The sequence below is a fragment of the Mytilus trossulus genome, chromosome 11 (assembly GCF_036588685.1).
Source record: "Mytilus trossulus isolate FHL-02 chromosome 11, PNRI_Mtr1.1.1.hap1, whole genome shotgun sequence".
NCBI lineage: Eukaryota > Metazoa > Mollusca > Bivalvia > Mytilida > Mytilidae > Mytilus > Mytilus trossulus.
In genome coordinates, this window is record NC_086383.1 from 4,197,540 (window position 1) to 4,341,718 (window position 144,179).

A 144,179-nucleotide genomic window follows, 5' to 3' on the forward strand; every position below is an offset into this window, starting at 1 on the left:
AGTGCCATAAACGACACAAAATAAACGACAGGCTTCTGAGCTGGGATTGACACATATGGAGAGGGCACACAATCCTTTAGTGCTGGTAACACTCCCTTCAAATTCAATTGACTCTTTCTAATGTTGAGCGTATTTTAGAATTGATCACACAGGTTTTCATTCAGAAAAGACAAGAAATTTGTCATATATATATAAGCAATTTATATTTTCATGTTAAGATGAATTTATCAAATTTACCATCAATCGACCAATGATTCATTTACAACAATTGCGTTAATTGACATTCATATATTCTAAATATACAATAACCTAGTCATTACAACTAAAGACTGTTTTTTATTGTTAAACCTATACATGTAATAATGTCCAGATCGAAAAATTTAATAATAAAAGGTGTGTGTTTTCTACATTAGATAGAGCTGTAAAAGTATTGAAAAATATGATGATGACAAGACGTACTTTCCCGTAATCAAATAGCACTGGTATTACAGAGATAATCGTAACTGCAATTACGATTATCCCAATATGGCGACGGCAGATATAGGTAAAATCTTTACAGTCATTTGTCTCAAATGCAGCATGTTTTTGTCAATAGTTACTCAGCCGCAAGGTTTTTTTTATACCATTACATCATATTTGAATCGTAACGGTGCACTGGAGTGGTCTAGGCGCTTTGAAAATTGCCGTTGAAAAAATCGGGATGATAATCGTTACTCGGTAAAAAAAAATCGTTATTAAGCAATTGAAAAATGAGAAGATAATCGTAACTGGATAGTGTTTTATTGTTAGTGACACTAACAACAAATACATGTATATGATAGCACATGATTAATTTATGGTGATGGATTATTTACGTTTAAACATCTTATGACATTTCTTTTTATGCATATATTAATAATAGTCAGTAGCGGATCCAGAACCTTGATGTCTGGTGGGGGGGGGGGGGGGGGGGGGGGGGGCAGCATGAAACCAAAATTTTAGATTTTTTAGAGATGTATATACGGTATATCCGAGTGTGAGTGTTTTTTTTTTTTTTTGTTGCTTTTTTTTTAGAAAAGGGTGGGTCAGATCATCGTGTAAGAAGTCACATCAAACTGTGATTCTTTTCCGCTCTAGATTAGAAGATTATGTAGCAATTAAATTATGTTGGACATTTTTTTTGGTGACCTGTCCAACCCCCGCCCCCACCCCCGGTCAATCCGCAACTGTAATAGTTCTAATGAAAACAGCTACATACTATAATATCATAAAATTGGAAGGTTCAACAAGCTTCGAGCAATTTGGAAATGGGAAAAACACAAACTATGTTAAAATACAGAAACAAAAAAAAGGAATCTCACATAATATGGGAATGAGCTAAGAGGCAATTTTAAAGGAAGTTATGATATATGGCAATAATTGTCGGGCGAAACGCATGTGTCACCCTACATCAGATTTGGGATTAAGACTGTTAAAACCATTGATGTATCCTGAACAAAAACATAGTAAATGTAGAAAATATTGTTTTAAATCATTTATTGCAGGTGGCTATATGTGCTATTTCTCCCCCGGGAAGCCACTGCTGATTCAATTCTAGCCCAGTATTCGCCAGAGACAGATTGATCATATTCTATGTTGATAACATACTGAAAATTACATGAAACTAACCCTTGTTATTTGTTTTGCACGAATATAATTGAACAAATACAAAATCTCAAATACTTGTTTCGTAGTTGATCGTTTTGTAGTGGACATTTTCACATGTTTTATTTTTCCCCCCACAATCCCTTAATTGCAATAGTAACAAGAATGATTCTATTGATCAAAGCACGTACTAAGCTGTACCCTGATATTTTTTTCATAATTTTAAAACCAGATACTGAAGAAGATTTGAACCGTTTCGTAGTGGAAATTAACACAAATACGGTATCACGCTGGTCCATATGATGTGCTCTTCTTATTCCAACATTTAAACTGCCGTTATGAAAGCATAAAATCTTTTGCAAGACCGTTATGTTTGTATCTCTTGCAAACATTGAGAATGCAAGTTGAATAGGGCGTTTAGGAACATGCTATTTTTGGTTGAATCCTTCAGGAATCAACAGCTCATTATAGTCCCTCTTAAAATAGTATGTTTCTTTGCTTAAAAATGTTAAATCTAATTGCTGTACTGACTGTACAAAAACTCACGTGTAAAGATCAAACACATTTTTTTTAAGTGACTGGGACAAGAAATCACGGTTTTGTTGCAAAAACGCCCATAACTTTAGATATACATGTATAAGTTAATTTGTCTTAGATATTAACCTGTAAGTTTCTTCATTTATTTTTATTTCCCGTTAATGTCATCAATTAACTGGACATTTGCATTTAACACAAAAAATACCACTGAAATGCTGAAAGACACATTAATTATTTTTCAGTTACTATTATCCGATAAAGAAATTACGATTATCAAACAAGAAAAATTCCATAGAATTACGATTATCATCCCGAATTTTTCAACGGCAATTTTCAAAGCACTAAGCCAATTCCAGTGCACCGTTACGATTCAAATGTGATGTAATGGTATAGAAAAACCTTGCAGCTGAGTAACTTTTGACAAAAACATGATACAGATGGGTGAGGTCCTAACCTTGACAAAAGTTAACTTAGAGTTAACTTGGTGACTGCTTTCTAAGTTAACTTGAGAATTTTTAAGCAGTCAAGCAAGTTAACTTCATCGTCGGTGGACCAGACCTACGGTCTGCTTTTTTAGGACTGCTGCAGACCTATCGACAAGTCTGCTCCAGACCAGACCTGTGGACAAGTCTGCTTTTGACCAGTTCTGAGGACAGGTCTGCCCAAGACCAGACCTGTGGACAAGTATGCTTTTGACCAGACCTGTGGACAAGTCTGCTATTGACCAGACCTGAGAACAGGTCTGCTTATGGCAGATTATCGTTATAAGAGTTTTCATATCAGACTTGAGCTTTCATTAAAATATGTAAACAACATTCGCATTGTGTTTCCACAGATATCATTTATTATTTACTCGCTAGACTCTACTAGATATTATACAAATGCTCTCTTTTATTTGATATACATCTATTCTTATATAAATAAAAAAATGGCTATACGATCACACAGAGTTTTTTTTATTAGAAGGCGGATAGAAAGGTTATGCAACGCATCGGAACAATATTCTTATATCACGGGATATCGGCAACATTGTCTACGTTACTTTGTTCCCCGTTGTTTACCTGTCCCTTCCTAAATTTTACTTTATGCATACATTTATACTTGCATGGATATTTCATTGATATTCAACTTGTTTGCATTGGATTTACTATTCTATTTCCCGCAGAATATTCTAACAGAAATTGTACAGTGTCCGTAAGCATACGGTGTGGTGAAACTATCAACAATCTCGTCAAATTCGTCAGATTTGTCATTGTCGATATTTATATGGGACATCCTAAAATTATACTCAATGTGCATTTTAATGAAATAGTTGCCACTTGACGTTTAACTATAAACAAAATCAATCAATCGGCATAATAGATTCCAAGAAGAGAACCTCGAATACTTTTTTTATATAATCATTGTAAATAGTACAAATGAATTCAGATATGTCAGTGTTGGTGCGGATTCGTTGGTACTTTGATGATGTGGCATACTAGTTTTGTTTTACACGTACACCATCATGAACTCCTATATATGAAGTAACTGTTATTATGAATAAAGAGATGAAATTCTGACATTCTCAATTTATTCAGAATATTTTTTGCATTAATAGTTTTCCAATATTATTGATAGCGTGTACATTTACGGTCTTACTAAAATGTGAACAGGAGCGCCAGGAGAAGACGTTAAGGCGCTCAGTACAATGGTTTGCGGGTATATAGATTTGCAAATAAAAATGCACATATGATCAGTTTTGGTCAAATAGTTTTGTTTTCCAAGTCAGCATGAGGTATTAAAACTATTGAAATTTTGTTACGCATCAATATTTTGAATAAAAGGAGGACACGCTGGTATCCTTAATGTATGCGAACAAAAATTTGTTGTTATTAAATTGCAATAATGCTGTCCATTGTCATGATTATATTATACATTGATTCCTGACATAAAAAATATGGCTGATTAGTACTATGCGGGTACGTCATGGTGTATGGAGATTTACAAATTAAATTGCACAAATGGTCAGTTTTGGTAATGCGGTCAAATCATTTTGTTGTACAAGTCAGCTGGAGGTATCTAAACTACTGAAATTTTGTTACATATCAATATTTTGAATAAAATGAGGACATGCTGGTATCGTAAATTTATGCGAAAAAAAATTGTTGTTATTATATTGCAATATTGCTGTCCATTGTCATGATTGTATTATACATTAAATCCTGACATAAAAAAATGACTGATTTACTGTCCGGGTATATAGATTTCAAATTAAAGTGCGCATATGGTCAGTTTCGGAAATGCGGTCAAATAATTTTGTTGTACAAGTCAACTGGAGGTATCAAAACTACTGAAATTTTGTTACGTATCAATATTTTGAATAAAATGAGGACATGCTGGTTGTAATGTCAAAGATACGCTGAACCTGAGTTTTTATTATCTTTTATTGCAGACCTCCAGAGAGGGTAAAAAACTGAAAATATACAAAAATGAATCTAATAAGCACAATGTTCACAATCGACAATTTTCACAAAATAATAGTACAATTAATATTAACAATGTTCTCCATACATTGAAAAATATTAATTGTACTAGTTTTTTACCCTCTCTGGAGGTCGGCAATAAAAGATAACAACAACTCAGGTTCAGCGTATCTTTGACATTACAGTAAAAAACCTGTGGAGGGTTGAATACCATAAAAAAGTTTGTTTGGCTTTGCCGCTGTTGCCGATTGGCAGACATCATCATAAAAATTAAACATAAAGACGGAACAGATCCGTAAATTTCCGGAGTGTGACAATACACTCCCCCTCTGATTTCTAACTGAAATCACCAATTTATAAACAAATTTGAAATAACATGAACAAATTATCAATGCAAAATGTCATAACTGTTATTAAATGTTCTGACTATTTGAAGATTCAACAAATTAAAATTATAATTAGTCTATTTCACTTTCTTTGAGTTCCATATGCTCTACCAACATTACTAGTTCATTGATTGGTCTCACATAACTAACCGGTTTCCCATCACGCACGACTCGAATTTGAACCTTTCTGACTTTCTGATCAGAACTAGGGAATGTCTTTTCAACAATTGCGACTGGCCAATAGTTGCGAGCACATTCGTTATCTCTTAAAAGTACTAAATCGCCTTCCTTCATATTATTGTTTTCACGAGTCCATTTTTGTCGAGTTTGTAGACGGTTTAAATATTCGTTACGCCAGCGGTTCCAAAACTCTTCTGCTAGAAATTGAGTGTGCTTCCATTGAGATTTCAACATGTCTTTCTTTCCAAACATTGGAAAAGAAACATTGTCCTGATTTGTTTTATGTGTTAGAAGCATTGCCGGACAAAGAACGCATGGTGATTCTGGGTCCGTTGACACTGGAACCAAGGGTCTTGCATTCACTATTGCTGTTACCTCCGATAACAAGGTAGTTAGAACTTCATGCGTAAGATTTTTCTAACCTTCTCGTAATAACATTGAATCGAGAATCTTACGTGAAACACCAATCATCCTTTCCCACACGCCTCCCATGTGGGAAGCGTGTGGAGGATTAAATTGCCACAAGACGTCGTTGTTTGAGAGAAAACTTTTCACAGAGTCTTGTTCAACAAATTCAGTGATCATATTTAACTCTTTTGAACTGCCAACAAAATTCGTTCCCCTATCTGAACGGAACTGTTTAACTTCACCCCTTAAGGCAATGAAACGTCGCAACGCATTTATAAATGAAGCACTGCTGAGCTCCTCTATAACCTCTATATGAATTGCTCTACTGACAAGGCATGTAAACATAAGTGTCCACCTTTTCTGATTAGCTTGTATTCCACGAGTGCGTCTATAAGCTATAGGCCATGGGCCAAAAGTGTCAACACCGACGAATGTAAATGGCGGTGATGGTTTCAATCTGTCCTGAGGCAAATCTGCCATTTGCTGCCAACCGAAACAACCACGAAGCTTACGACATATCACACATTTATGCAGCACTGAAGAAACTAAACGACGACTGCCAAAAATCCAAAAACCAGCTGTACAGATAGCACCATCTGTGAGGCTTCTGCCTTGATGAGCCACTTTTTCATGGAAGTGTCGAACAATAAGTAATGATATATGGTGATGTTTTGGTAAGATAATAGGATGTTTTGAAAGATCTGAACAATCTTTGTAGTTTCGTAAGCGACCACCAACTCTTAAGGTATCATCAACATCAAGTATGGGCGATAGTTGCGAGAGAGAACTGTTGTTATGTAACGATGTTCCATGTTTGATACTGTCTATTTCGTCTCTATAATTTTCCATTTGAACCTCAAGAATTATGAATTGTTGAGCTTGTTTCAAAGCATCTGGTTGTTTGTATGCTTCTAAATGTTCAGGTTTATCATTATGATGTGCTCGATTTCTAACACGCTGTTTCAATAAGGAAATTGCTCTGACTAAAGTTTTCCATTCTGAAAACTTTGAGAATCTATGTGTCCCTAATCTATGTACATTATTTTGATCTACAGTTTGTGTTTTAGCTACCTGCACCTCTGGGCGAATCTCCTTGTCACTATCAGCATCCACCAACTGATGTGGACCGTTATCTAAATTTTCAAGGGATATGTCATAAAGAAATGCTGGTCCCTTTATCCATAAACTATTTGATAACTCTGCAGGGTTAATTCCTCGTGTTGCAATATCTGCTGGGTTATTTTCAGTTGAAACATGACTCCATCGTTTTGGGTCACAAGAGACTCGAATTCGTCGCACTCGGTTTCCAACGTATAAATGAAACCTCTTTGACTCATTTGTCAAGTACCGTATAGCGGGTTATTTTCGCGGGGTGCAAATTTTCGCTTATTTTCGTGGACAGAACTAAATCGCCAAAATAAATTCCGACAAATTAAAGGTGTACATACCAAGGTATTAATAAAAGTTTTTAATCCGCTAAAATAATAACCGCCAAAATATTTCGTAGACGTTGTTCAATGAAAATCGCGAAATTTTACACCCGCGAAAATAACCCGCTATACGGTAACCTAACACTATTTTGCTGTCTGAGTAAAAGTACATTTCACTTTGATCTATACCTAGATGCTCTTTGACAAGATCTGATAATTCTGCGGCAAGAACAGAAGCGCACAGTTCTAATCGAGGAATAGTATTCCCATGTGAAGGCGCAACCTTCGCTTTTCCCAATAAAAAAACTAACTGTTACATGGTGTGAGTCAATTAATCTCAAATAAGCCACTGCACCAATTGCCTCTTTTGAAGCATCACAAAAGATATGAACTTCTCTGTTCGAAGCTTCTGCATATGAAATGTCACTATACATACGCGGAATACAACATTGTTCAAGATCAGGTAACGTATTAATCCACTGCTTCCATGGATGTAGGTAAGTATCAGGTAATGGGTCATCCCATTCAGTGTGTCCTAGTGAAGTCATCATATCACGTAAGAGAAGTTTACCACGAACTGAAACAGGGGCTGTGAAGCCAATCGGATCAAACAGTGAGTTGATCGTTGATAATACACGACGCTTGCTAAATGGCTTGATGTCATGCGCTACTTGAAAGGTAAAACAGTCATTGTTAATATCCCAAGCCATACCTAGGCTTCTTTGCAAAGGTAAGCAGTCATTTTCAAACTTCAGATCTTTGAGATTTTTAGCCATATCATCAACGGGAAACTGGCTTAACAAATGTTTGCTATTTGAGGCTATTTTATGTAACCTAAGAATACCACCCCTTGACAATGCACTTTGTGTTCTTTTAACTAAATCAACAGCTGTCTCAACATTTTGACACGACAACAGACCATCATCTACGTAAAAGTTGCGATTTACAAAATCCTTCACATCTTGATCAGCAGTCTCAGCAGATTTACGAAGTCCATAAGTTGCCACTGACGGCGAGGGACTGTTGCCAAATACGTGAACTGTCATACGGTAATCAATCAATGGTTTTTCTATGTCATTATCAGAATGCCAAATGAAGAGAAGGTAATTACGATGCTCTTCACTCACTTTGAAATTAAAGAACATTTGTTCGACGTCAGCAGTTACTGCTATAGCCTCTTTTCGAAAAAGTAGTAAAATCCCTAACAGGCTGTTTGTGAGGTCTGGTCCTTTTAACAGAACGTTATTTAATGAATGACCGTTACACACTGCGGACGCATCAAATACCACTCGGATATTGTCAGGTTTTCTGGGGTGATATATCCCAAACATAGGTAAGTACCAACATTCAGACGATATAGCCCATGGTGGCGCTATTTCAGCATGACCATTTTGAATGATTTTCTGCATGAATTGTATGATATGTTCTCGTTTTGTAGAATTAATTTTCAAGCTGTAATCGAAAGATTTTGCTCTCTTCAAAGCTACTTGTTTGTTGTTTTCTAACATTGGCCGATGCTCACGGAAGGGCAATGGAGCAACCCAACAACCATCTGAATTTTTAACAAAACCTGAATTCATGATCTTCAGGAATGTATCGTCTTCGATTGATGTTCCAATTTTTTCATCGTTGTCAGTTGTACGGAAAATGTTTGTACCTACTTGTAATTCACTTTGGCAAGGTTTAAGAAAAGTAGCACGGCCATTACTCAAAATGGTAGTCTTGTTCACATTAACGAAATCTAGCCAGGCGGATGAGTTTTCCCGAGACACACTTCACCAATTATAGCCCAGTTTAAAGGCAGCTTCTGTGCATATGGGAGGTTACCTTTGCCAAGACGCTGATCGAGTACATGGTGTACTGATATCAAATCTCTTCCTATCAAAAGATCAATTTGTGCATGCTCATTGATTTCAGGAATGTAAGGAGCAATGTCTACAAGATGAGGATATTGAATAGCCACATTAGGGGACGCTATATCCTGTCTATTGTTTGGAATGTCATTACATTCTATGATAGTTGGTAAGTCGAACGCACATGACCCATCTAAAGCTTCTATCACGTAGTCCCTAGCTAAACGTCCAGATGTGGTAAATTTTCCAGCACAAGACGACAAAACATATTCAGTTTCTGGTCCATTATCAGAAAACCAATAAAAGAAGTTGGAAGTGGCCAATGACTTGTTACTTTGATCATCTATTACAGAATACATCATGTGTGATTGTTCAGGTTGTCCTTTTGGATACACTTCTACTAACATAAGTTTTGAACATGACTTACTGGTGCCAGATACTTGACCACATATTTGTGTGCATGCTGTTATAACTTCTCCTGATTCATTCTCCCCCTCGTGAGATTCTGGGGGTTCGTTCTTTCTAATATTTCCTATATCGGTATGTAAAGCAGAAGGGTGTTCCCGACTTTGACAGACTGAACATTTCACGATCTCTTTGCAGTCTCTTCTAAGATGGCGCTTAGGCCCACAACAGCGAAAACAAATTCCATTCTTTTTTAAGAACTCCCTTCGTTCTGAAATTGGTTTCATGCGAAATCCTCTACATTCATTCAGTAAGTGATTAGTTCCATGCACAGGACATACCGAGTCTGAACTTTTTACTTTATCAGTGAACGGTTTCGACAATGAGGTTTCAGTACGTGCACAAGATATCTGATTTCTTGTATTTCCATAACGATTGTTTGTTGTATTTGTAGTATTCTGTACTTTGGCTTCTCGACAATCCTCAAAGAAAAAAACTGGGATCATTTTTCATTTTTGCAATCCTTTGCAAAAACTGGGTAAATACTGTAAATGGTGGATATACCATGTGGTTTTGAGTCTTATATCTGGTGGCCTCTGTTGTCCATTTTTCTTGGATATTATATGGCAGTTTTGCTATTATAATGTTTACACCACGCAGGTAGGTTAATGCTGTTCGAGAGTAAAACGGCTATTTATTCATATAAAAATCAATGAAATTTGAAATTATTTAGATTTTTTGTCGAGAAACTTCCATACCCAGAACTTATTTATATCATCCCTAATATCATCCAAAGTTTTAATTTAAGGTGTCTCAGAACCCCCCACCTGGTTGCCATGGTTACGGGCACCATTCAAAGATGGCGTGTGAACGTCCAACTTCAAGAGCCTGGCACACCCCATAGAACTAGACAAATGAATAAAAATAAAGTTGTATTTGGTTGATAAATATGTTATCTTTCACGTAACAGCTGTTTCATTCTTTAAATGTGCCCTTTTATAATAGAAAATAACAGAAGTGACATACAATCCAACCGTGGCGACACCAAAAGTCAACTATTCTGCCAGTTTTAGAAATGTTGTAATCATTTGAAAAACAAGAAACAGCAATCTTCGTATTCGTGAGCTTTCCAAGAATAAATATGCCAAGTTTTAAAGAGATCAATAAATGTTAACGGGGTGTGCCAATGCAATCTTTATAGATGAATAATATTCAAGTCCTTACTCGGCGACATTTAAACACTGAATTGATTTAGATCATGACAGATGGATTATTCCCCTTTTCGGTGTGAAAATGCCGGGAAAGAAATAATCGACATTTTGATAGTTTCTGACTAGAGATTAACACATTAAAGATGTAAAATAATGTTGTTGTTTTCACATTTTCATACTTAAGTTGTTCATGAATCTTTAAAGAATCACCATGCATACGAAGAGAAAAAAGGGGGGATACTCTGACGTTATACTTTGTAAGGGTTTTCGTAACCAAATGTTCATTTCTAACTACACATACATATACGTGTGCCGATTGCAAAAGAATTATCTTGCTTACTTCCTTAAATTTTGATATCATAGGGTCTTTACGACTTTTAGATTACCAAGAATAACGTGATGGCGAACGGCAAAACAGTATTTCTAAAACAAAATGATTCTCCGGATAGGGAAAACACTTTAACAAGCACAACTGCATGGTAGTATGAAGCCCCTTGAAGGCTTCTGTCAAACTCCTGTTTTACGAGAAATATTTATCTGCTCAGCCCTGTTAAAGTTTTTTCAATGTTTTTTTTTAATTAAACACATTTTTAATTAATTCACTCAATTATAAGGATCAGTTACTGTCACATCACATGTGTGAATGGGTCTTTTTAAAACTATATCAGATATAAGCAATAATTTCTAGAGCTATGTTCATTTTTTGAACATGCATCACTCATTCATTGCAGTTTTTCCAGTACAAAACAGTAAATTAAAAAAAACATTAAAAAAAGAAATTTCCTTGAGATAAAACTATTTGTTTATTCAATAAAGTTGTATGCATGTGAAAACATTGAGTTCAGTATGAGTATTATCTGCCTATTACATACAAGTATGACTATTGATATTTCAAAGGTTTCAAAATCAAAGAAACTTATAATTTTTCATTAATTTCAAAAAGTTTTCTCAAAATTAAAATAAAAAGCATTGCATATGTCACATTGAATTAAAACTGATAATTCTGATATAACAATGCACACAATATATACTTCCTTGTAGGTTTCCATGATCCATAATAAATGTAGACATATCATTCTGTTGGTTTTCATATGATAATGATGTAATAGATAAATCCTTATTCCTTTACTTGTGTTTTTTTTTTATTTCACATGTATCATGCAAAGAATATTCCTATATATTCATGTAACATGTTGTGAATTACAATATATATACCAGTAAGTACATGCAGGTACCACATATGATGTTTGAATTATAATTATCACTTAGTTCACAGTTTTATGTATATATCCAAAATTATCTCAACTACTGCACATGATGCATAATGATATGAACATTTCCTTTTGTGTGTTGATCCTTCAAGAAAGAAGTGCACAGTCATTTCCTCTGATGTAAAACCTTTATTTCTCTGTCTTCAATGTTCAAGAGTCAGTTTTAACAGTATTATGAAATCCTTCCTTTTAGTGTCATACTGAAAACTGCTGCATTCCAAAGTTACATGTGACATGCCATGGGGTTTTCATATTCAACACTGTTATATTTTTGTTATATGTCATCAAGATTTTATCTTAAAAACATTGATTTCACTTTCTTTTCATGTATATATCTAAAGCTATCCTCATACATGGTTACACATTGTCTGGTATATATGTTGATCTTCATAAGACAGAAGTGGTCACTCTTTTTCTTTAATTACTTTTTTCAAATTTCAGTAAGGCTATCATAGTTAAAACTATTAAACTTGTATGACACCATTGCCTCCAAGTTATCTTCATGCATGTACTGAAAAAAATATGTAAACCATTAATGGCATTTAAAAGTTATTGGTATTCATGTTATGATACACATAGAAAACTTCAGTCAAAATTGTCACATATGTATATTCCTTAATTATTTTTGAATTAAAAGTAAACTTGACACAAAGTTTAATTGATGAATTGTCTGTAAAAGTACAATAAAGTTTATAAATACAACTTTCTATAACTGATATTTACCCATCACATTGCTTTGCCAATTTGTTATCAATAATCAATATAACTTTAATAATCAATATGGGGTGGGTGTGACTTAATACACCAGATAACTTAATTATATTCACCTAAACTGAGGGTCTGGATGGTGTTTACAGTATAGATACACCAATCATGTAATAATCCCTTAAGCAAAAGTGCAATATTTAAAGGCTAAGAAATTAAAGATTGAGAAAAGACTGATAATAAAAGAAAATGATGGTGTGTTAAAATACAAAGAATAGGGAATACTGGGCAAAAAAGATAAAGATTAATATAGAAAATGGTATATAAATTTAAATATAGAACTGAAGGACCCTTGCAGGACTCATTCATTATAATAAAATTGATACTTACATTTGATTGTGTATAGACCTCATATTTGATGTTATAGAAACTACACTCTTTATGCATTAACTGTCAACTTATGTGTGCCAGTTGTAAATCAATCTGCAAAAGAAATTACAAAAATTACTGAAAGGTTTCAATTAATACTCAATTGTATACACACCAGGTTGTAAAATCAAATACACATAATTAAGATTGATCTGTTGATGTAAATTGTTTTGTAATAAGTGTGTTAAAATTTGAAAAGATCAACACAAACACACAAATATTTCAGATACACATTATCATAGTGAATCAATATTAAAAATACATATTTAATTCAATCTTATGTCTATATATAAAATAAACATAAGAAAACAAATTATTAAAGACAAAAAAATCAAATGTACACTAAAAGGGATGATTTAATTAAAATAATACTATAATGACTTATGTAGCATCAGATTCAAAACCATCAATGAAAAGTTGTTAATAAATTATGGCCATGATAATAAATAATATTTTTCACATATAATATCTCATGTGAATGCTTCCACAGTTTGATTAAAAGCAGGCTGAGGCATAATTATGATGCACAGAGTAATGCATGCATATATTTTGAATAAACCTGTGTTTTACTTCTACAATATGTTATAAATTGGAATAAGAAATGATTTATCATGTGTAAATGCGATCAGTTTTAAGACTCATGTACAAATATACCTTACAGATCCTTAAAGAAAATGCACGGGTGGGGGGGGGGGGGGGGGGGGGGGTGTTAAAGGCATAGGTGAAAGGTGGTGGGCCTCAGTCGGCATGTTGATCGGGCATTTTAACAAATTCTACTCCTTTAACACGTTGCATGGTTGATTATGGTTTCCAAAATTTGAACATTTGACATTTTTAACTAATGATGAATAAACACTGATTCTTCGATATATACCTCAAATCATAACTTCGTTTCTAAAAGATAAGCAATGATAGAAATCATGACGCTAAGTTAATTGACTACATCTTAAGCAAGAGAACCTTAAGGACAATGCAGACATTGTTATGTAAACAACACGTGTAATACATATTATATAAAAGAGGGACGAAAGACACCAAAGGGACAGTCAAACTCGTAAATCTAAAACAAACTGACAACGCCATGCCTAAAAATGAAAAAGACAAACAGAAAAACAATAGTACACATGACACAACATAGAAAACTAAAGAATAAACAACACGAACCCCACCAAAAACTAGGGGTGATCTCAGGTGCTCCGGAAGGGTAAGCAGATCCTGCTCCACATGCGGCACCCGTCGTGTTGCTTATGTGATTACAAATCCGGTAAATAGTCTAATTCGGTAGGTCAAATTCATGAAAGGGAAGGGGATTGTAGTTACGACGTAAGGAACATATCCGATATCATTTGTGAAACGGTTATTCCATAACGGTCAACCAACTCGTGATGGCGTCCGTAAAATTTACGAAGGGATGATTTCAACTTCACCATTTGGAACTCTTGGTTTAATAGCTTCCTTGTGAGCAGTAACCCTCTATCAAGAAAATCATGATAGGAAATGCAAGCACGGGAATATCGTATCAATTGGGAGATATATACCCCGTATGCAGGTGCTGCTGGAATGTTGCTACTTAGAAATGGAAAGTTCACAATTGGAAAGCTGAAATCATCTCTTTTGTCGTAAAGTTTTGTCTTCAACCGACCCTCATTGTCAATTTCTAGATGTAAGTCAAGATATGAAGCCGACTTAACTGTATCTGTAGTATTCTTTATCTCCAATTCGATGGGATAGATGCGATCCACATAGTCACCAAATTTTGAATTGTTTAGTGAAAGAACGTCATCTATATAGCGGAAAGTAGAGTTAAAGGATATTGCTAACTTCTTATCTTTCTTCCTAAGAAGTTCCTGCATGAAGTCAGCCTCATAATAATAAAGAAACAAGTCAGCAAGTAGAGGGGCACAGTTTGTTCCCATTGGGATGCCGACAGTCTGTTGAAAAACACGTCCTCCGAACGTAACAAATATGTTGTCAATCAAGAAATCAAGCATCTTGATAATATCGGTTTCAGAGAATTTTTTGTTTGAATCAGAATGGTTCTTTACAAAGTATGATTTATCCCTCCCTAAGACAAGATACTTGTATCTACGTTGGCCATTCTTTTTTATGAAGCAAAGTAATACCAACTCTTTTAATTTGTCTTTTAGTTTGAAATGTGGAATACTTGTGTAAAGAGTAGAAAAGTCAAATGTTTTAATACTGTTACAAGATGAAAGAGAGTTAGATTGTATGTACTCTAAAAGATAAATGACACCTGTCAAATAGTTTCTACTTTGTTGTTTCTTCTACATGGAAAATGCACAAATGATCCATTAATTTTTCTATTCTTCTGACAGCATTTAATCTTAATTCAATATAAATATGTTTTTGTTTTTTAATATTGCATATTTTTTTGGAGGTAAATATGATACAACTTTTATATAACCTCCATTTTAATGAATCGCAAACAAAACTTTTCTGATTGATTTCATCCATTAGTTTACAATACATTAAAAGCTGTTGCCTTGGTAAACTATTACTGAAAAAATGTATATATTTCACAGGGCAATCGCGATTTCAAAACGGCGCGATTTTATATTGTGTCAATAAATTCGAAAATAAAGATGAGGGGAAAATTGGTCAATTTACAAAATATTGTTTGTTTATAGTACGTTTAATGTATTGTCTAACATGATTTTGTATTATAATAGAGATATTTTTGGGGTTGTTTTTCCATATAAAGGTTCGGATAATTAATCATCTACTTTTATCAATCTGTCAATATTCTATTGTTTTGCCATATACACCTGACAGTTTGTGATATGTCACATATTCCCCCAAAATTTAGATTAAACTATAACTTCAATGCCTTTGAGTGATATCGTTTTAGATATTGTTATAGTATTGTTCGTTTCTGTGTGTGTTGCATTTTAATGTTGTGTCGTTTGTTATCTCTTATTTTTGAGATATTAAGATAAGACGTGGCACGGTACTTGTTTATCCCAAACTCATGTATTTGGTTTAGATGTTATATGTGTTATTCTCGTGGAATTTTGTCTCATGCTTGGTCCGTTTCTGTGTGTGTTGCGTTTCGATGTTGTGTCATTGTTCTCCTCTTATATTAAATGCGTTTCCCTCGGTTTTAGTTGGTACCCCGATTTTGTTTTTGTCCATGGATTTATGAGTTTTGAACAGCGGTATACTACTGTTGCCTTTATTTAGAAACTTTTGGCATTAATCTTCCTAATGATCAAATAAAAAAATGGTGTTTTTCTCTTAACCTTTGTAAAATATTATCGCGAGTTGATGCGACAAAAAGTTGGAAAAAGCATTACAATAATTGCAAGACCAATGTATAGAATGGACATACAAATACCGACTGTCATACAGAAAACAGCATATATTACACACATTATATCATCTTGATGTTATATATACCCAATAGAAAGACTATTTTATTAATGAGCTATCCAAAAATGTATTTAGTTGCACACAATTTTAATGTAGTAACACGTGTTATACATCTGTAAATGATAGAGAATTATTTACTTGTGTATGTGTTGCTGGATCCCCCAACCTCAGTTCTATTGACGTTTTGATAAAAAAAAAATGTAAAGGATCGCATTTTATTCACCTGAGTTGGTGTTTGTAAGTCTCTTATCCTCAGTTATTCTGACTTTTTAATACATGATACTAGTTTATCCACTTGTGTTGGTGTGGTTAGGTCTCCTATCCCTATTTATTCTTACTTTTTATTAAAGAATTCTAGATTATTTACTTGAGTTGGTGTTAGAGGTCCCCTATAATCAGTTCTATTGACTATTTAATAAAGGATCATAGTTTATTCATTTGTGTTGATGTTGGTAGTGACCTATCAGGAGTTCTATTGACCGTTTTATTAAGCATCCTAGTATATTCACTTGTATCATTGTATGGGTCCTTTTCTTTTGTTCTTTTGATATTTCACTTGTATTGATGTTGGTTGGTCCCCTATACTCAGTTATATAGACTTTTTAATAAAGTACCGTAGTTTATTCACTTGTGTTGGTGTTGGTGGGTCGCCGATCCTAAGTTCGATTGAAGTTTTGATTAAGGATCCTAGTCTGATAACTTGTGTTGTTTGGTCACCTATCCTCAATAATATTGACTTTGTAAGAAAGAATTTTAGTTTATTCACTTCTGTTGATGTTGTTGAGTCCCCAATTCTTAGTACATTAACATTTACATACATGATCCTAGTGTATTAACTTTCATAGCGCTGCGGGTAAATTATCAAGTTTTGATTGATTTAACGCCATCACGTGCTGACCCGCTATGAGACCGCAGGGGATTAGAACATTTCAAAGGGGGGTTCACGAAGCGTTAATGGTGACGTCTTCTATCAATGTTGCTGTGTTTCATTATTTACTTTTCAACACAACGCAGCAGAAATTCGTTATACGGTTAACTACTGACTCGCTACGTATCCATAGAGGATCAATACAATTCATAGTGGACTCGGCCTTCGGCCTCACCACCTATAGATTTAACTAACCCTCTACGGATCCGAAGGGGGTCATACGTGAACCATATAACTTATAGTAATGGTGTTGGTTGCTACCTTAACCTCAGTTATATTGATTTATTAATAAATGATCCTAGTTTATTCACTTGTGTTGGTGTTGGTTGGTCCTCTATAATCAGTTATATTGACTTAAAAAAATATCCTAGTTTATTCACTTGTGTGTTGGTGTTCGTTGGTGTCCTTTCCTTAGTCCTATTGACTTTTTTCATAGAAAATCCTAGTTTTTTCATTTGTGTCGGTGTTGGTTGGTCCCTTTACCCTCAGTTATATTGATTTTTAATTAATAAAGGATTCTAGTATATTAACTTGTTTTTGAGTTGATGAGTCAAATGTTTACATTTTTTGCAAAGTCTTCTATCGCAAGGAATTTGAAAATGTCCTTTGTTTTTAATAAATAATGAATAAGCACGGATTCTAAGATTTGTAATTATTTTTTTGTTTTCAAAATTTCAGTTAGAGAGAAAGTGTTTTGTCAATAGATTCCGATACAGTCCTTTGTTAATGTTATGTGTACTGATAGCAATCAATAGGTGTTTGTATTATGAATGTATTAGGGGTCTAATTTAGTTTTGACCTTTCTAAACTGTTTTAATTCATCACAAACTGTCAAAATATCTGTATCAATGTTGGTTTCAGTTAGAATATGTTTTGCTTAAGTGAACAATGAAGAGGTCCCACTGAAATCCAACGTGTCAGTAGATTACACAGATTCGGGTATCAAAGAATTCGCATTTCAGTTGAAAAGACTTGCTTAATATATAACAGCAGTCTTCTTAATTCATTCCGTGTACCAACATTTGAAGCGATCAGGGTAGAGGTGTAGATACTAAACTAGTATATGTTTAAAAAGATGGTTGTTTTTGGTTTCTTTTTTTTGTTTGTTTATAGATTTTTTATCGCTGCTTTTCATATTACCATTGCTTTATACTATTAATCTGGGACTCTTTATAGCTTGTTGTACGATGTTAGTTAGGGTTTCTTATTTTGACAGTACTTTGACTTATAAATGTTACTTTTATACATTGGCTAGAAATGGTATGTTTGCAAAAACACAGAACATCGCAAAATCTCCAAAGAAAGTGATACATATATCAATAATTTTCAATATGATAAAAAAACTATTTTTTTTTTTCAAATCCGTTTAACCATATACGACCACTGAGCCATTTTCTTTATGTATAACAATGTCTATGCGTTGTTAGGCTAGTATTTTGTACTCCTCAATACTAAATACATTATCATATACTTTGCGCTCAACTGCTTTTATGTACTATCAGTTTCTATTGTGTGTGTACATTATATGTAGTATATATTTGTAACAAGTACATGTTGTATCAGCAGGTACATTTCATAAGAACATATTTACTCATCACAACTTTGAAATAAATCTTTTTTTGGAAACAAACTCCTCAATTCAGCCTTATGAATAAACTACCTATTTCTTTTTCACATATCTTTTATCGAGTAGCACATGGGAAATATCACTTGACCATAAATCTTTTGGAATAGAAATTAACATAAAAAAGGACAGTCGAGTTGTAATTTATAAAACGGGTCGTTGTATATTTTGAGAGTAAAAACAAATGCAAATAGAATGAATACTAATAAGTACTTTATTCCAAAGATCACACGGACAGAAGGGTAGCTCTTTTTTCTCATTTTCTGTTCCCAAACAAACTAGACGGCATTAATTTGGACTGTCGATAATATCATGTTATTAACATGTTGGAATCCACTTACTCTAAGTTTATCATAAAACAAAGTAAAACGACTTTTGCCTCACCAGTAACACTAGCGATGTTACTCCTTGTTATGTTTGTTAAAACGATATATCCCGTAAATATGATTCAAACACATAACTGGTTAAGATTCTTATGTAGACGAAACGCGCGTCTGGCGTATAAAATTATAATCCTGGTACTTTTGATAACTATTGATATACCACTTGTCAAACCATTTTGACAAGGTTATATGTCTTCCGTAACTATTCTAAAATAAATTAAAAAGTAGACTAGAAGAGAGACGAAAGATACCAAATGGACACTCCAACCCATAAATCTTAAATAAACTGACAACGGCATGGCTAAAAATGAAACAGACAAACAAACAATAGCACACAAGACATAACACAGAAAAATAAAGATTAAACAACACGAACCCCACCAAAAACTAGAGGTGATATCAGGTGCTCCAGAAAGGGTGAGCAGATCAAATCCTGCTCCACATGTGGCACCCGTCGTGTTGCTTATATGATAACAAATCCGGTAAATATTCTACTTCGGTAGGTCACATTCATGAAAGGAAGTGAATTTATTAATAACATTTTCCTCTCGCATGGCTGGATTACATTTAAGCAATATGATCGACTGGTGCATACACTTGACCACAAGACACAAATGACCATATTAGTTTATGAATATAAAGGTTTTTTTCCACGAATAAAAACATGAACAATAGCAAAATGTAGTCCTGTTAATTTTAAATCAAATTTATCCATTTCTAATGTTACAATTTGATATTTAAGATTCTTTGTCATTAATTTTGATAGTAACAGTGCAAGTAAGGCGAAGTACTTACTATTGATTAGCAATAGTTCATACATGAGGTTTTCGTTTAGTAGTGTGATTTGCTATACGTCATTCAAATGTTTTTATATTTATCTAAACAAATAACTGTTTCGTACTAAAGAAATGACAATTTTTTTCATTCTCGTGCACAAATATCACAAAATAAAATTGTTTTGGACACCTGTTGCTACTTTTTCTTCTTGGTTTTCCGTTCTGTAGTGTGAATTTAAGAAATCGACTTAATGTCATGAAACATATGTTGTCTGTCAGGGAATATATAAACGGACATATCATTATAACCAGCAACCGGTGATATATTGGTAGAAGCAGTTGATTTGGGGACAAAGTTTAAGGTATGTAAAAACAAATATTTTAATATGAACGTATTGAACACACAAGTTCTAAATTTGATATTGTTCGGTACACAATATTGTCAGTTTACATTCCTGTAACCCATAATGTTTTGTTCTAATTTCCAATGAATCTTAACTTAATGCATGCGTCAAAGGTTTTGACATCGAACTGTTTACGATGGTTTTGGCATTATTTTCACTTGCGTTTCGAATAAATAAAATTTTACAGGAAATATATTTTCATCTCTAAATTAACCAATTAACAAAATTAAATTGCATTTTTTACTGTTAATTTGAACATCACAATATATGTGAATATTTTTTTTTCTATTGCGCTAGGTGTTCTTATAAAGCATATTATTTGTGATCAACATCTTATTTAGTTGATTATTTCTTGCATCAATCGATATTTTTCGTTATGATATGAAACACGTTTATTTTCTTTAGTTGTGTCTTTTTATAAGGCATTTTTATCACAAACGAATCACCCCATTTTTATAATTCATTCACATCTCAGAATCAAGGACACATACCTTTCATTATGTTCTGATCTTTAAGTTCAATGTGTCATAGACTATCAACTTACAACTGTCCTTTGAAAGGCACTTTAACTTAGTTATGCCCTAAATACAGAATACATTTTTGTTTGTCCAAACATGATCATTTGGTAAAAAAATGACCTTCATATGAAATATATTAAGGGTTCAAAAAAAACGGTCCGGTAAGATCCACAACACATTCGGGAAGATTTGGGCAGTATTTTTATTCCTTTGTTCGGATTAATTTTTCTCCATTATAGGTGACGTTCAAACATTGCAGCCCTTCATGACACAAACCTCAATGCAAAGTTAAAACTAAATTGTACTCCTAAAAGAATGAATGAATGAATGAATGAATATTTTGATTTTAAAGTGCAACCTGAATTATAAGCAAGCAATTACATTCATATAAACAAGTTACTTTAAGACAGTCATATAGGCTTATGATTCAATGTACAATGTGCATCATTAATGAAATCAATTTATATTTGGTGAAAAAAGTTATGTTATTGTATCGTTACCTAATTGATTGATTCAAACCTACTAACTGACGGTGTCGATTTAAAAAAAAACTCATTAAATTGGTTTTTGTTCAAAGACAGTTTTATTTATATCAGAGTAGAAATACAATCACTTAAAAACATGTTATTTACAGTAGAAGTTGTGCTAATGTTCAGCTTATCATTACTTCACAGAAAGCATGCCCAGGGATGTTCTAACATGTGTATCTGTTCCAGAACCACTGTATAGTCCCGGTATTGTTACCTGATGCATTGCTTCAACGTACTAACTAACGATGTCGATTTCCAAAAACGTTATAAAAAATATTATTTTTCAGACAGGTTTTTAAATAACAGGAGAGGAATAAAATCAGAAAGATGTTGTTTACAGTAGGAGTTATGCTGATGTTCAGCTTATCAACAATTAACTTAGCCAATGCCCAGGGATGTCCGAACATGTGTGATTGTAGTGGCACCAACATTGATTGCGAATTCAAAGGTTTAACGCAAATACCAGATATGATTCCTTCTGACACAACGAGATTGTAAGAACTGTATTGTATTTGAATATGTGTGCTATAACTTATTCTGCATACCACATGTACAACAGTACAATATAACATTCATATGGCGACATCTAACAAACAGGTTGAATATAAAAAAGAAGATGTGGTATGATTGCCAATGAGACAATTATCAACAAAAGACCATAATGACACAAACATTAACAATTTTAGGTCACAATATGGCCTTCAACAATGGGCAAAGCCCATACCGCATAGTCAGCTATAAATGGCCCCGATAAGACAATTTAAAACAAATCAAACGAGAAAACTAACGGCCTTATTTATGTAAAAAAAAAGGAACGAAAAACAAATATGTAACACATAAACAAACGACAACCACTGAATTACAGGCTCCTGACATGGGACAGGCACATACTTAAATAATGAGGCGGGCTTAAATATGTTAGCGGGATCCAAACTCTCCCCCTAATCTGGGACAGTGGTATAACAGTACAACATAAGAACGAACTGTAAAAATCAGTTGAAAAAGGCTTAACTCATCAGATGGACAAAAAATACAAGTAGATTATTTTACATTCGTGTTTCATACTTATAGCAAGGCAATACATTGGGCACTAAATGATTGAATGTCTTCTCATCTACTATTTGTGTCTCCATTATACCACTAAAAGAGACAGGATGGTTTTCATTGTCAAACAATTCTTCGACTCAATTAATGAGTTCTACAATCGAAAACAATTCAAAACAATAAGAAACTTTAAAAAGACATGTAGTACAATATACAAAGTTTACAAAAGATATAAAATGTGTATTGTCCCGAATTTTATCATGTGAACAAAACTTCTTCACTATATAATATAAATGGTTCGGTAGAGTAGGTATGATTTGTCTTCATAATATTACCACATGTTTGTTTTCTATGAATATGATATTGAAACATTATAGAGTATTACTAAACATTTTAATCTTATCTTATTGTTTAACACTAGGTTTATTGAATCTTTTCCTATTGATCAACTTGATGCTTATAATTTCAGGGATTTAGCTCGCAATAGCATTATATCAATAGAACAAAATGCATTTGTAGGATTATCATCGCTACAGATTCTGTAAGTACTGATACACTGTGAACCAACAATAGAGACGCAGTAAAATAAACAAAGCGTTGCATGATCTTAGCTTAACAAATAATTATACAAAAAGTGAATAGTCCTGAAATTAGTCATGTAAACAAAACTATATCACTAAACTTTATACATGGTTCGGTAGAGTAGGTATGATTTGTTTTCATAATATTAATACATATTTGTTTCTATAAATATGATATTGAAACATTGTAGCTTATCACTTAATTTTGTAACCTTATTTTTTATTTAATCCTAGGTTTGTTGAATCTTTTCCTATTGATTAACTTGATGTTCATAATTTCAGATATCTAGCTGGCAATAGCATTACCTCAATAGACGATAATGCATTTAAAGGATTATCATCGCTTCAAATTCTGTAAGTATTGATACAATGTGAAGCAAAAATAGACAGTCAGTAAAATTAACAAAGCGTTGCATGATCTTAGTTAAACAAATAATTATACAAAATGTGTATTGACCTGAATTTAGTCATGTGAACAAAATTTCTTCACTTTACTATACACATGGAAAAAAGTATTGCAACACCAAATTGAAATTGAAATTAAAAAAACGCTCTTTATTTTTTTGTGATATAATTTGGTAAAATAGAACAAGTTTAGCATTATTTAAGTATCACCTGAGTTTAATCAATACATATCGACTCGATAAGTTTTTATGTGCACATGCAGCTACTGTACCCTTAAACAGCAAAACAGATGTTTGTATGCTCATTGTTTTCAACACTTTAAATAACCAAGTTTTCAAAGTTATGTGATTGACACCTTGTAATAGGTCCTTGACAACTCTTAACTACAGCAAAATGGCAGATTATCAGCATAAGAAAAGCAGGGATGTCGCTGTAACAACTACACGTATTGTTGGTCATCACCATTCCACTATAGGTCGTTTTGAGAATAAAAATCATGCAATAAACGCTTTTAAAGACCTTCCGAGATAATAAAGACTCCCTATACCATTTGCTAGGGAAACTCAAGCATTATGAAGGTTGGTCCGACGGAAATCCATTGCATACAAGACAATCCTAAAAACAGAGTGGTGGCAATACAGGATTCTTTTAACAAATTCGATATCGACTCATCGCTACTGGTTTTCGTGCGATAAGACCCTTTTGGAGACCTTTGCTAACGAACAGACACACAGTTTCCGTATCCAATGTAGTGCACAGCTCGCCAAAATTGGAAATTAGCATCGTGGAGGAAGATCCAATGTTCAAATGAAATTCGGTTCATCTTCCTTGGCCCGATCGTAGCCCGGATTTGAACCATATCATATATATTGGGACATTATTGGGCGGAAAGTGCGCGAAAGGACACAACAGTTCAAACACATCATGAAATAAACAATGCTCTTCGTCAGAAATGGTTGCTGCTACCTTAGCAACAAATAAGTCGATTTATGCAGGAATCAGAAGACGTTTAGATAAGGTTATCCGTTTGAATGAAGGCTGCGCAGAAAGTACTAATTCTTTGGCGTATAACGATCAACCATGATGTGAACATTCATCTGATGATTAATTTTGAAATGTCTGACATTGTAAAATTCGACTACAGTAAAAGTTGTAAATCGCATTTTGTACAAAAAAAACTTCTTTTGGTTATTAAAATTGTGATTTTATAAATCATTTTATTTTAAACATTTTTTGTTCGTTTCAATGCCAATGTTATCATAAACTATGTTTCAATAATAATATACACATATCTTATTATATTTCATCCAAAAAAAGAGGCTCGATTTTTCAAGTTTTAAAAATTCAAGGTTTTTTTTACTTTTTTCCATGTGTATATTTACATGGTTCGGTAGAGTAGGTATGATTTGTTTTCAAATTATTTACACATGTTTTATTTTCTATTAATATGTTATTTAAACTTTATAGCTAGAAAACAAAACATTCCAAGATCATCTCAAGTTAGACTCTATGCGTTTATACCCAGTCAATTGAATACTATATATTTTACATCAATTTGATTTAAGAAAAACGGGTTACCAGGATGATCTTTAGAGCTTTTATTGCTTTAATGTCTTTTTTAATAATTTCTAAATGATGGTTAGACAATTTTGACAACTTTTCAATATGGCAAAACTGTATTCTGCCTTATCACTTAATGTCTCAACTTTCACTTATTATTTAACACTAGGTTTATTGAATCTTTTCCTTTTGATAAACGTGATGTTCATTCTTGCAGAGATCTGTCCCGCAATAGCATTACCTCAATAGAAGGAATTGCAATTGAAGGATTAGCATCGCTAGAGGAGTTGTAAGTACTGATACACTGTGAACCAAAAATAGACACGCAAAAAAATAAACAAAGCGTTGCATGATACAAGTCTATAAAATATACAAAATATGTATTGTCCTGAACATAGTCATGTAAACAAAACTTCTTCACTGCACTATAGACATGGTTCGGTAGATTAGGTATGATTTGTTTTCATAATATTAACATATGTTTTTTGTTTCTATTAATATGATATGTTAACGTTATAGTTAACAAAACAATTCCAAGATTAACGTAAGTTATACACTATGCGTTTATACCCATTCAATTGAATAATATATATTTTGACATCAATTTTATTGAAGAAAAAAAGGATTACCATGATGATCATTAGAAATGCTTTTATTACTTTAATTTAATTTTAAATGATTTCTAAATGATGGTTAGAAAAAGTTTTGACAACTTTTCAATATGGAAAAAAAAAAAGTATTCTGCCTTATCACTAAATGTATTAACCTTACATTATTACTTAACACAAGGTTTATTGAATCTTTTCCTTTTGATAAACGTGATGATCATTCTTGCAGGGATCTGTCCCACAATAGCATTACCTCAATAGCAGAAAATGCATTTGAAGGATTAACATCGCTACAGCAGTTGTAAGTACTGATACACTGTGAACCAAAAATAGACATGCAGTAAAAAAATAAACAAAGCGTTGCATGATTTTAGTTTAACAAATATACAAAATGTGTATTGAGCTGAATTTAGTCATGTAAACAAAACTTCGTCACTGCACTATAGACATGGTTCGGTAGAGTCGGTATGATTTGTTTTCAAATTTTTAACACATGTTTATTCTCTATTCATATGATATTTAAACGTTATAACTAGAAAAAAAAATATTCCAAGATCATCTAAAATTAGACACTATGCGTTTGTACCCATTCAATTGAATACTATATATTTTGACATTATTTTCATTGAAGAAAAGGGGGTTACCAGGATGATCACTAGAATTGTTTTCATTGCTTTTATTTCTGTTTTAATATTTTCTAAATTATGATTAGAAAACGTTTTGACAAACTTTTCAATTTGGAAAAAAAAACTGTATTCTGCCTAATAACTTAATGTCTTAATCTTGCATTATCATTTAACACTGGGTTTATTGATTTTTTTCATATTGATCAATTTGATGTTCATTATTTCAGATATCTTAATGACAAAAGCATTACCTCAATAGACACAAATGTGTTTGCAGGAATAACATCGTTACAGTAATTTTAAGTACTGATACACTGTGCACCAAAAATAGACTTACAATGAAACAAACATAAAACAAAACAAATCCGAATTGATTTTCCTTTAAGTTCAGTATTTTTTTTATTATACTTTCTGCTTGATCTTACTTTATCAAATATACAAAATGTGTATTGACCTGAATTTAGTCATGTAAACACAACTTCTTCATTATACTATATACATTGTTCAGTTGAGTAGGTATGTTTTGTCTTCATAATATAAACGCATATTTATTTTCTATTAATATGATATTTAAACGTTGCAGCTAGAAAGAAAAAAAACACATTCCAAGATTATATAAAGCTTAACACTGTGCGTTTATATCCATTTAAATGAATACAGTATATTTTGACATCAATTTGAATGAAGAATAGAGTGTTATCAGGATAATCATTAACATGGATTTTATTGCTCTTTTTTCCTAAATTTAAAAAAAATATATAATTTGCCGTCTGAATACTTTCTGTATGTTATTTATTTTTAATTTTTGTTGACCATTTCTAAATGATGGTTAAAATAAGTGTTGACACTCTTTTCATTGTGGAAAAATATATTTCGCACTAAACTTTTTAATCATACATTATTATTTAACACTAGGATAATTGAATCTTTTCCTATTGATCAAATTGATGGTTACAATTTCAGAAATCTAAATGTCAATAGCATCACCTCAATAGGATCAAATTCGTTTTTTGGATTAACATCGCTACAGAGATTGTAAGTACTGATACACTGTGAATATTGTGTATTTGAACAACAGCAATCAAGGAGTTCTAAAAACGAAAACAATATTAAACAATAAGTAAACTAGAAATAGACAAACATGATAAACATACAGTAAAATCGACAATGCGTTGCATGATGTAAATCTTTAAAAAAAAAATGTAAAATGTGAATTGTCCTGAATTTGTCATGTGAACAAAACTTTTTTACTGCACTACATGAATAATTCAGTACAATATGTATGATTTGTCTTCATAATATTAGCACTCGATTATTTTCTATTATTATGATATTTAAACGTTATAGATCATTGTAGATAGAAAAAAAAAACACATTCAAAGATTATTTAACGTTATACCATTCGTTTATACCCTTTTTATTTGAATACGTCATCAATTTTATTGAAGAAAAGAGTTTTATCAGGATGATCATTAAAATTGTTGTTATTGCTCTTTTTTTCTAAATTTAAGAAAACAATATTTTCAATGTGTTGTTTGAATACATTCGGTATGTGTTCTTTTAATTTTGTATTGCTCTTTTCTAAATTTTAAAAAATATATATTTTAATTTGCCATCTGAATACATTCGGTATGTCATTTATTTTTAATTTATGTTAACCATTTCAAAATGATGGTTAAAATAAGTTTTGACATATTATTCAATGTGGACAAAACTATATTCCGCCTGATCACTCAATTTTTTAACCATATATTATCATTTAACACAAGGTTTATTGAATCTTTTTCTTTTAATAAACTTGATGTTCATAATTTCAGAGTTCTATTTGACAATATCATTACTTCAATAGAAGACAATGCATTTGAAGGATTATCATCGCTACATAGTTTGTAAGTACTGATACACTGTGAACCAAAATAGACATGCAGTAAAATAAATAAAGCGTTGCATGATCTTAGCTTAACAAATATACAAAATGTGTATTGACCAGAATTTAGTAATGTGAACAAAACTTCTTCACTTTACTATATAAATGGTTCGGTAAAGTAGGAATGATTTGTCTGCATGATAATAACACATGTTTATTTTCTAGTAGTATGATATTGCAACATAGTAGCTTATCACTAAACTTGTTAACCTTATTTTATGATTTAACACTTGGTTTATTGGTTTTTATTTCGATTGATCAATTTGATATTCATTCTTGCAGAACTCGGATAAGCAATAGCATTACCTCAATAGAAAAAAAAACGTGTTTGAAGGATTAACATCGCTACAGTATTTATAAGTGAACCATGTATATTTGTACAAGGGCAATTCATGAGTTCTAAAATCGAAAACAATTTAAAAACAATTACATGTAGTAAACAAAAAAATAGACATGCAGTAAAATAGACAAAGCGTGGCATGTCATACGTTTTAAAAAAATATAAAAGTATTATCCTAATTTTAGTCATGTGAACTAAACTTCTTCAATGCACTATACATGTATATCATGATATATATTAAAAGTTCTGTAGAAGATGTATTGTCATAATATAAACACTCGTTTATATTCTATTGATATGATATTTAAACGTTGTTGCTAGAAAACTAACACCTTTTTAGATTATATAAAGTAATACTCTATGCGTGTATACCCGTTTAAATGAATTGACATCAATTTGATTGAAGAATATAGTGTTTTCAGGATGATCTGTAAAACTGATTTTTCTCTCTCTTTTTTTTTTAATTTAGAAAAAAAAGATTTTCAATTTGTCGTTTAAATTTAATCGTTATGGTTTTTTTTCAATTTCTGTTTTGATAAACTTTTCAATGTGAAAAATCCATATTCTACAGAAATCATTATAAGTTATAAAATTGAAACCTTATGTCTGTATAACTCGCATGCCATTACACAAATAAATACTTCGTGAATTATTTTCGGTTGAGGTCTGTTCTGCACCAATGTCATAAAATTGTATGGATTAACACATTCCATCCCTTCATGGCATATATTATAACATATTAATATGACATAGTAAAAAGTAAAATCACGAAGATCCGAGAAAAATTCAAAACGGAAAGTTCTTTATCATGTTGATCGAATTGCCAACACATCAAGCGAATTGATAAAACCTGTTATATTCCAGACTTTTTACAAGTATTTTATTATGTAGAAAATGGTTGATTGAACCTGGTGTTATAGCTAGCTACACCTCTTACTTGTATGACAGTTTCATCAAATTCCATTATACTGACAACGTTAAACAAAACAAACAAACACAAACATGTCATCAGTTTACAGATATATCTTCTCTTGCAATCCAATACTATGGTGATTTGAGTCATGAGTAAAATCATATTTCAAGTATAGCTTGAAATTAAATTGGAATAAATTATTGATCTTCAAAGAAGACTACTGTTTTTATCAAAGTTGTTTACAGAAATCATTATAAATTATCAAATTGAAACCTTATGTCTGTATCACTCGCATGCCTTTACATTAACACATACTTCGTTGCAATGCCTTCATGGCATATATTAACACATATTATTATGACATATTTAAAAGTAAAATCACACAGATTCCGAGAAAAATTCAAAACTGAAAGTCCTTTATCATGTTGATAAAATTGCCAACACATCAAGCGAATTGATAAATCCTTTCATATTCCTGACTTTGTTCAAGCATTTTCTTATGTAGAAAATGGTTGATTGAACCTGGTATCACTCTCACTTGTATGACAGTCTCATCAAATTACATTATATTGACAAAGACGCGTAAACAAAACAAACATACACTAACATGTTATCAGTTTACAGATATATCTTCTCTTGCAATTAAATATTATTGTGATTTGAGTCAGTGAGTAAAATCATATTTAAGTATAGCTTGAAATTGAATTTGCATTAATTATTGATCTTCAAAAAAGACTATTGTTTTTATTAAAGTTGGTTTTATTATCATAAATTAAATGTTTTAAAACAATCTTCATTTCTTATTCTATTTTTTTGTTATCTTATAGATTAATTAACACCAATCCTCTTGATTGTTGTTCAGTGATTGGATTTGTAAATTGGGTCAATGGGAGATCGTGGGGATTCTTTCAGGGGACTTGTACTGCTCCTAACGAGACTACTGCAATACTAAATTTTGATACATCAGACTGTATTGTGCCAGGTATGTAGCTCAAGGTTTTTCATGTTTCGTATATTATCATACATAAGACACACATGGTTTCGTCATTATTATGGTATTACTATAAACACCATCATCATGTTTAATTTCAATTCAAGGTAAAACTCAACATAATAATATGAATTACCATTATAAGTTAAACCTGTTTTAATATATTACGGACTAAACGTAAACAACTTTCTGAAAGACACATACTTGAGTCAGTTAAAAAAATCTGTTAATCTTAAGGTTTGTAAATCTGTTATCCTGACGTTTCTAAATCAAATGAATGTTAATTTAAGTTTACAGTTTTCAGTAACAATAACAATTCACACGTCGTTGTTTACTCTATAATTTATAAATGTATTTGAACAATCTTAATATGTAAGGATGTTGATTTAGGGAAAAGTAAAATCACAAAAATACTGAACTCAGAGGAAAATCAATTTGGAAAGTCAATAATCACATGGCAAAATCAAATAACAAAACGCAGAAAACACGAATGGACAAGAACTGTCATATTCCTGACTTGGCACAGGCATTTTATAATGTAGAAAATTTTGGATTAAACCTGGTTCTATAGCGCTAATCCTCTCATTTTAATAACAGTCTCATCAAATTCCGCTACATTAACATAATGCGTTAAAAACAGTCACAATACATAAAATAGTCAAAATATGGGTACATCAATCATCATCGATAGGATATTGATGTATACATAGTATGATTTCAAACTAAATGTAACATTACATTTCTTATATTCAAACAGTTGATGGTGGATGGAGTGACTGGGAAAACTCGACTTGTTCTGTAACCTGTGGAGACGGCACAGTCACAATGACCAGAGAATGTAATAACCCCGTCCCTTCTGGTGGTGGGAATAACTGTTTTGGTAAATCTATTAACACGGACAGTTGTAATCTAGGAGGATGCCCAGGTATGTACAGTGTAAACCCTATACAGAACTCATTTATCAAAAAATCAACTTAAACACCTGTCTACAGGGAATAAAATATATTTTGGTCAGCAACCTTACTTCAAATGATATTTTTTTCAGTTTGTTAACCAGATACTGTCTTGTACAGTACATTTTCATGTAGCAACACGAAATCAAACACAGTTCTATATATTCCACTAGTCACTAAATACATACATTATAGATTCAATGATTTCGAATGGTTACGTATTCAGATATTTGTATAAACATATATAACAAATGTCAATATGGTATACTGTTGATTTATACAGAGTATGACTTCAAAGTGAACAGTGTATTTTTCTATATTCAAACAGTTGATGGTGGATGGAGTGACTGGGAAAACTCGACTTGTTCTGTCACTTGTGGAGACGGTACAATCAATATGCACAGAGAATGTAATAACCCCGTCCCTTCTGGTGGTGGGAATAACTGTTCTGGTGAATCTTCTGACACCGACAGTTGTAACCTAGGAGTATGTCCAGGTAGGAAAAAAAGTCAAATCACAAAAATACTGAACTAAGAAGAAAATCAATTCGGAAAGTCCATAATCACATGGCAAAATCAAACAAAAAACGCATCCAAAACAAATGGACAAGAACTGTCATATTCCTGACTTGAACATTGTAAACCCTATGCTAGTTTGTGATATCGATAACCCTGGTGTAATAATTTTTCAGTAATACATAAATTTCTCTCGTTAAAATCTAAAACATTGTTACAAACACGAGCGAATCGTACAATTTGAGATATATAAACACCGTAAGATGGTGACAAGGGAACGTCACCATCTAAAAACGAATAATTAACGATAGGAAATGAAAAATCATCCCTTTTATCATAAATTTTAGTATTCAGCTTTCCGTAAGTGATATAGATATCAAGATCGAGGAAAGGGCAGTGGTCATTATTAGTATTAGCTTTATTTAACGTAAGTTCAGCAGGATAGTTCATTAATATACATACTGAAGTCGTCATTATTTAGAGCCAAAATATCATCAAAATATCTAAAAGTATTATTAAATTTGTTTATAAGATGTTGTTTTGATGGGTCTTTGCTTATTTTTGTCATAAATTGTAACTCATAACAATACAAAAAGAGGTCCGCAATAAGTGGTGCACAGTAAGTCCCCATTGGAATTCCGATAATCTGACGATATACGGAATCCCCAAAGCGAACAAAAATGATATTATTACTAGACTTTTATTTATTTGAGGCACTTATTCTGTTTCATGTTGTAATAAAATAGTGTTTTCTTACTTTTGTTTACAGAATCATGCAGCACACTAGCGAAGGAAATGGACAAGAAGTCAGGAAAAAGATCGGACAACAAATCAGGAAAGTGGTCATCCAACAAATCAGGTAATACTTAACTGTCAAATGTGCATTGACTTTATAGACTAAAATAGAGGCTAAATATACTAAAGGTATATTCAAACCAATAAGTCTAAAACAAATTGGCTCAAAAAGAAAACGACAAAGAGACACACAACAGTAGAACATAAAACACAACATAGCAAATCAATGTCGGAGCAACATCAACCCAAACAAAATTTATGATTGATTTCAATAATAATAATATAATAAGTAACTTGATGCATTATTTCTGAATAGGTTTATACATCACAGTGAACAAGTTCATCCTTGTCATTCCGCTCCATGATGTCACGTGATGAAACATTGAAAAGCCTGGTTTAAATTCATGAGAGTTCTTACAAAATAATGTGTACACATAACCTAAATACTTGTATGCTTGTTTACCAAAAATAAGTCAATTGATCTGCACACAGGCATACATTATTCCACGAATCTGTAAATATTCGCATGCATATTCATTATAAGTATGCAGTTATATAGGTAGAACAATACGAGTCATTTTGCCCTTGTAGTATAACACACTTTTATGTTCTTTTACTTTTATGTTCTTTTACTTTTATTTGATTTTCTACTTCTTTAGGCGCCAAAAGGAATGGAAAGAACGGAAATACAGAAAAAAGACAAAATAGGAAAGGAAATAAACCAAACAGGAACGGCTGGTATTGATATGTATCGACAAACCGAGAAGATTGGACATACACGGCATCGAACCGACATCAACCGATAACAATGTGTTATCGTAACCATTGTGGGAACTTCCATTCATAGATTTTAATATTGATTTAAATGGGAAAATATTGGGTTATTTTCTGCGATATTAACATACAATTTTAATGCATAATTAGTTCGAGTACGAACATTACTTGTTTTTTAACGTACTCAAAGTGTACAATTTTTATAGTTGAATTAAGCTAAGTTTTAACTTACAGGTTTTGTGATAAAATGTCTTTTGATTCCAAATATACAGACATTGTTGTTTACTTTCACGAACACGTATATGTTGTCTGTGTGAATCAGTCGAGTGCAAACACAGTCATTGTTGTTTACTTTCACGAACACGTATATGTAGTCTGTGTGAATCAGTCGAGTCCAAACCCAGTCATTGCTGTTTACTTTCACACAACTAGAAGATTGACAACAAACGGCATTTAACTGAATTTATCGTCATCATTGTGGGAAATTTCCTTCATAGCTTTTATAATAATTTAATAGGGAAAGTTTTCAGTTTATTTTCTGCTATTCTAACATACAATTATTATGTGCTTCATCAATTCGAGTCAAACATTTTAGTTTGCAATGAAGTTTAAGTATACTGTTAATGTAGTGAAATTAAGTCGAGTTCAATTATTTTGTGTTTTGAAAGATTTTTTTTTGTGGTTAAGTTTTTCTGAGTCCAAATATACAGTCATTGCGGTTTTTTTCACTCGTTTCAGAACATGTCCTCTGTAGCAATCAGTCAAATTCAATTATATAGTTTGTGTTATGGACTTCACTTAAGTTCAAATATATAGTTTGTGCTTCTGGACTTCACTTAAGTTCAAATATACAGTTTGTGCTTCTGGACTTCATTCAAGTTCAAATATACAGTTTGTGCTTGTGGACTTCACTGAAGTTCAAATATACAGTTTGTGCTTTTGGACTTCACTGAAGTTCAAATATACAGTTTGTGCTTCTGGACTTCACTGAAGTTCAAATATACAGTTTGTGCTTGTATCCAAACGATAGGCAAACGTGTGTAAAATATATATTAATCACATTATATGAGGATATATCATGGGAATATCAATTGGTGACTGGTATCATTTAAATCATTTGTTGAAAACATACTTTGGTAACATTTTGCATCTGTTTAATCATATAAATGATTGTGGGTGATATTTTATAAATAAATGAGGGATTAAATTAAATTTTGAATTATATTTTGCAGGGGCGTAGCTAGGTACTCAGTCAACTGTAGGCACCAATCGGCAGGGGGTCTGGGGGCCGCTTAAGGCCCCCAGTAGGTCCAGGGCAGAGCCCTGGTAGGGGGTTCAGGGGGGCGAAGCCCCCCGACGGAAAACGGTTTTCAGCGTTTTAGCTGCAAAATTTTATGTACAAAATGTTAAATTTACTGGTTGTTTAATCAAGAAAATTATAATGTACATGATGAAAAGTTCGAAGTATTATGAATTATAATTTACCATAACATCTGACTGGTGAATTAAAAATATAAACGCAGTACAATCGGAAATGATATTAAAAAAAAAAAAAAAAAATACAATATGCATTGCCCAACGTTGATCAGCGTATTCCTCTAATTAAGCAGTACAACCTGTTTGGTATTTTCATATCTCTGATTTTAATTTGATTAACAGTACATATTGGCGATCATTCCTTAAAAAAAAGGCACGTAAACAATGATATTACTTTATAATAAAACTATCCTTTTGGCTAGACATCAACCATCAATCTTTTGATTCTTAAACCTTCACCGAAGTCACACAAACATATACACACAATAGTCGATGCCTTATGCAAAAGTTCTGTTCTGTTCATACTATCGTTACATAATTCAAGAAATTCATATGTCTTTATATCCTCTACTTTAAAATCCCTACCTGCTTAGGAGTTTGAAAATTATGGTCATCAACGCAGATAAGGGAGTTCCCAAAATTACTGGAAACTAGTTGATTGATTGATTTTCATAAATATTTATGCGAGTTCAGGATTTAAATAAATATTTATGCAAGTTAAGCATAATTTGTTTTTAGCAATAAATACAACAGGGATCTAGGTCCTGTTATAAGTGTCGTACGGGACGAAGGTCTAGAAATTTTAAGATGCCATGCATTGCAATTGAAAAATGATGGATTTATATTGGATAGGAGCAGAAATTTTGCCTTTCGGCAGACCAACTACGAACTCATCAAAGAGTAGCATTCTCTCTACAGCTAGGCGTCGGATTTAATGTCCCCATTCTAACCAGACGTGACTGTGTATTTATACATCCTGCACAGCCAAACAGACGAACAACATTGGCAAGGGTTTTTATTGTAGGTCGGGTGAAGACAAAGTGGAAAGCTAGTTGAAAATTAACAACAACTAATTAAAAAAATCATGTGTCTAAATTGAGCTTCATTCAAGTTTTTATTGACAGAAGTGAAACTATCTGAACCAAAGTTCTTGTTTAGTTTCTATAGAAGTACGTAAAATCATATAAAACATTAAATTCTATCCAATATTCCATTCACTAAGGACGAGAGACTAGTGTACAAATGACATTCGATGAAAGAGTATTGACAACTTCACTGGCTTTCATCTACAGATAACGTACGTTGTTTATAATGTTTTTTAATAAAAAAAATATTTGTGCAAAAATTATGTGTAGGCACGTGCCTATAGTGCCTAACGGCAGCTACGCCCCTGTTTTGTCTGCCATATGAGTTATTCCCGATACTGGATCAGAAATAAACAGGAAATGTTTGCCTTATTCACACATCCAATCTTGATCCTAACTTGATTCGTCTGTTCGCTGGATTTATTATATCTAAACAAACGTTACAATATGTTGCCTACAAACCATACATACATACAAACAACGAAACAACAGAAACGCTGAAGTGCAACAAAATGACAATGCAACACACATATACACAAACTATTATATACCAACTGTCATTGTCCTAACTTGGTACAACATATACCAATCAAACAATATACTATCTATAGTTTCAAAACAAAAGGGATTTCATTGTCGAAAATATCATCTACGGACAATAACTCGGAGATGAAATGCATATCTAAAACCGCTGCATCTGTTTGTCCTGTGTAAGGTACCTGTTGTTCAGTGGATGTTATTTGTTGATGTGGTTCATGAACACATTGACAGGGGCAAATATACCAAATAACATTCCCAGATAAACTGACAAGAGCCATACATTGCTAAAAACTAAAACGACAATCAATAGTACACAAAGCACAACATATAAGTTTAGGACTGAGCAAAACAAACACAATTTACAATCTGATGGTGATATCAGGTGCTCCGACAGAGTAAAAACTGATAGTGATGTCAGGTGCCCCGACAGAGTAAGTAAAGCATAACCACATGGGGCATCTGGTGTGTTGTTTATTTTAGTATAAAACCGATATATGTCTAATACGTTTTGTCATATTTGTGAAAAGGAAACGATATTGTAGTTCCGACACAAGGAACCAATTCGTTGTCATCCCAAAACGAATATTCCATATAACGGTCAACCAACTCATAATGAAGTCCATCTTTTTGAACTCTATGTTTAATAAATTCTTTGTGAGCAGCAATACTCTATACAAGGAAATACAAGCCTGGGAATATCATATCTAGTTAGAGTCACTGCGGTGCTACTTGTTTCTTGTTATTTTTATAGATTAAATAGATGGTTTTCCAGTTTGAATGGTTTTAAACCAGTTATTTTGTTCTTGTTTAGCTTGAGCCAAGGCCTTATTTTGATCTATTATATTGATGGTTTCATTTTTACAAAGTATGTCTTGTATGGAGAATTGTCTAATGAGTACTCATATATGCATCCCACATCTTCTTATATCTATACACATAAAGACCAGTTTATCTTGGTAAGGATAAGGGCATTATGTTGTCTTGACCATTATTTTGTGTATCTGTCCATTCGAGACTACGCTGTTGGTTACGGTAGATACTATAAAGTGATATTAACGACGATTCAAATAGTAGTACATATGTTAAAAAGGATGTAATTGTTTTAATTTGTAAGTCAAATAACCATTAATGTGGATACATATTAATGTTTTGATATGTTATTGGTTTTCGCGTTTAAAACGTGTACGTTTGTAAGCGCTAAACATATTAAGTGTGTACATGGTTTGTCTATGAAAAGTGTCTCGTGTTTGGCCTGTGCGTCTTCATGATTTTATGTATAAGGTCTCCCTTTATGTATCAGGTTGATTTGTTTTACTTCATGAAAACAAGTTAAAAAAAGAAAATTAAAAAGGAACGTTCAAAACGGAAAAATAATGGTTACAATATTCACCTCCCCTTCTATTGCAATGTTTGATATAACATTAAAAGACAACCTTACATGATAAGACTACAATACAAATAAATGGAAGAACATATATGACAGAGAAACACACGAATTATATCTAACAAAAGGTGCCTTTGCTAAAATTTGTTACGCCAAACGTGCGTTTCGTCCACACAAGACTTACCAGTGACGCTCTGATGAAAAAAGTTTGAAAGCAAAAATAGTACAATTTTGAAGAGCATGAAGGACCAAAAGTTCTAAAATATTGTGTCCAAGATGGCTAGGGTTTTGTGACCGAGACAACACATCCTTTATATTTAGAATAATTCGTACTTTTCTAAACAGTTTTCTTTTAAATGTATATTACTATATAATAAATATAATTGATGAAACCGTTGACTAACTACAGAATACAAAAGGATTAACAAATAACCTAAACCAGCATATACAAGTTCACAGTCGCGTTAGCCATATCGATAAACGTAACATTGGAATGTCTAAATTTTCCCAACAATAGGATAAAATTCAAGATTAGGTTTATAATGTTGATACAACATTTATTGATTACAAAGAACATTACAATATTAATCAATATCAAAGTTGTGGTGGTAATAAGATAATACATTAATTATCTAGTTATGTCGGTATTTCTTCTTATTCAAACATTAAACCAAATATATCGTATAAATTTAGTTGAACCAAACTAAAATCTAATAAATGAGCTGGATGATTAATTATCTGTACCATATCACACGAATACAACAGACAAATAATAGATTTACAACTACAAACGATAAGATATTTGACCGATGAGAATACAAAATATTACATCAAAACTAAAGACACGAATTTCGGATAGAAAAGTACAATGACACGTCTTATAGCACTGCGAATTTAAACTCAGCAAAAAAAACATAATCGGGAACAAATTATGTTCGGTAATTAAACAATCAAACGACGTAATGACAAACCACAATCTAACACGTTGTAATTATTTCCTTAGTTAGTTTGGACAAAGACAATTCTTATTGATCAACCGATTCGTCATGGTGCCATTTTTAATCAATCCTCCCCATAACTTTGTTAAGGCATTTTTTGAGTTAGGAGAACACTCCTGTAGATGAAGTCCGTATGAAAATATTCTAGCATAATGAATAGATTAAAATATGAAGACACCATGAGAAGGGGCAGAGGGTATGTTACTGCTGAGAAATAGGAAATTGGTAATTGGGAAGTTGAAATCGTCCTGTTTATCTAAAATGTTCGTGTCAAGTCGTCCACCTGTATCAATATTGAGGAAAATATCAAGGTATGAAGCAGTCCTTGTAGTAGCAGTAGTATCCTTAATTTCATGTTCAGTGGGGTATATGAGATGTAAGTATTGGCTGAAATAGATGTTAAACAATTATCGGAACTCTTATATGTAACTCTTTTATCGAAGATCAGCATCAAAAGATCACACACATCAAACAAATCGAAAACAACTGTCATAATCTCGACTTTGTACAGACAATTTCTCGTGTAGTGAATGGTGGGTTCAAGCTGGTGTACATGTAGCCTAACCTCTCATGTATATGACAATCGCATCAAATTCCATAAAACTGCTCCTAATTTTGGAATAATTTTTAAATCAAAGAAACTAAAGTTACGATCACAGCAACCAGTAGCGTTGTATAAAACCTATACCAATACTGAAGACTAAGGAATACAATCAGTTACGTTATGATAACCTGAACAAATACTGAGGACTTAGCGACACGACCAGTTACGTCATATTTGACAACAGTAGTATATCGCTGTTAGAAATTGATAAATCGATTACGAAATAAAACAGATCCGGGTTTAAACTAAAACTGAGGGAAAAACCACAACATTTAAATATAACAAACAATGACACAGACTATGATAAAACAATGGCCATTTTCCTGATTTGGCACATGCCATTTTAATGAAACAAAAATGGTGGGTTGAACCTGGTTTTGTGGCATGTTAGCTCCTCGCTTTTATGACAATGTTAAATATAAGATTAAAATGACAATATTACATGATAGGACTACAAAACAAATAAATGGAAGAATAAATTTGACAGATTACATACGTATATACACTAATACTGAAGACTAAGCAACACAACCAGTAATGTCGTATAAAACCTATGCAAATACTGGAGACTAAGCAACACAAGCAGTAATTGTATATAACCTTTACAAATAGTAAAGACTAAGCAAGACAACAGTTATGTTGTATAGAACCTAATCAAATACTGAAGACTAAAAAGCATAACCAGTACCGTTGTATATAACCTATACAAATACTGAACACTAAGCAACATAACCAGTTACGTTGTATATAACCTATACAAAGGCTGAAGACTAAGCAACACAACCATTTACATTGTATACAACCTATACAAATACTGAAGACTAAACAGCACAACCAATAACGTTGTATATAACCTATACAAATACTGAAGACTAAGCAACACAACCAGTTACGTTGTACACAACCTATACAAATACTGACGACTAAGCAACATAACTTGTTACGTTGTATATACCCTATAATAATACTGAAGACTGAGCAACACAACCAGTTACGTTGTACATAACCTATACAAATACTGACGACTAAACGGCACAATCAGTTACGTTGTACATATATAACGTATACAAATACTGAACACTAAGCAATACAACCAGTTACGTTGTATATAACCTATACAAATACTGAAGACTAAGCAACATAACCAGTTACGTTGTATATAACCTATACAAATACTGAAGACTAAGCAACACAACCAGTTACGTTGTATATAACCTATACCAATACTGACGACTAAGCAACATAACTTGTTACGTTGTATATACCCTATAATAATACTGACGACTAAACAGCACAACCAGTTATGTTGTATATAACCTATACAAATACTGAAGACTAAACAGCACAACCAGTAACATTGTTTAAATCTTATTCAAATACTAAAAAATACGCAACACCACCAGCAACGTTGTATATAACCTGAACAAATACTGAAGACTAAGCAACACAACAAGTTACGTTGTATAAAACCTATACAAATACTGAAGACTAAGCAAGACAACCAGGAACGTTGTACATAACTTATACAAAAACTGAAGACTAAACAGCACAACCAGTAACGTTGTACATAAGCTATACAAATACTAAAAACTGAACAACACATCCAGAAACGTAGTATATAACCTATACAAATACTTAAGACTAAACAGCGCAACCAGTAACGTTGTATATAACCTATACAAATTCTAAAGACTAAAGACTAAACAGCGCAACCAGTAACATTTTTTAAAACTTATTCAAATACTAAAGACTAAGCAAAAAAAAACACGAACGTTGTATATAACCTATACAAATACTAAAGACTAAGCAGTACAACCAGGAACATTGTATATAACCTGAACAAATACTGAAGACCAAGCAAGACAACCAGTAACGTTGTATATAACCTAAACAAAGACTGCAGACTAAGCAACACAACCAGGAACGTTGTACCTAACCTATACAAAGACTGACGAATACACAGAACAACCAGTTACGTTGTATATAACCTATACAGTGACGGAAGACTAAGCAGCACAACCCGTTACGTTGTATAAAACCTATACACATACTGGAGACTAAGCAACACAACCAGTTACGTTGTATAAAATCTATACAAATACTAAAGACTAAGCAAGACAACCAGAGACGTGGACATAACTTATACAAATACTGAATACTAGGCAGCACAACCAGTAACGTTGTTTATAACATATACAAACACTGAAGACTAAACAGCACAACCAGTTACGTTGTATACAAGCTTTACAAATATTAAAGACTAAGTAACACAACAAGTTACGTTGTACATAACCTATTCAAATAATAAAGACTAAACAGCACAACCAGTAATGTTGTATATAAGCTATACAAATACTCAAAACTTAACAGCACATCCAGAAACGTTGTATATAACCTGAACAAATACTGAAGACTAAGCAACACAACCAGTTACGTTGTATAAAACCTATACAAATACTGAAGACTAAGCAAGACAACCAGGAACGTTGTACATAACTTATACAAAAACTGAAGACTAAACAGCACAACCAGTAATGTTGTACATAAGCTATACAAATACTAAAATCTGAACAGCACATCCAGAAACGTAGTATATAACCTATACAAATACTTAAGACTAAACAGCGCAACCAGTAACGTTGTATATAACCTATACAAATTCTAAAGACTAAAGACTAAACAGCGCAACCAGTAACATTTTTTAAAACTTATTCAAATACTAAAGACTAAGCAAAAAAAACACGAACGTTGTATATAACCTATACAAATACTAAAGACTAAGCAGTACAACCAGGAACATTGTATATAACCTGAACAAATACTGAAGACCAAGCAAGACAACCAATAACGTTGTATATAATCTATACAAAGACTGCAGACTAAGCAACACAACCAGTAACGTTGTATATAACCTAAACAAAGACTGCAGACTAAGCAACACAACCAGGAACGTTGTACCTAACATATACAAAGACTGACGAATACACAGAACAACCAGTTACGTTGTATATAACCTATACAATGACGGAAGACTAGGCAACACAACTAGAAACGTTGTATATAATCGATACAATTACTAAAGACTAAGCAACACAGCAAGTTACGTTGCATATAACCTATACAAATACTAAAGACTAAACAGTACAACAAGTTACATTGTTTATAACCTATACAAATACTAAAAACTAAACAGCACAACCAATAACGTTGTATATAACCTAATAGATAAAAATACTAAAGACTAAGTAACACTACAAGTTACGTTGTATATAACCTATTCAAATACTAAAGACTTAACAGCACAACCAGTAACGTTGTATATAAGCTATACAAATACTGAAAACTGAACAGCACATCCAGAAACGTAGTATATAGCCTATACAAAGACTGAAGACTAAGCAACACAACCAGTAACGTTGTATATAAGCTATACAAATACTGAAAACTGAACAGCACATCCAGAAACGTAGTATATAACCTATACAAAGACTGAAGACTAAGCAACACAACCAGTTACGTTGTATATACCCTATACAAAGACTAAAGACAAAGCAACACAACCAGTAACGTTGTATATAACCTATACAATGACTGCAGACTAAGCAAGACAACCAGTAACGTTGTATATAACCTATACAAAGACTGCAGACTAAGCAACACAACCAGTAACGTTGTATATAACCTATACAAAGACTGAAGACTAAGCAAGACAACCAGTAACGTTGTATATAACCTAAACAAAGACTACAGACTGAGCAACACAACCAGTAACGTTGTATATAACCTATACAAAGACTGAAGACTAAGCAAGACAACCAGTAACGTTGTATATAACCTAAACAAAGACTGAAGACTAAGCAAGACAACCAGTAACGTTGTATATAACCTATACAAAGACTGCAGACTAAGCAAGACAACCAGTAACGTTGTATATAACCTATACAAAGACTGCAGACTAAGCAAGACAACCAGTAACGTTGTATATAACCTAAACAAAGACTACAGACTGAGCAACACAACCAGTAACGTTGTATATAACCTATACAAAGACTGAAGACTAAGCAAGACAACCAGTAACGTTGTATATAACCTAAACAAAGACTGAAGACTAAGCAAGACAACCAGTAACGTTGTATATAACCTAAACAAAGACTACAGACTGAGCAACACAACCAGTAACGTTGTATATAACCTATACAAAGACTGCAGACTGAGCAACACAACCAGTAACGTGGTATAACCTATACAAAGACTGAAGACTAAGCAAGACAACCAGTAACGTTGTATATAACCTAAACAAAGACCGCAGACTAAGCAAGACAACCAGTAACGTTGTATATAACCTATACAAAGACTACAGACTAAGAAACACAACCAGTAACGTTGTATATAACCTATACAAAGACTGCAGACTAAGCAAGACAACCAGTAACGTTGTATATAACCTAAACAAAGACCGCAGACTAAGCAAGACAACCAGTAACGTTGTATATAACCTAAACAAAGACCGCAGACTAAACAAGACAACCAGTAACGTTGTATATAACCTATACAAATACTGAGGACTAAACAGCACAATCAGTAACGTTGTATATAACCTAAACAAAGACTACATACTGAGCAACACAACCAGTAACGTTGTATATAACCTATACAAAGACTGCAGACTGAGCAACACAACCAGTAACGTTGTATATAACCTATACAAAGACCGCAGACTAAGCAAGACAACCAGTTACATTGTATATAACCTATACAAATACTGAGGACTAAACAGCACAATCAGTAACGTTGTATATAACCTATACAAAGACTACAGACTGAGCAACACAACCATTTACGTTGTATATAACCTATACAAAGACTGCAGACTGAGCAACACAACCAGTAACGTTGTATATAACCTATACCAATACTGAAGACTAAACAACACAACCAGTAACGTTATATATAACCTATACAAAGACTGCAGACTTAGAAACACAACCAGTAACGTTATATATAACCTATACAAAGACTGCAGACTAAGCAAGACAACCAGTAACGTTGTATATAACCTAAGCAAAGACTACAGACTAAAAAACACAACCAGTAACGTTGTATACAACCTAAACAAAGACTACAGACTGAGCAACACAACCAGTAACGTTGTATATAACCTATACAAAGACCGCAGACTAAGCAAGACAACCAGTAACGTTGTATATAACCTAAGCAAAGACTACAGACTAAAAAAGACAACCAGTAACGTTGTATACAACCTAAACAAAGACTACAGACTGAGCAACACAACCAGTAACGTTGTATATAACCGATACAAAGACTACAGACTAAGAAACACAACCAGTAACGTTGTATATAACCTATACAAAGACTACAGACTAAGAAACACAACCAGTTACGTTGTATATAACCTATACAAAGACTACAGACTGAGCAACACAACCAGTAACGTTGTATATAACCTATACAAAGACTACAGACTAAGCAAGACAACCAGTAACGTTGTATATAACCTAAACAAAGACTGAAGACTAAGCAATACAACCAGTAACGTTGTATATAACCTAAACAAAGACTACAGACTGAGCAATACAACCAGTAACGTTGTATATAACCTATACAAAGACTACAGACTAAGAAACACAACCAGTAACGTTGTATATAACCTATACAAAGACTACAGACTGAGCAACACAACCAGTAACGTTGTATATAACCTATACAAAGACTACAGACTAAGAAACACAACCAGTTACGTTGTATATAACCTATACAAAGACTACAGACTAAGAAACACAACCAGTTACGTTGTATATAACCTATACAAAGACTACAGACTGAGCAATACAACCAGTAACGTTGTATATAACCTAAACAAAGACTACAGACTGAGCAATACAACCAGTAACGTTGTATATAACCTATACAAAGACTACAGACTAAGAAACACAACCAGTAACGTTGTATATAACCTATACAAAGACTACAGACTAAGAAACACAACCAGTTACGTTGTATATAACCTATACAAAGACTACAGACTGAGCAATACAACCAGTAACGTTGTATATAACCTTTACCAAGACTGAAGACTAAGCAATACAATCAGTTACGTTGTATAAAACCTTTACCAAGACTGAAGACTGAGCAATACAACCAGTAACGTTGTATATAACCTATACAAAGACTGAAGGCTAAGCAATACAATCAGTTACGTTGTATAAAACCTATACAAAGACTACATACTGAGCAATACAACCAGTAACGTTGTATAAAACCTATACCAATACTGAAGACTAAGCAAGACAACCAGTAACGTTGTATAAAACCTATACAAAGACTACAGACTGAGCAACACAACCAGTAACGTTGTATATAACCTATACAAAGACTACAGACTAAGAAACACAACCAGTTACGTTGTATATAACCTATACAAAGACTACAGACTAAGAAACACAACCAGTTACGTTGTATATAACCTATACAAAGACTACAGACTGAGCAACACAACCAGTAACGTTGTATATAACCTATACAAAGACTACAGACTAAGAAACACAACCAGTTACGTTGTATATAACCTATACAAAGACTACAGACTAAGAAACACAACCAGTAACGTTGTATATAACCTATACAAAGACTACAGACTGAGCAACACAACCAGTAACGTTGTATATAACCTATACAAAGACTACAGACTAAGAAACACAACCAGTTACGTTGTATATAACCTATACAAAGACTACAGACTAAGAAACACAACCAGTTACGTTGTATATAACCTATACAAAGACTACAGACTGAGCAATACAACCAGTAACGTTGTATATAACCTAAACAAAGACTACAGACTGAGCAATACAACCAGTAACGTTGTATATAACCTATACAAAGACTACAGACTAAGAAACACAACCAGTAACGTTGTATATAACCTATACAAAGACTACAGACTAAGAAACACAACCAGTTACGTTGTATATAACCTATACAAAGACTACAGACTGAGCAATACAACCAGTAACGTTGTATATAACCTTTACCAAGACTGAAGACTAAGCAATACAATCAGTTACGTTGTATAAAACCTTTACCAAGACTGAAGACTGAGCAATACAACCAGTAACGTTGTATATAACCTATACAAAGACTGAAGGCTAAGCAATACAATCAGTTACGTTGTATAAAACCTATACAAAGACTACATACTGAGCAATACAACCAGTAACGTTGTATAAAACCTATACCAATACTGAAGACTAAGCAAGACAACCAGTAACGTTGTATAAAACCTATACCAATACTGAAGACTAAGCAATACAATCAGTAACGTTGTATAAAACCTATACCAATACTGAAGACTAAGCAAGACAACCAGTAACGTTGTATAAAACCTATACCAATACTGAAGACTAAGCAAGACAACCAGTAACGTTGTATAAAACCTATTATACCAATACTGAGGACTCAGCAACACAACCAGTAACGTTGTATAAAACCTATTATACCAATACTGAGGACTCAGCAACACAACCAGTTACGTTGTATAAAACCTATACCAATACTGAAGACTAAGCAACACAACCAGTTACGTTGTATAAAACCTATACCAATACTGAAGACTCAGCAACACAACCAGTAACGTTGTATAAAACCTATACCAATACTGAAGACTAAGCAACACAACCAGTAGCGTTGTATAAAACCTATACCAATACTGAAGACTAAGCAATACAATCAGTTACGTTATGATAACCTGAACAAATAATGAGGACTTAGCGACACGACCAGTTACGTCATATATGACAACAGTAGTATATCGTTGTTAGAAATTGATTAATCGATTACGAAATAAAACAGATCCGGGTTTAAACTAAAATTGAGGGAAAAACCACAACATTTAAATTTAACAAACAATGACACGGACTATGATAAAACAATTGCCATTTTCCTGATTTCCAAAACAAATAAATGGGAGAATACATTTGACAGATTACCTACCCTTATACTGAAGACTAAGCAACACAACCAGTAATGTCGTATATAACCTATGCAAATACTAAAGACTAAGCAACACAACCAGTAATGTCGTATATAACCTTTACAAATAGTAAAGACTAAGCAACACAACCAGTAACGTTGTCTATAACCTATACAAATAGTAAAGACTAAGCAAGACAACCAGTAACGTTGTATATAACCTAACAAATACTGAAGACTAAACAGCACAACCAGTAACGTTGTATATAACCTGTACAAAGACTGAAGACTAAGCAACACAACCAGTTACATTGTATATAACCTATACAAATACTGAGGACTAAACAGCACAATCAGTAACGTTGTATATAACCTATACAAATACTGAAGACTAAACAGCACAACCCGTAACGCTGTATATAACCTATACAAATACTGAAGTCTAAGCAACACAACCAGTTACGTTGTATATAACCTATACAAATACTAAGGACTAAACAGCACAATCAGTAACGTTGCATATAACCTATACAACTACTGAAGACTAAACAGCACAACCAGTAACGTTGTATATAACCTAAACAAATACTGAAGACTAAACAGCACAACCAGTTACGTTGTATATAACCTTAACAAATACTGAAGACTAAGCAACATAACCAGTAACGCTGTATATAACCTATACAAATACTGAAGACTAAACAGCACAACCAGTTACGTTGTATATAACCTATACAAATACTGAAGACTAAGCAACATAACCAATTACGTTGTATATAACCTATACAAATACTGAAGACTAAGCAACATAACCAATTACGTTGTATATAACCTATACACATACTGAATAATAAAAAAAACACAACCAATAATGTACTATATAAACTCAACAAATACTAAAGACTAGGCAACACAACCAGTTACGTTGTACACAACATATACAAATACTAAAGACTAAACAGCACAACCAGTAACGTTGTATATAACCTATACAAATACTGAAGACTAAACAGCACAACCAGTAACATTGTTTAATACTTATTCAAATACTAAAGACTAAGCAAAAAAAAAACACGAACGTTGTATATAACAAATACAAATACTTAAGACTAAGCAGCACAACCAGGAAAGTTGTATATAACCTATACAAATACTGACGAATACACAGAACAACCAGTTGCGTTGTATAAAAACTATACAAATACTGAAGATTAAACAACACAACCAGTAACGTTGTACATAACTTATACAAATACTGAAGACTAAGCAACACAACCAGTTACGTTGTATATAACCTATACAAATACTGAAGAATAGGCAGCACAGCCAGTAACGTTGTTTATAACATATACAAAAACTGAAGACTACGCAACACAACCAGTAACGTTGTATACAAGCTATACACAAACTGAAGACTAAACAGCACTACCAGTAACGTTGTATACAAGCTTTACACATACTAAAGACTAAGTAACACAACAAGTTACGTTGTACATAACCTATACAAATACTAAAGACTAACCAGCACAACCAGTAACGTTGTATATAAGCTATACAAATACTAAAAACTGAACCGCACATCCAGAAGCGTAGTATATAACCTATACAAATACTGAAGACTAAACAGCACAACAGGTAACTTTGTATACAATCTATACAAATACTGAAGACTAGGCAGCACAACCAGGAACGTAATTCATAGCCGATACAAATACTAAAGTCTAAGCAACACAACCAGAAACGTTGTACATAGCCGGTACAAGTTCTGAAGACTAAACATCACAACCAGTTACGTTGTACATAACCTATATAAATACTAAAGACTAAGCAGCACAACCAGTTACGTTGTATATAACCTATACAAATACTAATAACTAAACAGCACAACCATTAACGTTGTAAATAACCTATACAAAAAATAAAGACTAAAGACTAAGCGACAGAACCAGTTAAGTTGTACAAATACTAAAAAGTAAACAGCACAACCGGTTACATTAGATATAACCAATACAAATACTAAAGAATAAACAGCACAACCAGTTACTTTGTATATAACCTATACAAATTATAAATACTAAACAGCATAACCAGTAACGTTATATATGACCTAAACAAAGACTGAAGACTAAGCAACACAACCAGTAACGTTGTATATAACCTATACAAATGCTGAAGACTAAGCAACACATCAAGTAACGTTTTTTATAACCTATACAAATAGTAAAGACTAAGTAACAAGACTAGTAACGTTGTATATTACCTATACAAATATTGAAGACTAAGCAACACAACCAGTTACGTTGTATATAACATAAACAAATATTGAAGACCTAGCTATACAACACGTTTTGTTGTATATACCCTATACAATAACTAAAGACTTAGTAAAGCAACCTGTTCAAAACCTGGAGTTTGAAAAATTGAAAGATGAATTAGATAGGCATTGCTGTATACAACACAATTTATTTACAAGTTTTCAATTCATAATTTAATGTTTATGTTAAAGTAGTATTTGTACTAATAATTAATAAAAGACATATCCAACAGGATATCTCTGACGGTGAGATATTTGTCTTTGTAAGATATATAGGATAGTTTTACCTGCTCAACACAAATATGTAATAAAAAATACCTTCCTGTGCTGTGTAAAATGAGTTCGAAATTTCAAATATTTGCTCAATATTCCGATTTGTTGACGGTTTGTTTTCCTGTTTTTTGTTAAATTTGAATAAAAAACGCCATTTCCTGCCAGAATCAAGTTACTGGTTTATGTATATAGATATCGCAAGATAAGGTATGAGTGCCAATCGACACCTCTCAATCCTAGTCAGAATTTATGAAAGTGAAACAGTATAAGTCAAGGTACAATTACTAGGGTAAACTCTTTCAAACGGGATAACCAACGGTAAAATCTCTTTAGAAAATATGTGTTTGTGAAACACAACTGTTCAATGTCGTGCCAGAATAAAAGTACAAGCTACATGGTTGGCAAAATAAAACCGTTTGATGTCACGCCAGATTCAATGGTCTAGCTACTGATTTTGTAAAGAACGCCCGTTTAATATTTGCAAACAATCAAAGTACTGGTTACTGTGTTGTTGAAACACAACCATTTAATTTTGCAATATAAGTACGTACATTCTACTGGTTGGGTAAAAATCGCAACTGTTAAATGTAATATTATAATCAAAGTACTATCTGCTGGGTTGGTGAGACAAAGTAGAGTAGACTGTTTTGATGTTCTAGTATATTTCTTATAGAAAAGGGCGGTCTTTTTAAATAGGTTTTAAAACTGCTGAATGCAGACATGAAAAACACTGAAGACATTCGTGGCATTTATATAAAGACAACTCTAAGTGTTTGTTTAGTCAGTACTATGCAGATGATTCAACCTTAATTTTAGATGATGTGAATAAAATATAAACTGTTCCTATATGTTTAAGAGTAATTCTCCAAGAGTAAAGTTCTATGTTTAGCAAACTAATGGAACCCCTTTATTTTGTCTAAAAAGAATTAAGTAACAATTAAGAAATCCAGGAATCAAACAGGTACATTTAAACATTTTTTTTTGTTATCGTTACTGCATATCAATTTCCCAAAAAAAATGAAAAAATAAAAACAACATTTAAAACTTAAATTTACCATGATCTGTCTCCCCTAGAAAAAAATAACAGTCATACATGCTGATGCATTGACACATATCAATAAGTCATACACAATATTGCAACATCCTTCTTTTAAAAATGGTAAATACAATCAAATGGTTTATTTAAGTTTCTTTGTAATGTTGAGTTAATACTAAAACGCTATCCAATAGACATGAATCGATTTAACTTGAAACAAACTCGGGTAACACACCAAACCAGAAGGGAAAACATCATCTTTAAGGGAAACCCAACGAAACAACAGAAACATCTAACTGCTATACAAGCAAATGCAAAACACAGATTAAAAACATTTAAAATCCACGAAGACTAATTATAACACAATTGCACGTAATTTTATATAAGCTTTGGATTTCAAATATTTTGGCAACGAGCATCACTGTAGAGACATGTATTGTCGAAATGCGCATCTGGTGCAAGACAATTGGTACCGTTAATCTTATTACTACCAATGGGTCGATGCCTCTGCTGGTGGACTATTAGTCCCCGAGGGTATCACCAGCCCAGTAGCCAGTACTTCGGTACTGGCATGAAAATACGGATTTTTTGTGTAATTAAAATTTGCTGTTACAAAATGATAGAAATTATTATAAATTAAGGAATGTATCTCCCTCGTGCAAAGCTCTGATTCCTTTCACGGATTTGGCTATACTTTTTGGACCTTTTGGATTATAGCTCTTCATCTTTTATATAAGCTTTGGATTTCAAATATTTTGGCAACGAGCATCACTGAAGAGACATGTATTGTCGAAATTTGGTACCGTTCATCTTATTAGATGATAAACAACGTCAATTACCAGAATCTTTTTTTTTATAACCCGTCATGTATTATTTATGAAGTCAATGTGGAATTGTATAAACAAAGTCTTGGTATCTTCAAAGGGACATTAAAAGGGGAAACTGTCTGTGCAGGCACTAATGACGTAGCAGTTGCAAGATGTAGATACATAATAAGTTAGGAAGTATACAAAAATCTTACAAAAACCTAAAGCACAAAATACCAGCTATAAGTATGTAAACTTATAAAACACAAGCTCATGTCCTTTTTTCAAATGAAACGAAAGAGACAATAGAACATGCTTTATGTAATGTGACATTGTCAGCTTTACATATTTGATAAATGTATGTGATGAAGAAATAAAAAAAAGTATTATTAGTTAAAGCGTACCTATAGTTGTTAATTTCTCTGACACTTTGGTCTCTTATGGAAAGTTGTCTCATTGCCAATCATACCACCTTTTTTATTTATAGTCTGTATTGTAAAATAAAATCCTCTTTCGTATCAAAACATTTAGAAATAAACAGTTATAAAATAATTGTTGTCCAGGTTTTTTTTACCATTCGACGATAGGATTTCCTTGTGATTTGACCTCAACCACGTGACCTTTTAATTGAACAATGTCTACAAATACACAAAATAAGTACACAATATTACTGTGTAGAGAAAAAGACCACTTTATATAATACTTTTGACAAATACAGATCGTGAGTACGAGTGATTCCTGTGTATAGAAAAACAAATCTAAATGGAACAATGTTGACAAATACACATCGTAAGTACAAGTGGTTACTGTATAGAGAAAAAAAGACCACTTAATGGAAAAAGGTCTGAACATACATAATCAATGGGGCAACTATCCACCAAAAACCAAATAAGGCCAAATGTATTTAGGAAAGTTTTCCGGATGCTGGTCCTTAATGCTCTTCAACTTTGTACTTTCTTTTGCTTCTTCAACCTGTTTGAATTTGAGCGCCACTGAAGAGTCTTTTAGTAGATGAAACGCGAGTCTGGCGTAAATACGAAATTTAATCATGGTATCTTTGAAGTGTTTTTCATTAGCAACTATAAAGTAACGTTGAGGCCTTAAGCTAGATCTTGACGCGTTAAAGGAGCTAAAATAACTGCATTAAAGTTTGGTCAATTAAGGTTACTTCTCAGCCTTTAATATTTTTTTCGTAGTTAAGGAATATGACATTTCATAAATTTGACATGTACCAAATATACATTGTTAACCGACATCAACAGGGTAGTTTAATAATCAGTACAGTATCAATGTTCAAAGGGATGTAAGTCTGATTCTATTATCGAATACTGCATGCTTATATAGATATTTATACTATTTATTTCTTTTTTGTTTCGCTTCTCTTCTTTCCTAAGTAATTTAGTCATCATGTCTCTCTGTCCTATAGGAACCATGCATAGTCGCATTTGTCATTCATTCTTATGATATTTCAGATAAAGTTATTTTAGATAAAAAGGAAAATAAAAGCGTCCGGAAGTTGTCATCGTCATTGGACGGACTTTTTATTCAGAGGCAAAACCTCCGTTTAGCACTGTTTATAAATTACACATTATTTTCATAAGTATCCGGCGTAGGACAATTATTTTCGCGTCTATCTGCTTATATACTATAAACATACTATCATAATATATATAGACCTCCGGGTGCGGTCTCCAGTGAGAAAACTATTCACCAAAGTTTAAACGACAAAGTTGAAACTTTAAAAGAATGTTACATCTACAGGAAACCGAATAAACTTGTCATACCACATGCTTTATTTTAATATTTATTGCAGGGTTACTCGTGCTGTGTTGATGCAGAAAAATATGTCCACGTGCGTGAATTGTATGCCCGTATATTTTTACTATTCGAGCTATTTGTTTGTTAGAAAGTATCTTCATTGATTTTAATTGAATATGTCATTTGGTTTTTGTGGAAAGTGGCATAATTGGCAATCATACCATTTCTTGTCTTACATGTATAAATGTATAAAAGAAAGACCTGTAGCTGTTAATTTATATGTCTAAAGAAATAAAACAAAACAAAACCTACCTCCAAAATCCATTTCCAATATTATAAAAATTAAAATAGTTCACGTATCGGATATATCTCAAGTTTTTATGTGAATGACGTCATGTTTTGAAATGAGCCCCAAAAATTAACATCAATTGACTTTCGTAGAATATGATTTGATTTTGATTTCTTTTAAATTTCGCCGATTTCCTGTTTTTCATATGCATTAGAATAACAATGAATATTCTATGGGTATTTTTTCAATAGCAATGTTTAAAACAATACAATCGGCAAAACGATTGCAAAATGGCTCCTATAAATGTGGACTTACTACATGTAGTATGTAGAAGGGATATTGTGGCATCCTTTATCATGTATATCACTGATTTTGCAAAGTATAGATATATCTAGAGTTTTATCACAGTTTTGCTAACAAAGAAAAATAAGTACGTGTTCTTACAATAATGTATGTGTAATTATTATTTGTTATATAATCTAATATCGGACTCATACTTTCTAAGCTGAGTTTTACTGTGTGTATTGTTGTTTGTTCCAAGACAGGAGCCTCTGGTCTTTGATATTCTTTTAGGATTCTCATTTTAGTTCATTTTTATATTTTGGAGCCTAATATGACGTCCATTATCACTGAACTAGTACATATTTTTGCGTAGGGGTGTCTGCATATCTAGTTTAGTGAAAACAATATCTTTACAAACTAACAATGATCAATATATAAGAGAGGGACGAAAGCTAAACAAGGAATAGCCAAACTCATAAATAAAAATAAACTGACAACGCCATGGCTAAAAATGAAAAATACAAACAGAAAAACAATAGTTCACATGACACACCGTAGAAAACTAAAGAATATGCAATACGAACCCCTCCAATACAAGGGTTGATCCCAGGTGCTCCGGAAGGGTACGCAGACCCTGCTATACATGTGTACGACCGTGAGGTTAGTTGGTTTAGCCATTTAAAAAATTTAACGCATGATATATAGAAATGTATATGCATTATTATGCATTGTCATATACGTCTCTTAGTATCAATCCTGTTTTTCAGTTGCGTTTTTTTATGTGGGTTATAGGTGGTTCTTCTTTCTCGTTTGTATGACTTGGATGGAGCGTTGTCTTGTTAACACTCATACCACATGGTGTTTCTTTATTTTTTTCTAATTGTGAAATTTTATTATTCGAAAAATCCCATGTAATCGGAAAAGAAATCATTTAAAAGTCTAATCATGTAATACTTTCAATTTATTGTTTGTTATAGTTATCAAAGGTACCAGGACGCCAGACGCGCGTTTCGTCCACAAAAGACTCATCAGTGACGCTAATATCAAACTATTGCTAAAACCAAACAAGTACAAAGTTGAAGAGCCTTGAGGATCCAACATTCCAAAAAGTGGTGTAAAATACGGCTAAGATAATCTATTCCAGGGATAAGAAAATCCTTAGTTTAAAAAAAAATGGAAGTTTTGTAAACGGGAAATGTATGCACATGACCATATTATTGATATTCATGTCCACGTCGAAGTGTTGACTGCTAGGCTGGTGATATCCTCGGGTACGAAACGTCCATTAGCAGTGACATACGCCAGACGCGCAATTCGTCTATACAAGACTCACCAGTGATGCTCCGGTCAAAAAGTCAAGTTAGAAAGCAATATACCGAATTTCTACTCAAACTAAGTATAACGATTCCAGTGACTCAGCAGAGAGTTTGTGAACCAGGGTTGTGTCAAAGAACGTCTCGTTCTTTTTTAAAACATTTCATCGGAAGATACCTCGTTGGTACATTTTCCGTACTAACATCACAAATATACATGGATGTTTTGAAACATAGTATTTAGGTATTATTAAAAAGTACCAACTAGTAACTTGATGCAAGTTAACTACAGACATAGTAAAATAACAAAAAAACTCCGAGGAGAATTCAAAACGGAAAGTCTTTCATCAAATTGCAAAATCGAATGCTCACACACATCAAACGAATGGGTAACAACTGTCATATTCTCGGAAACACAGTTACAATCAACAGGATAAAGGAAGGATATAGATAATCGTTAATATTACAATTTTGTCATTCACGTTTTCTTTTTTGTATGGAAAAGGAAATGCCACTACAAACCGAGATTATAAAAATATAAACAATTATTCTACAAAGTTTCTTATAAACCATTTTTTTTCTTCAGAACTGCAATACATTCCACGTACTATATATACTGAAATTTATCATTACATATTTCTTTTCAAAATATTCCAATAGTAAGGGGATACAGAGGGAATTCAAATGTTGAATGGGGTGATTTTAGCAGAATTTAACTGTATAGCAAGCCAGATAACAATTTGTGCTAAAACTTCACATTCGATAAAAGTATCCATAACAATCGTTATTGACTAGGCAGTTTTTCTACCGAATGTGGATGAGATTCTCTTAAAAAAGGAAAATCACAAAAATACTGAGCTCGGAGCGAAATTCAAAACGAAAAGTCCCTAATCAAATTACGTTTTCAAAAGCAAAAACGAATTCATAACTAATGTTATATTCCTGTCCTGGTATAGGCATTTTTGTATGTAAAAAAGAGTGGATTTAACCTTGTTTTATAGCTAGTTTAACCTCTCACGTGTATGAAAGTCGCATGATATTCCTTTATATTTACAACGATGTGTGCACAAAATTAACAAATTTCTCAAATAAGGACACAGCAGTCAACAATGTGTTATATTCTTAATAACTATACATATGAAAAAAAAATGTAATAAAAACCTTAAAGAAAATGCAAATTAGGAAATAAAAAGACAAGTGAACACAACTTTATAATAGCACAATAACATAATGACTGGATGTATAAGTACAGAGCAACGTCATATGTATCAAATAAACACAAAAAGGTATATAAACAAAGCACATTAGCAAATATAAATGACAACAATTTAAAAAGCATCATAGAACAATTACACAATGACGGAATATATATATACAACTCGTCAAAACATCAACCCAACAACATTTGAACAATGTTAGATTTAAAAATTTGCTTTCGAAATGTTTGTGTTCTTCCCTCGCCAGGATTCGAATCCATGCTACTGATATATCGTAACACCACTGTAGCCGTTCCGCTAGACCGCACGAACACCTGGGCTTCATAAAAATGAAGCTTTCGGTGACTGGGTGTTACCTTTGCACGTCAGTTTTAATCTAACGGCGTACTACAGTACATGATATAAGGCATGGAGGTGTTAATTTTACAGATCAGCTAAATTATCTATAGTAAAGGATCCTACAAATTAATATAAGATACAGTCACAGAAATAATTATATTTAAAAATACGTCTGAGCCAGTCACAACTCTACAAAGGATTAATCCATCGGATCACCAGCAGGGATGTTGAGACATAGCTGTATACATTATGTATATAGAAGTACATGTTGAGGTTGCTTGGTTTCTTGATTGACAACATATTTGTTACGTTTGAAGGACGTGTTTTTCAAAAGTCTGTCGGCATTCCAATGAGAACAAACTGTGCTCTTCTTCTTGCCAACTTATTTCTTTATTATTATGAGGTTGACTTCATGCAGGAACTTCTTAGGAAGAAAGATAAGAAGTAAGCAATAAACTTTAACTTTCAGCTACTGTAAATTCAGAAATTATTGCATGCATTTATTATTGCGATTTTTTCATTTTACACTTGAATATGATTTTGATTTTTACGATTTGAGAAAAGTCATGCTTAATTCAATTAAATTTATTACAAAATGCGAGTTTTAATTGTTTCGTTTACAACTCAGTCGCATTATTCGCATTAATAAAAACCTCGCAATGATTTCTAAATTAACAGTATTATAGATGATGTTATTTCACTAAATAATTAAAAATTTGGTGACTATGTGGAACACATCAATCACATCGAACTAGAGATAAAGGATAATACAGATACAGTTAAGTCGGCCTCATATCTTCACTTACATCTAGAAATTGACAATGAGGTTCGGTTGAAAACAAAACTTTACGACGAAGAGATGATTTCAGCTTTCCAATTGTAAACTTTCCATTTCTAAGTAGCAACATTCCAGTAGTACCTGCATATGGGGTAAACATCTCCCAATTGATACGATATGCATGTGCTTGCATTTCCTATCATAATTTTCTTGATTGAGTATTGCTGCTCACAAGGAAACTATTAAACCACGAGTTTTAAATAGTGAAGTTGAAAAATCACCCCTTCGTCAATTTTACGGACGCCATCACGAGTTGGTTGACCGTTATGGAATAAAAGAGGGACGAAAGATACCAAAGGGACAGTCAAACTCATCAATCTTAAACAAACTGACAACGCCATGGCTAAAAATGAAAAAAAAACAAACAGAAAAAAACAATAGTACACATGACACAACATAGAAAACTAAAGAATAAACCACACGAACACCGTTTCACAAATGATATCGGATATGTTCCTTACGTTGTAACTACAATCTCCGTTCCCTTTCCAGAATGTGACCTACCAAATAAGGATATTTACCGGATTTATTATCACATAAGCAACACGAAGGGTGCCACATGTGAAGCAGGATCTGCTTACCCTTTCGGAGCACCTGATATCACCCCTAGCTTTTTGGTAGGGTTCGTGTTGTTAATTCGTTAGTTTTCTATGTTGTGTCGTGTGTACTATTGTTTGTCTGTTTGTCTTTTTCATTTTTAGCCATGGCATTGTCAGTTTGTTTTAGATTTATGAGTTTGACTGTCCCTTTGGTATCTTTCGTCCCTTTTTCTTAACACAAACGGCATTGAAGACTTTATCTTTGTGACAGATCACCAGTCACTACTATTTGACTACCACATGTGGAATTTACTGACCCTACATGTATCGTGTAAGTTCACAGGCACACTAGGAAACTAATAATATCACAGAGTACTTGATTTAAGGGTTATACAGACAGATGAAGGTCTGAACTATAACTTGATGTTTTCTCGAGATTATCACAGATGACGTATTCAGAATATATGACACACATGCTGATTACAAATATCGTTCCATTTATCTCCGCATTTTATCTGTCTAATCGGTTGACATTTACAGACCTCAATTAATACTTAACACATGTTCAAACTAAACGGACCACATGAGCAGCGGTGAGCTCCTTGTTCAAAACCAGAATTATGATGTGGAATGACTGGATACACATGAGATATGTTGTAATGTCAACGTGCATGACGTTAATATTTCCGATACTATAACATGTCTGACATAGCACATTAATTTTTGTTCGATAATTTAATTATTATAAAAATAAAAATGAAAATATTAGCATATGAAGACTGGGAAATAATTACAGTACCATTTCGAAATGAAATCCGGATTGTAACATATTTGGTAAAATTGAAAATGAACTTATTATGTTTGATATAATTTCCTGAATGTGTTGAGTACTTGTAGTTTGTATCTTTCGATCTCTTATTTATAATATTTGCCAATGGAAATTGATCCATATAATATTGTCGATTTCCTGCAGGAAGTTTTTTTTCTTTTTTCGCTCCTCTGTATAATAGCAGTGAGTTATTTAGTAGCGGTTAATGTGATCTCCATTGAAGGAAAGGTAAGGCTCATTAAATTGCAGTAAACATTATCATAAATCAAGTGATTTTGACAATTGTTATTTCCTTTTAAATATTTTGATTAAAGCATATGATTTTTTTTTAGTAACACTGTTAACACAACTTACTGCTTCCTCGTCAGAAGTCATTAGTACTACGATTAATAGGTACCAAGTACAATTTCCGGAAATATAACACAGCTTTTTCGTATTTCAATCAGTAACTTCTATAACATTTTTATTTTATAACTAAACAAAATTGTTACCGGTATTTCATTTTACAAATGTAAAAAACGATTTTGTTACTATTAATTTTAACTATAGTTATGCAATCATCGAAATCAAAAGAATACCAAATTGTACACGTAAACATGTATATTTGATTTTCCTCTAAGTTTTGTATTTTTGTGATTTTACCTTCTTATAAATGGTTATTCCTAGACGCATATGTATCGATATTAGGTTATACTAAGTGTTGTACTACCCCTCCCTTTATATTGACACTCCCTGAGAGGTCGATTTGATCAAATTGTTTTTACTGGTATATTTCCAAACCGTATCTCTATGACACGAAACACATAATTTATATCCTTGATCCAATAGGTTGACAAAACTAAATAGCAATGATGAAGTACCCCCCTCGAAAGATTTAATTCAGGTTTGTCCGTTTACTTATGAAACATATTTTTTTTTGTATTCCCAATACTTTTCAAACTCATTGACTGAAATGGGAACTGATGTAAATTTCTGATATGCACTATGTTGGCATTAGTTTTCGAATAACACTCGAGCATCACCGAAGAAACATTGATTGTAGAAATGTGCATACTCAGCTGTAAAACCACTTTACGAAATTAACTCCTCATAAATATTTAAAAAGACTACATCTTGATAAGGATTACAAATTATTGCCATCGAGAAATTGGAATATTTTTTAAGATCTATTTGAATGTATATATTGATATTCCTGAAATACAAATAATACAAATAAAAACGCATAAAAAGCCCAATTATTAACAGATTTTAAGAACTGTTTACTTTATTAGTCCACCGCATTTATTTTTTGAATTACAAAATATGTGAAATATCAACATGTTAAAAAAATTGGTTTAAGTTGAAAGTTTGCAAATAATGGATCTTAAAAAAAAGAAAAAAATGACAGGCCCATGTCCTAGTTTTTAAGGTGAAGGTCAATTATAAATGTGGCTGAAAAAAATGCGTCTATATATTTCATACTTTTAAAAAAAAAATTCTTTTAAAAACTGTCTAAAATAACCAGGTTTTAAATAAAAGATCAAATACTGTTATGTATATTTTATACCTTTATGTACAAAAAATTTTAAAAAAACAGTAGGATCTAACGGTAAAATATGTATTCAAACTTCATAGACAACACTAAAATTCCGAATATGGACATCGTAACAATTGATCACTGGGATTCAGTATATATGTCAGATAGCTTTAGAAATATATTTCACTTTATTTTTGTTGTGTATTGATTTCCTTACATGTACTTTCGTACAGCTGTTTGGTACAACTGCTCAATTGATTTTCCATCATAGTTTAAAGACGAACATCAAATAACATCAGGGAAAGTATTATAACATGAGGACGTTTTGTTTCAGTTTCCTTAAAGTCGAGTTGAAAGGAAATCGATTAACATTTGAAACAACCAGTTCCTATCCAATTTTTAGATCATCTCAAAAAAGTATTTTTAGAAAAGTATTTATACTTGCTTTGCGTTAAACTAACTGTTAATAAATCGATATAAACGGACCAAACGCAAATTAGTGTTCATTGTTATCAGCGTATTTTTTAGACAAACACATTTTTGATAGTTTTATATCTTTACTTTCTTACTCTCCTACTGTATGTGTTGATCATATTCAGATGATTAATTTTTTTCTCGGAATGTGAATGTGAACATGTTTGCAAATCAATATTGTTTAGAGGTTGATAAACTGCTAATATTTAACTATTAACAAAGACCTTATGTAAATGACCTCCAGATGTCATTTGTGTGTTTGCCTCTGGTTTACCTTTTTATTTACCAAATATCCGTTTTTGGAAGAATCTTTTAATTTTTAAGAAAGTGCATAAAGCGGTCTATGTATTTGTTCATACAGGTTAAATAAGACTCATGCAATTTAACATACCACAAACACAAATGTATGATAAAACAATACCAACTCGGAAAGTAAATTTTAAAAGCGGAAGTCCACAATGACAAGGAAGATCTGCTTGTATCTATAATACCGGCGTATGAACTTAAGGATGAACTTAATAGGTGATCTATGTTAAATTTAAAGAAAATAAGAATTCAAAATTGATACTATTACCGAAATGGGCTTTGCTCATTGTTGAAGGTCGTACGATGACCTATAGTTGTTATTATCTGTGTCATTTTTGGGTCTTGTTGACAGTTGTTTCATTGGCAACCATACTACATCTTCTTTTTTATATTAGTTAAGGATTAACATACGAGATATCTGATTTCTAAAATATCGCGGGAAAAGGCTGACTCGGACTTTTACCTTATATTTGCGTTAGTATTATTTTGGGCTCAAGTCAAAAAAAAGAAATTAAAGAATCTGACCTTTTACGAGCTATTAAAAGTCTTATGCCAAAAGATACATAGGTATTATGGAGCAAAATGTTTACCTTGTATCGTATGGAAAAACACAAAGGAGTCCGAATATTTGACACCTATTCCAAGTGGTCACCTAAGTACATCCTTAACAATTTTGGTATAGTATCTTGATCAACAAAAGTATATATTTTTTTCTTGACATGTCAATTATAATGATAATATAAGGTGCACACTACGGGAGGTTTGGCTAGCAGTAAAACCAGCTTTAGTTCTCCATTTTCTTCTGTCTATACCAAGTCAGGAATATCATAGTTTTTTTTTGTTCCACATGTTAATATAGTCAAGCGTTTGATTTTGTCAGATTGTTTGTACTTAAGGTGGTACCTAACACTACAGGGAGATAACTCTGTAAAGTCAGCTAACGTTTTAATTACATTGTGTTGTAAAAGGAATATTAAGCTTCTCAATGATCAAAATTAGTGTTTGTCAAACTGCTATATAACCAGTGTAATTTTTCTGACAAAACGGTTGGTTCAAAATTTTTTGAATTTTTTACATTTTTGTAAAAGGGTCAAAGTAGATACTTAATAACAAAATTATGAAAATTAAACGAGCCAAATTAATATTAGTGAAAGTGTTGGGTACCACCTTAAGAACTAATATTTATAACATTGTTACTTAATATGCTGGTTTTTTTTCACACATTGTTGTCACTATACTGTTATTATAGGCGACTCTCATATAAGTTAGAGGTTTAGTTAGCTCTAAAACCAGGTTTACTTCACCATTTTCTACATAAGAAAATGTCTGTTTCTAAACCGGAATATGACGGTTGTTTTCCATTCGTCTGATGTGTTTGAGCTTTTGATTTTGCCGTTTGGTCATTGTTGGTAAGGGACTTTCCGTTATTAAATTTCCTTAAAGATCGGTAATTCTATAAATTTACTTTTACAGACTATTTCTGTTATAAAATTGTATGTATACATTTTAAACTTAACCTGAACATCTTTCTATTCGATATATTCATGTCAACTAAAGCTATGAAGCTTTTTTTCATAAATCAGTGTCAAAAAATTTACAATTCCGATTATAGTAACATTTCATTTATATTAAAAAAACAAAAAAATATTAGGAATAACTATAAATAAACTGATACATTTCAATCGAATTATTATTATTTTATGTTTTCAACAGTTATATACAACTTTGAACTCATTGCATTAGAAATTTAACCCATTAGTAATATTTGTGATCATATCGTTCTTACAGGCATCATGAACGGAAACTTCAGAAAACAAGATAATCATGAAGATGAACATTTATCAGGTATCAGGAAAAATTCTACCAGGGAAATATACGGCGTTAGACGTTTTCCGTACAGAGGAAGGCGAACATATGCACCGATACTTAGCCAACCTTTGGATGGAGGGATGGTTATCTTAAATGACGTTTTTGGACTTACAATAAGCCAGTTTGAACGAATGTATAAGGCTTGTTTAGATAGAAGAAACACTAAAGAACAGTGGATAACAAACCTAAGATATCCTGACAAATCTTCAAAGGAATATCTGGAGTACTTAGATAATTGTACAGACTGCAATAAAGGTAATCAGTTTGCAAGGTCTCTTTCACTTGATGATGCTTAGTTAGTTTTGATTTGATTACAATGAAAATTAAACATTCTAAATGGACAAAAACAAACCATGATTTAAATCGAAACCATAAACCAACGATAAACAGACAATATCATGACCCAAAAAGTAAAATGGAGCTATACAACACAATGAACCTAGAAAGGAACGACAATGATACATAGAGTACAGAAAAACAATTACACAGAAAAACAAATAACTAAGTATTACAAATCCTCGCTACTTATGACAAAATAGATTGGGAATCGGTCAAGTTATTTACAACCGACGACAAGTAGAGGGGATGAATTAAAGTGATAATAAAATTATTGTTTGTAAAGTTAAATCTGTATTCCTCGTTGAAACGTCTTCATTCAACGAGAACGACTTAGTGCCAATTTCAGTATAAAGAAGCAAAGAATTGTTAGCAATATTCTACAAGAGATAATTTAAAAATTGAGGTACATCATACATTATCATATGCAAATGTATAATATATACTTAATTTAGACCACAACAGTGATGAATAAAAGGTTTTAAAACATAAATACATCTATTTGCAACAGGCTATATTCATATAAGTCATAAGGCAACTCTTTATAAATCATGTGAATTTTAACAAACTTTTTTTATTAAACCTATATTACAAGTGCTTAAACAAAATGTTTCAGAGCGGAAATACAGCTCGGCTATTCATACCAGGGGAAGAAAACTTTTTTTTTTAATCTTTGAAAAATTAATGAAAAAGAAAATTACAAGAAAATAAACGTATCACGGAAATTTCATATCAGCTTTTATCATTTTAATGACTCTGAATTTACTACTATGACTTGATAGGATTTTGTATTTTCTAAAATGAAATAACCAAAATGGTGAGTTCCGTTCGCTTCATTGTTAATAAAGGTGACAATTTGTCAACATAGCACTAAACATCTAATACAAACGATGGTATAGCATACATCTGGGATATATAACTGTCTTTGCACGAACGTCGTTATACAGTTTTATGATATATAAGTAGATTGATGTATTCTTTATAGGTCACTTACTTTGGCTCGAAAATAACCCGAAGGAGAAGTACTTATACGAACAGCTAGTACACACAGTTGGTACTAAAATAGATATACGAAAAAGACAACGGCTATTTATCATTCTAGATAGGATAATCAATACTGGTTTGGCTAATCGAACACACATTGCAAGTGGGAGTTTAGCAGAAGGTCTTGATTTACCAGGCAGCGATCTCGATATAATGTACGTACTCAATGACTTAGAAGTTATAAGGAATGTAAAGAATGTCAAATATCCAGTACAAAGTACAACATTTTTTATGGAGACAGATATTGCCCATCCTGGATTTGCTAGATTCATATTAAGGTAACACGATACCGAATGACGTTACGCTACGAGTTATCGTTCCTGACGTTATCGAATAACGCTCACACATTCAAGCCAATGCATCAGGTTTTACAATCACAAAGTGATAAAATTATAAAAAAAAATATTGGGTATTTATGTGACATTTTTAATGATAACTTTTTCTGGATACTTGATGGATTAAAGGAAAATAGTTCCGGAACGGAAACGATTACTGTACGGAGTTTGACTAATTTCCTGACAACCTGACAATGTCCTGACAGAAATGAAAATGCTAAAAACTTTTTTTTTTATTATTGGAAGGATTAACTTGAAATTTGGAACCAAGCAAGATGAGAACTTATATTTAATAAATAAAAGGAAAAAAATGAAAAACATATTTATAAGAGTTAGAAAACTTGCTCTGACCAAATTGACTTTGAAACTTCTTATGTCCTGACAGCTATGAACCAGCGATTTTTTTTTTATTATTGACTGGATAGACTTCAAATTCAATACCATAGCAGATTAAAATATTTAATACAATAATACAAGAAAAAAAAGAAAACTTGACCTCTCCATCTACATCTTTCCCGTGACCAATGTCCTGACTGATGTAAATTGTTATAACTTTTTTTTCTTTGAAAGATCGACTTCAAATTTGATGTCAAGGAAGATTCTGACATAAAATATAGAGATATAAGAAACAGATCATTTAGAAAATAATAATTAAAGAGTAAGAAAACTTGACCTTAACAACAACAACCTTGGTGTGATTTGAGGTGAAAATAATGTACATGTACAAGTTCGGTGACAACACGACGGAAAGAGAATTAACATAGTTGCCTTTTAGGCCCTGAGGGACATATTGCTCACATACTTCGGCAGCAACCATTTGATTTTCGGGGGGGGGGGGGGGGGGGGGGGGGGGGGTGGTCTATGGATTTTTTTTCTGCCTTTGGCGAAAGACAATCTATTTTTTTAGCGACAAGCTGAAAACAATTTTTTTCTTTCAATTTTAGCATTACATATAGTTGCAGCTGAGGGTGAAACAAACAATTTTTTGTTCTCAGGGTCAAAAACAAATTATTTTTTCTCCAAAAACTGGAAACAAACTTTTTTTCCAAAAAAAATCCATAGCCCCCCCCCCCAAAAAAAAAAAATTAATCAAGTGGTTGCTGCCCTATCGTCGGGAAAAGCCCGAGGAGTTTCACAGTATTAAAAGGAGTTTTTAGAACAAGCATGCAACTTCCATGTAGATCTATATACATGTAAAAAAGAACTGTATGCATTTCTTTCTGTGGATAAATATACTATATAAAAAAAGATCATATACATGTATGTATATTGTAATACTAGTACAAAATGTATTAGCATGAGCTTAAGAAACACGATTGAAAGCGAGACTCGCCGAGCTTTCCACTTGTTTTGTAGCGACTTCAAAAACCTTTTATAATTCTGACAATGTATATTGCACATAATTTTATATTTTGTTTATATCCTACAATTTGCACCCCAAGGCCTAGGGTGAATAGGGATACATATATGGTCAATTGGTCTTCTTCCGACCGGCAGTAAAATGTTTCCAAAGTGAGGCGTCCATTTGGCTGTGCGGGATGTATTACTTATTGTTAACTGCATCTTTAACATGCATAAAATATTTGCCACTGGACGTAAAGTTACCAGCGATCAATCCTTCAATTCAAAATCGCCACTTGAAACTAATAGAGCACGCAACATCATATTGTTTCATCCGTGTAAATTCGACTGCCAATCCAACACTTGATAGTCTTTTTGCTTCAGGTTTAAAGTATGTACCTGTTTTTTTAAAGGTGCGCATATCGTCTGGATTTTCTTTTTTTTTCATGACAGGTTGCTTGATTAGGCATTTTGATAAATTATAAAGGCCCGCAGAGTACAGACTCCGGGTAACATCTCCTACATGTGGAATTTCAAGCTTGAGATTCTATGTTTCGCAGTTTGTTTTACTTGTAAAGAATGAGGGGGATAGGAGGGGTCCTGATCCCGAAATCCCGGGCTTAAAAACACGAAATCCCGAGGTCCCGAATTTAAATAAAGTAAATCTCGACGTCCCGAAATTCGAAAAAAAGAATTCCCGATTCCCGAAATCCCGATCTTAAAAACACCCAGTCCCGATTAAGGTCCTACCCCCTCAAGAATGCATATATGATCTCAAGATTTGTTTTATGAAATAATTTTCCACAAATGACAGACTGTTGAACTAAATAGTGAAATTTTGCATACAGTTTGCAATGTTTGTCCGACTTGCTTAGCACGCAACTCACACATTTACACCACGCAAAGTACACTATACTAATGTACAAATGTACGTAGCAAGTCAAGAATATAAAGTTTTGAATTTTTCTTTGAGTTTTGTTATCTTATTTATCATGCATGAACTATTTGCCACTGAATGTTAAACAACAATAAAAAACAGAGCAATTATATCTGCATGGATGAAGCAATGACACCACCATTGTCATAAAGGATGGAGTTAAAAACTCAGTTATTCAAATGTAAAACAATTCATGTTATTTTCACTCGAATTTTACAAAAATATGAAGGTATTATGTTCGTCAAGTGAAAAAAATCAGACGAGATTAATGTTAAATTCATGTTAGTGAAATTTCTATGTGCAGGACGAAATAATTTATATCTGTAGAATCTCATATCACTAAGAATTTTACGGAAACCTGACAGGGAAAACGAAAATAAAATAAACATCCTTCAGATCCCGACACATTTTGTGTTTTCCATTTTTCATACCTCTGAGGAGAATAACGTTACATTCTGTATTCAATAACGTCACACGTTTTCGGTCAAATTCTAAGGGTATCAATCAATTTTAAAGCCATTTATCTCAAAAACAAGGATGGTGACATATGATTTTCTATACATGTATGAATTCAGTGTGTAATTCTGAATATTATGTTAGTTTTTCGTTGTTCTCCGTATATAAGAACAAAGCCCTCCATTGGAAAATCTAAAACGGTAAGCCGAAAAACAGGCATTTCCCCTATATACCTAAGTAAATTTGTCGCCCAAATCGAAGTTTTCCAATGAAAATAACAAGAAAACAAAAATGGTGACCCCCATTTTTTATTACATATTTCGATGTAACTCGGTGCAAATAACGCATATACCAAAAAGTTTGGAAATCGGGAGATATGCCATTCGGTATCGTGTTACCTTAATACAAATAGAGAATAGGGATATCAGCAGTCAACCATGTTCCTGTGGTCTTAGGTCATGTCGCGGTGGCACGTTTTATGCATCGGGAAGCCGATTTCTAGAGAAGTATAAGAAAGAATTTGGTAATGCACCGATAATTGTACATGGTCCATGTTTATCGGACGAACTAGAGCTTCAAAATACTGCGTACTGCCTACGGAGTAACTATCTTCCCTACAATGCAATCCCATGGATATCTAGACAGCGATGGCAATGGCCCCCTAATGTAGTTATTCACAGAATCGTAAATTACGGATGCTTGTTAGTACCTATAGGACCTAAAAATGTATCAGATAGTGACTTCCTATGGAGAATGTCCTTCTCTGTTGCCGAACAAATACTTGTACATTCGTTTAATTTCACCCAACTCCTATGTTACGGTCAACTCAAATTAACGTTAAAGCGTGTTATTAATACAAATGATGACGTGAAAGATTTATTGTGTTCTTACTTTCTAAAGACGGCTTTATTCTGGGTTTCGGAGGAAGTAAATATTGACACATTTAAATTGTCTAAATTATATTATTGTTTTTCTCTCTGTCTTGATAAACCAATTTCATGGGTAAACACATGCTACTGTCCGAACTATTTTATACCTGAACACAAAATGTTCTTAGGAAAGATCAATCAGAGTAACAATAAGATAGTACTAGGTGTACTTGAGAGTATAAAGTGTATAGGGGTTGATGGATTGACAATTTTTTAATAATGTTTTTCCCCTACTCGACGTAAATGACCAGTTATTCAGTGAACATATTATGTTAGACTTTCTACATTACCGGCTGAAGGCAATGCTAAACTTTTCAATATCAAACGATATTGCAAGCCATTATCAAGTACTAGCATTGACTAATTCTTTAATTAAGTCCGAATCGTCGTCATTTCTCATTGATGTATGTAAATATTATTATTTTGAAATCAGCCAATGTGTAGCACAACTTCTTCAAACACCAAACACAGTAGGTAAGAATAACAACATACGCAAATGTTATCATAGCCATTTACAGGACGGCATCAAAACAGATGCTTTGTCGGGTTGGTTGTTATACGCGTCGTTTTATTATGTAACAGGACAGTACAATGTTACACTCAGATTAACGAATCATGTTCTATCAAGATGTTCACCTGATATGGTGTTTAGATGCAGTGAACCCCGTTGTCTACATAGATATCTTTACAAACAAAATGTTCATTCCTTAATGACATTGAATGAAAAGATGAAACTAGCTGTTATAAGTAAGGTCAGATACTTTCGGTACTCGTCATTGATACCAGAAGAACTACAACTGGAGGTTAAACATTCAGAGATTAGTATTCCGCCTGTTGTTATGTCTCATTGCCTTAGATTTCTATGCTATCATCATCTTCGTGATATTTTCAACAGACAACAGGCTTTACGTGATTTATTTTTAACAGTGAAAGACAAGTGTTTGATCCCATTTGATTCATTATCTGATTCATTAACAATACTTGGAGTATGTTATGATATATCAGGTGACACATTCACAGCATATCAGTGTTATGATCAAGCTTTACATTGTGATGGTAATAAATCTTCGACAGCAGAAAAAAGAAAATTAAAACTGAATGGCAATTAAGAAAAATCTAAGTGTTGTTATATCATTTCAAACTTAACTATATCAGGATTGTGACCATTTTATTAATGAACCTGATTGTGTTGGTGAAACTGGCAACACACAGAAGTAATTGCACTAATTTTACATATTATTATATGTCAGTAAATAAACTTCATATTTTTTACTAGAACACACCGGCGAATTCGCGCGGTATTTAGAGCTTGGTTGAAAGTGTGTAAACTGTTGAAGGATGATTTTTTGTAAAAGATTTTATGCCTGGAGAATTTCAGAAAAGGTATCAAAGGAGTCATAGGCACTTGGAGACAGTACAATTATTATAAGCCCTCTGCCTTTTTTTCAGAAGTCCATTATTTTTTTGCTTTCTGTTAAATTCCATTTTGTTCGCGTTTCTGTATACTATAAACATACATACATAAATAAAAAGTATTTGCTATTAACTGTCAATTCCAAGTTTCTTCTCCAAGGTGATGGGATCACTGTTGTATTTTGTACAGTCTTTAGAGTATAGGATTATAATCATAGTATACATGCAGAATTACGCGAAAATAATTGTTCCCAAGTAATTATGAAAAATGATGTTTTAAGAAGGGAGTAAAGGGGGGGATCTGCACCGAAGAACGCGAAATAAAATTTTCATTTTCACGGTGAACGAACAATTAAAAATTTATTTCACGTTGACCTTTATATCGATTTCACGAAACACGGTGAATAACGAAATTTTGTTCACGGCTGCACGTGAAATTAAAAGTGACAAAACACGTTTCACGAAAATAACCATTTACCCCCTCTTTTAAATTTTAAAATCTGAAGTCTTGGAGTATTGGGTATTACCTAAAAGAAGGTCCGATGACAGGAACAATATCCGGACGCCTTTTTCGTCGTTTTTCATAAAAAAAATAACTCAAACTGATTAATTTATTGGAAAAGGAAGAGAAGCGACACACATAATGAGGTATTTTCGTGTAAAGTATAAATGATACCGTAAATTGGAAAATGTTGGCGTCTGAATATATTGGCGGTTTTCCCTCGAAAGACACGTGCTATATTTTGGCGTGTGTAATTTTGGTGCTTCGTCCAAAAGATACATTTAATTATGGATCGGATCAACAGTAGTGAGCAAGCTCATTCCTATTTGCCCTTATTAACTCGTTAATCCTGGTACCTTTGATAACTATTTACACCACTGGGTCGATGCTACTGTTGGTGGACGTTTCGTCCCCGAGGGTATCACCAACCCAGTAGTCAACACTTCGGTGTTGACATGAATATCATTAATGTGGTCATTTTATAAATTTCCTGTTCACAAAACTTTGAATTTACCGAAAAACTAATGATTTTCTTATCCCAGGCATACATTACCTTAGCCGTATTTGGCATAACTTATTGGACTTTTGGATCCTCAATGCTCTTCATTTTTTTACTTGTTTGGCTTTATAAATATTTTGATATGAGCGTCACTGATGAGTCTTATGTAGACGAAACGTGCGTCTGGCTTACTAAATTATAATCCTGGTACCTTTGATTATGTCAATGAAATTATCAAACTAAAAAACCGACAAAGCTAACTTAACGATGGAATCTAATGCAACTGCAATTGTATCTAATTCCGGATATCCTTGTTCACAGCTGACGAAAACTATTTAAATCGATTATTTGTTTTTAAAATATCATATGAAATAAATTTTAATCATCTCTATTGCGGAACATGTTTAAATCTTTTGACAATCAAATTTAGATGTTTAATCCTTATGCCTCTGGAAGTACATGCTAATGAATTGAAGATAAAAGATTCGAGGAGTTTGGATATTATAATTACGTCTAATCAGCAATAACCTAGCATATTATGACATGTGTGAATAAAACAATCATTGTTGTGTTTTCTTAATCAATTGATAAATAACATTGAAGTGAAACCTTTAAAGTGTTAATTGTTGTCAAATTATACCGGGTAATTGTTTTCAGACTATGCATAGAATTAAAGGAAATATACGGAAGATATTATAACATTCAATATTTACTCCTACAATAATAATACGGTGCTGTCGTACCAGTACATTTGTCGTACCAGTACATCTGTCGTACCAAAACATCTGTCGTACCAGTACATCTGTAGTACCAGTACATCTGTCGTACCAATACATCATTTTGGCGTTTAATTTTTAGTCTTTGCTTTATTTGCATGTGTTTAATTGTTGCACTTTAATTGAAGGCACCAAATAAACCAAAATTGGACTTCAGCCAAAATAACCAAATTTTCGGTATATGATCAGTTGGTGCGGACATAATATGGTAGACGAGCCAATTTCTTTTTCCAAGTATACAGTGTTATTTTCAAAATTATAAAAATGGAGACATACTTTATACTTGATATCCTAAACCAACATAAAAATAAACAATGTGCTTCTAGCTTTATGATTGTTCTATATTATATTAAAGTATCAATATTCCCCTCAATCATTCAGTCAATATTCAAAGGAAAGTTAGAACTTCGTTGTTGGAGCAAATCAAATTATCACCGGGTTTGCATTAATATGAGCAACACGACGGGTGCAATATATGGAGCAGGATCTGTAAACCATTTCAGAGCACCTGAGATCAGCTTTTTGTTAGGGATATTGTTTCTCAGTCTTCGGTTTTATATGTTGTAGTTTGTGCTTTTCTTTTTAGCCATGGCGTTGTAAATTTATTTTCCACTAATGAGTTGGTTTGTCCTTTTGGTGTCTTTCGCCACTTTTTTTATTGTCAACAATGCTAACACAGAATTACGATAGACTTCATCGATTTGAAGAAACAAATAAATAAAGGCAACTATAAATCGATAGAAAAAAAAATCCGGGTTACAAAATAAAACTGAGGGAAACGCATTAAATATAAGAGAAGAACAACGACACAACAATAAAATATAACACACACAGACACTAACTAAACAATAGACAATATCCGTTGAGAATAACATATATAACATCAAAACTAAATCCATGAATTTGGGATAGAAAAAAACCTTGACACGTCTTATAGTAATTTTAATTCACACTAACATATAAAAGGAAACAAACGACACGACAGAAACACAACGTTAAAATGTAACACATACAGAAACAAACTATAATATAACAATGGCCATATTCCTAACTTGGTACATGACATTTTCAAAAAGAAAATAAAAGCTACTGAACAGTGTTTGTACTTGACTTGGTACAGGATATTTTTCAAAAGAAAATAACAGCTATTGAACAGTGTTTGTACTTGACTTGGTACAGTGACATTTTTTCAAAAGAAAATAACAGCTACTGAACAGTGCTTGTTCTTGACTTGGTACAGAACATTTTTCAAAAGAAAATAACAGCTACTGAACAGTGTTTTTACTTGACTTGGTACAGGACACTTTTCAAAAGAAAATGACAGCTACTGAACAGTGTTTGTACTTGACTTGGAACAGAACATTTTTCAAAAAAAAATAACAGCTACTGAACAGTCTGAATATAGACAAAACTGTCCTCCGAAAAAAGACTTAACAGTCCGCAAAAAGACTAAATAGATCTTAATTAACTGCAAGCGAATTGTCTGAACGGTTCTAAATTATCTGCAGGGTTAAATTCCTAAAATTGACGGATAAGTCCTTCATGTGCTGTTTAGATCAAAATGTCAATTTTTATCAGAATTGGTTAACTAGGGGTCTATACACATTCCAAAGGCTAATAAGGTCTGATTTTATAAATTTCGTATTCTCATTATGTATAAAGAAAAACATATCTATAAAGAAGAAATATGATTCCGTCTTTTTCCTTATATTCATAACTATAACATGTGTATAAAACGACAAAAAAGATAAAAAATCATCTAGAGGGCAAACATAATAAGCAGGGTACTTAAGAATGTGTTATTGAAGTTGAATTGTTACGTTTCTTTTATTATGAAAATGGATATGTCTCATATAGACAATTTAGATGTGTAAATAACTTATCAGGCACCAACATAAAACTCGTTACATTTGACCATCGGGAAGTGAATTTATAAAAAATTAGAATGATGACTCAGTCATGATGTGTTTCAATTTCCCTGCAAGTGATTTGCACTCTTGATTATAAGTTTCACGTCTCTTTGTTTTATAAAAATCAATCGCAGATATAATCTGGATACATATTATATATTTCGTTTACCAGGAAGTTGTGTTTCCCTTTTTGTTTTAGCTTCCTTAAAAATTTTAGAAATGTTATGGTTGCAATGTTATCCGTTGATCTTTACGATGACAAAATGCCAACTTATATAAACATAACAGTGTCTAACTTCTAAAATTACCCAACATAATAAGTTTTAATCAGAAAACTCACTAAAATGTACATACTGTTTATGGTTCGTTTAAAGTCAATTCGTTAGTTTTTTTTGTCATTTATGGAATTTATTGTTCATAGTATATGTATCTCAGTCTTTCAGTTCTTGGATTTTATTTTCATCTGAGTTAATATTAAATTCGTGAAACGATTCCGATTAAGGTAAATCCAGAAAAGTATATCTGAAGCTTGAAATTCGTTTTTTTTTTTAAATCTTTTTCACCTCAATTATTGAAAATCAGACAACATGTGTAAGAAATATATAGATGGAATAATTTTTGAACCCCAAAAACTTATCCAAACAAACGTTATATTCTTAAAAACGGTATATACCTTTTTTACCTTTCTCCTCCACAGCGATTCAATAATTTGCCAGGACATATTTTGAGTATTAAATAACAACTGTACCGCTTATGATGTTCATAATAATATAACGTCAACGACAGGCGCACAGATGGAGTGTCCGTTTGTGTTGTTTATTGCGTAGAACAATCTCAATTTGTGACTGAGACTGATTACCTTATCCGTATTTGATACAACTTTTAGAAAATTTGGATCCTCAATGCTCTTAAACGTTTTACTTGTTGAAACACATCATATCTGAGTCATCATTCTTATCTTGTATACATTCACTTCCAGGTTTTATGACTGTTTTGATACGAGCGCCAGTGATGAGTCTGATGTAGACGAAACGCGCGTCTGGCGTATTGTATTATAATCCTGGTACCTTTGATAACTATTTACACCACAGATCCTGCTCCACATATGGCATCCATCGTGTTGTTTATGTTTAACAAATCCGGAAAATAGTCTAATTCGGTATGTCACATTCATGAAAGGGAAGCGGGTTGTAGTTACGACGTAAGGAACATATCCGATATCATTTGTGAAACGGTTATTCCATCACGGTCAAGCAACTCATGATGGCGTCCGTAAATTTAACGAAGGGTTGATTTCAACTTCACAATTTGGAACTCTTGGTAAAATAGCTTCCTTGAGAGCAGCAACCCTCTATCAAGACAATCATGATAGGAAATACATGCATGGGAACATCGTATCAATTGGGAGATATATACACCGTATGCAGGTGCTCCTTTACAAAGTAAGATGTTTCTCCTTTAGATAAGATACTTGTATCTGCGTTGGTCATTCTTTTTTTTTTATGAAACAAATCAATACCAACTCTTTCAATGTGTTCTTTACTTTGGAAATTGGAAGTTGTACGTCTCGTCGATTTATAACAATCAATACTTTGTTTACCAGGAAGTTGTGTTTCCTTTTTTGATTTATATTCTGTAATATGCAATATATCAGCAATGAAAGACTGGTCGGTCCATGTAAAACGTTCCATTTCCGCTAGGTTGAGTTGCAATGTTATCCATTGATCTTTACGACGACAACATGCCAATGTATCTAATCATAACAGTGTCCAACTCAAACAATTTCCCAACATGATAAGTTTTAATCAGAAAACCATCGTGTTTGTATACATTCCGCACATGCAAATGAAGAAATGCATTTGACAAGGATTTGACCGACGGTTGACGGAAGACTAGGGTATAAATATATTTACACATCCGTGAGGTTTTCCTTAGGTACCTACCATTCATTTGTGTTTGTTTGTTGGGGAGCAAAAACGAATTTTTGTTTACCTAAAGCTGAAACATAAGTACAAAAATATTTTTCAAAAACATAAAACATTTCTTAAAAAACTCGAACCCTTATTCTTAATTGAAATATCATATTTTATTTCACTTCGGATAAAGAAATTTTCTTGAAGGAATTTTGAAAGAAAAATATATTGATAACGTATTTACAACCTCTTTAAAAAATCAATGCTAAATGGTATGGATATAAACATAGCCATTTTCATTTCATTTCTATGCAATGAACATTTACATTACTCCTACATGTAGTTTAAACGTCTGAACTAATCTTATGTATAAGGAAATACAATCGGTATTGAGATGATACCAAATTAAATTTAAACAGTTGTGATAATCGCATGACAATTATTGGAAACACTTGTAAAATACACGTCATTTGGTGTGAACATTCAAATTGTGTTTCGATTTCCTTTTAATACAATTGATACAAGTACCTTACACTTATGATAAGTGGCTTCTCATCTCCTTGTTTTAAAACGAACATTAGTAGAGATGATCTGGATGAGTACTTTACAATAAGTTTACCAGGATAATTTGTTTATCCGTTTATTCAGTTTACGTAATCGATCGCTTAAGATAATTCATATCGGGGATTAAAAGAAAACGAATGATTTTCAGAGACCGCAACAACGTACAGTTTAGGTCATTTTAATAAGTAAAACAAAAACTAACTGTTTATATGTATGTTTATTAATATAAGTTTATTAATTATGTACATGTTGTTATTTTGTACAGGTTATTACTTGTAAAAATACTTTGTATGAGTAATTACTTGTATGATAACCTGTACAAAATATTAAAATGTACACGACATATATATATATATATATATATATAAACATAATGTACACAGCCTTGTATCACCATCATTGCTGGTGATTCGATGGATAAATCTGTTGTAGAGTTGTCACTGACTCAGACGTTGTAAACAAACTCATCATGTATACCAGGATTGAATTTACACCAGACGCGAGTATCGTCCACAAAAGACTCATCAGTGACGCAAGAATCCAAAAAAGTTAAATAGAGCAAATACAGTACGAAGTTGAAAGGCATTGAGGACCAACATTCCTTAAAGTTTTGCCAAATACAGCTAAAGTAATATACTGCTAAGGTAGAAAAGCCATAGTAATTCAAATATACAGAAGTGCTGATTACTGGGCTGGTGATACCCTGGGGGAATTAAAACTCATCTGAGAACTAAAACATGTATAGTCATTGATACGTGTATATATAACATCAAATGTGTATTTTACTTTCATTCTTAATTGTAAATTATGTAAAACTGTGAGTGATAACAATACGAGAAAACGTCTTTTATTTGAGGGATGTACATGTATTGTGCGTCCATTCGAAAACTAACAACAAAAGCAACTAGATTAGTAATTGGCGCATGCATCAAATTGTTGGGTCGGAATTATGGCGGTTTTTGTTGAAAAAAGGTGAAAAGAATTGTAAAAACAATCTGTATATTGAGATGACTTAAATCTTCAATTGCCAGCATTTGTCCGATACAAGAACTTATGATAATCAGAGGCGGATTTAGGGGGAGGGGGGCAGGGGTCCCCCCCCCTTTGAGAAAAAATTGGGTTGCTTATATAGGGAATCACTGAGGCGTGACGAAATCGGGCCCTCTCTTATAAAAATTTCTGGATCCGCCACTGATAATGCTTTAAACTATAACTTAAATGTGCAGTTCATGAAATGGAATATCAACTTATTCATGTTTAGGACTTTATTTTAACACTCGTGACTACAGAAGTTCATCTACTGACAAAACCTGTGTATTCCTCATCTCAGGTATGAACCGAAACGCAGCCTTTCGCATCATTTAACCATCCATAGTTTTATGTCAAGATGACATGAGTTTTAGGACCCTCGATGATTCTGACTATTACAAAAAATAAGTTTCTGCTAGTTGTATCTCAGATACAAAATGTATGTTAATTTTAAAATCATTATGGGCTGGAAATCATGATTCAAAAATGTCCTCATTTAACTTAACTACTTTACTACTTGTATTGCTGGCACAAGGAACTAACTGTATCCAAGCTATAATTCGCTATATCACATACTTGCTTCTCCTTTGTAACAAACATAAATATCGACAACATTTATTTTCTTAATTGTTTGTTTCATCCTCAGAATTTTTTGGCTAGTTTTGATCGAAGCGATTCGATGAAATTTTTTAAGAGTTATCTAACTTTATCAACGAAATAAGTTAACAAAAAAATAAAACTATCAAACCTAGTTGACAAATAAAAATAATTAAATTAAATGAATTAATGACTGATAAACTGGGAAAAAACCAATAACAGAATAATGCACGATGAATAAATAAACGATATTCTAGATATATAGAATAATATGAGGAAGGCGCTACCTTAAATGCCAGCTTTATACTAAGACAATGTCCTATGTATTGATGGTTGTTTGTTGTTTAACGTCCAGTGGCAAATATTTGATGCATGTTCAGAACGAATGTCGAAGGCTACATTAACGTATTGTTTATGTCTGAAATAAAGTTCAGAGGGAAAATGTTTAGGGAACAAACATAGAACTTGAAAAGGCATGAGGGGTTATGCTATTTTTCCTGAAAAAATATTCTGGTTCCAAAATTGATGAATAAAAAATCTGTTCAAGCATAGGACAAAAAAAAATATTTTGAATCCAGATCTTTACCAAAAATGATTTTATCTATCAGGTATGCAAAATAAATTTAACTTTTATATATCTAAAAACATAAAAACTTCCCAAACCGCACATATGTCAGTTTGTACACAGTATTTTTTTAGGTGATAATTATTATTAAGGTCATATTTGCCAATTTGACTGTTATGATAAACCTTAATACTAGTGTTAAATTTTGACTAAATAATTTTAATTGATATCGCTGAAGGGTTTCGGTAATAAAAATCTGACTCGAATAAAAACCATTTGTATTTCTGATCATCTCAAGTTTGTGAGTTCTACATAAATATCATGTACTATTAAATTCTGAGTCGGTTTTAGGCCATAGTTATTATATTTTTAGTTTTACGAAATTTTTTGACAAAACCAATGGGTAGGAGGATGAAAAAAAAACCAAAAAAAAAACTGCTGCTGCTGATTTTTTTTTTTAATACCAACCGTTAATATAAAATTTTTTTTTTTTTATTTCACCAGGAGATTTTCTACTGGTGTAACAACTATTTTTTCTTTTCTTGACAAAGTTTGAATTGAAAATCAATGTGCAACAGCTTACTAAATCACCAAGAGCATAAATTTAGATTCTTTCATGCAGTTATGAACTTTTTTGGCATGAAAAACACTGGGTCGGAGGAGAAAAAAAAATAAAAATCAATATTTTTACTTTTATTTTTTTTTCCTATTTGGCAAAAATTAGGGTAGGAGGGTTCGTAAAACTAAAAATAAAAAAACTACTGCCCAATATGGTTTTATGTCCTTTCTTGCATATATTTGTTTTTGTTTATACATGTTTATGATGTAGCTTACTTTTCAAGTTCTTATATGACAGCAAAATAAAATTGAGAATGGAAATGGGAAATACAAGCATGTCAAAAATTTGCTTTCCAGTAATTATTGCTTAATCATGTCATAGTTGTTTTCAAGAAGACACATTTGGTTTTAGACAATAACTTGAGTATAAGATAATGGATCTCCATGAAATTTCACTAGGAGGTTCAATACACAAAAGGAAGATTAGAATTGATTTTGGGGTTATGGTACATTATTATTGGGAGTATTTTATTTTTTTATTTTGGGATTTTCTTCCAAAAATTACCTTATTTACATTGATTATACTTATCTAGTATATAATTATATAGATACACCAAATACTGATTTGGCAGGAGATGCACTTAAAATAGGGTGTTTTTAATATTTTATCTGTAATTTGTGTATTTTTCCTATGATATGTACTTCTTGATAATGTCTCTGTGAGTATCAAGATAAAGAAAATATATTTGGTAAGTATATATTCACAATTGACATGCGCCAGTGCGAGGCAAAAAGGATCTTCTTTCCCTTTAATTTCAAATATTGCACAAGATTTTTTTCTCTCACAAAAACACATGAGTGGTAAATAAAATACTTGTCATTGTTTGACACTTTCAGCAATAAAAAATCAGTTTAGCCTGTTTAAATGTTTCACTGATTGTATGAAAATTATAACAGAAAATGTACAAAACTCTTGATAAAATTGCATTATCTGCAGATTTATTGATAACTTTCCTCAAGATATATTCACAAGGACATAGAACTAACATATTGTATTGAAATTGAAAGGGGGGTTCCAGGGGTCAGAACCCCCCTTTTTTGGCCAATCGATGCATTTGAATGGGCCCCCCTCCCCCCTTTGTCCTGTGTTGGGAACCCCCCTTTTTAAAAAAATGCTGGATCCGCCCCTGTATTGTCCATGCTATTCTGATCTGAGTTTTTATTCATACATACATGTATACTGGCATGGCTGGTGCTGTTTCAAGTTGTCTTCTTTTTCGGTTTCTTCAGAAGTATTTGTTTAACCTGTTCGGTCACTATGAAGTGTTACAATTCTTATTTAGACGCAACACATAAATAGTGACCAAAAAGGTACTGCTTTCACATGAGAGAAGCTACAAAGCTACAAAAAAAATTAAATGTACACATTTTCAATATTTTTGTAGGACTTATTATCATATGAAATTAAGGAGATATGTAGTTAGAGACTTATGCGGAATAGAAATATTTGGGTCTACCTGCTACCTGTTTTCAAATTAGTCCATATTGAAGTTTAAAGGATCCAAAATTAAAATATGTTTGATTTCAACTGACAAAAAAAATTGTGTTATTTAGGGACAACATCAAAAGTTTAATGTAGGATAAAAAACTTAATTCAGATAGTTTTATTTACTGACCCTCCATCCCCTCTCTTAACTTAATTTGGTAAAAATTGATTGACCCATATGGATATATGTAAAATCAATGTAGGTTAAACAAAACTTGCAGCAAGTTTAACCCCCCACCCCAAACTATTTGAATTCAGTTTTTTATCCTTCATTGATCTTTTGATGTCGACTCCCTTATATGCTCAATATACATCTGCGGTCGTATCAGGCTGTGCATGGCAAAGCATTTTATTGCCTTTAAGTTTGTACTTTTTTGTTTGTTTTGGTCATGAAAATAAATTTGCAGTTCTGTTGTGAAGTTGCTAACATGAAAGTACACAAATTGCATCTATATTGTGAGTTTTTTTCACCAACTTTTTCTATGAACCAGACAAAAGTTTATTTTGTGCTTATTTTTTAGAATATCCTTGTTTACAATATAGTTACACGGTCACCAATTTAATTTTGAGTTCATCCAGAGTCATAGAAAAATGGGTTTCAACTGACCTCCAAACATTCCATGATTCTGTAATGAGGTCAGTACCCAAATTTCATACATCATTACATTTTATTTCAAATCCTTAAAACTGGAATTAAACAAATATTTTGTTTTATTAATTTATTTCTTCAAATATTTCAATAAATTTGACATTATACCATGTTTAAACTTTATGTTTTGAAGAAAAGGATGCTGGTAACAAATTTAATTTACTCATTTTAAGAAGATGATAATTAGATAACTTCACATGGTGAAAGAAAACTTGTAAGATTTCCAGGTTTTTTTGTTGAATAGGTGCAATTTTAGTTACTGAGACAGAGTACAGTTTTGGTACTGTAATGTTATATAACCATAAGTGTGTATTGCTAAATAAGTTCAAATGTGAACCTGACAGTGATATAGTGATAAAGTACAGATGGGTGCGGTCCTAACCTTGACAAAAGTTAACTTAGAGTTAACTTGTTGACTGCTTTCTAAGTTAACTCGAGAATTTTTAAGCAGTCAAGCAAGTTAACTTCGTCGTTGGTGGACCAGACCTACGGTCTGATTTTTAGGACTGCTGCAGACCTATCGACAAGTCTGCTCCAGACCAGACCTGTGGACAAGTCTGCTTTTGACCAGTCCTGAGGACAGGTCTGCCCCAGACCAGACCTGTGGACAAGTCTGCTTTTGACCAGTCCTGAGGACAGGTCTGCCTCAGACCAGACCTGTGGACAGGTCTGCTCCTGACCAGACCTGAGGACAGGTCTGCTTTTGACCAGACCTGTGGACAAGTCTGCTATTGACCAGTCCTGAGGACAGGTCTGCTTATGACAGATTATCGTTTTAAGAGTTTTCATATCAGCCTTGAGCTTTCCGCATGATTAAAATATGCAAACAACATTCGCATTGTTTTTCCACAGATATCATTTATTATTTACTCGCTAGACTCTACTAGATATTATATAAATGCTCTCTTTTATTTGATATACTTGTATTCTTATATAAATAAAAAATGGCTATACGATCACACAGAGTTTTTTTTATTAGAAGGCGGATAGAAAGGTTATCCAACGCATCGGATCAATATTCTTATATCACGGGATATCGGCAACATTGTCTACTTCTTCTTCTTCTGGTATTCTTTTTCCGTCCACGTTGTGACAACCTCAATTGAGTACAGTCTACGTTACTTCGTTCCCCGTTGTTTACCTGTCCCTTCCTAAATTTTACTGTATGCATAAATTTATACTTGCATGGATATTTCATTGATATTCAACTTGTTTGCATTGGATTTACTATTCTATTTCCCGCAGAATATTCTAACAGAAATTGTACAGTGTCCGTAAGCATACGGTGTGGTAAAACTATCAACAATCTCGTCAAATTCGTGGTACCGGATTTATCGAGACTCGACGAGAGATTTGTCATTGCCGATATTTATATGGGACATCCTAAAATTATACTCAATTCGCACTCTAATGAAATAGTTGCCACTTGACGTTTAACTATAAACAAAATCAATCAACCGACATAACAGATTCCAAGAAGAGAACCTCGTATACTTTTTTTTTTATTAAATCATTGTAAATAGTACAAATGAATTCAGACATGTCAGTGTTGGTACTTTGATGATGTGGCATAATGGTTTGTTTTACACGTACACCATCATGAACTCCTATATATGATCTGACTGTTATAATGAATAAAGAGATGAAGTTCTGACATTCTCAATTTAATCAGAATATTTTTTGCATTTATATAGTTTACCAATATTATTGATTACGTGTACATTTACGGTCCTACTAAAATGTGAACAGGAGCGCCAGGAGAGACATTAAGGCGCTCTTTACAATGGTATGCCGGTATAAAGATTTGCAAATAAAAGTGCACATATGATCAGTTTTGGTCAACTAGTTTTGTTTTCCAAGTCAGCATGAGGTATTAAAACTACTGAAATTTTGTTACGTATCAATATTTTGAATAAAAGGAGGACACGCTGGTATCCTAAATTTATGCGAACAAAAATTTGTTGCTATTAAATTGCAATATTGCTGTCCATTGTCATGATTATATTATACATTAATTCCTGACATAAAAAATATGGCTGATTAATACTATGCGGGTACGTCATGGTGTATATAGATTTACAAATTAAATACACATATGGTCAGTTTTGGTAATGCGGTCAAATAATTTTGTCGTACAAGTCAGCTGGAGGTATCAAAACTACTGAAATTTTGTTACGTATCAATATTTTTAATAAAATGAGGACATGCTGGTATCTTAAATTTATGCCAACAAAAATTTGTTGTTATTATATTGCAATATTGCTGTCCATTGTCATGATTGTATTATACATTGAATCCTGACATAAAAAATAAGGCTGATTTACTATGCGGGTATATAGATTTACAATTTAAAGTTCACATATGGTCAGTTTTGGTAATGCGGTCAAATAATTTTGTTGTACAAATCAGCTGGAGGTATCAAAACTACTGAAATTTTGTTACGTATCAATATTTTGAATAAAATGAGGACATGCTGGTATCCTAAATTTATGCGAACCAAAATTTGTTGTTATTATATTGCAATATTGCTGTCCATTGGCATGATTGTATTATACATTAAATCCGGACATAAAAAAATGACTGATTTACTGTCCTGGTATATAGATTTACAATTTAAAGTTCACATATGGTCAGTTTTGGTAATGCGGTCAAATAATTTTGTTGTACAAGTCAGCTGGAGGTATCAAAACTACTGAAATTTTGTTACGTATCAATATTTTGAATAAAATAAGGACATGCTGGTATCCTAAATTTATGCGAACCAAAACTTTTTGTTATTATACTGCAATTTTGCTGTCCATTGTCATGATTGTATTATACATTGAATCCTGACATAAAAAATATGGCTGATTTACTATGCAGGTATATAGATTTACAATTTAAAGTTCACGTTATGTTCAGTTTTGGTAATGTGGTCAAATAATTTTGTTGTACAAGTCAGCTGGAGGTATCAAAACTACTGAAATTTTGTTACGTATCAATATTTTGAATAAAATGAGGACATGCTGGTATCCTAAATTTATGCGAACCAAAATTTTTTGTTATTATATTGCAATTTTGCTGTCTGTTGTCATGATTGTATTATACATTGAATCCTGACATAAAAAATATGGCTGATTTACTATGCAGGTATACAGATTTACAAATTAAAGTTCACATATGGTCAGTTTTGGTGGATGCAGTCAAACAATTTAGTTGTACAAGTCAGTTGGAGGCATCAAAACTACTGAAATTTTGTTACGTATCAATATTTTGAATAAAATTAGGACATGCTGGTATCCTAAATTGATGTGAACAAAAATTTGTTGTTATAATATTTCAATATTGCTGTCCATTGTCATGATTGTATTAAACATTGATTCTGGCATAAAAAATATGGCTGATTAACTATGTGGGTATATAGATTTACAAATTAAAGTGCACATATGGTCAGTTTTGGTGGATGCGGTCAAATAATTTTATTGTACAAGTCAACTGGAGGTATCAAAACTACTGAAATTTTGTTATGTATCAATATTTTGAATAAAATGAGGACATGCTGGTATCCTAAATTTATGGGAACCAAAATTTTTTGTTATTATATTGCAATTTTGCTGTCTGTTGTCATGATTGTATTCTACATTGAATCCTGGCATAAAAAATATGGCTGATTTACTATGCGGGTATATAGATTTACAAATTAAAGTGCACATATGGTCAGTTTTGGTGGATGCGGTCAAATAATTTTGTTGTACAAGTCAACTGGAGGTATCAACAGTACTGAAATTTTGTTACGTATCAATATTTTGAATAAAATGAGGACATGCTGTTATCCTAAATTGATGTGAACAAAAAATTGTTGTTATTATATTGCAATATTGCTGTCCATTGTCATGATTGTATTATACATTGAATCCTGACATAAAAAATATGGCTGATTTACTATGCGGGTATATAGATTTACAAATTAAAGTGCATATATGGTCAGTTTTGGTGGATGCGGTCAAATAATTTTGTTGCACAAGTCAACAGGAGGCATCAAAACTACTGAAATTTTGTTATGTATCAGTATTATAAGTAAAAAGGGGACATGCTAACACCCTTAATTTAGGGGAACAAAAATTTGTTGTTATTATATTGCAATATTGCTGTCCATTGTCATGATTGTATTATACATTGAATCCTGACATTAAAAATAAGGCTGATTTACTATGTTGGTATATAGATTTACAATTTAAAGTTCACATATGGTCAGTTTTGGTAATGCGGTCAAATTATTTTGTTGTACAAGTCAGCTAGAGGTATCAAAACTACTGAAATTTTGTTACGTATCAATATTTTTAATAAAATGAGGACATGCTGGTATCTTAAATTTATGCGAATCAAAAGTTTTTGTTATTATATTGCAATTTTGCTGTCCATTGTCATGATTGTATTATACATTGAATCCTGACATAAAAAATATGGCTGATTTACTATGCAGGTATATAGATTTACAAATTAAAGTGCATATATGGTCAGTTTTGGTGGATGCGATCAAATAATTTTGTTATACAAGTCAACTGGAGGCATCAAAACTACTGAAATTTTGTTACGTATCAGTATTATAAGTAAAAAGGGGACATGCTAGCACCCTTAATTTAGGCGAACAAAAATTTGTTGTTATTATATTGCAATATTGCTGTCCATTGTCATGATTGTACTATACATTGAATCCTGACATTAAAAATAAGGCTGATTTACTATGTTGGTATATAGATTTACAATTTAAAGTTCACATATTGTCAGTTTTGGTAATGCGGTCAAATAATTTTGTTGTACAAGTCAGGTGGAGGTATCAAAACTACTGAAATTTTGTTACGTATCAATATTTTTAATAAAATGAGGACATGCTGGTATCTTAAATTTAAGCGAACCAAAAGTTTTTGTTATTATATTGCAATTTTGCTGTCCATTGTCATGATTGTATTATACATTGAATCCTGACATAAAAAATATGGCTGATTTACTATGCGGGTATATAGATTTACAAATTAAAGTGCATATATGGTCAGTTTTGGTGGATGCGGTCAAATAATTTTGTTATACAAGTCAACTGGAGGCATCAAAACTACTGAAATTTTGTTACGTATCAGTATTTTGAGTAAAAAGAGGACATGCTTGAACCCTTAATTTTGGCGAACAAAAATTTGTAGTCATTATTTAAATGAATTAAACTATTGCTGATTGTGGCTGCATAGTTCAAGGATGTATAACTAACAAGGACGTATACACCAAATATACTTCTTTTCAAAAATATATAATATTATTGAATTTGATCTCGGAATATATATATATATATATATTCAGTGCCTGTTATCATTGTAACCGAGATAGTTTTTATGATATATAGATTGTCAGATCACAGATAAATTTGTGTTACGTTCTGTGCGTACTTATTTTCAAATATTTGTATTTAATCCTGTTCATAAAACGGAAGTATTAATTTTCAAATTACTTTATTTTCGATGTTTATACTACGAAACAAATATATTAAAAATATTTGTTTTTAAATCAACGAAGAGCGGTCCTGGTTACAAGTTAACTTAGTGTTGAGCAGACCAGTCAAAGTTAACTTGGGAACAGGTCTGGTTTTGATCGGATTTGTCCAAGCAGAAGTTAACTTTGTGGCAGGACCGGTTTCCAAGTTAATGTATGTTAACTTTATGACAGGACTGGTTCCGAAGTTAACTTATGTTAACTTTATGACAGGACTGGTTCGAAGTTAACTTATATCAATAGCGGACCTGTTTCCAAGTTAACTTTTTGGCAGACATAAAAACAGTCCTAGGACCAAGTCCGCTTTTCAAGTTAACTAGAGTTTAGTCCTAGGACTGGTCAGAGCAGTCCTATATTCGGTCACAGGTTAACTTTAACCAGTCCAAATGACTGGTTATCAAGTTAACTTGCTGTACAGGTTAGGAGTGCACCCATCTGTACTTGGTAGAGTGAAAATGTTTTTTGATCAGGTTTAAACTGATGCATAAAATATACAGGTGACTGTTGCAGCTTGAATGTTTAAGGATGTAGCCCACACATATGATAATCTCCAAAGTAATGTATGCCCTGTACATGTATATACCTATCAAAGTCATGGTATTACCATGGGTTATATGATGAAATTAACTCCCATCTTCCCATAAATCCAATTTTGGACAATATGAGAGCATACAATATATAGTTTGTACTTAAAGGTACTACTCAGACTCAAGTCTCCAAGTCTCCCTTTATGATTGAACTTAGAAAGAGAAAACAAAACAGTTTCCATCTCCTGGGACTGTATCTATTAAAGGGATCTATGTGAAATAATCAGTGAAAAGATTTGTTGAGAGTTTGCCAAAGGAAGTTATGAAAATAAATTTGTAGCTGTGAAGTTGCTAATGAGAGTACCCAAATTGCACATTTATTGTTAGTTTTTTAACCAACTTAAAAAAAACCAGACAGACATATTGTGAATTATGGGGGGGGGGGGGGGGGGGGCGGTGTCTGGTAATCATTAGTTTTGAATTAGTCTGTGGGTTTCATGACTTACCGTGATCAACAGTATAACCAACGTCATTATCACTGTTCTTTGGTATGGGGAATTATGTGGCAGGTGGACATAAGTAGTCATGGTCAACCACAACCGGTTCACTGGAGTCTACCCCGCATGCCGCATGGCCATTATAAAAAAAGTCCAAAATGTATTACTTGCAGAGTTTTTTGCTGTGTTCCCATGACTGGACGGAACTTTTACACTAAATATGTTATCGTTTACTATGATTTTGTGACTTTTAAATGCAGTACCTGTTATTATTTAGGTGATTTGTTTTGACCTCACTGATAATGGAATGTTGTAGCAGACGAAACAGCGTCAGATGTTGTTGTCCTAACTTCGGTAATTTCCGTGGTACGATAAAATTTAAATAAACTACAAAAGTTACCAAAATTTCGGAATTCTTGTTTTTGCAAACAAATAAAAATTCATGACGTAGATAACATCGAAATTATTCCGATCTGTCCCGTTTTTTCAAGATCGCGCTGAAACGAGAATTTTGGCAGCCATTAAAAAAAATTAATCGTACCAGATTTAACGAGAGTGACGAAACTTTACAGATGGGTCGTCTAGCAAGAGTTATCGTTCTTTGTCCCAAAACGATGCTTCTACCATAAGTGCCAGCATAGCTGGCATATTAGTTTTAATTGACAAAACACCAAAAAAAAAGACACTTAAATTAGAGAATAGAAAGTGAAAAGAAACAATGAACATAAAGATAAACATTCGTTAAAACAGGAGCTTATCAATGAAAAGTAAGATCACAAGCATGACAAAGATATTTACGTATGCAAAGATAGATAACCGAATAAATAATTGAGAATTCAGTTTTATAAATGGTTATAATAATAGCACAAGAGAGAGCATTATATGTCTCTGATATTATATTTATTAGTTTTGTTATGTGTATAGAAACGACGAGAATTGCACATACAACAAAATTACCAACGACGGCTGACACAGTTGTGCCGACAACGACAGAGATAACAACATTGGCGACGACGACCGTGTATGAAATACTGTCGACGACAACAGGAAACAACAAAAATAATTCATCTTCTAACACTTGTTCTGGCAGGCTTGTTGGCAATGGGAATTCATATTCTCAATCAACCAGATTCTGAGAATCTTAGTTTCCCAGTTCATCCTCGAATAATGGCGGAACTTCCGGATATAAAAATGGTAATGGAAACAATGGAACAACGAGTCATACTGAGACACATACCAGCAGTTCACATACTGAAACCCATACTAACGGTGGGAAACACACCGGCGGCAATGGGAGTAATGGAAACAACAGTACACACACTGTAACTAATACCGACCAAAATGGTAGTCAAACAAGTAATACTACTAATAACAATGGAACCAGTGGTCATAATGGCACTAAAGGAAATACTAATGGGTCTAATGGGGGTACCATTCATACGGAGTCTCATACAAGTAATACACACACAGAAACACATACCGGTGGCGCAGGGGGTCATGGAGGTAAACATTCATCTAGTTCAAGTAGTTCAAGCAGTAGTTCAAGCAGCAGCAGCAGCAGTAGTAGTTCTACTAGCAGCAGTACAACTACTAATGGCACGAATGGTCATGGTGGAAAGGGAGGAAACAATACCAGTTCACATACTAGTACACACACTGAAACACACAGTAGTACTACCAACAACAGTCTGAATAACAATGGAAAACAGACCTCTTCTAGTAATAACTCAAATAGAAGCAACAGTTCTACACAGTCTAATGATAATAACTCTGGTAAACTCAATTCGTCAGCTAATAATTCCGGTAGTAGCAACAATGCTTTGCAATCAAGCACGAACAATAGTGGAGCCAAAAATAAAAATTCCAATTCAGGCGACCAAAGAAACAGCAGTTCTGGCAAGAACAGTACAAATACAAGCAATTCTTCTTCTAACACAAATACTGCGAATTCAGCAAACTCTTTCAACAAAAACTCTGCGGCAACGAATACAAATACCAGCAATACAGCAAATCAAATGTCAAATAACAACAAACAAACCGCACAGAACGTAAATTCTAATTCAAATATAGCAAATCAAAATGCAGCTTCAAAGAATAGTACATCTAATCAAAATACCAACCAAAGTTCAAATACAGCTAATAATAGTAACAATTCAAACAAACAATTATCAAGCAGTGCTCATGCGTCAACATCAGCTGTTAAAATGCATACTACTAAACGTATGACTACACCGAAACCGACTACAACCCAAAGACCCACAACTACAAAGAAACCGACTACAACACAAAAGCCCACAACTACACCAAAACCGACAACGACCCAAAAGCCTACAACTACAACAAAACCGACAACGACCCAAAAACTTACGACTACACAAAAACCGACAACGACCCACAAACCAACACCTACACCCCATCATCATCATATCCACAGGACCAATCCTGTACAGAAAATAATAACAACTCAGAGACCGAAACCAACGACCAACAAGCCTACAAGCACAACACCAAAACCAACAACAGCCGTTCATAAAATTCATAGAACACACCGTCCCGGTCCAACACCTCCAACCATCCCACCAACGACCAAAGCGCCATCTACAGCACATAAAATTAATAGAACTCACCGACCTAGACCAACACCTCCAACCATCCCACCAACGACCAAGGCGCCATCTACAACACATAAAATGGTGAAAACACATCGTCCAGGACCAACTCCTCCAACGATACCTCCAACTACGCATGCTCAAACAACACGTGCTGGACCTACGCCACCTACAATGCCAGGAAGTACTGCTGGACCGACACCACCAACAATGCTTGGAAATACCGCCGGACCAACGCCACCTACAGTTGTTACAAATACTGACACAGTAGTCAAAAATAAAGTTACAACACCGATGGCAATCATTATCCTCAAAACAACAACGCCAGGTCAGTATTCAAATGAGGATCTGAAATATTTGTTTGGAAATATTTAAATAAGATACCGAAAGACACTTTTTGTCAAAATTAACTGATAGTAACAATATCATGCATCAAACACATGGATAAATTAAAATATAGATTCCACAACTGCAACAGGTGTGTTACGATAGTTCTCCACCTGAGACAGTTAAGTTTTAATATTTAAAGTGCGAACTTTGCCGAGCTTTTTGAATATTTAAAAGTTTATCTGTTGAGAGTGGAGAAATACTGTAATACACGAAATATAGTGGTAGAATCTGTTTCTCTTATGATTTTTACCCTTCCTTATCAAAGATTTGAAGACAGTTGTGTAATTTTTATGCGACATCATCAATCATGGTCGCCTTTTTTCGTGACGCCACAATAGGCTATAACAGAAGAAACCAAGAAAATTTAGCGCCACAATTTTTCACTTGTGAGGAGAAATATCATCTCACACCGCTTAAGAAGTGTGAAAACAGCACAAAATTTAGAAAATGTAAGATAATGACGCATTCTATTGTTTATGAAAATAAAAGATAAATTATTAAAATAAAAATTAATCAGTTACAATTTCATCTCTTAGACGTATTTGCTGATACTTAGATAATGTAACATCTCTTCAGTATTCATATTAAAGGTTATAATAATAAGGTGAAACATATAAATGAAGTTGCTTTCACACTGCCTATCTTGATTTGATTTTACGAAGATAGATCGGACTGATTGGAAAGGAAGAGATGTATACCATATCAGCAGAAATGCATGCCGGCTAAAGCAAAAAAACAAACACCATACCTTTTAATCTTTTGCTACGGAGGTTCTTCCATACTTTGAAAAATTCCAAACATAAAGAGATTTTATCGAAGATAACTTCACAATTTTTATAATCGTCACACTTATCGACTGAACGGCTGGTATAATTAAATACCCTGTGCAACATTCGGCTTCGCGTTTTTTTTATATTTTTGATCTCACCATCATTTTCATAATTAAGGTCTGCAGACTTTATGACTGTGAAATTTGTATTACATTTCAAAGGATGAACTTTAAAATGAAAGACAAGAACACTACTTGAAATGCAAATCAAAATTATAAATACATATTTACTAATCAAATGCTGAAAAGTTCTTTAACAAGAAAACAAAGATGTGGTATGACTGACAACACCTCACGAGACTTTAGGTCTTTTTTCTCTCACTCATTTAATATAGAACAGCTAGAGTTCATAACATTAAATGAAATTAACAGCATTCATGTTACAATAGGAAACTGTCATTTATACCTCTAACGAATATACGTTTTTTTTTAATTTCATTAGGCTGTCCCCCGTATGATGGTGCCACATGTCCAGCAGATTGCCAGTCATATGACATGGATTTCTGTCCAATTTGTGACTATTCTATTTGTAGTGGTAAGTAGCCATACAACAACAACAACAACATCATGATATGATACTGTCTTACAAATTCGTGCATTTTTGTACGAAAAGAAACTTGAAATTGAAAATAATTTGATGATGAATCTGAAATAGTGTCTGTCATGAAAAACACTCAGTCTTTGATTTAATCCTTTGGTGACTGCTTCATTGTGTTACTGTATCATGTGTACATATAAACCGTTATACTTTATATTTTCGATTTAGTATAAAATAAATGATACAGATAAAGTCATGTTATCTGTTAAAAAAAACGATTTGAAGCCAACGCCTCTAAAACAAAGAACCCCACAACAAACATGAGGCCTACACATTTTCACATTTGTCCTCACCAATGTATATAAATACTTTGACAAAACATTAATTACTACACAAATGTTGCGCATTTTAAAATATGAATAAATATGTTTTGTTATGATGTTAATGTCATTATTTCCATAACACATCAAGTCAATACACTAAGGTCTGTTCCAAAATTAAATGTAATAGGGGGTAGAAGGAAGGCACTTTATTTTTGACCCCCATGCATACATTTTAAATAGGATAGTTCATTTAAATGTTCAAGCAATCTTTCTTAAATAACAACCACCCATCAAATTTGAATAAAAGTGCCTTCCTTCCCTATCCATACCATTAATTTTGGAAAAGCTTTTACTATGAATACCAAGCCGAAATCAATGTCATTTGTGTATACCAGTGGTCCGTTTCAAATCAAATGACACACACAAGAGTGAACTAATATTATCATTTTTATTATTTTTTTTTGTTATTAAAGGCCTATAGCTATGCATAATATTAATTGATAAAAACCTTTGATTGATACAAATAACAATACCCTTTAAAAAGAACATTCACATTTTTATTTCGTATTATTTTCTTTCAGCAACCAAACCATAATGTATATTGGTAATTACCATGTTGAACAACTAGTCAACAGTCTACAATTCAAAGACGTGAACAAAATAAAATTTCTTATAATGAAAAATATGTAAAATAAAATTGAAAAAACAACTGTACACTGCATTAGAAAAAAGGCTTGTAAAAAATCTGTCATGTTAAGCTTATTACAGCTAAAATCTGAGTGAGTGACAGATGGAGTTTAATTCGTACTAAAACAGAAGATGTGGTATGATTTTCAGTGAGACAACAAACTGTTTGTTTCGTGAGATAAAAGTGTAACACAATGTAATTCTTATAAATAAAGTCAACATTAGTATACAGCTGACCAAAAGTCATAAACCGTCCAAGAGAAAATAAATCCAGGTTACAAACTAAAAATTAGGGAAGCACATCAAATATAAGAGGAATACAACGAAACATTAGAAACGCTAATTTGCAAACAAAAACCAAACGACAATGCACAACACACATAAACGAACTATAAGATAACAATTTCCATTTCCTTATTTGGTTCAGGACATTACAATAATTAATATTGGGCTGAATCTTGTAACATTTCATTTCATTTCATTTTGTGATAAGTTCTGATTTCCGAGTACAATCACGTGTTCGCTCAAGTATCGCGTTACACATTATTTGTATTTACACAAAATGTTTAACAATGTATATATTCAACAGTTTTTAGTAAATAGTAAAATCACAAAAGTGCTGAACTCCGAGGAAAATTCAAAACTAAAAGTCCCTCTTCAAATGGCAAAATCAATAGAATAGACAACCCATAAAACGAGTGGACAACAACTGTCATATTCCTGACTTGCTACAGGCATTTTATTATGTAGACACTGGTGGGTCGAACCTGGTTTGATAGCTATCTAAATCTCTCACTTGTATGGCAGTCGTATCAAATTCGACTGTAAAGCAAACACTTTTGTTAAAAAGTTTGGTCTTATAGAGAATAAGATTATAACACAATAGTGTACCTCTGTTTTCGACATTTTTACACAAATATTTTTTTTTCACGCATCGTTGTCAATATAATTGAATTTGATACGACTATCATACAAGTGAAAGGTTAAGCTAGCAATAACACCAGGTTCGAACCCCCATTTTCTACATAAAAAGTGCCTGTACCAAGTCAGGAATATGAGAGTTGTTTTACATTCGTTCGATGTGTTTGAGCTTTTGATTTTACCATTTGAAAAGCAACATTCCGTTTTGAATTATCCTCGGAGATCAGTATTTTTGTGATGTTACTTATGTCAAATTGATAACTTTTATATCTTACTATACGTTAAGTTTTTATTGTTAAAGGTCTTACGGTGATATTTGTTAATATCATCGGTTTTTGTGATTATTTAACAATCATTTAAAATCAGCTTAGTTATACAATATTTGGAGATCTCAGAATAGTCTCTGCAGGCTTAACAACAGGCGAAGGATGCCACATGTGGAGCAGGATCTGCTTACCCTTCCAGATCACCCGAGATCACACATTGTTTTTGATGGGGTTCGTGTTGCTTATTCTGTATTTTTCTATGTTGTGTCATGTGTACTATTGTTTGTCTGTTTGTCTTTTACATTTTTAGCCATGGCGTTGTCAGTTTATTTTCGATTTATGAGTTTGACTGTCCTTCTGGTATCTTTCGTCCTTCTTTTATACCAAAGAGACCTTAAAACTACAAAGTAAAAAAACCCTGCCAACTCCAAGGCTAAAGAAGAAAACGGCAAACAGACAAAGAACAGTACAAAAAAATATTACATAAAAAACAAAGACTAAGCAACATGAAACTTTCTAAACACTATGATTGATCTTATGTGCTTTTGAAGGGGAAACAGAACCTGTGTCCACAAGTGGGATACGTCGTGTTGCTTATGTTAGTAAAAACTCAGTTGAAAGTCTCATTCGGTAGATCATATAAGAAAGTTCCTAATCTGTCTATAAAAAATCTGATGATATTGTCAATGAGATAACTATTTACTATGTAACAAATAAAGTTGATCAAAAACAGTTTTAGGTTACTGTTCGGTCTTTAGTGATAAAAGTAAATCAAATCTATTAAAAAAAATAAAAAACCAAAACGTAAAAAAGATAAACAATTGAAAATGAAAAAAAAAACACAGCATTTAAATCATATCGACTATAAAAAATAAAACAAAATAAATGTAAAAAACAAAATAAACAATTGAAAATGAAAAAAAAATCAACAAAAACAACTGTCTCATTAGCGTTAACAAAAAACCACTTTCTATTCATAACATAATTCAGGCAATAAAAATGCTACATTTATTGCAAATGTTAAAGATATAACAACATTTCATCTCTTACACCAAATAGATATATAAAGATGTGGTATGAGTGTCAATAAGACAACTCTCCATCCAATTAACAATTTATAAAAGAAAACCATTATATGTCAAGGTACGGCCTTTAACACGGAGCTTTGACTCTAAGTTCGTTTTCTATTTTCGTCAATAATTTTTTATCAAAGTTACTAAAGTCAATTGAAAAATGAAGTCTCAGAAAAGCTTTTAATATCTGATCTTTGATGTTTTTACTGTGTAACATGTCATAATTAATGACTAAAATGTTACTGTTAATGTTACGTTTGTAATTGTTCCAGATATGGCGCCATTCAATAACTTGATATTGAGTTTTCAAATAATCATCACTCAACACAACTACATATTTTTTTGAGCTGGCGGTGTGAGTCATTATTTGATCAACATGGACTCCACCCAAATCAAAATCTCTAGGCGGTAAACAAATTTTAAAACCACGTGTTTCTAAATGTGTCGTTAAAACACCTATCACCCATTTACTGATGTCTTCTTTGTCTTCACTGAATGAAATATAAATATCAAACGTAGACGACTGCTCGACAGGGTTGATAACATTTAACTTAAATCTATGTCTGCATTTCCTTAAAATAAGTATATTTCGTATTTGAAAAAAAGTCGAGTTAATGTAGCTATAAGTACAATTAAAAATAAACCCACAATTAGATACTGCTCGTAGGCTAAATACTTCTTTCGAAAACTACAGTTATTGATCATATATAATGTTATTAACTCATCATTCCTCTGTCGACATACGATCCGATCATGTCTTACTAGTAACCTGTTCTGATATTCCAACCAATTTGCAATCCATTTCTTTCTACAGGAACACTCAATTGTAATGTTGCCTATGACAATTGTTCGTCCATTTTTCATATACTGTACATTTCTATGCAGATCTATTATTTGATTGTTTTCGACGTTGATAAGTTTTAGTGTTTCAATTCCATAGACGAGAGGATCTAAAACTTTAATTTTATTGAATGATAAATTGATCGCGACTGTGCGATTCAAATATGCTCTCTTTTCGACAATCGTTATAAAGTTATGACTAAGATCAATATCTAAATTATCCTGAGGGAATGCACTTGGAATTTTGTACTTTGTACTACGACTACAATTCACAACAACACGTTTTCTGGAAGGTTGTTCAAAACAGTTACAGCTTAGTGGGCATTTTTGTTCTACTGATATATTGCATACAAAAAGGTCATCTGGTACATTAACAGCCAATACTCCCCTAAGACTGATTGGATATTTGCATTCCCAGTCACTTCCTACGTTAAAATGTTTGCTGGCTAATTTTAATGACGGAATAAACCAAGCAAACTTGCAATCACAAAACCAAGGGTTGCCTCCCAAATAGAGGCTATATCTGAATGATACACTTAAGATTGTTTTACTTGTTATTCCTGTATTTTTAATATACGGTAAGTGTGAAAAATTATTATTCATAAAATCTATGCTTCCGCCACCTATTAATTTTGGACTCTTCCACTGTGGTTGATTTGTAATTTTCGAAATTTTATTCCTGGCGACATCAATTTCAGAAAACCAGTAACCTAAGTATAGATTTGTAACGTCAATACTTTTCAGTATGTTTCCACGAAGATTGATAATCAGGAGCGAACCGGGTCGGTAACTAAATGTTCTCGGTTCTATATACTGTATGACATTATATGATAAATCTAATTTTCTTAAATTCTGTAGTTTGAAGAATGTTATATTCTCCAATTGTGAAATTTTATTACGTGACAAATCCAAAGTATCGAGAATAGGAAAGCATTCAAAATCTGATCCTGTTATATTTTCAATTTCATTGTTGCTAAAATCTATTTCAACGGTCTCATTATAATACATAAAACCATTTGGAATAGATGTGGAGTTTGTATTTTTGAAAATTAACTTATAGAATGTTGTTTTCTTAGAGCAATGTCTAGTTTTACCATTGTCATTGAGATTGAGATTACAGATTGAACTTCTAAATTTACCGATCTTCCAAATGGGAAGTGATCGGTCTGTACAACATTGGATAATAGGAGAACCACCAAATGGTCTGAATTGTACAGTCGTTGTCTTACAAGTAAGAGGACACATAAGGTTTTTACTCGAAACCGCTTTTGTTATCCACTTAAAATGTCCTGGTACAATCATCTTATCCTTTATAGTTGCATTTGATGTCAATGGTATCACTAAAAATAGTAGCAAAGCAATCTGAAACAAAATTAATTCAAAAGTTTAAAAGAAATGAGCAACAATTTGGTCCCGATTTTTTTTAAGTGTACCTGATTTCTTTATTTGATGGCTACAGTAATGTACGTATATACAAAAGTATCGCTGGGCTTAAGTGTTCCGTGTTCATTTGTATTAGCATATACTCCATGCTTTGCTTTGCAGATTTGTGTGCGATTGTCAGCTGTATTTGAATGTAAGAACAAGTTACATTTACTTTACTATTTATAGAAATGAAGGGATGATGATGTACATGATGTACATTACATGAAGCATGCATATTCAGGCTGATTATGGTAATGATAGAATTTCTGATATCATCTGTGAAACGGTTATTTCATAACGGTTAATCAACTCGTGATGGTGTCCGTAACATTTACGAATGGATAAAGTCGTCTTCACTCCTCCAATGAAAAGGTTAATATGCTCGATATAAAAAGTAACGAGATGATGAAAGCTGTCAGTTTTCTCCTCGACAACATTTATGTACGTTTCGGGAATATATTTTTAAAACACATTGTAGGTATTCATATGGGCACCAATTGCGCCCTTTTTGATATCAGATGTATTACTGTACTGTACTGTAATGAAAAGTGTATGGCAATGCAGTGAAGTTCTGTCTAAATTCAAAATGATAAAATTGACAACACCTACTGTTATTTTGATGGTTATTTTGTTCGTTAAAGGATCAGAAATTCACAAAATGTATTGATGATATTCACCAAATGAAACTACTTGACAACAGCCAAATATCAACATCAAAGCTGTCTTTTCATAGATGTTGATATTTCTGTTTCATGTGGTAAGTCCATTTTCAACTGATTTTTATAATTTGTTCTTATGTTGTACTGTTATACCACTGTCCCAGTTAAGGGGAGGGTTGGGGTCCCGCTAACATGTTTAACCCCGCCATATTATGTATGTGTGTGCCTGTCCCAAGTCAGGAGCCTGTAATTCAGTGGTTCTCGTTTGTTTATGTTTCATGTATAAGTTCATTTTTTGTGCATAAATAAGGCTGTTAATTTTGATAAATTTCCTATTTAAAAAAACTTTGATTTTTTCGAAAAACTAAGGATTTTCTGATCGTAGGCACAGATTACATCCCTTCGTAAATTTTACGGACGCCATCACGAGATGGTTGACCGTTATAGTATAACCGTTTCACAAATGATATCGGATATGTTCCTTACGTCGTAACTACAATCCCCTTCCCTTTCATGAATGTGACCTACCGAATTAGACTATTTACCGGATTTGTAATCAGATAAGCAACACGACGGGTGCCACATGTAGAGCAGGATCTGATTACCCTTCCGGAGCACCTGAGATCACCCCTAGTTTTTGGTGGGGTTCGTGTTGTTTATTCTTTAGTTTTCTATGTTGTGTCATGTGTACTATTGTTTTTTTGTTTGTCTTTTTCATTTTTTGCCATGGCGTTGTCAGTTTGTTTTAGATTTATGAGTTTGATTGTCCCTTTGGTAGCTTTCGTCCCTCTTTTACCTTGGCCGTATTTGGCACAAGTTTTGGAATTTTGGATCCTCAATGCTTTTCAACTTTGTACTTGTTTGGCATTATAAATATGTTGATATGCGCGTCACGGATGAGTCTTATGTAGACGAAACGCGAGTATAGTGTACTAAATTATTATACTGGTACCTTTGATAACTATTTAGATTTAATGAACGTAATTCAAGCATAACTGGTAAATGATTAAATCAAGGATATGAATACCACACACTACTTAAACATTTACTTATTTCTTTCATATATATTAATATCCTGTTTGAAAGTTTGGCTGTACTCATTTCAAACAGGATGACATATTCTAATTTTAACAATGATGTTGTTTTGTTTATAAAGTTTAATTTTAGGATATACAAATGTAAACCAAACAAAATGTTATTGTAATACGCATATATACATCTATGGTCCTACAATTTGTCGTTACCTAATTTGTTAAACATTGCACAATATCAGCGTCCATCTGACTGTAATAATCGTCTATTCAATAAATACTTGAATTTGATATTGAGTTTGAAATTGTAGATGAAAAAATTATATAACAGAAATACTAAACTCGAAGGAAGTTTCAAAAAGGTTGTTTATAAAAACTGATAAAAACAAACGTTATCAATCAACGAAACAGATAAAACAACTGATTGAGAACCGGCATTTTTTAAAGAGAACGGTGGGGGGGGGGGGGTAAACCTGACGTTATATTTACCTAAACCTCTTAGTTTCTGATAGTTTGTAGTTTTGATATTTGACTTTAAAATATGTGTTTTGTATAAGTTTCTATTGGCAGTGAAATAGCTTACAGTAGCTACAGGTGCTTTAAGATCTGTTTAGTTTAGTACTTTAATTGGTTTTATAGGTTATTCCTTTGCTGTGCTGCTACATCACTGTCCTTTGCTGTGCTGCTACATCACTGTCCTTTGCTGCGCTGCTACATCACTGTCCTTTGCTATGCTGCTACATCACTGTCCTTTGCTGCGCTGCTACATCACTGTCCTTTGCTGTGCTGCTACATCACTGTCCTTTGCTGCGCTGCTACATCACTGTCCTTTGCTGTGCTGCTACATCACTGTCCTTTGCTGCGCTGCTACATCACTGTCCTTTGCTGCGCTGCTACATCACTGTCCTTTGCTGTGCTGCTACATCACTGTCCTTTGCTGTGCTGCTACATCACTGTCCTTTGCTGTGCTGCTACATCACTGTCCTTTGCTGTGCTGCTACATCACTGTCCTTTGCTGCGCTGCTACATCACTGTCCTTTGCTGTGCTGCTACATCACTGTCCTTTGCTGTGCTTCTACATCACTGTACTTTGCTGTGCTGCTACATCACTGTCCTTTGCTGTGCTGCTACACCACTGTCCTTTGCTGTGCTGCTACATCACTGTCCTTTGCTGTGCTGCTACATCACTGTCCTTTGCTGTGCTGCTACATCACTGTCCTTTGCTGTGCTGCTACATCACTGTCCTTTGCTGTGCTGCTACACCACTGTACTAGGTTTATGGGATGGTTTGAAGACAGAAAACATATTTAATCCTGCCACATTCTGAATGTTCATTTTCGAAATCATTCAGTGTTGTCGTTTATACTGTTTTGTCTATAAATCAAACCATTGCGTGGACAGATGTCTCATTGGCATTCATACCACATTGTATTGTGTGTATGGAACAACTAGAGTGGCATGAAGATAGTTTCAATTGGCATTTACTCTGAAAAATGCCACCTAATATATATCTAATTGTTTAATAGATTAAAGCTGTTAGGTTTTATGCAAATAACAATTTAAACAGTTTAACTGGCATATACATGTTTAGGCTTTATCCATTTCCAAAGACGACAATGCTGCTAAATACTAGTCTTACATGTACCTCCATGACAAATTTAGTCTCCAAAAACAAAATCATTAAAGATATCTTGTGTTTGTGTTAATCACAAAATTTAGACTGAAAAGTGGATTAGAAAGTGACAATTATAAGGAGTGACTGTTTGCATTTACGGGCAGGAAACGTTTTTCTGGATCTCGGTTTTTAAAACATAAAGACATAATGACGAATATTTAAAATATAATATTTATTTATGTTAGGGACTACTTCAAGTGCGGATACAGCTAACGCATATCATATTTATTTAATTAATGAATTGCTAAAATGAAGAACGGATGATAATATGAAGTATACGAATCAACGGGTACACTCTTTATATTTATTAATGCATATTCAAAACAACTCGTGAACTAATCGCCATAGTTAAATAGTGATCTTGTATTGTGACGGTCACGAATAACTATATTAATTGTAAAGATCATGACATTTCTTTTCTTCGTTTTCTCTCTCAGTAACAACATCATGAGAAATAGTGGTATTTACATTTAATCAAATGGTTTAACAGTCTACAATTCATATATCTCATACGTCAGTTCAATAGTCTACACAGCATACATCTCATTCTAAAGTTCATACATCTCATACAACAGTTCAACAGTTTACAGTTCATACATCTCATACGTCAGTTCAATAGTCTACACAGCATACATCTCATTCTACAGTTCATACATCTCATACGTAAGTTGAATAGTCTACAGAGCATACATGTCATCCTACAGTTCATACATCTCATACTACAGTTCAACAGTCTACAGTTCATACATCTCATACTATAGTTCAATAGTCTACAGTTCTTACATCTCATACTACAGTTCAACAGTCTACAGATTATACATCTCATACTATAGTTCAATAGTCTACAGTTCATACATCTCATACTTTAGTTCAACAGTCTACATTTCTTACATCTCATACTACAGTTCAACAGTCTACAGTTCATACATTTCATACTACAGTTCAACAGTCTACGGTTCATACATCTCATACTACAGTTCAATAGTCTACAGTTCATACATCTCATACTACAGTTTAACAGTCCACAGTTCATACATCTCATACTATAGTTCAATAGTCTACAGTTTATACATCTCATACTTTAGTTCAACCGTCTACAGTTCATACATCTCATACTACAGTTCAACAGTCTACAGTTCATACATCTCATACTACAGTTCAGCAGTCTACTGTTCATACATCTCATACTACAGTTCAACAGTATACAGTTCATACATCTCATACTACAGTTCAACAGTCTACGGTTCATACATCTCATACTATAGTTCAATAGTCTACAGTTCATACATCTCATACTACAGTTGAACAGTCTACAGTTCATACATCTCATACTATAGTTCAATAGTCTACAGTTCATACATCTCATACTTTAGTTCAACAGTCTACAGTTCATACATCTCATACTATAGTTCAATAGTCTACAGTTCATACATCTCATACTTTAGTTCAACAGTCTACAGTTCATACATCTCATACTACAGTTCAACAGTCTACAGTTCATACATCTCATAATACAGTTCAACAGTCTACGGTTCATACATCTTATACTACAGTTCAATAGTCTACAGTTCATACATCTTATACTACAGTTCAACAGTCTACAGTTCATACATATCATACTACAGTTCAACAGTCTACAGATCAAACATCTCATACTACAGCTCAACAGTGTACGATTCATACATCTCATACTACAACTCAACAGTCTACGATTCATACATCTTATACCACAGTTCAACAGTCTACAGTTCATACATATCATACTACAGTTCAACAGTTTACAGTTTATACATCTCATACTTTAGTTCAACAGTCTACAGTTCATACATCTCATACTAAAGTTCAAAAGACTACAGATCATACATCTCATACTACAGTTCAACAGTCTACAGATCTTACATATCATACTACAGATCAACAGTCTACAGATCATACATCTCATACTATAGTTCAACAGTCTACAGATTATACATATCATACTACAGTTTAACAGTCTACAGATCATACATATCATACTAAAGTTCAAAAGACTACAGATCATACATCTCATTTTACAGTTCAACAGTCTACAGTTTATACATCTCATACTACAGTTCAACAGTCTACAGTTCATACATCTCATACTAAAGTTCAAAAGACTACAGTTCATACATATCATACTACAGTTTAACAGTCTACAGTTCAAACATATCATACTAAAGTTCAAAAGACTACAGATCATACATTTCATACTACAGTTCAACAGTCTAAAGATCTTACATCTCATACTACAGTTGTTCAACAGTCTACATATCGAACATATCATACTACAGTTCAACAGTCTACAGATTATACATATCATACTACAGTTTAACAGTCTACAGATCATACATATCATACTAAAGTTCAAAAGACTACAGTTCATACATCTCATACTACAATTCAACAGTCTACAGTTCATACATCTCATACTACAGTTCAACAGTCTACAGTTCATACATCTCATACTAAAGTTCAAAAGACTACAGATCATATATCTCATACTAGAGTTCAATAGTCTACAGTTCATACATCTCATACTACAGTTCAACAGTCTACAGATCATACATCTGATACTACAGTTCAACAGTCTACGGTCTATACATCTCATACTACAGTTCAATAGTCTACAGTTCATTCATCTCATACTACAGTTTAACAGTCTACAGTTCATACATATCATACTACAGTTCAACAGTCTACAGATTATACATATCATACTATAGTTTAACAGTCTACATATCATACATATCATACTACAGTTCAAAAGTCTACAGATCAAACATCTCATATAACAGTTCAACAGTCTACAGTTCATACATATCATACTACAGTTCAACAGTCTACATATCATACAGATTGTACTACAGTTCAAAAGTCTACATATCAAACATCTAATACTATAGTTCAACATTCTACAATTCATACATATCATACTACAGTTCAACAGTCTACAGTTCATACATCTTATACTACAGTTCAATAGTCTACAGTTCATACATCTCATACTACAGTTCAACAGTCTACAGTTCATACATATCATACTACAGTTCAACAGTCTACAGATCAAACATCTCATACTACAGCTCAACAGTGTACGATTCATACATCTCATACTACACCTCAACAGTCTACGATTCATACATCTTATACCACAGTTCAACAGTCTACAGTTCATACATATCATACTACAGTTCAACAGTTTACAGTTTATACATCTCATACTTTAGTTCAACAGTCTACAGTTCATACATCTCATACTAAAGTTCAAAAGACTACAGATCATACATCTCATACTACAGTTCAACAGTCTACAGATCTTACATATCATACTACAGATCAACAGTCTACAGATCATACATCTCATACTATAGTTCAACAGTCTACAGATTATACATATCATACTACAGTTTAACAGTCTACAGATCATACATATCATACTAAAGTTCAAAAGACTACAGATCATACATCTCATTTTACAGTTCAACAGTCTACAGTTTATACATCTCATACTACAGTTCAACAGTCTACAGTTCATACATCTCATACTAAAGTTCAAAAGACTACAGTTCATACATATCATACTACAGTTTAACAGTCTACAGTTCAAACATATCATACTAAAGTTCAAAAGACTACAGATCATACATTTCATACTACAGTTCAACAGTCTAAATATCTTACATCTCATACTACAGTTGTTCAACAGTCTACAGATCGAACATATCATACTACAGTTCAACAGTCTACAGATTATACATATCATACTACAGTTTAACAGTCTACAGATCATACATATCATACTAAAGTTCAAAAGACTACAGTTCATACATCTCATACTACAATTCAACAGTCTACAGTTCATACATCTCATACTACAGTTCAACAGTCTACAGTTCATACATCTCATACTAAAGTTCAAAAGACTACAGATCATATATCTCATACTAGAGTTCAATAGTCTACAGTTCATACATCTCATACTACAGTTCAACAGTCTACAGATCATACATCTGATACTACAGTTCAACAGTCTACGGTCTATACATCTCATACTACAGTTCAATAGTCTACAGTTCATTCATCTCATACTACAGTTTAACAGTCTACAGTTCATACATATCATACTACAGTTCAACAGTCTACAGATTATACATATCATACTACAGTTTAACAGTCTACATATCATACATATCATACTACAGTTCAAAAGTCTACAGATCAAACATCTCATATAACAGTTCAACAGTCTACAGTTCATACATATCATACTACAGTTCAACAGTCTACATATCATACAGATTGTACTACAGTTCAAAAGTCTACATATCAAACATCTAATACTATAGTTCAACATTCTACAATTCATACATATCATACTACAGTTCAACAGTCTACAGTTCATACATCTCATACTACAGTTCAACAGTCTACAGTTTATACATCTCATACTCCAGTTTAACAGTCTACAGTTCATACATATCATACTACAGTTTAACAGTCTACAGTTCATACATCTCATACTACAGTTCAACAGTCCACAGATCATTCATCTCATAATACAGTTCAACAGTCTACACTTCATACATATCATACTACAGTTTAACAGTCTACAGTTCAAACATATCATACTAAAGTTCAAAAGACTACAGATCATACATCTCATACTACAGTTCAACAGTCTACAGTTCATACATCTCATACTAAAGTTCAAAAGACTACAGTTCATACATATCATACTACAGTTTAACAGTCTACAGTTCAAACATATCATACTAAAGTTCAAAAGACTACAGATCATACATTTCATACTACAGTTCAACAGTCTAAATATCTTACATCTCATACTACAGTTGTTCAACAGTCTACAGATCGAACATATCATACTACAGTTCAACAGTCTACAGATTATACATATCATACTACAGTTTAACAGTCTACAGATCATACATATCATACTAAAGTTCAAAAGACTACAGTTCATACATCTCATACTACAATTCAACAGTCTACAGTTCATACATCTCATACTACAGTTCAACAGTCTACAGTTCATACATCTCATACTAAAGTTCAAAAGACTACAGATCATATATCTCATACTAGAGTTCAATAGTCTACAGTTCATACATCTCATACTACAGTTCAACAGTCTACAGATCATACATCTGATACTACAGTTCAACAGTCTACGGTCTATACATCTCATACTACAGTTCAATAGTCTACAGTTCATTCATCTCATACTACAGTTTAACAGTCTACAGTTCATACATATCATACTACAGTTCAACAGTCTACAGATTATACATATCATACTACAGTTTAACAGTCTACATATCATACATATCATACTACAGTTCAAAAGTCTACAGATCAAACATCTCATATAACAGTTCAACAGTCTACAGTTCATACATATCATACTACAGTTCAACAGTCTACATATCATACAGATTGTACTACAGTTCAAAAGTCTACATATCAAACATCTAATACTATAGTTCAACATTCTACAATTCATACATATCATACTACAGTTCAACAGTCTACAGTTCATACATCTCATACTACAGTTCAACAGTCTACATATCAAACATCTAATACTATAGTTCAACATTCTACAATTCATACATATCATACTACAGTTCAACAGTCTACAGTTCATACATCTCATACTACAGTTCAACAGTCTACAGTTTATACATCTCATACTCCAGTTTAACAGTCTACAGTTCATACATATCATACTACAGTTTAACAGTCTACAGTTCATACATCTCATACTACAGTTCAACAGTCCACAGATCATTCATCTCATAATACAGTTCAACAGTCTACACTTCATACATATCATACTACAGTTTAACAGTCTACAGTTCAAACATATCATACTAAAGTTCAAAAGACTACAGATCATACATCTCATACTACAGTTCAACAGTCTACAGATCTTACATCTCATACTACAGTTGTTCAACAGTCTACAGATCGAACATATCATACTACAGTTCAACAGTCTACAGATTATACATATCATACTACAGTTTAACAGTCTACAGATCATACATATCATACTAAAGTTCAAAAGGCTACAGTTCATACATCTCATACTACAGTTCAACAGTCTACAGTTCATACATCTCATACTACAGTTCAACAGTCTACAGTTCATACATCTCATACTAAAGTTCAAAAGACTACAGATCATATATCTCATACTAGAGTTCAATAGTCTACAGTTCATACATCTCATACTACAGTTCAACAGTCTACATATCATACATCTGATACTACAGTTCAACAGTCTACGGTCTATACATCTCATACTACAGTTCAATAGTCTACAGTTCATTCATCTCATACTACAGTTCAATAGTCTACAGTTCATACATATCATACTACAGTTCAACAGTCTACAGATTATACATATCATACTACTGTTTAACAGTCTACAGATTATACATATCATACTACAGTTCAAAAGTCTACAGATCAAACATCTCATATTACAGTTCAACAGTCTACAGTTCATACATATCATACTACAGTTCAACAGTCTACATATCACACAGATTATACTACAGTTCAAAAGTCTACATATCAAACATCTAATACTATAGTTCAACATTCTACAATTCATACATCTCATACTACAGTTCAACAGTCTACAGTTCATACATCTCATACTACAGTTCAACAGTCTACAGTTCATACATCTCATACTCCAGTTTAACAGTCTACAGTTCATACATATCATACTACAGTTCAAAAGTCTACAGATCAAACATCTCATATTACAGTTCAACAGTCTACAGTTCATACATAACATACTACAGTTCAACAGTCTACATATCATACATATCATACTACAGTTCAAAAGTCTACAGATCAAACATCTCATACTATAGTTCAACATTCTACAATTTATACATCTCATACTACAGTTCAACAGTCTACATATCATACATATCATACTACAGTTCAACAGTCTACAGTTCATACATCTCATACTACAGTTCAACAGTCTACAGTTCATACATCTCATACTACAGTTCAAAAGTCTACAGATCAAATATCTCATACTACAGCTCAACAGTCTACGATTCATACATCTCATACTACAGCTGAACAGTCTACGATTCATACATCTTATACCACAGTTTAACAGTCTACAGTTCATACATATCATACTACAGTTCAACAGTCTACAGTTTATACATCTCATACTTTAGTTCAACAGTCTACAGTTCATACATCTCATACTAAAGTTCAGAAGACTACAGATCATACATCTCATACTACAGTTCAACAGTCTACAGATCTTACATATCATACTACAGATCAACAGTCTACAGATCATACATCTCATACTATAGTTCAACAGTCTACAGATTATACATATCATACTACAGTTTAACAGTCTACAGATCATATATATCATACTAAAGTTCAAAAGACTACAGATCATACATCTCATACTACAGTTCAACAGTCTACAGTTCATACATCTCATACTACAGTTCAACAATCTACAGTTCATACATCTCATACTAAAGTTCAAAAGACTACAGATCATACATCTCATACTAGAGTTCAATAGTCTACAGTTCATACATCTCATACTACAGTTCAACAGTCTACAGATCATACATCTCATACAACAGTTCAACAGTCCACGGTCCATACATCTCATACTACAGTTCAATAGTCTACAGTTCATACATCTCATACTACAGTTTAACAGTCTACAGTTCATACATATCATACTATAGTTCAACAGTCTACAAATTATACATATCATACTACAGTTCAACAGTCTACAGTTCATACATATCATACTACAGTTCAACAGTCTACATATCATACATCTCATACTACAGTTCAAAAGTCTACAGATCAAACATCTCATACTATAGTTCAACCTTCTACAATTCATACATCTCATACTACAGTTCAACAGTCTACAGTTCATACATCTCATACTACAGTTCAACAGCCTACAGTTCATACATCTCATACTACAGTTCATAAGTCTACAGATCATACATCTCATACTAAAGCTCAACAGTCTGAGATTCATACATCTTATACCACAGTTCAGCAGTCTACAGTTCATACATATCATACTACAGTTCAACAGTCTACATATCATACATATCATACTACAGTTCAAAAGTATACAGATCAAACATCTCATACTATAGTTCAACATTCTACAATTCATACATCTCATACTACAGTTCAACAGTCTACAGATCATTCATCCCATACTACAGTTCAACAGTCTACAGTTCATACATATCATACTACAGTTCAACAGTCTACAATTCCTACATCTCATACTAAAGTTCAAAAGACTACAGATCATACATCTCATACTAGAGTTCAATAGTCTACAGTTCATACATCTCATACTACAGTTCAACAGTCTACAGATCATACATCTCATACAACAGTTCAACAGTCTACGGTCCGTACATCTCATACTACAGTTCAATAGTCAACAGTTCATACATCTCATACTACAGTTTAACAGTCTACTGTTCATACATATCATACTATAGTTCAACAGTATACAGATTATACATATCATACTACAGTTTAACAGTCTACAGATCATACATATCATACTACAGTTCAAAAGTCTACAGATCAAACATCTCATATTACAGTTCAACAGTCTACAGTTCATACATCTCATACTACAGTTCAACAGTCTACATATCATACATATCATACTACAGTTCAAAAGTCTACAGATCAAACATCTCATACTAGAGTTCAACATTCTACAATTCATACATCTCATACTACAGTTCAACAGTCTACAGTTCATACATCTCATACTACAGTTCAACAGTCTACAGTTCATACATCTCATACTACAGTTCAACAGGCTACATATCATACATCTCATATTACAGCTCAACAGTCTACGATTCATACATCTTATACCACAGTTCAGCAGTCTACAGTTCATACATATCATACTACAGTTCAACAGACTACATATCATACATATCATACTACAGTTCAACAGTCTACAGTTCCTACATCTCATACTAAAGTTCAAAAGTCTACAGATCAAACATCTCATACTATAGTTCAACATTCTACAATTCATACATCTCATACTACAGTTCAACAGTCTACAGATCATACATCTCATACTAGAGTTCAATAGTCTACAGTTCATACATCTCATACTACAGTTCAACAGTCTACAGATCATACATATCATACAACAGTTCAACAGTCCACGGTCCATACATCTCATACTACAGTTCAATAGTCTACAGTTCATACATCTCATACTACAGTTCAACAGTCTACAGTTCATACATCTCGTACTACAGTTCAACAGTCTACATATCATACATATCATACTACAGTTCAAAAGTATACAGATCAAACATCTCATACTATAGTTCAACATTCTACAATTCATACATCTCATACTACAGTTCAACAGTCTACAGATCATTCATCTCATACTACAGTTCAACAGTCTACAGTTCATACATATCATACTACAGTTCAACAGTCTACAGTTCCTACATCTCATACTAAAGTTCAAAAGACTACAGATCATACATGTCATACTACAGTTCAACAGTCTACATCTCATACAACAGTTCAACAGTCTACGGTCCGTACATCTCATACTACAGTTCAATAGTCTACAGTTCATACATCTCATACTACAGTTTAACACTCTACAGTTCATACATATCATACTATAGTTCAACAGTCTACAGATTATACATATCATACTACAGTTTATTAGTCTACAGATCATACATATCATACTACAGTTCAAAAGTCTACAGATCAAACATCTCATATTACAGTTCAACAGTCTACAGTTCATACATCTCATACTACAGTTCAACAGTCTACATATCATACATATCATACTACAGTTCAAAAGTCTACAGATCAAACATCTCATACTAGAGTTCAACATTCTACAATTCATACATCTCATACCACAGTTCAACAGTCTACAGTTCATACATCTCATACTACAGTTCAACAGTCTACAGTTCATACATCTCATACTACAGTTCAACAGTCTACATATCATACATCTCATATTACAGCTCAACAGTCTACGATTCATACATCTTATACCACAGTTCAGCAGTCTACAGTTCATACATATCATACTACAGTCCACGGTCCATACATCTCATACTACAGTTCAATAGTCTACAGTTCATACATCTCATACTACAGTTCAACAGTCTACAGTTCATACATCTCATACTATAGTTCAACAGTCTACAGATCATACATCTCATATTACAGCTCAACAGTCTACGATTCATACATCTTATACCACAGTTCAGCAGTCTACAGTTCATACATATCATACTACAGTTCAACAGTCTACATATCATACATATCATACTACAGTTCAACAGTCTACATATCATACATATCATACTACAGTTCAAAAGTCTACAGATCAAACATCTCATACTATAGTTCAACCTTCTACAATTCAAACATCTCATACTACAGTTCAACAGTCTACAGTTCATACATATCATACTACAGTTCAACAGCCTACAGTTCATACATCTTATACTACAGTTCGACAGTCTACAGATCATACATCTCATACTACAGCTCAACAGTCTACGGTCCGTACATCTCATACTACAGTTCAATAGTCTACAGTTCATACATCTCATACTACAGTTTAACAGTCTACAGATCATACATATCATACTACAGTTCAACAGTCTACAGTTCATACATATCATACTACAGTTCAACAGTCTACAGTTCATACATATCATAATACAGTTCAACAGTCTACAGTTCCTACATCTCATACTACAGTTCAACAGTCTACAGATCATACATCTCATACAACAGTTCAACAGTCTACGGTCCGTACATCTCATACTACAGTTCAATAGTCTACAGATCATACATCTCATACTACAGTTCAACAGTCTACATATCATACATATCATACTACAGTTATAAAGTATACAGATCAAACATCTCATACTATAGTTCAACATTCTACAATTCATACATCTCATACTACAGTTCAACAGTCTACAGATCATACATATCATACTACAGTTCAACAGTCTACAGTTCATACATATCATACTACAGTTCAACAGTCTACAGTTCATACATATCATAATACAGTTCAACAGTCTACAGTTCCTACATCTCATACTAAAGTTCAAAGGACTACAGATCATACATCTCATACTAGAGTTCAATAGTCTACAGTTCATACATCTCATACTACAGTTCAACAGTCTACAGATCATACATCTCATACAACAGTTCAACAGTATACGGTCCGTACATCTCATACTACAGTTCAATAGTCTACAGTTCATACATCTCATACTACAGTTTAACAGTCTACAGTTCATACATATCATACTATAGTTCAACAGTCTACAGATTATACATATTATATTACAGTTTAACAGTCTACAGATCATACATATCATACTACAGTTCAAAAGTCTACAGTTCAAACATCTCATATTACAGTTCAACAGTCTACAGTTCATACATCTCATACTACAGTTCAACAGTCTACATATCATACATATCATACTAGAGTTCAACATTCTACAATTCATACATCTCATACTACAGTTCAACAGTCTACAGTTCATACATCTCATACTACAGTTCAACAGTCTACAGTTCATACATCTCATACTACAGTTCAACAGTCTACAGATCATACATCTCATATTACAGCTCAACAGTCTATGATTCATACATCTTATACCACAGTTCAGCAGTCTACAGTTCATACATATCATACTACAGTTCAACAGTCTACATATCATACATATCATACTACAGTTCAACAGTCTACAGTTCCTACATCTCATAATAAAGTTCAAAAGTCTACAGATCAAACATCTCATACTATAGTTCAACATTCTACAATTCATACATCTCATACTACAGTTCAACAGTCTACAGATCAGTCATTTCATACTACAGTTCAACAGTCTACAGTTCATACATATCATACTACAGTTCAACAGTCTACAATTCCTACATCTCATACTAAAGTTCAAAAGACTACAGATCATACATCTCATACTACAGTTCAACAGGCTACAGATCATACCTCTCATACTACAGTTCAACAGTCTACAGTTCATACATCTCGTACTACAGTTCAACAGTCTACAGTTCATACATCTCATACTAAAGTTCAAAAGACTACAGATCATACATCTCACACTACAGTTTAACAGTCTACAGATCATACATCTCACACTACAATTTAACAGACTATAGCTCATACATCTCATACTACAGCTCAACAGTCTACGATTCATACATCTTATACCACAGTTCAACAGTCTACAGTTCATAGATAAGGTCACGCATTCTGTTACGAAACAACGATTTTGAAGCTAAAACGTAGACCCCATCCATGACGCATACACATGTTCAAACTGTTACTGAACCAATGTATATGAATACTTTTACAATTCATCGATGTCTACAAAAACGTTTCACACTTAAAAAAAAAAGGATTAAATATGTATTCTAGTGGTGTCAATGTCTATATTTCCATATCAAATCAAGTCAATTCACTCACTATGAATACCTGGCCGTAATCTGTGTAATCTGTGTGTACCGTTGGTACGCTTCAAATCAAATGACACACGAAAGAGTGAACTATTATTATTTTTTTTTTATTATTTAATAAAATTAATACCATTAAGTAAAAAAACCTTGATGGTTACAAGTAACAATATCCTTTAAAAAGAACATTAACTTTTTTATTTCGTTCAGCAACCAAACTATAATGTATATTGGTAATGGCCATGTTGTACAAACAGTCACCAGTCTACAATTCAAAGACGTGAACCAAATGAAATGTCTTATAATGCAAAAATGAAAATAGAATTGAAAAAAAATAAAAATTGATACACTGCTTTAGAAGAAGGCTTGTAAAATAATCTGTCATGTTTAGCTTATTACAGCTAACATCTGAGTGAGTGACAGATGGAGTTTGATCTCGTACAAAAAAGGAAGATGTGGTATGATTGTCAGTGAGACAAAAACTGTGTGTTTTGTGAGAAAAATGTAGCACAATGTAATTTTTATAAATAAGTATACCGCTGTCCAAAAGTCATTAACTAATTTAAAGAAATTAAATCTGGGTTACAAACAAAAATGAGGGAAGCACATCAAATATAAGAGGAAAACAACGAAACATTAGAAACACTATTTTGCAAAAATTAACCAACCTACAATGCAACTCACACAGAAACGAACTATATATAAGATAACAATTCCCATTTCCGTATTTGGTTCAGGACATTATAAGAATAAATATTGGGCTGACCCTGGTAACATTTCATTTTATTTCATTTCGTGATAAGTTCTAAAAGGCAAGGAATGTCTATATTTCAAATGTTTTTTGACATTATAATAATAGTCTTTTTATTTAAATGGATTACCTTCATTAAATTCATTTCAACCTACTCCTGTCTGATTTCAGAGTACCATCACAAAAATCACAAAAATGCTGAATCCGAGGAAAATTCAAAACGATAAGTCTCTAATCGAATGGCAAAATTAATAGAACAAACAACACATGAAACGACTGGACAACAACTGTCATATTCCTGACTTGGTAAAGGCTTTTTTTATGTAGAAAATAGAAGATCGAACCTAGTTTGATAGCTATCTAAATCTCTCACTTGTTTGGCTGTCGCATTAAATTTAACTATAAAGCAAATAAAGGCAACAGTAGTATACCGCTGTTCAAAACTCATAAATCCATGGACCAAAAACAAAATCGGTGTAACAAACTAAATCTGAGGGAAACGCATTAAATATAAGAGGAGAACAGCGACACAACATTAGAATGCAACAAACACACACAGAAACGGACTAAGCATTAGACAAAATCATATGAGAATAACAAATATAACATCAAAACCAAATACATGAATTTGGGCTAGATAAGTACCGTGACACGTCTTAAAGTAATGTGAATTTCACACTCATTTGTTAAATATTTGTTTACTTATTTAAAGAATAAGATTATAACACAATGGTGTACCTCAGTTTTCGACATTTTAACTAAAATCATCTGTTTGTTTTATTCACGCATCATTGTGAATATAATGGAATTTGATACGACTGTCATGCAGGTGAGAGATTAAAAAAGTCCAAGTTCAATCCATCATTTTCTACATATTTTTTTGGTTGATACCAAGTCAGGAATATGAGAGTTGGTATTTATTCGTTTGATGTGAATGAGCTTTTGATTTTGCAATTTGATTAGGAAATTTCCGTTTTAAATTTTCCTCAAAGCTCAGTTTATTTGTGATATTACTTTTTGCTGTCTGTCGTAATTATTTTTCATTCATTTTTTGAGAAGAGATCGGTACTAGTTTTCCCTTTGTCATTTTGCACTTTTGGAAAAGTGATGCCTTTTATATTTAACTATACGTTACGGGTTTTTTTTCTTATTGTTGAAGATCATATCGAGACATTTAAATTTGTTACATCATCATTTTTGTGTGGATAGTATGCAACACATCAGCTTAATTAAACAATGATTGGAAATACCAGAAAAATTTTAAAAGGCAAACCTACAGGTGAATGATACCAAAGGGACCTTCAAACACATAAGAAAAAAAACTGACAACGCAAAGGATAAAAAAGGAGACAGCACTCAAACAAAGAACAGTACAAAAGGCATTACATAGAAAACCAAAGATTAAGAAATTCTAATGAGATTGCCAATGAGATTGTTTTTGCTATGTAACAAATTAAGTTGATAAAAAACAACTTTAGGTCACAGTTCGGCCTTCAACGATGAATGGAAATTATATCGAAGAAAAATACTATCAGAAAAAAACAAATATTTTGAAATGAAAATATAGTAAAACAACTGTCTCATTGACATTTACATAAAACCACTTTATATTCATAACAAAAATTCATGCAATCAAAATGGTACATATGTATTGTAAAATGTTAAAGATTTAACAAAATTTCATCTCTTACACCGAAAATCGTTTTCTATTTTCTTCAAAAGTTTCTTATCGAAGTTACTAAAGTCAATAAAGTATTGAAGTCTCAGAAAAGCTTTTAATCTTTTATCTTTGATGTTTTTACTGTGTAACATGTCATAATTAATGACTAAAATGTTACTCTTAATGTTACGTTTGTAATTGTTCCAGATATGTCCCCATTCAATAACTTGGTATTGAGTTTTCAGGTAAGCATCACTCAACACAACTGCATAATACTTCGAGGTAGCGATCTGAGTCATTATTTGATCGAAATGGACTCCACCCAAATCAACATCCCTAGGCGGTAAACAAACTTTAAAACCAATTGTTTCAAGATGTGTCGTTAAGACACCTATCATCCATTGTCTGATGTCTTCTTTGTCTTCACTGAATGACATATAAATATCAAATAAAGACGACTGCTCGACAGGGTTGATAACATTTAACTTAAATCTACGTCTGAATTTCCTTAAAAGTAAATATATTTCGTATTTAAAAATTATTCGTGTTAATGTAGCTATAAGTATGATTAGAAATGAACCCACAATTAGATATTTCTCGTATGCTAAATACTTCTTTCGAAAACTACAGTTATCGGTCATATAAAATGATATTAACTCTTCGTTCTTCTGTCGACATACGATCCGATCAGGTCTAACCAATAACCTGTTCTGATATTCCAACCAATTTGCAATCCATTTCTTTCTACAGGAACACTCAATTGTGATGTTGCCTATAAAAACTTTCCTTTCATTTTTCATTAACTGTATATTTCGATGAAGGTCTGTTATTTGATTGTTTTCAACGTTGATAAGTTTCAGTGTTTCAATTCCATAGACGAGAGGATCTATAATTTTGATTTTATTAAATGATAAATCGATTGCGACCGTGCGATTTAGATATGCTCTGTATTCGAGAATCGTTATTAAGTTGTGACTCAAATCAATATCTAAATTAGACTGTTGAGGGAATGCACTTGGAATTTTGTACTTTTTACTTCGACTACAATTCACAACAACACGTTTTCTTGAAGGTTGTTCAAAACAGTTACAGCTAAGTGGACATTTTTGTTTTACTGATATATTGCATATAAAAAGGTCCTCTGGTACATTAACTGCCAATTTTCCTCTCAAACTGATAGGATATTTGCATACCGTCCGACCTCCTACGTCAAAATTCTTTCTGGCCAATTTTAATAAAGGAACAAACCAAGAAAACTTGCAATCACAAAACCAAGGGTTATGTCCCAAACGAAAGCTGTACTTGAAAGATATTATTTTTACAATTGAACGACGGGTAAATCCAATATCTGACATATTTGGTAAGTGCGAGATTTTATTATGACTCATACATATATCTCCGCCACCAGTGACATGTTCCATTTTCCAGTGTAATTGGTTTGTAAATTTCGATATTTGATTGAAGTCGAGATAAAGTTTAGAAAACCAGTAACCAACTATTACATTTGTAACGTCAACACTTATAAGTTTGTTTTCACGAATATTGATAAATAGGAGCGACCCGGGTCGGTAACTAAATGTTCTTGGCTCTATATACTGTATGTCATTATATGATAAATCTAATTTCCTCAGATTCTTAAGTTTGAAGAAAGTTGTATTTTCCAAATTTGAAATTTTATTATATGACAAATCCAGTGTATCCAGGAATGGAAAGCATTCAAAATCTGATCCAGTTATATTTTCAATTTTATTGCGTTTAAAATCTATCTCAACAGTCTGATTTGAATGCAGTAGACGTTTCGGAATAGATGTCATATCTGAATATGTATATATAATCTTATAAAATATTGTATTATTAGAGCAATGATTAGTTTTATCACTGTTTTTGAGATTTAGTTCACAAATTGAACTTGGAAATCTCCCGATCGACCAAATGGGGAGTGATCTGTATGCACAACATTTAATAACAGTGGAACCACCAAAATGTCCGTAAAGTCCAGTTTTCGCCTTGCAAGATAGTGGACACATTAGGTTTTGCGTCGAAACAGCCTTTGTTATCCACTTAAAATAACCTGCATTTGATGTCTCTGATATCACAAGAACTAGGAGCATACAGATCTGAAATAGATATAAACATCACTATGAAAGAGTCTGATTTGTTATTCAAATATTTCTGCTTTCGGTATTTGATGGCTACAAAATACTAGGTAGGGACAAACCTGTTTGCTGCCCTGAAGTGTTCTATATTCATTTTTATCAACACATACTACATGATTGTCCATATAGATTTCAGATTGTATGTATGACCTTCTTGCATGTTTGATTGACATTTTGGGAAGGAATAAAACATCCCGTTTAATTTTCGAATAGTTAAAGTCGATATTGTTGAAGTAAAAAATGGATGCACGAGTTTAAATATAAAACTATCACGAGTCAAATGTTTTCTTTGGAAAAGCATATTTCAAATACAATAGGAAAACAAAAAACAAATATGAAAGTAACTCGAATATGTTTAACTGCGAGGACGTGAAAAAATTGACAATACCCACATTTTTAATGGGAACCTTAAATTCAATGTTATTTTTACGTGTGTAGCTTTTATATATTTGTACTGTTTTGAGTATGGCTTTTGTGTTAAGTATTGTAGCTATAATTTATTTCTTGATAAATCGAACATTATTTGTCTCGTTTGAAATGATTAACACTTTACATATTGAGGCATTTTGCATCGTACTATGCCGCAAGAATTCTCTCATTGTTGGTTATTTCTACTTCACATGATCTCTTGTAGAGAGTTGTCCCATTGGCATTCATACCACATCTTTTCCAATCCAATATGTTGCTAAATACTTGTCTTACCTGCATTATGCATTCAATGTCAATTTCCCCAAATATCAAGCTTTGAAAAGTATCCTATGTATTTGTTAGGCACAATATTTAAAGTGCTTTAAAAGTGGAAGAACAATCGACAAATATCACAATGAACTACGTAATGACTGCATGCTGAAAAAAACTACATATTAAAGGAAGGATATAAATTTAAGAAAACAATAAACTGAATGTGGGCGACAAACAAGTTTTTATGATACACACACATATTTTGTGAGAAAAAACTGTGCTATTACTAAACATTTGCTTTGCTAGATACTACTTCAATTCGATAAATCTGATACGACTGATTCGAAATTTGTAATAAAACATAGATTTTTATTTCTAACAATTTTGCAATCTTTCTAACAATGATACCTTTTAACATGTTTAATAGATAAGAATAGTAAATTTAGTAGTTCAACTTTATATTAAAGCTAAAAAGATTGTGTATGAGTTTGGTCTCAACAATTCTAAGTAATACCAAGGGAAATACCACAGAAGGATTTTATTGTGCTTGATATCTTTTTTGGTTGGATATTATTTTTCGTTTTCGTTATATTAAACATTTTTGGAATTATCTTTGTTTGCTGACATTCTGAGTCAGCCGGTCCTTGTGTAGTCGTTTTTTCACTTGTATTTGTTCCATATATAAAAGATATGGTACGATTGTCAATGAGACAAATTTGGTGGGGTTTGTGTTGATTAGTCTAGTTTTCTACGTTGTGTCTTCTGTAATATTATTTTTCTGTTTGTCTTGTTTTTTAGCCATGGAGTTGTCAGTTTATTTTCTATCTATGAGTTTGACTCTCCCTCGGTTACTTTCGTCCATCTCTAAAGAGATCAAATGACACAAAAAGTAACACCTTTAGGTCACCGTACGGACTTTAGCAATGAACAAAACCCATACCCACAGTCAGCTATAAAAGGCCCCCAAATGACAATGTAAAACAATTCAAACGAGAAAATTAACGACCTAATTTCTGAAAACAATGAACGAAAAACAAATATATAACAAATAAACAAATGACAACCACTGCATTACAGGCTGCAGAATCAGGACAGACACATACATATAGAATAGGTTAAACTTGTTAGCGGGATATTATTACTTTGATAACCTTTGACAGTGGTGTAACAGTACAACATAGGAACGAAATATAAAAATCAGTTGAAAAAGTCTTAACTCATCATTTTGCTTAATATTTTAACAAGCTCATATATATATATATTTGTAGGGGCCTTGGTGGCCAAGTGATCTAAGTAGATACTACAGTAATCCATAGCCAGTCAACACTGAGGTTGTGAGTTCGAACGCCGCTCGTGCGGGTGCAATCGTCTCAAATCTGTATTGACTAGAACTGTAATTTTTCTTATCGAAGGTCGGTTGTTTTTCTAATGGTATGCCGGCTTCCTTTACCATAAAAACCTTGCCGTCAATAAATGGCTCAAATTAGGAGCCTAAAAGTTGCGTTAAAACAAGGCAAATCAGAAATCAAACATTTTAGAATTATCTTAATTAAGTGTACGTAATAGTAATACACAAATTCATATTCGGACATACTACTTAATAGGTGTGTCTGGATAAGAAACCGAACGTGCTGAAATTACAATTATACACATTGCATATTTGGGATCTCCCTTTTGGGGATAATCAAGGATAGATGCAACCATTTTAAAAGGAGGTTCCCCAACAAAAGAGAAAAAGGGGTTCCAACTATATGTCCCCATTAAAAAATGGATCCCCCATCAAACTACCACTGGACAATGCAGGATGTCCGATAGTTAGAATTCACGTTTTTTTTTTAAACCATTATTTAGATTAGAAACTTGGGTTAAACATTATTATATAATTAAAGGGGCATTTAAAGATTTTTTGAGCACTTTAAGTTATTTATTATGTTCAGGCTGTTTAAGAAATAATCAATTAATTCATTGTTATCTCTATAACAATGAACTGTGTTTTCAGGATGTAAAAGCAGGGGTTTCCAGAAACCCCGCTCTTCACACCCTGTGTTCAGAATCCATTGGTATTCGTAACAAAAGATCTTTTCAATTTACACTTGTGTCAGAAATAGAAACTATGAAGTAAAACAATATAACTTGGGTGTAACGAACATTATTTTGGCGTCGGTCTATTGTTCTTACAGTAGATTTTTGTTCTCAGGAATTCAGATTTAGAATGTATAACATAGATATAACTAGTTTATTGCCGACTGTTTGACGATGGATGGATGCCAAATGTGATAACGTTAAACTATTTTTAACTTAATGAAAGGGAATAGTTTAAGTACAGTTTATGTATAATTGTCCAAAGAGACATTAAGCAAATAGTTTAATTTATTTCGGAATGCAACATCAACTGAAGCATCAAAACATCTTAGAGCTGTTGTAACTCTACACAATGAATGTAATGTATATCAGACAGTCCGACATATTTCATCTGTATTCAAGTCCTTAATACTATATATGTTAATTTTAAAAAGTTTCTGAAATTTTGTGATTTAAATTTTTACAACTTTTCAAAAAAAGAAAAATAAATTCTTTATTATATATGACTTTTTGAATAAATCATAAAGATCAAAATATCTTTTATTTTGATATTCATGATTAATTAAAGTCTGGAGCTGGCATGTCAGTTAACTGCTAGTAGTCTGCTGTTATTTATGTTTTATTGTCAATTTTTTTATTTTCTTTGGTTACATCTTCTTTTGAACTGAATCTTAATGTGCGTATTGTTATGCGTTTACTTTTCTACATTGGCTAGAAGTATAGGGGAGGGTTGAGATCTCATAAACATGTTTAACCCCGCCGCATTTTGCGCCTGTCCGAAGTCAGGAGCCTCTGGCCTATGTTAGTCTTGTATTACGTTTAATTTTAGTTTCTTGTGTACAATTTGGAGTTTAGTATGGCGTTCATTATCACTGAACAAGTATATATTTGTTTAAATGAAATCGATATATACAAGGGAGGTCTTTACAGTACATATAACAGATGAGTTAATCTGATATTAGTTAATTGAATGAACTAACACAAGATTACGTCTGACAAAATACCGACGAGACAGAACCAAACAACACAAGCATCAAGCAATCATCAAGCAATCATCAAGATTGCAGTATGTACCGACGAGACAGAACCAAACGACACAAGCAGCAAGAAGTCCTCAAAATTGCAGTATGTACCGACGAGACAGAACCAAACGACAAAAGCATCAAGAAGTCATCAAGATTGCAATATGTACCGACGAGACAGAACCAAACGACACATGCATCCAGAAGTCATTAAGATTACAGTATGAAGCTCTACATCGCACCGGATCGAACAACGTGAAACAAAGAACAGAACATGTCGAAAGAAGAGGCGGATGATACCAGACTCATAGGTAAGCAATAAACTTAATAACGCCATGGCTACAGAAGAAAAAGACAATTGTTCAACATCTGTTTGAAATACTTAAACGTCTATAGCTGATTGATTTAAAAAAAAGAAAACCACACGATAGAGTAATAATCATATATTATCACATGATATTTCCCGTAGACGGAAATGTTAAATGAATGACTAAAATAGATAACAATAATAATCAACAAAAGTCAAGTATCGAGTTTAGATGTATAATCTTAAACATTTATAAACGAAAAAACTAAAGCTTTAATTTCCTATCTTAAATTATAAAGAGCTGATTATGGTTGTAACATTTTTGTAGGCCCGATTACTATAACTGATGTACGTATGCTGTCTTTTCTGTTTTTCTCTCCAATATTTGGTAAGAGATTTTTCACCTAGGTATGGTATCAACAACTTAAGGGCAATGGTTCATTTTTCATATTACATTGCAGATTACGGTTTTATGTCATCCGGAATGTTATAATCATATGACAATAGTAAAATCTAAAACACATCAAACTTATGTATAACAACTTCCATATTCTTGTCACGGTACAGACATATTCTGATGAAGAAAATGATGGCTTATATTGATTTTAGAGCTCTCTCACTTGTACGACAGTCGCGTATAATTCCATTATATTAACAAAAACTATTCTTGAAAAGCTAAATGTTATAACTAAAACAACTCCAAACTCGTCGTCATATGGCAGACTACATTAATTATAATTATTATAAAAAAATACAAGGACCAAATCATTTGATTAATCTGCAAACCTTATCACATATATCTTGTTAGATATATTTGTTTAAATTGAATAATAATGAAAAAGAATAACCGAATTCAACTCTTTCAAAAACATATGCTCACCACGTGGTGATACATTTCTGATGGAGTATGGTCAATATGAATTTAAAATGAATTTCTTTCTTAGACTACTACTTATCAACTTTGTATATGTTGTACATTTGTTGTAAGCATCAAACAAGTACTAAATATTTTACCGCCAACAAAATTTAACAGCTTGCTTTCTGGGAAATTCCACAAAAAATTGAATTAAAATATAAAAGGTAAAGCATGAAACAAAATCCGAAAAAGACAACAGCGATAACTGAACTTAAATCTATTAACCTAAATTCAAATATTTTTTTATTTTTTTATTTGATTCTTAATTCCATTTCTTTCTAATATTTTTGTTTGTTCACGTTTGTTGACTTGATGACTGCGGACTGTTGTATGATATGACAATTTATAATCACTATCCGGATTAGTGATTAACAATGGCAATTAGTGTAAGAAATATTCCTTTGAATTTTCAGAATAATAACGAACCCTTTGATATGTATGCTCTTTAATATCATCAATTCTTTATTCAGAGTCTTTCAACATTCATGTACTAATTACGATTAAATCCTTAAGCCTCGGTCACACATTAACAAATAGCTCGAACGGATGCCTAACAGATAATTTTTTTTAATCCGTTCATGTCAGTTAGACGTCCGTTCTTATCCGTTAGACGTCCGTCCATATCCGTTGCATGTCCGTTTAGCGTACGTTTTATCTGTCGACGTCCGTTCTGTCTTGTGGAAATATTTTTTAGCATGTTCAAAACTTTGAACGTACGTCCAACGGATAATATGTCCGTTGAACGTCAGGTAGGCGTCCGTTTTGTACGGAACGCGTCCGTTTCGTTTCCGTTTTGTACCCTTTACGTGTCCGTTAAATATCCGTCGGAGGTCTGAAAGTTAAGTTCACCAACATACTTCTACCGGACGTTTTTAGGATCAAACGGATGTTGAGCGAATGAGAAACGGACTTCTAACGGACGTATAACGGATAAAACGGATGCTGAACGGATCTGAAACGAATAAATACCAATTGAAAATTTCGCGTCAGAAATGCCAATTATCGGTATGTCAGATTTCTTAACTTTCATGAATTCTTATTATTCATAATCGATTTTAAAGTAAGAACACGTCTTCACAATCAAGCAGCTCTTATTCAGGCCTGACACTGCCCTTTGGCGACATTTTGAAGAACAAACCAAACAGTTACACAGAAACTTTTGATATTTCTCCCCATTGTGTTGCATACCTATTCCTTATATTTGTCCGCCACAAATGCCCATACATACTTCACAACCAATAGAGTCATGCACACAGAGTCGCATATCTAGAATGGAAACGTTATAGGATCAAACGATAAATTCCAAGCTGAAACTGTCGAATATTTATATATGACTTTTCACCATAAAATATTATACTGATTTACATGTATTTGATTGCATCTGTATTTCTCTTCTCCGATAAAAGAAACGTTTGATTGCCTTCAGCATCCCTTACTATTTGAATTTAAAAAAAAGTGTATTCCGACAGAAGTATGTTATGACACATTTCAGTATAGACCACGTTGAATGTATTGTAAAGCATAGTAGAAAAAAAATGATTACAAGCTGGCTGTGTAGAGTAACTTTTTTTTTATGACCTCGGTTTCTTGATGCATTGGCTTTTTTTCAGACAACAAAAACGCCTTGAATGACAAAACATTTCTATTAATAAATATCTATATCCTTTCTTTATCCTGTTGATTGTAGACCAGTTTCCGTAGTACAACTTGCATTAAGTTACTCTTAAGTACTTTTTAACAATAATGTAAATTTCTAATCGTTTTCAGATTAATTATGATTAACACACGAGGACAATACTTAAATACATTTTTGGTTTTGACAAATGGATAATGCTTGAAGGTTTATACTTTACACAAATTATACCTTTTAATTGTTATCTTTATTACCAACCTCTTAGCTTTACTCTATTCCAATATTAAAGTAAAATATAATATACTGCACATGTGTAAATACGAGCTTTATAATACTTTTGTGGTTCGAAAGAAGAGTTTTTATATAACAATGTTGCTGCTTTTAACATGTACAAATGAAAAAAGACGTGACATGATTGCAATGAATCATCTCTACACCAAAAGACCAAAAATACCGTAGAAGTAAACAACTATAAGTCAGTGTACGGCCTTCAACAATGATCATCTTCATACTTTTAAGTTGATAAGTTAAGCAATAAAATAACAAGAAATGACACATGTAAAACATTCAAAACAGCCTGATTTGTGTACAAAACAATAAATGACAACCACTGAATGACTCTAGAGCGACACAAAGAAGCCGGTTTAAAGATATGTGCCATCTCCAAACCCTCCTTTATCCTGGTATACTTGGTATAGTCACATAAAAGTAAAACATAATTATCATTTATCAATAATTTATACTAGGCATACAATCAACAACAAACAAACACAAAGTACAGATTTGAGGTTTATTGCAGTTTCCGAAAGATAGTTCAAAGCCAATTACAACCAAATAAAAAATAACTCCAGAATAGTAATTACGTTTTTAAAGCTTTAGTTTTTTCGTTTATAATTTTTTAAGATGATACATCGGAACTCGATACTTGACTTTTGATGATCATAGTGGTATCTATTATTGTCATTCAACTAACATTTCCGTCTAGGGGTTATTATCATGTGATTATATATGATTGATTTACTATCATGTGATTATATATGATTGACTTACTATCATGTGGTTGTCTTTGTTTATATTAATCAATCAACTATCGAAGTTTAAGTATTTCCATCAGTTTAAAAAATATTAATATTTAATATAGACAGGTGATGTCCAAGCCTTCTGAATGATGAACAGATGAAGTCCAAATCATCTTTTATTCTCCTTTTCCTATACTTTGATAAATTTCAGTTTTTTCTTGTTTACAACTTTTTCAGTGAATGTTAAGGTTTTATGTTTTACCAAGGACGGTTCATTGAAACCTATGGTAAGTTCTCCCTCTCTCAAAAGACATTATTATGACTATTTCAAAAGACGACTATTTGATGTTCAAGATGGATAGGGGGTCTGGGTGAATATAATTTGTAATGAAAATAACTGGGTTTTTTTCTGCAATTTGTATACCCTCGAGCCGCCTTAAACAACATTATTATAAAAAAAGAATATATATTTAAGCACATTTGGTATATTATTTCTGTTCGACTAGTAGTTCCCCTTTTTCCAATTACCTTGCACCACTTGTCAATTTAGCATTGAAAGATTTAGGAAACATGAACATTCACTTCTTTTCATTTCTTGATGAAAAACTTATGCAAGAAAAAAATACATTACACAAGTGCCTAAATATGAACATGTGATTTTAATGTATTATTCTTGATGTTTTGAAAATATGATTAATCTGATCGTTTTCTCCCCATGTCATCAAAATGAACATATCATTTTGTAAGAACTGATAATGTTGTGCTCTAGTGAACATACATTTGTGCTGTTGAAATATCCTTTTATATCAATATTAATTAATAGTCGATTATATCAAGGATCCAAAAAAACGAGACAAATTATATTTAACATTATGTGTATTCGTTATCATTTATTGTACACCAATTTTGGTTAAATTCGTGGATACAGGTGAACCATGCATTGAGATATTCAACGAAATACAAATTGTCTACAAGTTTTCATGCTGATCTTTATCCAAACCACGAAATCAAATATCCACAAAAATTCAAAGTTTCCTTTATCCACGATAATTGATACCGACGGAAATAAGTGAACCAGCAGTATCATATAATATGACAACGGAGAAAACACAAGGAAAAGTCATGTTTTTTTTCGATAAATTATATATAAGGAGTATTTCTTTATGTCAAATTGATGCCTACTATATCAGAGCTGTTGGTGTAATTATATTAGGATATGTAGTAGGAATGGCAATGAAACAACTGTTTATCCGAGACCAAAGAACAAGAACGTAAACACTTACAACCTTTAACTATGAGAGAACCCCACACAGTGTTATAAGATAGAAAAGGTTTCGGCATGACCAAATTCGAAATACTCCACAATACAAAATCCACGGCCTTATATACATTCTGGCCATCGGGAGGATCTTACACTAACACACCTCGTCCTCATGGGATTACTATTACAGAATGAAAAGGTGCTGTTTACGTTTATTTTTACGTTAAGAGTAAGCAATCACCAGCTTGTGGTGATCATAAATCTCTATCAATGTTTTTGAACAAAACAATGTTTATTCGTTGTTTTTGTTTCAGTACCAGTCGTATGTAAAAATCTCTTTCAAACCGATGTTTCCAGTTTAGTATTTATATGTTTTTAGAAAAAGGGAGAAGGTTTGGGCCCATTAAAACGTTTAATCCCGCTGCAAATGTTTGCACCTGTCCTAAGTCAGGAATCTGATGTACAGTAGTTGTCGTTTGTTTATTAATATTAACGTGTTTCTCGTTTCTCGTTTTGTTTATATAGATTAGACCGTTGGTTTTCCCGTTTGAATGGTTTTACACTAGTAATTTTGGGGCCCTTTATAGCTTGTTGTTCGGTGTGAGCCAAGGCTCTGTGTTGAAGGCCGTACTTTAACCTATAATGGTTTAATTTTTAAATTGTTATTTGGATGGAGAGTTGTCTCATTGGCACTCACACCACATCTTCCTATATCTTACTGCAATACCAATGTTACGGTTGAGGGCGGATTGAGCACAGACAAACATGTTTAACCCTTAACATTCTGTAAGTGCCTTTCGAAGTCAGGAATCAAATTAATTGATTGTCGCTTTGGCTGTATGTTATAAATGATCTTCTGTTTATATAAAATCAGCGTTAGTAATCTTTTTATAATAATTGGAGGTATAATGCATTTTGTATCTAACTATACGATATGGTTTTTATTAACTTCCTTGAAACCTTAGGTTGACATGAAAGTTGTTTACATCCTCGCCTTTGTGTGGACAACATATTAAATAAATACAATGTTTGAAGCCCTTGAAGTAGTCTTAAAAGCTATAAAATGACCTGAATCTGATTGTGATGAGATTAATATGAGTCATCTATCTGCTGTGCACCACATACAAATTATGCAAAAAACTATCGGTCACTAGCATTGTTGTCTTTAATGATGAAAACAAATCCACGACGTGATCAAGAAACAAAAAGACATAAAAAAAAGAAAGAAAAAAGGGGAAAGGACACAAAAAGTTAAAACATACTGTCACATTCACGTTCAAATGAAACTACGTTTTACTCACAAGAACACATTATGTAAATAAAATGGTATATATTTCATTGCGGCGTTTTAAATCTTCAAATACAATCAGATTTCAAGTTTAACAACGAAGTTCGTTTTTCTTTTTTTTCCAATAATTTCTTATCGAAGATACCAATATCAATATAATTCAATCACTGATCTTTTATGTTTTTACTGTGCAACATGTCATAATTAAAGACTAAAATGTTACTGTTAATGTTACGTTTGTAGTTGTTTCATATATTGCCCCATTCAATAACTTGATATTGTGTTTTCAAATAATCATCGCAATATCATTAATGACCATTAACTGTGATGGATTGCTATCCGGAAAAGGTTCATCGTGCAAGGTCGTATGGTTTCCTATAGCTGTACAATTCTTTGCCATTTCTTTTTTGGTGGAGAGTTATAGATGTATGATTTTTTGTATTTATACAGAAATGCAACATTCGATAATTATTTTCCTTTGAACGTCGTATTGTCCTTAAAAGTATACTGCCGTTTAAATACCTACTGATTACGTTATGCAGTACAACAGTAATATTCTGCACAATGTTAAATGCACAACGTTTCGGCACCAGTGATTCATTAAAGGTTTTGTAATAAGTTTGATCATCGTGATAACATTTTAATGAATTTTAATGTCGCTATTTAAGCTCCACTAAAAATAAAGATTTTGTAAATGGATGTAACGATTAGCTTTAATTGTTGAATTCTACGTCATTGTGTGTTTGTTGGATAGTTTTCATACATTGTCATACATTTCTTTTCACACTATCTACATAAAATCAAAATAAACAGCATGAAACAAAAAGAATATAGGTCATATATTTTGGAATATTGGATCTCTTATTATGTGTGTAGTAATATGGCTTGTCATTCAAGATATGCTAGTCGATATGAAACAATCAGTCTAGGAACTTAAGTTGATGAAAGGCGTGTCTTTCCTCAAACCGATAGAGCTGAACATGTATTGAAATAACGATGATTATTTTTCAAATACTTTCAAATTCATCATAATGATTAATAATGTGGAATCTGTGTTTTTTATTCTTTCAATAGGTTTACCATTGCAATTGAAATTTGATAGACCTGTGAAAAGTTCAATCACAAAAATACTGAACTTAGAGCCAGTTTCAAATCGGAAATACCCTAATTAAATCAACACATCACATCAACAACTCATCGCTTACAATATCAATCACATGTTTATCGGATCATGCTTATCGCTAACAATATTAACCACAAATTTATAGGATCATTCTCATCGCTAACAATATTAGTCACATATTTATCGGATTATTATCATGGATGGCATGTTACGTACATTTTTGAAAATTGAGCGTCATGTTACGTACATTGATAATAAGGGATGTCATGTAACTTACATTGTTGATAGGAGCTGTCATGTTATTTTCGATTTATGAGTTTGACTGCCACTCTGGTATCTTTTGTCCCTCTTTTTTGTACATTGCTGATAGTGGCCGTCATGTTACATGCATTGCTAATAGGGGATATCATGCTACGTAAAATGTTGATAGTGGATTTCATGATACGTATATTAATGAAACTGGACGTCATTTTAAGGACATTGCTGATAGTGGACGTCATGTTACGGACATTGTTTACATGAGAAAGTAGCTAATTCATAAAAAGTGACAGACTTTAATAGTGTAGAAAATTGTGGATAATATTGGTCTTATAGCCATTTAAATCTCTCATCTGACAGTAGCATAAAATAACTTTCTTTGACAACAACGAGCGAGTAAAACAAAAAGACTCAATAGATTAAACGGTAGTAAGTTTATATGCATTTATATTTGATTACACAAGTAGTCAATATATAAAATGTAAAATATTATACTGCAATGTGAATCAACTAATAGACAACATTTTCTTCAAGTACTATGTTCAATTGATCCTTCTAATCGTAACATATGCATCACATAGGTTTGTCATAGAAATTAATTATTGTAAATCAATCTTTACTTGTGACAGAGGACGTGTTTATATTTAACCATGATTAGTCAGAATACTAGATTGCTTTACTTGCACACTGCATCATAGTGGCTTTTAACTAAAAACTAAAATAGGGATGAAAAACTGACCTACAAAAAACAAAAATGAAGAACCCGGGTCGTATGATGTCTGTATGGAAATATGTTCTTATTACTTAGTATACACATTATCATGCGGCGTTTGTCCAATCCTGTTTCCAGGACAAGATCAAATTGACATTTCTTATAATAATTATATTGCGATATACAAATGCTTATTATGAGTGGTCTGAATTCACATGAATGCGTGTACAGTGCACATGTATAATGGGTCATACTAATGTCGGCAACACACGGTTTTCGCTATAAAACTTCAGTAACGCCCGATTAATGCCAGATATCCAGTATCAAAAGTAGCAATGGCATATTTTGCAAGCATGAACAATAAGTAATATACATTCAGCTTGTTTAGAAACCCCTTACGGTCTCATAGTTGGTCACCACGTGACGGCGTTTAACCAATCACAACGTGATATTTTATCAATGGTCCGATAAAGGTACATAACACTAAGCTACAAAGTATATGATATACAGCAACACACGACAAATAGATAATAACAGACTATTGAATTGGGACAGACGCATACAGAATGTAACATGATTACACATTTTAACAGGAGCCCAACACTCCCTTTAAGGTCCATTGCCTTATTTGATGTTAAGCGTATTTTATTCAACAGATGAGTTCCGAGTTTAGGACTGCAGTTTTCCTCAAACGAAACATGTACATGAACATTGTATGTTAAAGATGAATTTATAAAATGTAACATCAATCTAAAACCCATTCATGTACATCACGTGTGTTGATTATCATTTTATATACTGAAGTATAATAAACTGGTCATTACAAATAAAATAATTTAAAAATATGTTTTTGTTTATATTAAATAAAGAATAATTTTGATATCGAACCATCTGATGAACAAAGGCGTATATCTCTCTCTATCAGATAGAGCTTTAAAAGTATTGACAAATCTGATGTTGAATGTCCTATGTCATTTTCCACCGGATAGAACTATAGAAATATTGACAAAATCATATGTTGAAAAGTTTATGTCTCTCTCCAGTAAATATAACTTTAAAATTATTGACAAAATCGGACGTTGAAAGGCGTATGTTCTCTCCATCAGATAGAGATATAAAAATATTGAACAAATCTAATGTTGAAATTTGTGTCTTTCCTCAATCCAAAAGAGCTGAAAATGTATTGAAATTACGATGAATAAAGATGATTTAATTTTTGAATACTAATAAATTTATCATAATGATACATAACGTGGAATGTATGTTGTTTTTTTCTTCTTCCAGAATGTTTACAATTTAAGTTTGATAGGCATATGAAAAGATAAATCTCTCATTAGTTTAAATGTGGATCAAACCTAGGTGAATCTCTCATTAGATTGAATGTGGATCAATGTGAAATATAATTATAACAGCAAAACTTTTTAATAATAATTGGACAGGTTGCAATTTAAGTTTTACATTTGTATTGACTGAGGTGAAAATTGAACAAACCTTGTAAAACCTATTACTTATAGCTGTACTGTTGCTCAAAGCACATCTACATGTCTAACCCATGAAACTCATGTATGTATTGATTTACACATGCATGTAAATAATCTGTTGGTGGACACCATGACTAAAGTTGAACAGAGGATATAAATCAAAACTAAAGTTAAACATGTTCAGGATATGTATGGCTATGTATCTGTTTAAACTCGGCATATGTATTGCCCATGTTGGATGTTATGCTACCTTCGTTTTTAACCTTCAGGTTGTGTTCCTTTTGATCATTCAAATAGTCAATGTAAAAAGATTCAAGTATTATAGGTTAATGTGAATCCACTTATGGACAACACTTTATTCAATATTCGTTCCATAAGTCTAAAACATATATATGCCATAAACGACAAATAATAAATGACAGACTTCTAATCTAGGATGGACACATATGGAAAGTGTCAGGGCACACTATGTGTGAAAGCTGTTAAAACTCCCCTTTAAGTTCAAATCCCTCTTTCTAATGTTCAGATTATTTAAGAATTGATCACACTGATTTTTATTGACACAAAATATTTGTCATATATATATTAACAATTTATATTTTTATGTTAAGATGAATTTATAAAATTTAACATCAAACGACTAATGATTCATTTACAACAGTTGCGTTAGTTGACATTCATGTACTCTGAAAAATACAATAAACAAGAAATCACAAACAAAACAGATCAAAGACTGCCTTGTATTGTTAAACAAATACTACATTGAATATCGAAATACTTTCTGATAAAAGGGGTGTGTTTTCCCAGTGAAATAGAGCTGTAAAAATATTAGACAACTATGATCATGAAAATCAATAATTTTCCATAATCAGATAGGGCTGTAAAACTATTGACAAAAAATCTAATAAATTTACATTGGACTTTTTATGTCAATAGTTTGATGATTGAAGCATGTACACATGTATTTTGACCAGGCACAATATTGATTTCCGTTCAATCTGAACAAACTATTTGTAATACTTGTATTCACAAATGTACTGTTGCTCAGAAAAATATATATGTTCAATTCATAAATAAACTCATCCTAAATACAAGGATTTTCATTTTGTATATACACCAGAAGCACGTTTGATTACAAGAACTCAACAGTAACACTCGACGAAAAAAAAAGAGTTAAAATGACCAAACACTAGTACGAAAATGAACAACATTGAGGACCAAATATTTCTAAAAGTTTAAACCAATTCACGTATTGGTAAACAAAGGTTGATGAGGAATATTTGGGTTGACACCATCACCATAACTTCAAAATAATTATGGATTATATTGAGGACTACGCCAGAGCATGGACTAAGCGAGAAGAAGTTGAACTGGACACTTTGTCAGAATGGGTTAAAACTATCAGGTCTCTGATACATGTAATACGTCGCATTCACAAGTTAAAAAGCTGTTTGCACGATCGACCAAAGCCCGTTTTCAGAGACAAAGAGGCCATGATATGTCTCATGATAAGTATGTTGTTGTTCCTGCGGATAAAGCTTCAAACAATATTGTCTGTCTATGTAAATCGTATTACTAAGAATGTCTTGTAAAAGAATTGGGTATAACAGACCACTCATACACATGCAAAGACATATCATTTGACAAGGATTAGATTTTAGCATAGCATAAGTCCATCATGGCTTCAACAAACATTAAATTGAACGCCAAATAGGAGGACTTACCTTGTTTGTATTGGATACCAAAGCTTCATTGAATTCCGTACAAACAAAGGTATATTACTGGCTTATCTTCATGTTTGACTAAATAATTGTCCATTAGATTGACTTAATTCTGTCCGCAGTGAAAGAGGGTCTACAGATATACTGTGAAACTGTTTATTCGCGTAGTGCTATTAACCATATGTGGATTCTTAAAAATTCTAAAGAACTTCTAGACAATTTTCAAATCTCTGTCTTTTCTGAAATTAGTTCCATCAAAACTTTTGATTTTTCACCCCTGAATTCCACCATTCCCCATGTGAAATTGAAAAATCGCCTAAAAGAAATTATCCACCATGCCTTCAACATTAAAATGGTAGCTTACGCTAAAAATTTATTACTTTGGGATTTCATAAGGCATATTTCGTTAATAGTGACAAACAAAAAGGTAAACATTCTACACCGAAGAAAAAAGTGATCAGTATGCTGGAGTTTCTTATCGACAACACATTTGTTGAGTTTGGAGGTAGACTTTTCCAACAAATTGTCGGCATTCCTATGGGAAAAAACTGTGCGCCTCTTCGTGCCGACCTCTTCTTCTTTTCATACGAATCGGAGTTTCTCCAGACACTTGTCAAAAACAAGAGGATAAAAGAAGCCAGAGTATTTAATTTCACTCTCAGATATATTGATGATGTTCTTTCCATGAATAATCCGAATTTTTCTGATTGGGTTACATTAATATATCACCCAGAACTAGAGATTAAAGAAACAACAGACGCGGCTTCATCCGCCTCATTTTAGACTTTAGAAGTTTAGACTTATATCTCGAATTTGACTTACAAAGTCATCTCAGTACCGGAGTCTATGACAAACGAGACGATTTTAATTTTGAAATTATAAATGTCCCCCACCTTAGTAGCAATATACAAACTTCATCTGCATATGGGATATACATTTCCCAACTTATTCGATATTCAAGACCTTGCGGCTCCTACTCAGACCTTGTAAAACTTCATCAGTGTCTGAGTAGAAAGTTGATGAACCAGGGGTATGTCAAAGTACGTTTCGTCCTTTTTCAAACAAAGTTCATCGGAAGGTACCAAGACCTTGTTGATAAATATTCCGTATCAACTTCTTAAATAATACACGATGGTCTTGATGTATAGATTCTGCGTACTGATGTTTATCATCTTAACACAATGTTTAATAGTTCTTTCATTTGTCTTTGTTCTATTATTAATATTACTTTTACTGTTGATTGGTTTTATGTGATATCCGTTTGATGTGGCTCGGTACTTATACATCTCGTCAATGTGTGTGTATTGGATTTCAATTTTTGGTGGTTTGTATTTTATATGCAACTCTTTGTTCATATTTTGTTCCTATAACGTGACTCTGTACTTTAAAAGATCCCATCAGTATTGTATTGGTCAATTATATGTCATTATGATATATTTCTATTATGAATTACTATATACGTTGAACCACAAACGTCAAAATCATTCAAATCGTAGTGGAATTAACTATTTTTAGATTCTCAGAAATTCTATCTATAATTTTTTGACTAGTTTGAATATCGGTCTATTTCTGTAATTTATTCTTACATACTTTTGATTTTTTAACCCTGCATGCTTACATTGCTTAAAAGGGAGGATTTAAAATTTTGAGACTGTCTCATTTTCTCAAGAGTAGATTTTTTAAAGAATATTGCAAAAAACTAAAATTTTACCTCAAAATGTTATAACTTTATCAATATTTAAAAACTTACCAAATTTGTCTTTATTCTTCTATCATTTGTCTCTATTTCTTCTTTCTGAACATTGATGAAAAAGAACAAAAGCTCAGGCAAAAATATCTCTGCACTTGTTTAACTATATATCAAGGACAAGAGATAATCCCAAATGAGCAATCATTTTTATTCTGCTGTACAATCTTCATCAGTCCTGAAGCAATAAAAGTATAATAACATAAAAGTTTAGCTTAAATCAATAAGTAATATAAAGGAGAGCTAAAATTTTAGCTGGTTCTTTTTCAGACCAAAAGCTAAAATTTAAGCATCCAGAAAGATAAAGTTTTAGCTTTGCAGAAAATTGATAAAATTTTAGCAAACATGTACACATAGATAAAATTTTAGCATTTGACAAAACATTATATTGCAAATAAAAAATAGACTTTAGCGTTAAACGTTGAGTTACAGGTATTTAAACACTGATGATGGCATTACCCCTGTTAACCTTAAGTTTAATTGATTGTTGGTTGCTTAATAATCAGTGGCAAATAGTTATTGCTATCAACAAACAAGTGCCTATAGATATGGGACTCTGTGAATAAGGTCAAACACTGACGGACAAACATTAACAGTAATAAATGCTGAACAATTCCTCATCTTTATTGGTAAAATCAAACAAGTGGCTATATGGCACTCTGGGCATAAGGTCATACACTGACTCACAAACATTAACAGTAATAAATGCTGAACATTTCCACATTGTTATTGGTAAAAACAAACAAGTGGCTATATGGCACTCTGGGCATAAGTTCATACACTGACTCAAAAACATTAACAGTAATAAATGTTAGACAATTCCTCATGGTTATTGGTATAAACAAACAAGTGGCTATATGGGACTCTGTTAATAAAGTCAAACACTGACTCACAAACATTTACAGTAATAAATGTTAGACAATTCCTCATTGGTATTGGTAAAAACAAACAAGTGGCTATATGGGACTCTGGGCATAAGTTCATACACTGACTCACAAACATTAACAGTAATAAATGTTAGACAATTCCTCATGGTTATTGGTAAAAACAAACAAGTGGCTATATGGGACTCTGGGCATAAGGTCATACACTGACTCACAAACATTAACAGTAATAAATGTTAAGACAATTCCTCATGGTTATTGGTAAAAACAAACAAGTGGCTATATGGGACTCTGGGCATAAGTTCATACACTGACTCACAAACATTAACAGTAATAAATGGTAGACAATTCCTCATGGTTATTGGTAAAAACAAACAAGTGGCTATATGGGACTCTGGGCATAAGGTCAAACACTGACTCACAAACATTAACAGTAATAAATGTTAGACAATTCCTCATGGTTATTGGTAAAAACAAACAAGTGGCTAAATGGGACTCTGGGCATTAGGTCATAAACTGACTCACAAATATGAACAGTAATAAATGTTAGACAATTCCTCATGGTTATTGGTAAAATCAAACAAGTGGCTATATGGGATTCTGGGCATAAGGTCATACACTGACTCACAACCATTAACAGTAATAAATGCTAAACAATTCCTCATCTTTATTGGTAAAAACAAACAAGTGGCTATATGGGATTCCGGGCATAAGGTCATACACTGACTCACAAACATAACCAGATGCTCCGCAGGGCGTAGCTTTATACGACCGCAGAGGTTGAACCCTGAACGGTTGGGGCAAGTATGGACACAACATTCAAGCTGGATTCAGCTCTAAATTTGGATAGTGATTAAATAGTTGACACAGCATAGGTTTCTGACACAGAATGAATGTGTTCTAATGAACTTAAAATTTTTGTTTTCTCTTAGAGAAATTCACTATGCTGTTGAATATTAATCCTCTCAAAAAAATGTTTGAAAAAATTTCATTTTATTTATGAAATTTCATTTTAAATGAGAAAATTGAACCTAATTTTTTTAATCACATCCCCCTTTCCCTTATTCCAAATTAATCTCAATTAAATTTCTAATGGAGTTTGCAACAATAACTACTCATTTAAATACATCATAAGATATTAAGATGTAAAAAAACTGCTTGTTATCACTGAATGGTAAAGATTATTTTAATTTATCAGTTGGTAGTAAAAAGTGAATACACATTGTGTATAACGAAGATTTGAGTTGATTCTGGACAAAGAAAGATAACTCCAATTAAAAAAAAATATTGCTATTTCACAATATTGTGCAATTAGATATTTCTTGCTTACTATTCTGGACAAAGAAAGATAACTCTAATTAAAAAAAAATATTGCTATTTCACAATATTGTGCAATTAGATATTTCTTGCCATTGTGCAATACTGTGCAATTGAAAAGACTTGCTATTGCACAATACTTAATATAATATTTTAGATCCTGATTTGGACCAACTTGAAAACTGGGCCCATAATCAAAAATCTAAGTACATGTTTGGATTCAGCATATCAAAGAACCCCAAGATTTCAATTTTTGTTAAAATCAAACTAAGTTTAATTTTGGACCCTTTGGACTTTAATGTAGACCAATTTGAAAACAGGACCAAAAATTAAGAATCTACATACACAGTTAGATTTGGCATATCAAAGAACCCCATTTATTCAATTTTTAATGAAATCAAACAAAGCTTAATTTTGGACCCCGATTTGGACCAACTTGAAAACTGGGCCAATAATCAAGAATCTAAGTACATTTTTAGTATCAGCATATCAAAGAACCCAACCGATTAATTTTTTGACAAAATCAAACTAAGTTTAATTTTGGACCCTTTGGACCTTAATGTAGACCAATTTGAAAATGGGACCAAAAATTAAGAATCTACATACACAGTTAGATTCCGCATATCAAAGAACCCCAATTATTCAATTCTTGATGAAATCAAACAAAGTTTAATTTTGGACCCTTTGGGCCCCTTTTTCCTAAACTGTTAGGACCAAAACTCCCAAAATCAATACCAACCTTCCTTTTATGGTCATGAACATTGTGTTTAAATTTCATTGATTTCTATTAACTTAAACTAAAGTTATTGTGCGAAAACCAAGAATAATGCTTATTTGGGCCCTTTTTTGGCCCCCAATTCCTAAACTGTTGAAACCAAAACTCCCAAAATCAATCCCAACCTTTCTTTTGTGGTCATAAACCTTGTGTCAAAATTTCATAGATTTCTATTAACTTAAACTAAAGTTATAGCGCGAAAACCAAGAAAATGCTTATTTGGGCCCTTTTTGGCCCCTTATTCCTAAAACGTTGGGACCAAAACTCCCAAAATCAACACCAACCTTCCTTTTGTGGTCATAAACCTTGTGTTAAAATTTCATAGATTTCTATTCACTTTTACTAAAGTTAGAGTGCGAAAACTAAAAGTATTCGGACGACGACGACAACGACGCAGACGACGACGCCAACGTGATAGCAATATACGACGAAAAATTTTTCAAAATTTGCGGTCGTATAAAAAGTGATAAATGCTGAACATTTCCTCATTGTTATTACAAGTGGCTATATGGGACTCTGGGCATAAGGTCATCAACTGACTCACAAACATGAACAGTAATAAATGCTAAACAATTCCTCATCTTTATTGGTAAAAACAAACCAGTGGCTATATTGGATTCTGGGTATAAGGTCATACACTGACTGAAAAACTCCAACAGTAATAAATGCTAAACAATTCCACATTGTTATTGGTATAAACAAACAAGTGGTTACATGGGATTCTGGGCATAAGGTCATACACTGACTCACAAACATTAATAACAGTAATAAATGCTAAACAATTCCTCATGGTTTTTGGTATAAACAAACAAGTGGCTATATGGGACTCTGGGCATAAGGTCAAACACTGACCCGCAAACATTAACAGTAATAAATGCTAACAATTCCTCATGGTTATTGGTAAAAACAAACAAGTGGCTATATGGGACTCTGGGCATAAGTTCATACACTGACTCACAAACATTAACAGTAATAAATGTTAGACAATTCCTCATGGTTATTGGTAAAATCAAACAAGTGGCTATATGGCACTCTGGGCATAAGTTCATACACTGACTCAAAAACATTAACAGTAATAAATGTTAGACAATTCCTCATGGTTATTGCTATAAGCAAACAAGTGCCGATATGGGACTCTGACTCACAAACATTAACAGTAATAAAATAAAGACAATTCCTCATCTTTATTGGTAAAAACAAACAAGTGGCTAAATGGGACTCTGGGCAGAGGGTCATAAACTGACTCACAAACATGAACAGTAAGAAATGCTAAACATTTCCTCATAATTATTGGTAAAAACTAACAAGTGGCTATATGGGACTCTGGGTATTAGGTCATACACTGACTGAAAAACATCAACAGTAAGAAATGCTGAACAATTCCTCATTGTTATTGGTAAAAACAAACAAGTGGCTAAATGGGACTCTGGGCATAAGGTCATAAACTGACTCACAAACATGAACAGTAAGAAATGCTAAACATTTCCTCATAGTTATTGGTAAAAACTAACAAGTGGCTATATGGGACTCTGGGTATAAGGTCATACACTGACTGAAAAACATCAACAGTAATAAATGCTAACAATTCCTCATGGTTATTGGTAAAAACAAACAAGTGGCTATATGGGACTCTGGGCATAAGTTCATACACTGACTCACAAACATTAACAGTAATAAATGTTAGACAATTCCTCATGGTTATTGGTAAAATCAAACAAGTGGCTATATGGGATTCTGGGCATAAGGTCATACACTGACTCACAACCATTAATAGTAATAAATGTTAGACAATTCCTCATGGTTATTGCTATAAGCAAACAAGTGCCGATATGGGACTCTGTGAATAAGGTCAAACACTGACTGAGAAACATTAACAGTAATAAATGCTGAACAATTCCTCATTGTTATTGGTAAAAACAAACAAGTGGCTATATGGGACTCTGGGCATAAGGTCATAGACTGACTCACAAACATTAATAGTGATAAATGTTAGACAATTCCTCATTGTTATTGGTAAAATCAAACAAGTGGCTATATGGGATTCTGGGCATAAGGTCATACACTGACTCACAACCATTAATAGTAATAAATGTTAGACAATTCCTCATGGTTATTGGTAAAATCAAACAAGTGCTTATATGGGACTCTGGGCATAAGGTCAAACACTGACTCACAAACATTAACAGTAATAAAATAAAGACAATTCCTCATCTTTATTGGTAAAAACAAACAAGTGGCTAAATGGGACTCTGGGCAGAGGGTCATAAACTGACTCACAAACATGAACAGTAAGAAATGCTAAACATTTCCTCATAATTATTGGTAAAAACTAACAAGTGGCTATATGGGACTCTGGGTATTAGGTCATACACTGACTGAAAAACATCAACAGTAAGAAATGCTGAACAATTCCTCATTGTTATTGGTAAAAACTAACAAGTGGCTAAATGGGACTCTGGGTATAAGGTCATACACTGACTGAAAAACATCAACAGTAATAAATGCTAACAATTCCTCATGGTTATTGGTAAAAACAAACAAGTGGCTATATGGGACTCTGGGCATAAGTTCATACACTGACTCACAAACATTAACAGTAATAAATGTTAGACAATTCCTCATGGTTATTGGTAAAATCAAACAAGTGGCTATATGGCACTCTGGGCATAAGTTCATACACTGACTCAAAAACATTAACAGTAATAAATGTTAGACAATTCCTCATGGTTATTGCTATAAGCAAACAAGTGCCGATATGGGACTCTGTGAATAAGGTCAAACACTGACTGACAAACATTAACAGTAATAAATGCTGAACAATTCCTCATTGTTATTGGTAAAAACAAACAAGTGGCTATATGGGACTCTGGGCATAAGGTCATAGACTGACTCACAAACATTAATAGTGATAAATGTTAGACAATTCCTCATTGTTATTGGTAAAATCAAACAAGTGGCTATATGGGATTCTGGGCATAAGGTCATACACTGACTCACAACCATTAATAGTAATAAATGCTGAACATTTCCTCATCGTTATTACAAGTGGCTATATGGGACTCTGGGCATAAGGTCATAAACTGACTCACAAACATGGACAGTAATAAATGCTTAACAATTCCTCATCTTTATTGGTAAAAACAAACAAGTGGCTATATGGGACTCTGGGCATAAGGTCAAACACTGACTCACAAACATTAACAGTAATAAATGCTATGCAATTCCTCATTTTTATTGGCAAAAACAAACAAGTGGCTATATGGGACTCTGGGCATAAGGTCAAACACTGACTCACAAACATTAACAGTAATAAAATAAAGACAATTCCTCATCTTTATTGGTGAAATCAAACAAGTTGCTTTATGGGACTCTGGGCATAAGGTCATACACTGACTCACAAACATTAACAGTAATAAAATAAAGACAATTCCTCATGGTTATTGATAAAAACAAACAAGTGGCTATATGGGACTCTGGGCATCAGGTCAAACACTGACTCACAAACATTAACAGTAATAAATGCTATGCAATTCCTTATTTTTATTGGTAAAAACAAACAAGTGGCTATATGGGACTCTGGGCATAAGGTCATAAATTGACTCACAAACATGAACAGTAAGAAATGCTAAACATTTCCTCATAGTTATTGGTAGAAACAAACAAGTGGCTATATAGGACTCTGGGTAGAAGGTCATACACTGACTGAAAAACATCACTAGTAATAAATGCTGAACAATTCCTCATTGTTATTGGTAAAAACAAACAAGTGGCTATATGGGATTATGGGTATAAGGTCATACACTGACTGAAAAACATCAACAGTAATAAATGCTGAACATTTCCTCATTGTTATTGGTATAAACAAACAAGTGGCTATATGGGATTATGGGTATAAGGTCATACACTGACTGAAAAACATCAACAGTAATAAATGTTAGACAATTCCTCATGGTTATTGGTAAAAACAAACAAGTGGCTACATTGTATATGGGACTCTGAGCAAAAGGTCATACACTGACTCAGAAACATGAACAGTAATAAATGCTAAACAATTCCTCATCGTTATTGGTAAAAACATACAAGTGGCTATATTGGACTCTGGGCATTAGGTCATACACTGACTCACAAACATTAACAGTAATAAATGTTAGACAATTCCTCATGGTTATTGGTAAAATCAAACAAGTGGTTATATGGGATTCTGGGCATAAGGTCATACACTGACTCACAAACATTAACAGTAATAAATGCTAAACAATTCCTCATGGTTATTGGTATAAACAAACAAGTGGCTATATGGGACTCTGGGCATAAGGTCATAAACTGACTCACAAACATGAAGAGTAAGAAATGCTAAATATTTCCTCAGAGTTATTGGTAAAAACAAACAAGTGGCTATATGGGACTCTGGGTATAAGGTCATACACTGACTGAAAAACATCAACAGTAAAAAACGCTGAACAATTCCTCATTGTTATTGGTAAAAACAAACAAGTGGCTATATGGGATTCTGGGTATAAGGTCATACACTGACTGAAATACTCCAACAGTAATAAATGCTAAACAATTCCACCTTGTTATTGGTATAAACAAACAAGTGGTTACATGGGATTCTGGGCATAAGGTCATACACTGACTCACAACCATTAATAGTAATAAATGCTGAACATTTCCTCATCGTTATTACAAGTGGCTATATGGGACTCTGGGCATAAGGTCATAAACTGACTCACAAACATGAACAGTAATAAATGCTTAACAATTCCTCATCTTTATTGGTAAAAACAAACAAGTGGCTATATGGGACTCTGGGCATAAGGTCAAACACTGACTCACAAACATTAACAGTAATAAATGCTATGCAATTCCTCATTTTTATTGGTAAAAACAAACAAGTGGCTATATGGGACTCTGGGCATAAGGTCAAACACTGACTCACAAACATTAACAGTAATAAAATAAAGACAATTCCTCATCTTTATTGGTGAAATCAAACAAGTTGCTTTATGGGACTCTGGGCATAAGGTCATACACTGACTCACAAACATTAACAGTAATAAAATAAAGACAATTCCTCATGGTTATTGATAAAAACAAACAAGTGGCTATATGGGACTCTGGGCATCAGGTCAAACACTGACTCACAAACATTAACAGTAATAAATGCTATGCAATTCCTCATTTTTATTGGTAAAAACAAACAAGTGGCTATATGGGACTCTGGGCATAAGGTCATAAATTGACTCACAAACATGAACAGTAAGAAATGCTAAACATTTCCTCATAGTTATTGGTAGAAACAAACAACTGGCTATATAGGACTCTGGGTAGAAGGTCATACACTGACTGAAAAACATCAACAGTAATAAATGCTGAACAATTCCTCATTGTTATTGGTAAAAACAAACAAGTGGCTATATGGGATTATGGGTATAAGGTCATACACTGACTGAAAAACATCAACAGTAATAAATGCTGAACATTTCCTCATTGTTATTGGTATAAACAAACAAGTGGCTATATGGGATTATGGGTATAAGGTCATACACTGACTGAAAAACATCAACAGTAATAAATGTTAGACAATTCCTCATGGTTATTGGTAAAAACAAACAAGTGGCTACATTGTATATGGGACTCTGAGCAAAAGGTCATACA

The 144,179-nt window shown here is 32.7% G+C and overlaps 3 protein-coding genes across 3 annotated transcripts; all 3 read left to right on the plus strand.

The window, feature by feature from the left end:
• The first annotated feature begins 21,780 nt into the window (after positions 1-21,780).
• Positions 21,781-31,426, plus strand: LOC134691590 (leucine-rich repeat-containing G-protein coupled receptor 4-like). Its single transcript, XM_063552156.1, has 10 exons — positions 21,781-21,947; positions 22,967-23,038; positions 23,361-23,432; positions 25,261-25,332; positions 25,881-25,952; positions 26,505-26,570; positions 27,241-27,312; positions 28,095-28,166; positions 30,285-30,439; positions 31,206-31,426. Exons 1-10 carry the CDS (start codon positions 21,781-21,783, stop codon positions 31,424-31,426), a joined length of 1,041 nt encoding a protein of 346 aa, XP_063408226.1.
• Positions 31,427-59,386: 27,960 nt separating this feature from the next.
• On the plus strand, positions 59,387-65,461 carry LOC134691674 (uncharacterized). Its single transcript, XM_063552234.1, has 3 exons — positions 59,387-59,463; positions 63,320-63,655; positions 64,722-65,461. The coding sequence occupies exons 2-3, from the start codon at positions 63,325-63,327 to the stop codon at positions 65,060-65,062; spliced, it is 672 nt and encodes a 223-aa protein (XP_063408304.1). The 5' UTR covers positions 59,387-59,463; positions 63,320-63,324; the 3' UTR covers positions 65,063-65,461.
• Positions 65,462-79,538: 14,077 nt separating this feature from the next.
• Positions 79,539-103,096, plus strand: LOC134691591 (putative uncharacterized protein DDB_G0286901). The gene is made up of 6 exons (XM_063552157.1): positions 79,539-79,610; positions 88,986-90,777; positions 92,111-92,203; positions 97,393-97,547; positions 97,862-97,892; positions 102,696-103,096. Exons 1-6 carry the CDS (start codon positions 79,539-79,541, stop codon positions 103,094-103,096), a joined length of 2,544 nt encoding a protein of 847 aa, XP_063408227.1.
• Positions 103,097-144,179: the final 41,083 nt, after the last annotated feature.

What these genes read in the sequence shown, in the direction of transcription:
- LOC134691674 (XM_063552234.1), top strand. Translation starts at nt 63,325, where the DNA reads ATGAACGGAAACTTCAGAAAACAAGATAATCATGAAGATGAACATTTA. An exon ending in TTGTACAGACTGCAATAAAG is followed by an intron (nt 63,656 to 64,721) that starts GTAATCAGTTTG and finishes TATTCTTTATAG; the next exon opens with GTCACTTACTTTGGCTCGAA.
- LOC134691590 (XM_063552156.1), top strand. Translation starts at nt 21,781, where the DNA reads ATGTTGTTTACAGTAGGAGTTATGCTGATGTTCAGCTTATCAACAATT. An exon ending in TTATCATCGCTACAGATTCT is followed by an intron (nt 23,039 to 23,360) that starts GTAAGTACTGAT and finishes TCATAATTTCAG; the next exon opens with ATATCTAGCTGGCAATAGCA. An exon ending in TTAGCATCGCTAGAGGAGTT is followed by an intron (nt 25,333 to 25,880) that starts GTAAGTACTGAT and finishes TCATTCTTGCAG; the next exon opens with GGATCTGTCCCACAATAGCA.
- LOC134691591 (XM_063552157.1), top strand. Translation starts at nt 79,539, where the DNA reads ATGGATCTCCATGAAATTTCACTAGGAGGTTCAATACACAAAAGGAAG. An exon ending in GAATTGATTTTGGGGTTATG is followed by an intron (nt 79,611 to 88,985) that starts GTACATTATTAT and finishes TGAGAATCTTAG; the next exon opens with TTTCCCAGTTCATCCTCGAA. An exon ending in CCTCAAAACAACAACGCCAG is followed by an intron (nt 90,778 to 92,110) that starts GTCAGTATTCAA and finishes TAATTTCATTAG; the next exon opens with GCTGTCCCCCGTATGATGGT.